Raw genomic sequence first — 144,179 nt, 5'->3', positions numbered from 1 at the left:
TACCGAACAGGACGGAATTATCTGGCAAAGTGGTGATGAGAAGACCAGGGCTAAATACTGAGGTAGATGAAGGGATTGATTGCAGGTGTGTCTCATCTGCTCCGGAAAAAGCCAGCCACGCCCCCTGCCACACTCAAGCTCTGAAACAGAAAAGGGAGGGGGAGAGAACAAAAACACAAATCCTAACAGAAGTAATGTTACTCTTATTTGAGTAAAAGTTTTGGCTACTCTACACATTTCTATTAATTTGTCTTCATTTTGAACACTGAAGTACCCACCGGGGAAAAAAATCCTGAACAACTGTCATTTGTACATTGCATTTGTCTGTATTTAATTTTATTTTACTTTTTTGGCGGTTCTTTTTTTCTAAGCAATTTTAGACGTGTGTTACCTAAGTGTGCCACCAGAGAGCGCCACATGCTCACCAAACAAAACCCGTTTAAATAATGTCGTACAATCCACAGACCTGAACCAGGATCAAGCTCAAATCAAACTTCCAATTTAAAAACATATGTTTAATTCCACAGTTTCATTGTGTCCTTAGGCAAGACGCTTCAACTTGACATGACTGATATCATTTTTAAGCCATATTTTCAGCACCTCTAAAATGAAGAGATTTTTGTTCTAACACTGAGCTGAGTATTTTATTCTCTATGTGCACAGAAATTTTGTTTTGCAGCAGTATCAGCATCTTGAACATTTAAATGAGTTTTTATGAGATCATTCCTTTCTCTTTCTGTCTGCAGGCACCAGCTCTACAGCGCTGCGCATCTCAGCTCTAAGCCCCGCCCCTCTCTCCTTCTGATTGGTCAGAATCACGTTGCGCACACGCACAGGCAAAGGAGCGCTGTTTTCTGTCACCAACTTTGGATCCGCTCCTATCGACACAAAACATTCTTTAAGAGTTTATTACCCTGTTAAATGATGAAATAGAAATTTCACCGAAATTTTATTTTTGTGTTTTCTTTATTTATGGCTAAAAAGTGACATTACTGTGGCTCTAAGTACTTATCATAGGGAGTATGCATGTTAAAAACAGGTCAATGATGTAAATCATTGCTGTTATCTTATTTTATTCATCTCTTTGCATTTCTTATTTTAAATCCTGACTCAAAACGGTTTCCTTTCGCTGCATATGACTGAAAGGTTCTGTTTAGCTGAGTAATTGAAGCGGCACTCAACTCTTTTAAGGTTCATTTTAAGATTATTTGTGTTTTGATTTGTTTGTATTGTGATTTAAAGTAAAAATATAAAAAATAAAAATAAATATTCACAGGGGGATTCGTCTTGAGGTCCCCTGGTAAATTATAACTGGGGTCATATGTATGTGTGTGGAAAGTCTGGGTGCTTTTGGTGCAAAGTTTGTAAAGTTTGGATGGAGGGGCTGTCTCTGCGTGAACGGATTAAAAGAGACTGCGGCTGTTTCATAAAGAATCTGACCGTGTGGATCATCGTGGTCATCGGTCAATATGGTAAAAAGCACCGTGTTTGACGCCACAGTGCAGGTGCATTCTGTTAAAAACAAACTTAAAATAAAACCAACGGGGATTAAAAGGATCTTGCCTTGTTTCGGCGTGTTTATCAATCCGCCATTTCCGGAATAAAGTCCGTAAAAACAGGTAGTTAACTGTGCTGTGTCCACTGCGAATGTACACAGAAAAAACAGACGTCGTGGAGTGATTTAAATTCACAGACGTCTCTATAACTAAAACTATAATCTCGCACGAATATAGCTACATCCTGTCAAACACTTTACCTGAATTACTTTGTGAATGAACTGTGCCATACGCGTAAAAATAGAAGATATAATAGCAGAGATAGAAAATCCATATTGTGTTTGGGAGAATGCGCCCCCCAGTGGTTCGACCTTGCTCATAACACACATAATCCACAGAGGGGAGGGGCTGGTCACGTTACCGAGCTGCGTGTCGAAAGTGAAAGTGTTTTGGAGCAGAGGCATCGTATGAACCGAGGTGAGTTGCACTTTTAGGTTTCAAGTTTACATTATTATTATTATTATTATTTGAGTAGAAGTGACTTTGAGATTCACTGGCATCCACAGAAAACAGATAAACTCTTCCAATGAGGTTTATCGTAGGGTATATGCATGGTGATTTAGCCTTAATCAAAGAATGGGACTGAAGCAGGAAATGAGAAGCTTTTTTACGAATAATCATCACTTGGAACCACGACAACAGGGATCGCAGATGTTTAGTTAAAATGACTAAAGCTTTGTTTGAAACGGAGCTGAGTTCAAATGTAAAGAGTGAAACATGTCTCTCTGAGTGGGGACGTGGCTTTAATGTTTATTGTTTTTATTGAGAGAGAATGCGTGTGCTGAGGGGGGAGAGACTAATGTGTGTCCATGAGCTGAGGGGAGGGTCCTTTGTTTGTGCACACACGGGATTTGGTTGAATAAACACTGTTGTTACTTTAAAAATGTAATGCATTATTTATGACTTGTTACTGTCATTTCAAAGTAATTCATTCCATTACAATATTACGGCATTTAAAATGTAAGGCATTACATGACTCTTGCATTACTTTTAAGTTACTCTCACCAAAATAACTGAAGATGCTGAAATTTTACTCTGTATATGGACTGAACCAGGACTAAACCAACACTGAACCAGAGCTGAACCCGGACTGAACCAGGACTGAACTAGGTCTAAACCAGGACTGAACTGAGGACTAAACCAGGACTAAACTAGGTCTAAGCCAGGTCTAAACCAGGACTAAACCAGGTCCAAACCAGGTCCAAACCAGGTCCAAATCAGGACTATACCAGAACCAGGACTAATCTTTCACCCGCGGTAACCTGACGGTCTATGCAGGAGCGACTCCGGCGTTTCACCGCTGCTGATTTCGCTGTGATTATTATGAAGAAAACTGAAAACCCCACCACTTCGATCCGGGTTAAAAAACATTGTAACGCGCATTATTGACATTTGTACCGAGTAAAACATTACAATTTTTTCCCCTGTAATGCCTTACATTACTGCGTTACAGCAAAAAGCAATGCATTACAGTAATTCATTACTTTTATAACATGTTACTCCCAACATTGAGAGTAACCATGAGAATGAGATCACAAGCAGATATACTAAATCCATTTGGGAAATTGCGCCCCCCCAGTGGTTTAACGTGTTCATAATCTACAGGGGTCACATCGCTGAGCTTCAACACAGAGACGAAAGTGAAAGTGTTTGGAGCAGAGGCGTCTGAGCCGAGCTGAGTTGCACTTTTGGGTTTCAACTCAATGTTATTATTTGAGCGGAAGTGACTTTGAGATTCACTGATGTGTAGAAAACTTGTGTAGAAACAGCTGTGGTCTTCATAGGGGGTGTAACAAAGATATGTGGTGTTTTAGCCGTTATCAAAGAGTGCCACTGAAGAAGGAAATGAGTGCTACTACTATCACTACTACTACTACTACTACTACTATACTACTGCTGCTACTGTCAGAACTGTGTCGCAGTTTTCCCCCTAAAGTTGTAGCCATTGCGAATGTCAGAGTTCAAATGTAAAGAGTGAAACATGTCGCTCTCTGGTTTCTATTCCAGGCTGAGCTGTGCAGTCACATGGGGGGCTGAGGGCTTTTAACACCACATGCGGCTTTAATTATTATTAAAGCTATATTATCATGTCTTTATTTTATTATTCACAATGTGTATTTATTTGGACCGGAACCACATTATTCTTTATTCAGATGTGTTCAAGGTTTTAACTAAAGTCACGTTTTTGAGAAATGAGTTGAAGCTGTGGGGACTTGTGGGGACCAGGTTGGTGCCACCTAGTGCCTCTGCTCAATTTCATTTCTCTCCAGCGACTATGTCAAGAATCAGAATACACTAGATGGTTCGCAAAAACCCCAGAAGTGCGAGTTCGGGCACCAGCCAATCAGTAAAGAGTCATATATTCATTATTGGCAACGATTCCCAAGATCGAGGATTTAAAGCCGGAACAAAGAGAATGTTTGGTGAATTTTATCAAAGGAAAATACGTTATTGCCCTTCTTCCTACGAGATTTGGGAACAACTTAATATACCAGTTAGCCCCGTTAGACATACGTCACAACCAAATTGTGATTGGTAGGGGCGATATCGTATGAAAGCTTACGATATGGTGGGAGGTTCATAATTAGGGATGTAACAATATCCAAATCTCTTGGTACAATATTTTCATGACATACATCTCACGGTACGATATTTATTGTGATATTTTGTGGAGCCTAATATGCTACTTTTTCCTCTTAAAATACTTTTACAAGACTTAATCCAAAGAACTAAGACTTAAAAGTGCTTAGAACTGTTATTTCTTCTTGTAGTCTACACTGAAATGGAACAAAGGATCATGGTCTATGTAGTTCCCTATGTCTTTATTATTATTATTATTACATATATATATACATTTTTTTTAGCTATTTCTGCACCATAACTCTTAATTTAAGAACTTAATTTAAGAACTTTGACGATACGATATGACAATATTTCGGTTATTGTTACACGACTAGCGATTGGTTAAACTAAAAAAAAAAGTACACGCCTACCATTGAGCAAACGAATTCTAATGATGCGAGGTCGGACGGTTTTCCATGAGGTGAAACCGGCTGCTGAATCAGACTAGGGGCTTGGTGCAGTGGATGGCAAATATGTGTCTATGTAGTCTTACAGTCTCCAGGTGTGATCCATAGCAAAAGAAAAATTTTATCTGTCAAGCGGACAAAAGTTTTGCAGAGTGAAAACTAAACCCCCCTGTTCAAAAAACAGACAGCATGATGTCTAGGGATGTAATGATATCCAAACCTCGGTGCCAAATTTGTGATATTTTGTGGAGGCCAAAACTGTGAACATGCTACTTCTCCCTCTTACAATCCCTTGACAGGAACTTAATTCAGAGAACAGTTTGTTACTTCCCTAATGATGTACCGTTTTATTTCAAACCTACAAACGTTTTTTGACAGACACTGGTTCACCCAAAGGACAAAACCCAGAGCCACAAACAAAACAGTGCGGTCGACTTAGCGGTCTGTTCAGTGTAGTGAAGACTGCAGTGTTACATTGGAGAAACTAAACAGCCGCTCCATAAAAGAATGTACCAACTACACCTTTGAGGATAGTGACGTACAGATCTTAGCCAGACAAAAGAAAAGGTTTGACAGGGGAGTTAAAGAAGCCTTCTTTGAGCAGGAATGGTGTGGCTTAAGTATCATTTATCTCCTGTTTATAACACTATGCTCAGAGCTAAATCAATAATAGTGACAGGCTGTCGGCTAATAGGTGTGAGATCACCCATCAGGGGCCTGAATGATTATGCTAATATGACTCAGGCATAGTTCACACTTCAATATACCCAGCTAAAAAAACAGATCCTGTAAACAAATAGGTGTTTCAGTGTTGCCATGCAGCTATAAGGCCCAGTAGAACTACGACCAGAACTGAGCAGCGAAATGTCTTCATTCAAAACTGGACAAAACTTTTCTCCCGTTGACAATTAAATTTTTTTTTCTTTTGCAGTGTTTTAACTAGAGCCCGACTGATATATCGGTTGGCCGATATTATCGGCTGATATGAGCAACTTTAGGCATATCGGCCATCAGCCCTAAGCTAACCCTAAGCTATCGGCCGATATACTTGCTGATAGGGGCCAATATTTCACGTGGGCATGTTACACCTCGTTATAAAGCTTAGACTCTCTACATTCTGTTCATTTAATCCAATTTACAGACAGATAAATGTCCTAATATGTGGCTCCACATCAGTATTTATCTACGGAGTCATTTGTCTGTGTGTGTCTGTACTGTCCCTGAACACACCACAGAGTCGCGTCACTCACATGTGTTTGTTTACACCTGCAGACACAGATCCAAACACTGAGATTATGTTCTTTTTACGGACAATCGGTTTGAGTCTGGATTAAAAGGACATTTATTAGTGCAGATTTGTGATGTGAGGAGGAGCCTGTATGAGCGGTGAGTGTTGGAAATATGTCGACTCTGAAGCTAGTTTTTGTCATTTGTTATGGGTTAGCTGCTGTAGCTCCCGCACATAAACATACTGTTTTCTATTGGTCTGTTCTACAGTGACTATATTGGCCGTATATTTGCTACTGGACCTGCACTGATATGTAAATGAGCTGTGAACTCCCCCTTGAACTGCCACCTTACCGTGGTGGGGGAGTTTGCGTACCCGAATGATCCTAGGAGCTATGTTGCCCGGGGCTTTATGCCCCTGGTAGGGTCTCCCATGGCAAACAGGTCCTAGGTGACGGGGCAGATTAAGAGCAGTTCATAGAACCCATATGAACAGTGTAATATCGAGGACCCTGACGTCGCCCGGTATGGCGCAGCCGTGGCCCCACCCTGGAGCCAGGCCTGGGGTTGGGGCTTGAATGCGAGCACCTGGTGGCCGGGCCTTTGCCCACGGGGCCCGGCCGGGCGACGTGGGTCCACCCCCCTGTGGGCTCACCACCCGCAGAGGGGTTCATAGGGGTCGGGTGCATAGAGGACTGGGCGGCGGTCAGGGACGGGTGTCCCGACGGCCTGGTCCGCACACACAGCATCTGGCTGTGGCGACGTGGAACGTCACCTTGCTGGGGGGGAAGGAGCCCGAGCTTGTGCGGGAGGTTGAGAGATACCGGCTAGATATAGTCGGGCTCACTTCTACGCACAGCTTGGGCTCTGGTACCCAACTCCTTGAAGGGGGTTGGACCCTCCATTTCTCTGGCGTTGCCCACGGGGAGCGGTGGCGAGCTGGTGTGGGCTTGCTTATAGGCCCACAGCTCAGCCGCCACGTGTTGGAGTTCACCCCGGTGAACGAGAGGGTCGTGTCCCTGCGCCTTTGGGTCGGGGACAGGTCTCTCACTGTGGTGTCAGCCTACGGGCCGAACAGCAGTGCTGAGTACCCGGCCTTCTTGGAGTCCCTGGGAGGGGTACTGGACAGTGCACCGACTGGGGACTCCGTTGTTCTACTGGGGGACTTCAACGCCCACGTGGGCAACGCCAGTGACACCTGGAGAGGGGTGATCGGGAGGAACGGCCTCCCCGATCTGAACCCGAGCGGTGTTTTGTTATTGGACTTCTGTGCTAGTCACAGTTTGTCCATAACGAACACCATGTTCGAGCACAAGGGTGTCCATAAGTGCACGTGGCACCAGGACACCCTAGGTCGGAGGTCGATGATCGACTTTGTCGTCGTGTCATCTGATCTCCGGCCGCGTGTCTTGGACACTCGGGTGAAGAGAGGGGCTGAGCTGTCAACTGATCACCACCTGGTTGTGAGTTGGGATCGCTGGCGGAGGAGGAAGCCGGAAGGGACCTGGCAGGCCCAAGCGTATTGTGAGGGTCTGTTGGGAACGTCTGGCGGAGCCCTCTGTCAGAGGGATCTTCAACTCGCACCTCCGGGAGGACTTCTCCCAGATTCCGGGGGAGGCTGGAGATATGGAGTCCGAGTGGGCTATGTTCTCGGCCTCTATTGTCAATGCAGCTGCTCGAGCTGTGGGCGTAAGGTCTGTGGTGCCTGTCGCGGCGGCAACCCCAGAACCCGGTGGTGGACACCGGAAGTAAGGGATGCCGTCAAGCTGAAGAAGGAGTCCTATCGGGCCTTGCTGGCTCATGGGACTCCTGAGGCAGCTGACGGGTACCGGCGGGCCAAGCGTGCTGCAGCCCGTGTGGTCGCGGAGGCAAAAACTCGGAGCTGGGAGGAGTTCGGGGAGGCCATGGAGGAGGACTATCGGACGGCCTCAAAGAGATTCTGGCAAACCGTCCGGCGCCTCAGGAGGGGAAAGCAGTTCTTCACCAACACTGTTTACAGTGCGGGGGGAGAGCTGTTGACCTCGACTGGGGACGTTGTCCGGCGGTGGAAGGAATACTTTGAGGATCTCCTCAATCCCACCGTCACGTCTTCCGAGGAGGAAGCAGAGACTGGGGACTCAGAGGCGGACTCATCCATCACCCTGGCCGAAGTCACTGAGGTGGTTGGCAAGCTCCTTGGTGGCAAGGCTCCGGGGGTGGATGAGATCCGTCCTGAGTACCTTAAGTCTCTGGATGTTGTGGGGCTGTCTTGGCTGACACGCCTCTTCAACATCGCGTGGCGGTTGGGGACAGTACCTCTGGACTGGCAAACCGGGGTGGTGGTCCCTCTGTATAAGAAGGGGGACCGGAGGGTGTGTTCCAACTATAGGGGGATCACACTCCTCAGCCTCCCGGTAAGGTCTATGCCAGGGTACTGGAGAGGAGAATCCGGCCGATAGTCGAACCTCGGATTCAGGAGGAGCAGTGTGGTTTTCGTCCTGGCCGTGGAACACTGGACCAGCTCTACACTCTCCATCGGGTGCTCGAGGGTTCATGGGAGTTTGCCCAACCAGTCCACATGTGCTTTGTGGACTTGGAGAAGGCATTCGACCGTGTCCCTCGTGGTGTCCTGTGGGGGGTGCTCTGGGAGTATGGGGTCCGGGGCCCTTTGCTAAGGGCTGTCCGGTCCCTGTATGACCGGAGCAGGAGCTGTGTTCGCATTGCCGGCAGTAAGTCAGACCTGTTCCCGGTGCATGTTGGACTCCGCCAGGGCTGCCCTTTGTCACCGGTTCTGTTCATTGTGTTTATGGACAGAATTTCTAGGCGCAGTCAGGGGCCGGAGGGGGTCCGGTTTGGGGACCACAGGATTTCATCTCTGCTGTTTGCAGATGATGTTGTCCTGTTGGCTTCATCGAACCAGGACCTGCAATGTGCACTGGGGCGGTTTGCAGCCGAGTGTGAAGCGGCTGGGATGAAGATCAGCTCCTCCAAATCCGAGGCCATGGTTCTCGACCGGAAAAAGGTGGCTTGCCCTCTCCGGGTGGGTGGAGAGTCCTTGCCTCAAGTGGAGGAGTTCAAGTATCTCGGGGTCTTGTTCACGAGTGAGGGGAGGATGGAGCGTGAGATTGACAGGCGGATCGGTGCAGCGTCGGCAGTGATGCGGTCGCTGTATCGGACTGTTGTGGTGAAGAGGGAGCTGAGTCGAAAGGCGAAGCTCTCGATTTACCGGTCAATCTACGTCCCTACCCTCACCTATGGTCATGAGCTCTGGGTAGTGACCAAAAGGACGAGATCGCGGATACAAGCGCTCGAAATGAGTTTCCTCCGCAGGGTGGCTGGGCGCTCCCTTAGAGATAGGGTGAGGAGCTCAGTCACACGGGAGGAGCTCGGAGTAGAGCCGCTACTCCTCCACGTTGAGAGGAGCCAGTTGAGGTGGCTCGGGCATCTGTTTCGGATGCCTCCTGGACGCCTCCCTCGGGAGGCCACGGGGAAGACCCAGGACACGCTGGAGGGACTATGTCTCTCGGCTGGCCTGGGAACGTCTCGGGATCCCCCTGGAAGAGCTGGAGGAAGTGTGTGTGGAGAGGGAAGTCTGGGAGGCCCTCCTCAGACTGTTGCCCCCGCGACCCGACCTTGGATAAGTGGAAGAAAATGGATGGATGGATGGATGGCTAATAGCGCTACTTTCTTTACTAGTTATGGGTCCGTCGCGAACGAAATGACTCTTAGAACCGGCTCTTTGAAGGGAACGACGGGAGTCTGATCCTTATTGGGAGCCGTGTTTTCTCTTTTTCTCACTTTTTTTCTCTTCACGCCGCGTGATTCGTGGTTTGACAGCGGCAGCGGCTCAAAACGAAACTTTGAGAAATTTGCGTGTACGTAGGATTAAAAAAAAAAAAAAAAAAAAAAAACGAGCATATTTGACTGTAGATAAATAAATTAATAATAAATATAATATAAAATAAAATAAATAAGTCCTGGTTTAGTCCTTTTTCAGTCCTGGTTTAGACCTGGTTCAGTCCTGATTCAGTCCTGCTTTAGACGTGCTTTAGACCTGCTTGCAACAAAACAATCTGAAGAGCCGCTTGGGAGCCAAAAGAACCAGCAGCTTTTAGTGAGCTGAGCCAAAAGAGCCGGTTCTCTAAAAAGAACTGGAATACCCATCACTAGTGTCTAGAATGTGATGCAAAAATGCCATTAAGCCAACCTACTGTCTGTAAATATGATGTAAAGAGGCAGAATAACAATAAATGTTGCCTAAATAAACCCAATTTAAAATCCACCAGAGCCAAACCTAAGTTTTTTAAACAATTCAACATTTACAGTGAATTTTTACATCACTAAATATATCGGCGATTATATCGGCTATCGGCAGCGCCAACTCCCATTATATCGGTTTCATATCGGCCACAGCAAAATCCATATCGGTCGGGCTCTAGTTTTAACAATCAATAGCGATTCTAGGATTTTCCTGAAATAGGGGCCATTAAGGGGTAGCCTGATTCATCGGCTGCTTTCACGTCGTAGAAACCGTCTGACCTCGCAGCGTTACAATTCGTTCGCTCAACAGTAGGCAGATACTTTTTTCATTTAACCAATCGCTGCTATTTGATCATGACATATGCAATGCGCCAATGGGCTAACTGGTATATTCAGCTTTTCCCAACTCCTGTAGGAAGAAGGGCAATAACGTCTTTCCCCTTGATAAAATTCACCAAACATTCTCTTTGTTCCGGCTTTAAATCCTCGATCTCGGAAATCGTTGCCAACACATAATGTATGGCTCTTCGCTGATTGACTAGTGCCCAAACTCGCACTTCCAGGGTTTTTGTGAACCATCTAGTAATTCCTGACCTAGTCGATGGAGAGAAATGAAACTGAGCGGAGGCACTAGGTGGCGCCAGCCTGGCTAATTAAGGGGTTCATCCAAGCACAGAAATGATTAATTCAGTACGGTGCCAGTACATTTGGACGGTCATCCAGTACCTTTTTTTAAACACATATAAAACATGGTGAAGCAGTAAAGTTCATAATAATTTTCTCATTTATTCATCCTGTGTGCATAAAGGACACAATATATAAAACAATCATTAAATGCAAACATACTCACGCACAGAGACACACATGCACTCTTACAGATGTAGACCCGTGCACACACATACACAAAGACGTTTCAAGGATAAACAGTAAAAAAAAAAAGTCCTTCACAGGTCTGTTTCTTCTCCCATTAAGTTGTATCAATGCATCTACTGCCACCAAGAGTTTAAAGGTGGAATTGCATCAGGGATCATTGAATTCTCTCGTTGTTCTTCTCGTTACTTGATTGACACAACAGGGGTACTTCAGGAGCCAATCAGATTAGAGGTGGCCCCTGACGTAGAACCGCCCCTGGAGAAAAACTGTCATATAAGATGTATAACCATATCATGTATTCTTTATTCAGAATGGAGCAGTATGATTTGTCCAACCCCTCACACATCACTCACATTGAGCTGAGTTATAACAGACTGTCCGATTCAGATGTGTCTCGTCTGTGTGATTTGCTGCGGGGTCCAGACTGTCAACTGGAGACGCTCAGGTCAGTTCACGGTCTCTTACTTGTGTCATGTTTCAGAGCTTTCACGAGATGCAAATGGTGCATAATGTGACATTTTGTGATTTTATGTTTTAAATACATGCATCACTAATTTCGGACTTCTGGTCATTGTGCAATGCATACTGGGAACGATTTTCCGAAAAAATTAGCATCAAACCACCATCTTTGATTTGCCAGTGGGATGCATCTATTGTCAAAGCCAAACTTCTTTTGAACCATATCGCTTTTGTTTCTGGTTCTGATATTGTCATATTTTAGTTATGGGATTCGGACACATAGATTCACACAGATCTGATTCCCTTTTGCATTTACGGAGTTTGCAAACTTCTGAAGCCCATTTTCCGCTGTTAGGACATCCAACAACCACACAATTATGATGTCCGAATCCCAAAACTAAAATTATGACAATATCAAAACCAGACACAAAAGCCATATGGTTCAAAAGACTAGAAAAAATTGGCTTTGTCAATAGATGTATTCCACTGGGAAAACAACCATGGCGGTTTGATGCTCACTTTTTTTGGAAAATCCTTCCCAGTATGCATTGCGCAATGACCAGAAGTCCGAAATTTGTGATGCGTGTATTGATTTGTCCAAGATATTTTGAATCTCAATGGGAAATATTTGTTAAGTAAATGGAAAATACAATTAACAATTAATTAAGTATTTGGCATTAAACACACACACACAAAAAAGGACATATTCAGAAATTCTTTTCATATTGTAATGAATTAATACTTTGTGTTTAGCTCAGGGTTGACACCTTTTGTAGTTTGTTTTGTAACTGTTAATGTGTTAATGTAACTCCTTTTATACGTGACTGGTGTGTTAGGAGACTGGCTCGGCTGAATTGAGACTGCTGTTGTTTCGTGTTTGTTCTACTCTTGTTTTAGTGTGACTCATTGTCTACAGTATCTCTTGAGTTCAGAAAATATTAAAAAAACTAGAAGAACTAGAAGACAGCAAGTGGTTCCCGCCTTGACTATATCTCTCCAAACCACGTGAATCCTCGCAAGACTACGGTCGTCACATGGAATAACTTCACAACCCCCGCTCCTCACTTTTAATATTTTTGTCCGTGCCATCTCACTTTTTTGGCAGCATCGCTTTGCCTAACCAATTTTCTGTGGGAAACACTGTATTATCATTATCATGTCTTTAATTTGTTATTCACAATGTCTCTACAGGCACTGTCTATATTTCTATGGACGTGTATTCATCATGTATTCTTTATTCAGATTGGAGCGCTGTGGTTTGTCAGAGATGAGCTGTTCCTCTCTGGCCTCAGCTCTGAAGTCCAACCCCTCACACCTCAAAGTCCTGGATCTGAGTGAGAACCCACACCTGGCTGATTCAGGAGTGTCTCATCTGTGTGGTTTTCTGCAGAGTCCAGACTGTCGACTGAAAACTCTCGGGTCAGTTCACTGTCTCTTACTTGTGTCATGTTTCAGAGTTTTCACAAAAGAGCTCGGCCATAATAAGCTCTAGTATTTACTCTGGATTTGGACTCAGAGATGGTAGAGTAGCTGATGACTGTACTCAAGTAAAAGTACTGTTACTTTTATATAAAATTTTTCAAATAAAAAAAATAATAATAAAAAATTGATCCAAAAATGACTTGAGTAAGAGTGAACATATTTGAGTGTAACAGAGGAATTGTGAGTGAATGTAACTTACAAAAGTGTTTATGCCATTTCCAAAACAAACCATAAATATTACAAACACTTAATCATATCTGAAGGTACAGTGGAAGAAACACATCTTTTCAATTAATTTCATATTGGCAACATTAGAGCCCGATCAATATGATACCGATAAAATGGGAGTTGTAGGATATAAAAGCCAATATATTTAGTGATGGGTCAGTCTGGATGAAATCAGCCATTTTCAAGGAACCTCCCCTATGAGCCATCTCAGATTTGGCTGAAAAATTTTTTTCTAAAGTCACCAAGTGAAAGAATCTCAAATTTAATTTTAGCTCAATCCCTATAGTCGTTCCTGAGTTATGGCCCATTGAAATTTTGGAGCCATGCTCTCTTTTTCAGAAGCCTTAATTTACAAGCATGTTTGAGAGACCATAACTTCATAGAAAATAGAGCTAGGAAGCTGAAAATTTCTATTTTTGTGGATTCTTGGTCATAGATTCTGAATCTGTTGTCAATATTGAGTATCTTTAATAAGGGGGTGCTGTGGGTCCCCAAAATCTCACATTTGGTTACCGCTCAATTTTTATTTATATATTTATTTTTTCAATTTTTGAGGTCTAAAGTAAATAGATCTTGCTGCAAACAAATTTGAGATTTTGGGGGCCCCAGCACCCCCCTTAATAAAGATACCCAATATTTGACAACAGATTCAGAATCTACAATGATGCACATTTTCAGTTTCCTAGCTCTATTTTCTATGAAGTTATGGTCTCTCAAACATGCTTATAAATTAAGGCTTCCAAAAAAGTGAGCATGGTCCCAAAATTTCAATGGGCCATAACTCAGGAAAGAGTGAAGGGATTGAGCTAAAATTTGAGATTTTTTCATTTGGTGATTTTAGAATTTTTTTGAACTTTTTTTCAGCCAAATCTGAGATGGCTCATAGGGGAGGGCAGCTGATTTCATACGGACTAACCTTGATGTAAAAATTCATTGTAAATCTTTAGTTGATTAGAAAACTTAGGTCTAGCTCTACTGGATTTTAAATTGGGTTTGTTTAGGCTACATTCATTGTTATTTTGCCTCTTTAGAGTCATTTTAAAGACAGTAGGTCAGCCTAATGGCATTTTTGCATGACATTCTAGCCTATAAAGAAAGTGAGTGAACTACCGGTGGACTAAAGTGCGCTGAAGTTCACTTTTATTTATAGTCAGTATTGTGGATCAGACACAAGAGCGTTTAAAACCAGCGCCTCAGTGTTGCGCACATGAATCTATGGCTGTGCACGGGTGTAAACAAGCGCACATGAGTGACATAGATAAATATTGATAAATATTGATGGGCATCACATATTAGTACATTTATCTGTCTGTAAGTTGGATTAAATGGACATAATATAGAGAGACAAAGCTTTATAACAAGGTATAACATGCCCATGTGGACAATCGGCCCATATAGGCGAGATTTAGGTGGAGAGCCAGTATGTCTCCAAGTGCCCATATGGTAAATAGTCACATTTTTCTATAGTGCTTTTCCACCTTCACCTTCCACTCAAAGAGCTTTACAACAAGGAACCACTCACCCATTCACACACACACTCATACACCAGTGTACGCAGACACTGGGGGCGAGGTGGGTTAAGTGTCTTGCCTGAGGACACAACAACAGCATTCATCTGTGGGAGCTGGAATCACACTTCAGATCAGTGGACAAACGCTCTACCACCTGAGCTACTGCCGCCACAGTATCAGCCGTCCGATATATATCATTCGGGCCCTAGTCAGCATAAAACTTTAGTCACTTGAAGACATCAAAAGCTGAGAAGATTCAAAACTTTGTGACTTTAATACAAATATTACTCAAGTAGAAGTAAATATGTCATGCAAGAAAATGATTATGGAACAAAATGAATCCTATAAAAAGTGACACAAATAAATATAACTTAGTATCACTAACTTTTTTCACTGCTCAGGTATCATTGTTTTTATTTACAGTATTACCCCCTTCATTGAACTGTTATTCATGTCTCTATAAGCATAATCTACATTTCTATGGACTTTAACCATATTATTTATTCTTTATTCAGATTGAAGGGCTGTGGTTTGTCAGAGACGAGCTGTTCTTCTCTGGTCTCAGCTCTGAGGTCCAACCCCTCACACCTCACGCTTCTGGAGCTGAGTGTTAACACGGACCTGTCTGATTCAGGAGTGTCTCATCTGTGTGGTTTTCTGCAGAGTCCAGACTGTCGACTGGAGACGCTCATGTCAGTTTACTGTCGCTTACTTGTGTCATTTTTTCAGAGCTTTCACTAAAGAAACTACTATTCTTCAGTAATTGTAAAAGAAGTTTTGTCTGGATATAAATGGGGATTTATTTATTCTGCTATTTCCAAGACCGTAAATATTACAAACACTCAATCATGTGTGAAGGTACGGTGCAAGAAACACAAAAATTTCATATAATTTCATATTGCCAAAATAAAACATTTGTCACTTACAGACATCGAACTGTGAAAAGAGGAATCAGAATTTTGACCTAAGAAAGAGTACTGACTTTAGTAAAAATATGCATTTGTTATTGATGATCCTTTTTCATTGTACTATTATTCAGAAATTGTCTATAGTCTAATTTGAGTTTACTATGGACATTAACAACATCATGTTTTCTTTATTCAGACTGATGAACTGTGGTTTGTCAGAGAAGAGCTGTTCCTCTCTGGTCTCAGCTCTGAAGTCCAACCCCTCACATCTCACACACCTGGACCTTGGTTATAACACAAAACTGTGTGATTCAGGAGTGTCTCATCTGTGTGGTTTTCTGCAGAGTCCAGACTGTCGACTGGAGACTCTCAGGTCAGTTCACTGCCTCTTACTTGTGTCATGTTTCAGAGCTTTAACTAAAGAGCTCGGCCATAATAACCTCTAGTATTTACTCTGGACTTGGACTCAGAGGTGGGCAAGAATTATATTAAAACTAATGACACTCTAGGCCTCAGTTTTTAATCCAGGCTCAAAACTGTGAGTTCAAAAATAAAAAACAGCATGTTCAGTTTGTGGATGTGTCCCACTTTAGGACCTGAGACAGACTTCTCTTTAGGACAGGGAAGATTCTATCAAATAGAAAAGTCTCAAAGTCATGGGACAGTCAAAAGGCCTTGTTTTGCAAATTCATTAAAATAAAAGGAGCAACACAGCGTCTTTTACAGTGTCTGCGTAAGAGTTTTGCTTCATTTTTAGCATGATTGTATGTTTTGTAGCTGAGCAAACACTTGATAAATGAGGTTGGAAAACCTCTCTAAGACCTACTTGTCTGCATGGAGATACCATTATGTTGCCCTTAATGTACCACAGTATAGCATTAAACTTAACTATCTCACATAGAGATCAACAGTCCTGCACACTTCGAAGTTAGCTCAGGTTTCAGAAGTAAAATTTCCACAAAGGAGGCCAAGCAACTATGTGGTAACTAATAGCCATGATGCTGTTTTAAGTCCAAAAAGCACATTTAAAACACAAGATTTGGCGAAATGGTTTAATAACTTAGTGGTTTACAAAGGTTCAGCAGAGCTGCACATGCACATTACGCACAGCGTGTAGGGCACTGAGTGCGTGTGGGGGCACCACCCATAAATCAGGCTTGTGAATCTTTGTGAAACTATCCATCCAAAGTCCAAGTCCAGGCCATTTGTGCTTAGGGCACCATGTTGGCGAGCAACTGCCCTGAGTTTGAGAAACAGATTTTAAATAAGATGATAGGTCTTATGGTCTTTAGTTAACACGGAGTTTAGCCCTGAGGAAACTTTTAAACTTTTATTATACTTTTTTTGTGAAGAAGTCTAGTAAAAAAAAAAAGAATGAAAAATGTACTTTTGGAACTGTGGGTGGTCATTGTTGAGCTCCATTCTTACTCTTGAGTGGGCGCGTGTCACCACAGATCTGGGCTGTAACTTGACTTGGTGGTGTCATTTTTTGTCCCTATGCTGATAGATAAGGTTAATGCTTAAACACTCAAACCAAAGCAGTGATATTTCAATTGAGACAAGAAAAGTACTGTTACTTGTAAATTATATTTCTCAAATAGAAGTCAAAAGGACTGGTCCAAGGAACAACTCCTGGCTCAATGGTGGAGAATTGTTCTGGTAAATTTGGACTTCAGTATCAATATTTACAATATATTCATGGTGGAGTGTACTGTTGATTTAAATGGCCCAGAAAATATCTGACAACATTTAGAACAGTTTTCATGCTTTTCATATTTTTAGTGTGACTATATTATCATGTAAACACAATCTGTATTTATATGGATTTTAACACATTATATTGTCTTTATTCAGATTGTGGGAGTGTGGTTTGTCAAAGAGGAGCTGTTCCTCGTTGGCCTCAGCTCTGAAGTCCAACCCCTCACATCTCACACTCCTTGATCTGAGTCATAACAGTCTGAGTGAATCAGATATGAAGGAGCTCCTGGAGCTTGAACAGAGTCCTCACTGTCGACTGGAGACACTGGAGTGAGTAGTGACAGCAGTCGCACACATTGCTCTCTTTTCTCAAACTGACTCATGGAGTCCTTTTTTCACTTTAACACACTTCTCTATTGAACATAGGCATTTACTAAACACACTTTACTGATCAATCATCCCCCAAGAGCCAGTTTTCCATCTAAACTCTCAGACTCTGGTCATGTGTTTGTTGAATCTGGGATCACACACAGCTGTGTTTTTGTCACACAGTAAAAGCACATTACTGATATGAGGACTGCATTGATTTGATCAACTATATTTATGCTGAACAAAAATAATATATGTCAGATTAGCAAACACATCACAGCATTTCTATAGATTCTGGGGAGACTACGGTGGCTGTAATCATTTCCATTTGAATCATTTCATCTTATACAATGAGTGGAGTCTAAATGAGAGGCCATAGTCTTGTTTTGTTTACACTTTTTATTAAATTACAATTTTTGAAAGTGATTTAGTTTGAAGCTTTGATTCAAACTTGTATCTGAACAGGGTAACAGGTGCTCACATCATTTGGAACACTGCTCATAATATCACACAGTTCTCAGGCTCTTTCTCAGAACACTTGACCCAGCCAGAGGCGGCACTACCAACAGGGAACAGTAGGTGGCCGCCTATTGCCCCTGAACCTGGATGGGCCCCCATTCAATACCTCTACCCCTGTGCAGGGCACACACATGAGGGGTGCACCGATCTGATACAGGTGTCTGTGAAAATTTGGTGAATTGACTCTTCCAAATACTGGTTCAGCTGATATCCTCTCTCTCTATATATATAATATAGATAGATAGATAGATAGATAGATAGATAGATAGATAGATAGATAGATAGATAGATAGATAGATAGATGTAATAAGACTGTTTACTGGTCACAGTTGGCCCAGAAAGTCTCAGAATGTTTAAACTTTCTTTTATACAAAGCTGGTATTGTGGTGTATACTCATGTAGCCACATGTGTTTGTAAGGAGGTGTTATGTGTTCAGATGTGCACAGAATCTCCTGGCCCAGAGACAGCTCTTTATTTTAGTTTATTGGCCACAGGGTAGCTGGATGTGAAAGCCGATTTTGCCCACAACAGAGTCAGCCTCAATATGAAGATTACCCTGATTTCTACATAATTCAATAAAGTGCCTTTTCCACATTTTACAGTTATTAGGCCATTACTTTTACCAATTCAGCTCTGGTTATCTAGTACTGAACAGAAGTACTTTGAAATTTCCAGTCCACTGTAATTAAAATAAAGACAGATGTGTGTGCTTCAATAACAATGAGGAAAAAACAGACAATACATAATTGAAAAATACAAAAAAAAGAGTAGATTTACAGTATAAAGAGGTCTCCCCAGTTTAATTGGCAAAAACTAAATATGAACACCCAAAATCTGTAACAACAAAGGATAAGAAGGGTTTCAGTTGAGAGCACAGACTGTATGAAAAAAGAGATCAGACATACAGTACTACACTTTAGTATCTGCAGTGTAGATATATTTGCTGCATCATAGGTGTATGTATACTGTACTCTCTGCAAAGACCTTTCTCTCTATTTGATTCATGAGTAAAAAGATTTTGTGTCCTCTTAAATGTTGAGTTTTGCTGTTATGTTTAAGTTCCAATAATGAAAGTTTTAGTAAGCGTCCTGTAGTGAAAAAACAAAGAATTCACTGATCATGTGTTTGTGAACGAGAGCTGGGTCAAGTGTTCTGAGAAAGAGTCTGAGAAATGTTCCAAATGATGTGAGCACCTGTTATAGAGATACAGGTTTGAATCAAAGGATCAAACTAAACCAAGTTTCACTAATGTGCTAAAGCCATTGAAAAAAAACTGTGAATGAAAGAATATCATTGACTTTCATGTGGCTGTAGTGAAGTGGATTTTAAAGATGTCACAGTCATTTTGCTCTGAGAAAAGGAGCAGGGCTGAGGGCAGAGTGGGCGTTATGTGAGCTCTGGAGATCACTGCACTTGAAGCCTTTACACTTTGTACACACTTTTTCCTCCATATGTGCTGTTTTATGTCGTCGGGTTTAGTTTAAGTTTTGATGGGGTCTGTTTCAAAATATGAACAGGATTGAACAGATTAGGTTGAACTAAATTATTTCCTATCTCTGTTTCTCCACAGGTGGTTGTGACTCTGAAGATGTGCCTGCGTCGTGTGGTTTATTTTGCAAACTTTTGTGCTTTCGTTATCATAATTATTAGTTTGTTTGACCATAAACAGAGAAAAAAAACAAAAAAAAAACAAAACATATTTTATATTTTATTTTGTATAACCATAAATGACAATCTTTTGTGCCTTCGTTATCATTATTATTATTAGTTTGTACGACCATAAACGGAGAAAAGAAGGGAAAAAAATCTGTACATTTTTCATTCTTAGTGTTGTTTATTTTGTATGATCTTAAACAATAAACTTTTGTGCTGTTGTTATCATTATTATTATATATTATATATTTCTGCATGTATGTGTCATATACTACGGTCTATGGTATGTATGTATATGTATATATGTTATGCATATGTATGTGTACCAGTATTCCACTCTCAGAAGCCTGTGAGGGTGGTGCGTTTAGTCCGTTTTGTGGGAGTTGTAGTTTTTACAGCTGTCGTCACGCCACTGGTTAGAAGGATCCCACCAAAAAGCAGCGACAGCTCCTCCTCCTCCTCACTGCTCCTCCTCCTCCTCACTGCTCCTCCTCATCCTCACTGCTCCTCCTCACTGCTCCTCCTCCTCACTGCTCCTCCTCCTCCTCACTGCTCTCCTCCTCCTCACTGCTCCTCCTCACTGCTCCTCCTCCTCCTCCTCACTGCTCCTCCTCACTGCTGCTCCTCCTCACTGCTCCTCCTCCTCCTCACTGCTCCTCACTCCTCCTCCTCACTGCTCCTCCTCCTCACTGCTCCTCCTCCTCACTGCTCCTCCTCCTCCTCACTGCTCCTCCTCCTCACTGCTCCTCCTCCTCACTGCTCCTCCTCACTGCTCCTCCTCCTCCTCCTCACTGCTCCTCCTCCTCACTGCTCCTCCTCACTGCTCCTCCTCCTCCTCCTCCTCACTGCTCCTCCTCACTGCTCCTCCTCCTCACTGCTCCTCCTCACTGCTCCTCCTCACTGCTCCTCCTCCTCACTGGTCCTTATACTTGACCTCATGACGTAGCTCTAAGAGGTCAACAAAAAAGAGAAGGAAGGACGAGGAAGGAGATATTTTTGCCCTGTTTTGCATGCCGGAAGAAAATGGAAAATGTCTACTGTAGTGTACTGACTGTAGAGATCCAGTACTGTAATTCACGGAGATGGCGCCATCTAGTGACCAGTTTACACCATACATCAATGACATTACTATGACAGCCTCACTGCTCCATGTGACTGTTCCCTAGTCAAACTTTTTACAGTATTTTCATTCCTGACATTTCATTTCTAAAGTGACATTCAGAACAGCTCAGCTCAGTCTGTCAATCAAATGTCCTTAACCTGTATGTTTTTTCTTTAAATATTATTTTCTGTAAATATTATGAATGTGACTTTACACTAATTTGTTAGATTTAACCTGTAACATTACGTCATTTCAACACAAGGAATCATACAATAATGCAATAAATAAAAACTAAAAAATATATATAATATATATATATATATATATATATATATATATATATATATATATATATATATATATATATAGCTTTTTTAACAGAATAAATTATAAAGGTTGGTGAGTACAAAATGTAAACAGAGATCAAATTTAGGGGGTTGGTATTGGAATTGTGTTTCTAGTAAAACAAAACAAATTAAAGGTACAGTATGCAACTTCCATGAGCAGGTGATGATTACACAATTTCACTAGTTTGGTTTTATTTAATTCAATCTTGTAAGTACTGGTATTTAACTGCCAGATCATATCATTGACTATTGTGGTTGCTATTTGGTTTTCTTTTTGCCTATTTTTTTTTTTTTGCAAATGTGAAATTTGCAGGCTAAGCAGACTTGGGCAGACTTATCCGTGCGTCTCCAGTAGGTTAGATACCGTAACGGCCTCTCACTGGCCTCTCCAAATGAGTTGTAGGACAGAACATCCAGAATGCTGCAGCTCACACTCTGAGGACTTCAGGAACTGGCCTCCTGCTGGTGCCCAGAGTCAGGACTAAATAGTCACATGGGAGTCAGTGTTTCAGTTTTCTGCTCTGACTCTGTTTAAATCCAGGCTCAAAACGTTCTGTTTAGCTGCAGGCGACTGAAAGTTTTTTGTTTTTTTTCTTATTCTGTACTCTTCTCTTTAATGTAAATTTTATGATGATTATTTATGTTTTGATTTGCTTGTATTGTGATTTTCATGTCTTTCTTGCTTTATAAAACACTTTGAATTACTTGTGTAGAAATTGTGCTTAGAATTAAATTTGCCTTGCTTGTGTGTTCCCTGTCTAAATACATATGTTCCTCTAAACTCCAGTGTGTCTCAACTTAAGAAGAAGACTGGGACAATGTGTTTACATTTCTTACACAATGTTTTTATTTTTTTTTTTCTTCTTCTTCATGTCCTTGGTCGTTTGTCACGTCTGTTCCATTACGTACATATTAAGTTCCTTCGGCACGTCCGCACTTCTGCCAGCAGAGGGCGCTGGTATTCTTATAAGAATAGTTGTAATAATTGGGGTTTTATTAAACCTCATATTCAATAATAATGGTCGTTATCTTATTTTATTGAACTCTTTCCATTTCTCACGATGATGTTTTTGAAAGAATCCAAGAGATCACAGCAGAGATATTTGGCGCAAACACTGGACTGACCTCTTCACCATCCACAGAAGGGAGGGGCTTGTCACGTGACTGAGTTCAGTGAAAGTGAAAGCGTTTGAGGCGCCGTCTGAGGTGAGGTAAGTCGCACTTTTGGGTTTCAAGTCAATATTATTATTTGAGTGGAAGTAACTTTGAGATTCATTGACATCCACTTGTAGAAAATGGCTGTAGTTTCAGAGGGGGTGTCACATATGTATGTGTGTGCGTGTGTGTGTGTGTGTGGTTGTGTGGTGTTTTAGCCTTTATCGAAGAGTGCGACTGAAGCAGGACATGAATACTACTAATAATCTCTTTTGAACCATTAGATTTGGGTAGAACTTGTGTTTAAATGCAGTTGTCCCCCATGGTCTATACCGTTTTAGCAATGCACCCATAAAAATGATTTCAGCACCCCCAGATTTAATAATTTTTAAAATGTTAAACAGCTTGACATCTCTCTCTCTCTCTCTCTCTCTCTCTCTCTCTCTCTCTCTCTCTCTCTCTCTCTCTCTCTCTCTCTCTCTCTCTCTATGTTTAATTTAATCTCGTTGAATGATGATATTCGTTTTTTGTCACAAGAGTGTGACTACTGACTGACTGCAGTCTGGATCAAACCAAGGAGCCAGATAACAGGCAGTGTATTATCCATGTATGTCACAGAAAACAGAATATCATAGGCCTATAGTGGGTAATACAAGCAACAAGGGGAGTATATAAGAAATTATAAATTGTATAGTATAAACAAAGTGAAATGATGTTATGATGCTAATATTATGTTTGGATATTTTATTTTAATGAGATATTAAACCGAGTACCTACTATGATTGACAGCACAAAAGAAAATGAGGGAGAGAGAGGGAGTTGACAATATACTATAATACAGTAATATTAATACAGTACTTACAGAAGGACTGAGGAGGACTAAATAATAGGCCATAAACTACAAAGCAGGACTTGACACAAACAAATGCCTATGCTAGTTTAGGACATAGAAATGACAAGAGATGGACAAGAGATATTTGAAATAACTGTAGTAGGGCATGACTTCAGAATTCATTACTGCAAATGATTGAGGCTTTAATATGAAATAAAACAAACTATGAGCTTGTTTAATTAAAATGCCCAAATTTGGGGAAGTATGTGTTTTCAGCTATGTAGTTGTTTTAAACAATATTAAATACATCGATTTTTTTATGTAATAGTAAGAAAAATGACAGATGACAGAAAAAATTATAATAATTCTGTATAATCTACAGGTCTATATCTTCTCCTCCAGTGTGCAGGTGTATGTGATCTCATGCACGCGCATACGCAGCCAAAACCCAACCCTGTCAAACATCAAAGGTGCACACCACAAACATGAGGAGAATCATATGAGATTTTATGTCTCCGATTGCAAAGACTGCAGTGGGATCTGTCTGCGGACCACAGGTACTGCACTTCTAGTTTAGATCCAAGACAGAACTATGTTGTTATTATTCTGTGAAATGTCCACATGAAGTGTAACTATCGCTAATCTGCAGCTTCACCCTGATGAGGAACTACTTTCGCCTTTTTACTTTAACACTGGATTAAAAGTGCCATTTTGTGGACTGGGTGTCATTATTTGCAGAGAACAAATTCTATGGATAATGAGATGAGATGCTGCAGTTTAAATTTTTTTTTCATTTTCGCTGTTTACTGAGTTTATATCTAAATGTCCATCACTCCTCTGCCCCGATGCTTTGTTTTATTGGCTGTTATTGTAGCGTTGCTGATGTTTGTTGGTGGCAGTGGTGCAGAGTGCAGCAGCTTCATAATCGCACACGAAGACACAAAGTCGGGTCACGCCTCCCTCAAACTTGTGGAGACGCAAATTGCAGACAAAATCGTGCAAATTCTCCTGTAGTGTGTGGCAGCCTTTAGTCTTTGGCCTGTTTCAAATGGAGCAGAGTTCATATGTAAAGAGTGAAACATGTCTCTCTGTTGTTTCTACTCCAGGCTGAGCGAGGGGGAAAATGGCTTCAGGGAGTGAGCAGATAAAAGGATGTCCCATCAGAAAAGAAACTCCAGGAGGCAGCACTGAGGCACAGTGAGTCCACTCATTTGTCATTCACTGTTAAAAAGCCATGGGTCACTTTTGTGCCCTGGAGCCAATGTGTACAGTGTTGTTCAGAAAAAAACCTGTTTGTCTAGCCAGGCATTGTTGCAACAAAGAAATACTCTACGTCTACTAGAAATACAAGTCCAAGGTGTAGTCCTAGCCACACCTCATTAATAGTTGGGTGTAGCTTACACAAGTTTACTCTGTCATTGTCTACCTATTTACATTCCTACTATTATTTTTTTTACCATAATAATGATTACTCTGGGGCAAACATTGGACCAATTGTCCACTGGCTTTATGACCTTCCAGGAGCTGATGCATCTTCACGGCTGCAGCAAAAAGCATCCTCTTGTAGCCCCTCATCTCTATGAGTCTTCTCCAGCGAACCCGTTGAACTGAATACAACAATATGATTTTCTACACCAGGAAATACATGCACTTTCTATAAACAGTGGAATCATTTTCTCTGCTGTAAAACTAAGAGTCTCAGACCTCCCCTTAACGCTCACATTTGTAAACTACATTGTTTGTGTGCCAGACTTTAAGTTTTATGTGATGGTACTTTGATATATTTCTTACACATTTTAATAGTTAAAAAAAAAAAGTGATTATGTGTGATGCAGCTGTCACTTGTGTGGAGTAGAGAAACATAAAGACATGAGGCAGCCCACAGTCATGACATGCTGCTGCTGTTTTTAATCTTATTGATCCAAAAGTTCCATGTTACATGTGCCTTTGTCACACTGATCTAAGCTGACAGGAACAAAGTCTTCTAAATAACAACACATGATGTTTTCTCTCCACTTACAGATCCACAGCCTCAGTGTCCAGTGCTGAGTCCATGACGAGTGACTTTTCTAAAGCTGAACCTCCATACTTCAGTCCTGAACCTGCTCCTTCAGACTCACTGTAAGAACAAAAGGAACACTAAAATAACATGTCATATAATAAAGACAAATGAGCGCTACAGTTGTGAGTTATTTAATGCTTAAGGATAAAGTGTTGTAGAAGACAGCAGAGTGAGCAGTTCAATGCAGCACCTGTTCGAAAATAGTGTGACTAGAAGAGACCTGTGAGAAGCTCCCTCAAACTCTCACTGTTAAATTACACATGTGTGATGAAGAGGTCACTGACATACTTAAATGGTGTTACTAATGGTGTTTGCCAGAAACAACTAATGTAACTAATTATTAATTATCTAACTAATTACTAGAATCTAACTAACTATTCCTCGGACTGTTACCAACATAAATAAAGTGACCGTACATGAGTGAAATGACTGTAAAATAAAGAGCTGCGCTAAACCTGCACACGGACAAAATGCGCTCATATGACCTGCACACGTATGATCTCTGAAAAGCTAAACCATGAACATGGTCCCCCTTGAAAGTGAGATGCTGCATCTCAAGGGGCTCTCCCTGAATAAATTCAAGTTCAGTTTACTTCATTTGGTAAACAGTTTCATCACCCAGTAACGCAGTTCCTAACACAACACTCTGACTGTCCTCCAGAGAAATGCCATGTTTTCAACTTGTAATGTTCCTCACACTCACACAGGGAGAAACATCGACATAACAAGCCAAAACACAATATGGACATAATATAGACTTGATCATACAAACAAAATTAAATATATCTAGCTTAGAAAAAAGGGGTGGGGTCAGGTTACGTATTCGATTACCTTTGACAGTGTAGTGGATGAGTGCTTAAAACACATTGTTTGGACTGCACTTATATAAAGAACAAAAAGAAAATTGCAGCAATGTCACAACCCAGAGTATATTTTCACAATAGCAGTATTTCTTTATCACACAATACAAGTGATTTTTTATTTTTTTTTTTACTTGAAAACACACACATTATGGTGTTCACAGTCCACAGGAGTGTCTGCTCGTCCTCTTAAAAAAACCCATCTGGGCCACGGCACCAAAGATGTAACTGCATCTGTGTGGTGGTGAAGAGCCCAGTGTTGTCTCTGTGTTGTGTTGTGTGATGTCTGAAGGTCTGGGGCTAGAAACTAGTACTCTTGAATATGAACAAAAGTCCCTAATTTATTGGCCTCATAAAACACAAAAGAACTGCTCATTTATAAGTTCCATAACTCATGTAATATATCATAACGCAATGTTCTTTCAGTTTCAATACTTTCAAGTGCTCACAGCACAATTTAAGATTAAGTGTATTTATATGTAAAATAAAATACTTGACTCAACTTGTTAAAATATTGGACATAGCTTAAACATTTACAACGTATTTATCTGTGAAGTGCTTCTCAATTCATTAACCAAAATCTAGAGCATTAATGTTTTTGATATCAATCCAGAGCATCTTTACTTTATACAAGAAAGACACTTACAGAAGATGTGGTGAGCTGATATGGCTTGAGGCCGTCACAAAAGTAAAGTAATGCTAGAGTACCCTCTGCTGGACAACATAGAGATTACATATTTGCATCTACATGTCAAACAACTTTAACTTATGTGGAGTAGAGAAATAAAGAAGTCATAACATGCTGCTGCTATTTTCATCTTATTGATCCAATACAAAGTTCCACGTTACATGTGCCTTTGTCACACTGATCTAAGCTGACAGCAACAGTCTTCTAAGTAACAACACATGATGTTTTCTCTCCACATACAGATCCACAGCCTCAGTGTCCAGTGATGTGTCCATGAAGAGTGACCGGTCTAAAGGGATTTTTCCTCCAGACTTCAGCTGTGAACCTGCTCCTTCAGACTCACTGTAAGAACAAAAGTCACACTAAAATAACATCAAATCTAAAGACAAATGAATAGGGATGGTCTGATATGTGTTTTTTTTTTTTTTTTTTACTGATATCCAATATTTGTCTTGATGTTGTGACTGATAATCGATATTTGCCGATATCAATATTAAGCTTTTAAAGTCTTCAATACAGACCAATTTTATATTAAGTTATACTGAAGTTTACAAATGATTCTTCACTATTGGCAATTTTTCAATACTGAACCGATACGGATATCAGCAGAAATCCTACTATATTACCAATAACCAATAACATACACTAATGTTAATTTAGAGGGAAGGTGTCTAAAGTGTTGTAAAAAGACAACAGAGCAATTCAATGCAGCACCAGTCTAAAAATGTTTATATACAATTAAAATATATCTAAGTTACATAACGGTGGGGTTAGGACATACAGTACAGTTATGAAAATAATGATTTGAGATGACATAGGTTATCCATGACAGAAGGGGGAGTTGTTGTACACTTGTATGGAGTATTATCTATCATACACTTTACTTATAAGGTGCATGAATAAGTGCAGAAGTGTGAATATACAAAAGTTGGAAATATACAGACCATGACGTAAGGGTGAGATGTACAGTTGTAGGGAGTATTATCTGTTGCAGAAGGTGAGTTGCTGGAGAGCTGTATGAAGTATGGTATGAGTGTAGTCCTGTATGTGTCTTAGTGGAGCTGTAGGAGCCTGTTGGAGAATGAGCTCCTCTGTCCCTCTATAGTCTGGTGCAGTGGGTGAGCAGGAGTGTCCATGATGGAGAGCAGTTTGTCCAGTGTCCTCCTGTCCCTCACTGTGACAAATGTCTCCAGTTCTCAGCCAGAGGACCAGCTTTATAGATCAGACCAATCAATACATGATAAAACTAGTGCCAAAAGAGCTGATTAGAAATAAAGATGCTTGAAGTACAATCTTTTAAACATGTGGTATTTTTGTATTGTGTGTTTCTGCTTTAATAATACATTTTATGTAGCCCTTTTTGGGCAATCAAAGATGCTTGAGAAGTGTGTGTGATGGTGTAGTCCTGTTTATAGATCTAATCCAAGTTTAGACTTTGGACAGTTTGTTATAGACTTTCTTTTTGATCTGGTTGTAATATTTATAGAAATGTTTCCATTGGTGGCGCAAATGTTTTTGTCCACAAAGAAAAGTCTCTACAAGACTCCAGGCTCAGGGCTCAACACACTGACATGGAAAATGAAAAGCAGGTCCACAGCACGACACAAGGTGAGTTTATATTACACTGTTTATGAGGACACACTAAACACAGGTTACTTGACACATCTGTGTTCCTGTCACAGCAGATGAAGAGCTCCAGAAGGTTCTGCAGGCCCATAAGCTGAGCCTGAGCAGCAGATGTGGGAGTGTGACAGAGGGAACTGAAGGAGCAGAGAGTAGAATTCCTCTGAACAGCATCTACACTGAGCTGTACATCACAGAGGGCCTCAGTGAAGAAGTCACAGCCCAACATGAGGAGAGGAGGCTGGAGGAACTCTCCAAGAAGACTGTCCAGGAAATCTCCATCAGGTGTCAGGACATCTTTAAAGCACTGCCCACTGAGGAGCAGCAGGAGGAGCAGAAGGAACAGAGGTCCATCAGAGTGGTGCTGACCTGTGGCGTGGCTGGAGTGGGGAAGACCTTCTCAGTCCTGAAGTTCTCTCTGGACTGGGCCCAGGGCTCAGAGAACCAAGATCTGGACCTGGTGCTGCCGCTGTCCTTCAGAGAGCTGAACCTGGTCAGAGGGGGACGCTACAGCCTGATGGAGCTGATACAAGTGTTCCATCCAGTTCTGGTAAAACAGGTGACACACCTTTATCTGCTCTTCTGCTTCAGTCTAGTTCAGAGGACAGAGTTTGAATGACACCACAGAAGTATTTGGTCAACATACAGGGTTTAAATGAGATTCAGTGATATGACACTATTCATCTGTGTTAAGGATCTTGTGTGTATCATAAATGTGTCCAAGTGGATCATGAGAGTCATTTTTAGAAGTTATTTAACACTGAGTCAAAGCCTCTGTATGTGAGTGTGTGTTTCCATGTATATTTAAACCTGATCACACTGAAATGTCTCCTCTTGTTCCATGTCCTTGTTGTGTCCACAGACGCTCAGCACACACTCTGTCCGTCTCTAAACTCCTGTTCATCTTCGACGGCCTCGACGAGAGCAGACTGTCTCTGGACTTTAACTGTGAGGTCATCTCTGAGGTCACACAGAGGTCAGAGGTCAGCGTGCTGTTAGTGAACCTCATCAAAGGCACTCTGCTTCCTACTGCCCTTATATGGATCACCTCCAGACCAATAGCAGCCAATAAGATCCCAGCGCAGTGTGTGCACAGGGTGACAGAGGTCAGGGGCTTCATCACTGACCGTCAGAAGGAGCAGTACTTCAGGAAGAGGTTCACAGATGAAGAGCAGTGTAACACAGTCCTGTCTCATATCAGAACCTCCCGCAGCCTCCACAACATGTGCCAGATCCCAGTCTTCTGCTGGATCACAGCCACAGTCCTGGACCACATGTTGAGAACCAATCAGAGCGGAGCGCTGCCCCAGACACTCAGCGACATGTACGCCCACTTCCTGTTAGTGCAGACCAACAGGAAGAGGAAGTATCAACCCAGCTCTCATACCAGACCAGAGGACAACCAACCAAACCCTGAGACTGGTCCAGAGGCAAAGAGAATAAGACTAATGCCACCAACACAGACAGAACTGACACAGGAGCAGAGGCTAGACACATCACTGGTGTTGACAGAAACAGAAGCAGACATCCTCCTGAAGCTGGGCAGACTGGGCTTTGAACATCTGCAGAAAGGAAACATCATGTTCTACGAGGAAGACCTGGAGCAGGTGGGTCTGGATGTGACTGAGGCCTCGGTTTATTCAGGACTCTGTACAGAGATCTTCAAACGAGAGAGTGTCCTCTTCAACAAATCAGTCTACTGCTTCGTACACCTGAGCGTCCAGGAGTTTATGGCAGCAGTTTACCTGCTCCACTGTTTACAAAGTGATACAGATGTCATTCAGCGTTTTCTTGGTGGCAAAACAACTGAAAAATTAAGTCCAAGTGAGTTTCTCAAACAATCTCTTGCCAAATCCCTGGGAAGTTCAAATGGCCGCCTGGATCTGTTTGTGCGCTTCCTTCATGGCCTCAGTCTGGACTCCAACCAGAGACTTTTAGGAGGTCTGCTGAGTCCAGTAAACCAATCAGAAATCCCCAAAGTCATTCAAAACCTGAAAGAGATGAGCTCAAAGGAAGTCTCTCCAGACCAAAGCATCAGCATCTTCCACTGTTTGATGGAAATGAAAGACCAGTCGCTCCTGCAGCAGATCCAGGACCTCCTGAAATCTAGAGGAGGATCACAGAAGGAACTGTCTGAGTTCCAGTGCTCAGCTCTGGCCTACATGCTGCAGATGTCAGAGGAGGTCATGGAAGAACTGGACCTAGAGAAGTACAAGACATCTGATGGAGGTCAACAGAGACTGATCCCAGCGGTGAGGAACTGCAGGAAGGCTCGGTCAGTACTCATTCATCAACAGCAGCTTCACAGACCTGTGTTACAACTAAACAAACACATTTAAATTAAACATCTGCTTACAGGCTTGTTCACTGTGGACTCTCAGAGACTCACTGTGAACTGGTGGCCTCAGCACTGAAGTCCAGCCCCTCCCATCTAAAAGAACTCGATCTGAGTGAAAATTATATCCTGAGAGACTCAGGAGTGTCTGTGCTGTGTGCTGGACTGAAGAGTCCTCACTGTGAACTCTCCACTCTCAGGTCAGTCTCGTCTGTTTAAGCACAAAGCACACTATTAAACACACTGTTAAATGTTTTGTGGGATAAATATAATTTAAATAGAATCACCAAAGCATTATTCTAGTCCACCAATGTGCACCTTTCACAGAATATTTATATAGAACATTTTACAAACAGCCGTTTCCAAAGGCTGCTCCTAAAACCATTTCATAGAAGTCTTTCTCTGCTATTGCCCACAAGCGTCGTTATACAATAATTTAATATTAAATCTGCGAGCTGAAGCTTACCCTCAAATCCTCATGTCCAGTTTCTAGAACCTGGCCTGTGCAAAACAGGATCAGCATTAAGTAATACAATAATTAAGTATCATGAGTAAGTATAAATAGGATTTCACTATATCATAACATTTGTTATAATAATAGTCATAATAATAATCATACATGTACATGCATAAATAGTTGTCATCAAGAGGACTCCATAGTAAAATATTTCCCATTAACAACAGGTAACAATTCGTTTTAAATTAGCTTACACAGAGTTAGCAGATCATTTCATCCTAATCATAATTCATTGTCAGTATCGCTTTAGAAAAAAGGCAATCAAGTGCACTGCACTGGTCAGAATACATACAGTGCCTTTAACAGCATCACATATATGCATGAAAACGAGCGCAGCTCCAGTATACAATGCATTAAACTCTAGCATTAGCACGTTAGCTCTGAGCAACAACAAACATAGTTAGCACTCACCAGTTCCACTTGGCTAAATCACACAGGCTAGTGACAGTGCTTTGTAAAGAAGGCAAGAGGTATCTAGAAAGGTTTGCAACATAACAGTAAACTTTAGAGTACTTTTAGAGAAAGAACAGTAACTTTACGCCTGCCTACTTCAGCTCAGTTGCGCTCGGGACCGACATAACACACAACTCAATAGTAGTAGCTCCAGGCCATGTTTAAAAGAGATTGACGCACAAAATCTCACGATGCGAGCACAAAGTCTCGCAGTAGTTGAGATCTTTGCCTTGGGTGAAAATGTAATGTACTAACAGACCGGGGCAGAAAAAATACCTGGGCTACACCGATGACACTGTGCTCAGTGTTCATGCCAACAGCATCTACAAATCACAAATTGGCTACAGCACTTTGTTTACAGTTAAACACACCCAAAACTATTGCAGTCGCCCTCAGTGTCAAATTTCATTTTCATTTCACATGGTATTGACCTTGGTTTGCAGCGACTCATGTCAAATCTGTCAAGAATTTTTGTAATGTATCTTTTTGGTTTAATTTTGATTTCCCCCTTTGTCAGGGCAAAATCATTGCCAAGGAAAAGTCTTAGTTTCCCAAGATCTTTAATTTTGACTACGGACGTGGACCACATCATGTATTCTTTATTCAGATGTGTTCAAGTTTTGAACTAAAGTCATGTTTTGGAAAAATGAGTTGAAGCTGTGGGGACTTTATGCAGTGAATGACAAATAGTGTTTTAACAATGGAGAAAAAGTGTCATAAGATGTATAACCACATCATGTATTCTTTCGTCAGGTTGAGGGAATGTCGTTTGTCAGAGATGAGCTGTTCCTTTCTGGCCTCAGCTCTCAGGTCCAACCCCTCACACCTCACAGAACTGGATCTGAGTGATAACCAAGACCTGTCTGATTCAGGAGTGTCTCATCTATGTGGTTTTCTGCAGAGTCCTGACTGTCGAGTGGAGACTCTCAGGTCAGTTCACTGTCTCTTACTTCTGTCATGTTTCAGAGCTTTCACAACTTGGAGTCAAAGGTGGTAGTGTAGCTATAACTGCACTCAAGTAAAAGTACTGTTACTTTTAACTGACGCAAATTTTGAGACATCTAGGAATACGGTATTATAAGCGAGTTAAAACAAAAACAACTGGACTTACTTAGCTTTTTGAAACCAGTGTTTTGCTGCCAAACAGACTGATTCTTCAGGGGACAGAGCCGTACGAAGGATGCCCTGGGTCTATAGATGCATCAAGAATCTCAGACTTCCGGTCATTGTGCAGTGCATACTGGGAAGGATTTTCCCAGTATGCAGTTTCCCAGTTGTCTAAATACAAAATGTTTGCTGCAAACTCGGGATGATTTAGGCAGTCAAAGGTTTCCTTTTTTGTCTTTCCTGTGTATCACTCCTGCCCATCGCCTTCGCCTTTCACTATTTTTCAATTCCATTGGAAAGGGAAACAGTTTGAACAGAGGTTTGCAGTCACACAGATCTGATTCCCTTTTGCATTTGTGGAGTTCGGAAACAAATTTCTCGAGCCGTTTTCTGGTGTTAGGACATCCAACAACCACACAATTACGATGTCCAAATCTCAAAACTAAAATGGTCACATTTTTCTATAGCGCTTTTCCACCTTCAAGGCACTCAAAGCGCTTAAAAAATGACAATCAAAACCAGAAACAAACAAAAAAAAAAGTGATATGGCTCAAAAGACTAGAAAAGACTGACTTTGTCAATAGATGAATCCCACTGGGAAAACAAACATGGAGGTTTGATGCTCACTTTTTCAGAAAATCCTTCCCAGTATACATTGCGCAATGACCGGAAGTCCGAGATTCTTGCATCAATTTTTTTTCTACCTTTACATGTGGTGGAAGTAATAGTCAAAAAGCTAACTAAATCCCATTGTTTTTGCTTTAACTTACTTATAACACTCTTACTTTTATATAACAATACTCAAGCAAAAGTAAAAAAAAGAAGTGGTCCAAAAATGACTTGAGTAAGAGTGAACATATATGAGGAAACTAATGCTCTTCAGTAAGTGTAACAGAGGAATTATCTGGATATAACTGTAGATTTATAATTTGAAGTTAATCTAAACAAACAAACAAACAAACAAACAAAAACATTAAAAAGTGTTTATTCTAAAGTCATGTTTTGGAGAAATGAGTTGAAGCTGTGGCGACTTGGTGCAGTGAATGACAAATAGTGTGTTAACAATGGAGAAAAAGTGTCATATAACATGTATAACCACATCATGTTTTCTTTATTCAGATTGAAGGGCTGTGGTTTGTCAGAGATGAGCTGTTCCTCTCTGGTCTCAGCTCTGAGGTCCAACCCCTCACATCTCACAGAACTGGACCTCAGTGATAACAGAGACCTGTGTGATTCAGGAGTGTCTCATCTGTGTGGTTTTCTGCAGAGTCCAGACTGTCGACTGGAGACTCTCAGGTCAGTTCACTGTCTCTTACTTGTGTCATGTTTCAGAGCTTTCACTAAAGAGCTCGGCCATAATAAGTTCTAGTATTTACTCTGGACAATGACTGTACTCATGTAAAAGTACTGTTGCTTTAACATTAGTCATGTAGAAGAATATTTGAGGAAGCTAACATTAAAAGTGTGTTTTCATGTATTTCCAAAACAGACCATAAAATAAAAAAAATAAAAAACTATAATAAGAAATATGTTCACCTTCTTGCCACGATTGTTGTTTCTATCCCCATTTGTGAGTAAGTGTGCAAAGTATGAAGCTGGTATCTTCATGAAAAGACGTGTTACTTGCCATCAAACAGAGAAAATATGTGATGGACACAAAAGTAGACAGAAAACTGGTAGCACAGGTAGTTTTATTGGTATTCCAGGCAGGTCTGGAGCAGTTTCTCACAGGTAAATGGCAGGCAGAGACAGGAGCAGTCAACTCAACAAGGTAAGTTACAGGGTTTCAAAAATAGAACAAAATCTCAAAGAGGCCCACTGCAAAAATCACCATTGACTGATGGAACAATGTGGCACTGAATGGCTGCAGATCCGGGTATAAGAAGGATCAACGTGACTGTAGACCACCAGTAGCTGAGTAGTTCTACATACCTCTGCCCACACAACCTTTTCACTTACATATTTGATTCATGTGTTTGCCCTTTGAGTGCAGTGGGTCAGAGTGAATTATGGGAGAGCCTGATGTTTTGAGAAAATTTGAAGTCAAATCCGGAGCTTCTACCCATTGCTTTACATTGCAATCCTGACATCTTTGGGGTGTAGGTCAGGGTGCACTCAAATCAGCTGATTGGTCTTCATAAACGTTTATTAAACACCTAACCTTTTGTGATTCAGCCTGCGAGATATCTCCTGCCTAGCCTCAACTCTCCACTGGCGGCAGTTTACTATAGGTTAATGAATGACAACCACAGCGCTATGTGCTATACAACTTGGTGCAGTGAATAATAAACACTGTGTTAAAACAAATGAAGAAAAAAAAAAATCATATTAGAGGATAACCACAGTATGTATTTTTTTATTCAGATTGGAGCGCTGTGGTTTGTCAGAGATGAGCTGTTCCTCTCTGGCCTCAGCTCTGAGGTCCAACCCCTCACACCTCACGCTTCTGGACCTTGGTCAGAACTACATGCTGTCTGATTCAGGAGTGGCTCATCTGTGTGATTTTCTGCAGAGTCCAGACTGTCGACTGGAGACTCTCAGGTCAGTTCACTGTCTCTTATTTGTGTCATGTTTCAGAGCTTTCACTAAAGAGCTCAGCCATAATAAACCCTAGTGTTTACTCTGAACTTGGACTCAGAGGTGTGAGAGGAGCCAGTATTTGTACCCAAAGTCACTTTTATTTAACATTACTCAAGTAGAAGTAAAAAAAAAAAAAGTAGTGGTTCAAAAATGACTCAAGTGTGAACATATTTGAGGAAACTCCTGCTCTTCAGTAAGTGTAACAGAGGAATTGTCTGGATATATATTTATATGTATAATTTAACATTAATGTAATTTGAACAAAACATAAAACTCATCCCATAATACCATATTACAAACATCTAATCATATCTGAAGTTTGGACTTCAACATCAATATTTGCAACAAATTAAAGCTAAACTCTGATAACACAACTATTATATGAAAAGAAATGTGTTGTGGATTTATTAGGCATTAAACACATAATGTGTTTTTAAAATTATGTTTTTATTATTATGAATATCTTATAATATCTTTATTCTATTATTCAGAATGTCTCTATGAGCATAATCTATATTTCTATGGGCGTTAACCACATCATATATTCTTTTCTCAAATGTGTCCAAGGTTTGAACTAAAATCATGTTTTTGAGGAAACAGTTGAAGTTGTGGGGACTTGGTGTTTTAAAAATGTGTCATATAAGATGTATAAACACATCATGTATTCTTTATTTAGATTGGAGGGCTGTGGTTTGGCAGAGATGAGCTGTTCCTATTTGGCCTCAGCTCTGAAGTCCAACCCCTCACATCTCAAACACCTGAACCTATGTGAGAACTACAGAATGACCGATTCAGCAATGTCTCATCTGTGTGGTTTTCTGCAGAGTCCAGACTGTCGATTGGAGACTCTCAGGTCAGTTCACTGTGTCTTACTTGTGTCAGAGCTTTCACAAAAGAGCTCGGTCATAATAAGCTCTAGTGTTTACTCTGAACTTGGAGTCAGAGGTGGAATCTCCTGGACAAGTGACGGATTTCATGAACATCTCTAGCTGGGTTATAGGCGATTCCAATAAATTATGCCTTGAAGTGTCAATCAGGACTGGTAGAAAATAGATGGATCAGTCAATGTCAAAAGGCTGTCTTCTATATACAGCAGTAGCTTATGCTCTTCATCCCCAATCGTGACGCTATAAACATTTGGATTTTGTCTATGGCCATAGCCAGGGGTTCAGTGGCCAAAGAAAGTCTCAATTGTGGCCGGCTGCAGTGTGTTCTGTTGATCACAATAGGCCACTGCAGGTCCTTTTGTAACCACTTTTGGAAAAAAAAAAAAAAAAAAGGCATTTACCCCGATAATGTCTTTATTTTATTTGTCAGAATGTCTCTATGAGCATAATCTATATTTCTATGGACGTTAATAACATCATGTTTTCTTTATTCAGATTGAGGAGCTGTGGTTTTTCACAGATGAGTTGTTCCTCTCTGGCCTCAGCTCTGAAGTCCAACCCCTCACACCTCACACACCTGCACCTGGGTGATAACAGACTGTCTGATTCAGGAGTGTCTCATCTGTGTGGTTTTCTGCAGAGTCCAGATTGTCAACTGGAGACTCTCATGTAAGTTCACTGTCTCTTACTTGTGTCATGTTCCAGAGCTTTCACTAAAGAGCTCAGCCATAATAAACTCTAGTATTTACTCTGGACTTGGACTCAGAGGTGGTAGAGAAGCCATTGACTGTACTGAAGTAAAAGTACCATTACCTCTAAATGACATTACTCAAGTAAACCAAGTAAAAACTAGTGGTTCAAAAATGAGTCGAGTAAGAGTGAAGATATCTGAGGAAACTACTGCTTTTCAGTAAGTGTAACAGAGGAATTGTCTGGATACAAATTTAGATGTATTATTTAGTTATACTTTGAAGTTAAATTAATTGGAACACAACATTAACAAACAAAAAAAAAGCTTATTCTGGTATTTTGAAAACAGACCATACATATTACAAACACTTAATCATATCTGAAGGTACAGTGGAAGAAATATTATCAACATAAAACTTTAGTCAGTTGTCGAACTCAAACAGGAGGAAGAAAAGAAGTTTCAAAATTTAAACCTAAGAAAGAGTACTGTGACTTTCATAAAAACATATTCCTCAAGTACAAGTAAATACTTAATGTGTGGCTCACTATCACAACAAGGAACTTTTTGAATCATCTCAGATCTCAACGTGAACACTAAAAAAAGTTGCAAGGAGATTCAGTATTTCTCCCAGCACAATCTCAAGAACATGAAGGAGATTTCAGGAGACAGGCACTTACTCTAGGAGAGCTGGACAGGGCTGTAGAATGTCCTCAACCCATCAGCAGGATCTCTACTCCTTTGTTCAAGGAGGGACAGGTACTGCCCACGCTCTACAGAATGACCTCCAGCAGGCCACTGGTGTGAATGTCTCTGCCCAAACAATCAGAAACAGACTTCATGAGGGTGGCTTGAGAGCATCATATCCTGAAGTGGGCCCTGTGCTCACCGTCCAGCACCGTGGAGCTCGATCTGCATTTGCTAGACACCAGAATTGGCAAGTCCACCACTTATGCTCTGTGTTTTCACAGATGAGAGCAGGTTCACCCTGAGCACCTGTGATAGATGTGAAAGAGTCTGGAGAAGACAAGGAGAACGCTCTGCTGCCTGCAACATGGTTCAGCATGAGCGATTTGGTGATGGGTCAGTGATGGTCTGAGGAGGCATATCCATGGAGGGACGCACAGACCTGACTTAAACCTGATAGAATACCTCTAGGACATGATGTTTGGGTTCATTAGATGCCGCTAGGTTGCTCCTCAGACTCTACAGACTCTCTGGGAGGACATCCCACAAGACACCATCCGCCGTCTCATTAGGAGCATGCCACAGCGTTGTCAACCCTGCATGCAAGCATGTGGGGGCCACACAAGATATTGAGAAGCATTTATATATACATAGATATAGATATAGATATATGAGATGTGATAGAACAGTCCTGAAGGTGCAGGAGTCGAAACAAATAGCCCTGTTTGTACAAGGATAATAGAATTTACTATGTACGTTAACCACATTATGTTTTCTTTATTCAGATTGTGGAACTGTGGTTTATCAGAGCTGAGCTGTTCCTCCCTGGTCTCAGCTCTGAAGTCCAACCCCTCACATCTCACGCTTTTGGATCTGAGTCGTAACAAACTGTATGATTCAGGAGTGTTTCATCTGTGTGGTTTTCTGCAGAGTCCAGACTGTCGACTGGAGACTCTCAGGTCAGTTCATTGTCTCTTACTTGTGTCGTGTTTCAGAGCTTTTACAAAAGTTTCTCTGTATTTGGAGTCAGAGGTAACCAGTAATAATATTAAAACTTTAAAACTTTAAAAGCATCACTTTCTCACCTCAGTTATCAATCCAGGCACAAAGCTGCGAGTTTAAACTGAAAACAGCATGCAATTTGTGGTCGTGTTCCACATGATTTACTCTTGAAGTCTGTTGCTGGATTTCGGATAACCCCACAACATTCTATAGGCCAGTGTTTTTAATACACAGTGAGTTCTTGGGTCTGGTCACTAGTAGAAATGATCATGCTCAATATTTGTGAATTTACCCTTTAGACCAGGGGTGGGCAAACTTTTTGGCTCGCGGGCCACATAGGGTCCTAAAATTTGCCTGAAGGGCCGGACAGTATACAGTAGCATGATGTGTTAAGAGCTCACCTCATTATATTCATATTTACGCTTAAGTAGAAAACGCACCACGACATTGCCGCGAAAAATTCAGAATACACACAAATTTACAGATTTGCTCCACTACATATCGCACGTGAAAGTGTGTTATGAGCGATTAAGTTGTAATAAGATACATAACCCACGTGCAACATAGCAAGACTCTTAAGACGTACTATACGTCAAGACATAAAATACAACATCTGCAAAGTTCTTGTCTTTGATTTTTACCAACTCAAATTGGAAGCAGTGCAAGGTTATATCTTGAACACCATATATATATATATACCATATATAATATATATATATATATATATATATATATATATATATATATATATATATATATATATATATATATTATATATATATATATATATATATAATGGACATCTCAGTCCAGAAAAGTGCAGTACTGGGAACAGCAAAGATACTGCGCAGAACTCTCAAGCTCCCAGGCCTCTGGTAGAGGACCCGAGCTGAATGAGGGTGAGAGAGACCTACCACCGTGGAAGGTGAGAAACACATTTTTTTTATTTTTATATATATATATAATTGTAATTTATTCCAGTTCAGCGGGCCGGATTAAAAGGTTGAAAGGGCCGCATACCCCCGGGCCGTAGTTTGCCCACCCCTGCTTTAGACATTTTAGAGGAAAGTACAATGGAACCAGTTTTTATGGGAGTTTTATATCTTTGTAGAATAAGGTCTGAGCTGTACAGAAATGCCAAGATAAACAGACACAGGTCAGACATACAAAAACACATGCAGATTAGATTTATTACAATCCTACTAAAGTTTTAACTGTTAATATATATTGTAATAAGGGTTATTTACTATTTTGTCCAGTTAAAGTATATCTGAAAACTTACATTGTAATGTTATACTTTTATGAACATTTGAGTTTCAAAATATTTTCAATAAAAAAAAATTTGTTCAATATTTTATAAATATTCCTTAATGTTATAAGGAATAAATTCTGTAATTAATGAACACAAATCAGGCTGGAGATTTCAAGGCCCTATAAACTTTTACCACATAAACTAAACTGCAATGAAAAAAAATGACAAAAACACCCTCCAAATGAATTAAATCAAATAAATGCTAATTCTTTACTAAGTTGGAGGGTTTGTCAACTCACACATTCAACTTGATGTTATACATTTTAGTATTTATGTTGTATTAAGCATATTATGTGTAACACAATCAGTGAAATTCACAAATAACAAATACTAGCACATCTAAAAAAAAATCTGAATATGATCTGAAGGCCACTGCCAAGTCATCCTGGACTTCCATTCCACCCGAGCAGTGAACATCACAGACCATTGATGCACTAATTCATGCCAAAGGAGGCCCAGCCAAGTGCATACAAATTGTAACGTGGGGTAGTGGTCCGGCGGAGAGCGCTCGCTATAGCCCTTAACATGTGCTCTGGGATAGCTGAGAGAAGAGCGAGACTTACTGATTTCCACTGATACTTGGTTTATTACACATTTGGAAACCATACGATGGCAGGTCTCCACAGCACTAAGTCTGAATCATACATGAAATAGAAATTAGTCCGTTTAATACCGGTACCGCACATTACTTGAGTTGTGTGTCCATTACACAGCACTGCAACAAGCGAGTGACCTGTGACCTTACAGTATAATAAAAATAAAAGTGCGCTACCAGATGGCGCAATCAGGTATTACAGTATCAATAGTAATATAAACGTAATACTGACAGTTACAAAATGAACATACTTTTCAGAAGCCTGACATTTCTGTTTAAAATATCCTTTTTTATTGATCTTATGTAATTTTTTTTTTTTTTTTTTTCCTGAGACACTGAACATTTTTTTTTCTTATATGTAAGACAAAGGCTCAGAAGAAAATAGACAGCAGCATGGTTATCATTCTTTTAATATTTTTTAGTATAACTAAATTTTGATTTATTTATTTATTTGATCATTCAGAAAGTCTCTATAAACACAATCTATATTTGTATAGACTTTAACACATCATTTTTCCTTTATTCAGATTGGTGGAATGTGGTTTGGCAGAGATGAGCTGTTCCTCTCTGGCTTCAGCTCTAGAGTCCAACCCCTCACACCTCACACTCCTGGATCTTGGTGGTAACAGACTGAGAGAATCACATATGAAGGAGCTCCTGGAGTTTAAACAGACTCCTCACTGTCGACTGAAGACACTGGAGTGAGTAGTGACTTTATGGGGCTAAAGTAATCGCACACATTCCCTTCTGTTCTCAAACTGACTCATGGAGCGGCTCCTTACAATTTTTTTCATTCACTTTGACTCACTTTTCTATTGAACACTGACATCTACTAAACACCTCACACAGAACAGAGTTAGATTTTCCTAAACAAATGATGATCACAACTAAAAGCAATTTAACATTCAAACTGACATATGCAACCAAAACTTTTTTGGTGGTATTTAAGGCTTTCATTGTGCAGTTTTTTCTTTGCTCCTTCAGAAAGTTTTTTTTTTTGGAGAGTTACCAAAAGAAACACTTACTGCAAACAGCTAAACACTATGGCAAGTGGGCCATAGTGGGCAATAATATACGCAAGGAAAAAATTTAAGACATTTTATTATATTATTTCTATATTATATGATGGGCTAAGTTTTGAGCAATGCGAAGAATTGATGACGTTACAAACGGAACAAGAAAAATTGACAAAAGGTTGAATTGGAACAAATAAGAGTTAAGCCGAAAAAGAAATTCTTTTGGAACACGTCAGGTAAGAGACTGAACAAATTTACTGTATTTTTCAGACTATAAGTCACTCTGGAGTATAAGTCGCACAGGCCAAAAAATGCATAATGAAGAAGAAAAAGTCACACCAGACTATAAGTCACACTTTAGGGGGAAATTTATTTTATGAAATCAGGGACCAGGAACTGATATTTCATCTTGAAAGGCAAGTTCTGGTAATAACAACAGAATAAAGAACAACAGGCTGAATAGGCGTTTGATATGTTAATGTCACATATGAACAGTTATTCAGATAACTATAGCATGAACAACATAATATAAGTTTACCAAACTCTCCATCTCACTCCAACTGAATTCTTCATCCTCGGTGTCACTTCTGAGCAACTCTGCGCAACTTTGGTTGTCACTGAAGTCCAGGCATGCTGCACCCTCCCGGTTACTGTGAAGCTGTGTTCTCCATTCCCCTTTTTCTCCAGTCCCGCACAAGTTTCTCACTCACTCTAAACATTCTTTCTGCTTCTCCATTACCATTTTCCGCTGCATATTTCACTACTTGCAGCAGAACAGCGGCTATTTCTGCAGGAGACATGGACAGAAAACTGACACACAAGCCTAGAGCGCCCTCTCATGGCTGTCACTCTGAAAATTTTAATATATAAGTTGCACTGGAGTATAAATCGCAGGAAACACCCAAACCATGAAAAAAGTGTGACTTCTAGTACAAAAATACAGTGATTAGAACTGAAACTGTTACATGAATAAAAGAGCATTATTGTTGTCACGATACAAACATTTTAAACTTGATTTAAATACTAAGGAACAGACTATAGTCAATAGCGGTTCTGATACCACAATCATAGTAAAAACACTTTTTAGACAATAGAACATGATTTTCAATATCGAATAATAGTTCTCTTCTTTTATATTACCATGTGGCCTTGTCTATGTGTGATCCCTCACTTGTCTGGGTAGGTTCCATAGGTCCATGGGTTTAGACTTGTCTGTGTGGTCTCACACTTGTTCTGGCTAAATGAGTATCTAGTTTCCATACTAGTCTTCTGATTCTTTATACTTTTGACAATGCTTTTGATGATAAAAATGTTTTTTTGAGGGACAGTTTATCAGTTTTGAATGTTAAATTGCATTTTGCTGTGATCAAATTTAATTTAGGAAAAGTGAACTCTGTTTCTGGTATTCTGTGTGAGCTTTTTTCCATATGTCAATTTTGAATGTTTTAAAAATCTGCTGAAACATTTGGGGTAAAATCTGTAAATGAAGTTATACCAAATGTTTACGTGGCTGCAGTGAAGTGTATTTTAAAGATGTCACTGAGGACTGGAGCTCACTGCACTTGAATCCTTTGAAGCCTTTACACTTTGTACACACTTTCTCCTCCATGTGTGCTGTTTTTCTCTGCTGTGTTTGTGTGTGTTGTATCTGCATTTGTGTATCTGAGGCTCAGGCATTTGTCCTGGTTTAGTCCTGGTTTAGTTTTTGATGGGGTGTGTTTGAAAGTATGGACAGAATATGTTGAATTGAATGATTTCTGATCTCTGTTTCTCCACAGGTTTTAGTCTGTGCCTTGAAGATGTGCAAGTGCAGTTCCTCCCTCCATGTGTTCCTCCCCCTGCGTCCTGATTGGCTGAGGGACTGTAGACCATTGTCAAATTTACATAAATGTTCAATCAATAGCAGTGTGATTCTGAAGTGCAGCGCGATCGGGCAACTGCCGCACTTACCGTGAGGTGTGGAGCTCTCCGTCGGTCCTTTCTCCTGCGGTCACCTCTGAGCCCGTCCCGACAGTGAGTCCTGGTTCAGCCCTGGTTTAGTCCTGTTTTAGTTCAAGTTCAGTCCTGGTTATTACCTCGGCCAAGGAAGTTATGTTTTTGCCGGCGTTTGTCTGTTTGTTTGTCTGTTTGTTTGTTTGTTTGTCTGTTAGCAACATAACTCAAAAAGTTATGGACCGATTTTGATGAAATTTTCAGGATTTGTTGGAAATGTGAAAAGGAAGAATTGATTTCATTTTGGGGGTGATCCGGAAGAAATCCTGGATTCTGGATCACTTTGAAATTTTAGTTAACATTGTGGTAAATGGGGCCAAAAATTTTGTTTCTCAATATCTCGGTTAATTATTGACCAAACCCCATGAAATTTGACTCAGGGATGGACAATGGGATGATGATCCAATGATCCAGAAGACTGATTTTATCACAATTTATATAAAAAATGGGGGTAGTCCTTGGCGGAGGTCTGCGCTCTCTGAGTGCTTTTCTAGTTTAGTCCTGTTTACTCCAAGTTCAGTCCTGGTTTAATCCTCCTAGTTCAGGCCTGGAATCAGTCCGAGGTTAGTCCTGGGTTAGTCCTGGTTTAGTCTTGGTTCAGTACTTGACGTAGGCAGCCCAAAGGTTTGATATAATCTCGGGTTAACGGGCAAGTACGGTGCTGTATGGGTCCTGTACTGTGCGGGTGTGAATCTCCAAAAATGGACCCGTGCAGGACTCTGCGCTGTAGGGCTCCATTACGGAATAAATGAATCTTCAGTTCGTTACATAAAGAAGGAGGAAAATAACAAAAGGACGACAGCAGCAATAAGTTTTAAGAAGGATGTAAAAAGGGTTGTAACTGTCCTGTGTGAGAAAAGTGTATAAAGTGTGTGGTGAGGGGTTTTACAAAACAGATATAATAATGGTAAAATATAAAGTTGACTACTTCGCGGATTTCACCTATTGCGGGTTATTTTTAGAATGTAACCTCCGCGATAAACGAGGGACCACTGTAATCACATTTAATATGCCAGTTTTTAATGTTACATATTTTGCATTTTTCTATTTTTTATTGCTTATTTTACTAATGCCTTTATTTACTATACTATACTGTCTACAAATGACTGAAGCAGTGACATTAAGATCTGTCTTATTCACTATCGTCATCACCATCCATTCATGTGAACACTGCTGGACTGTCAAATGTTCAACAGCAATATCACACTTTTATTCTGTAAGAGCGACTAAGGAAACAATGGTTATGCTTGTAGAAGTTATTGCACTTTTGGATGACTGTTACACTGTTACTCTCATTCTCCTCACGCCCATACACACACATGCACACACCTCTCGTTTTCCGCAAGCCCACACACACATGCACGCACACACGCACTTTTTGTATGAACCGTTCGCCCATCTTCTCAAATTCATCTGAAATTGGAGTGGAGATGACCAAAATTAACATGTGATTATTTATTTATTATGTTTTTTTTTTATTATTTATTATTTTTTGTAAAAAATACATACTAACACCTTTGAAAGGATTTTGCATTAATGCTAAAGATCGATCGATATGGTGTTTTTTTTTCATGGTAAGACCCATTTTGATTATTTTCATCAAATTATGTAATTTGAATTGAAAACAATCTCACCCACAGCTCTTTTTATCAAATACCTTTAAGAGAGATGTGTAGTCATATTTTGTGCAGTTCTATTTTTGTATTGAAGTGTTGATATAAAGTTTTGTGTGTATTTTTAAGGGGCAGATTGACCAATGCAAAATATCAGCCTAAGGTGGATATTTAAGGCCAATAGGCTAAAAAGTCAAATTATTAGTCTAATGTCAGCCAACCTTCTACCTCTAGTTAAACGTGATCAATAAATAGAAAAAAGTGTGTCATTTACACTTCCTCCATCCATTCCGTTGGTAGAATTGTGTGTACACATAATGTACATGTACACACAGAAACGTTTCATGTTTGTTCTCACCACAGATTAGGTTCAGAATAAATGATTCCAGTTATTACTCTACAAGTTTGTGCCGTTTGAAGTCTATCAATGTGGAGCAAACCCTGAGCTGAGCTCTTCCAAACACCAGCTGCCATTAAATGTGATCTGTGAAGAGTTTGACGCTTTTTCTGACCACTGTTTTCAACAAAGAACAGTGGTGTGAGAAATACGGAGGAACAGAGCAAAACAACTAGTATCAAATATTGTAGTTGTTAAGCACAAGGATTAGTAAGAATGTATTAGATGGAATCTGCAGAGCGGGAAACATGAAACTGTATGGGGCCAGACACACATTGCTTCAGCCTTCTGCTTTTGGGCTGTGCACTTTACTGTGGAATGATTCTGTATGAATGTGTAAACCAGTCAATATGTGCTTGAGTTGTGGTGTGCACTCACTCAATAAAGGAACAGCCCTCCTGTCCTCCTGAATAACATCTTGCCTCCTTCATCCTTCTCTCATCTCTTTCAGCTACATATGTAAGTGAAATGTAATGTTTATGTAAACAAATGTCCGTGGGTCACAGTCTGAAGAAAAGCAGCTCCTGGAGCTGTCCACAACCTTCCTCTGTGTGAACAAGTCAAAGCCAAAGAGTATTTATTGTTAAAGAAATGAATCAACACTTCTCCTCATTTAACTTCATTATTGTTTTATCAATATTTTGGACAACAGAGAGTCAGTTTAGTTTATCAGTGGTGGAAAGAGTACTGCAAACTTGTTCTCAAGAAAAAGTACAGTGACACGGCTAAAATTGTATTCAATTACAAATGCAAGTACTGTATAAAAAGTAGGTTACACCTGAAAAATACTGCTTCTAGTTACTAGCTTCTTTTTAACTGATTTTTAGCAGAATTTTGCTGTGCAAAGTCCAAATTTAAAAAACAACCCTCCATGCGCACACAAAAAAAGTAGAACAGATATTAGTCTTGGGTTAAAAATGGGGACCCTAAGGTGACAAATGTGAGTTTTTTGCATAATCCTCTCCCTTTCAAAACACAGCAATAAGCATTTTTTTCTCAGTACATTATTCTAGGCTATTAACTCAAATTTTCTATTTCACTCTTTTAATTTTGAAAATTTCAATGGAGAATTGTAGCAGGCTAAATCACCCGTGTTAGTGTAATAAACACAAAAAACACTGTCTTTAGACACTAACTTTAGTTTGTTATTTTATTTTCTGTAATCAATGTTTCATTGTAATCAATGTAATCAATGTTAAGCAAATTAACAATGTTAAGCAAAAAACATTTGGAATTGTCTGTTGTTGTTTGGAATAGGCAGTTTTATTTTAATCATTATGAGACAATGATGAATCATTCAAATAAAAACATTAAAAACCATATTGATGTAAAAGTCGCTCAAACACTTTGCATTGCATGAGATTTCAAAGCTGGTCTGAAGTCATTAAGCCCAGATTGAATAACACCGGTACACTGCAGCAGGTCTTCCTGACAGCGCTCTCCCTCTGAGTTCATTCATCTTATTTGACAGTGACCTTACATTCTCCATCAGGACTGACATAACCTGCAGGCTTGAATTTCCTTTTCACTTTCACTCCAGTGCAGCATCCTCTGCACGTCCTACTCTGTAGTTCCACAGGAATGCCAGGGTCCACTCCAAACAGCGCTGGGGACTTGGAAGATGTTCTCTGAATCACACAATAGGTCGACAGTTCTGCTGATCCACGCAGCCAAGAACAAAGAGGCCAACCACAAAGAAGAGAAAAAGACAAAATTTAATTGGAAGAAGAATAACAAGAATAACTTAAAAAGATGAAGGTTTCAGGACATTTTTAGGAGCTCTCTCAGGTCAGGAAATGAAAACAAGTATTAAATGCTCTTGTAAAAAGATCTTGCTTATGCTATGTTTGCCAAAAATTGTAGTTATATGTTTATAAAGGATGCTGCTTGTAAAAAATACAATGTATTATTTTTACATTTTTAGAATTAGATTCAATTTGTGACTATGTTTATTATGCAGAAATAGTGCTTGGGGCCACATGTGTGTGGGGCCGTGGTGATTTCACAGCAGAGCATACACAGCCAGTGAAAGAGGAATAAAGAGTGGGCCACTGAAGTGTTACATCAGGACTGTGTGGTGTTGCAGGTCTGACAGTCTCTCGGCAGAAGAAAATCTCTTGGTGCTCCAGATGGCCAGTCCAGCCCACAACTCTCTGTCCACTGGCTTATCTTTACACATCTCCTCACTTTAGAGCAACTCAAACCTCATGAAGTTACAATCAGGGAGTGATGCTGACACTGAGGCTGCTGAGTGCTGTTGTACACTGAGCCAGTTACAGCTGCAAAGTTTTGGTAATGCAAATACACTAGGTTCTAGGGTATAGGCTGGGCCAGGATTAGTCTGGTTTTGGGGTAAAGATGATGATTTAAATGTGTTTGTGTAGCTCCCACTGAGTTTTCTGACTAAACACTTCAGCAAGACTCCAAGTCCAGTACAAGTTTAGACTTAGTAAAACACCGTATGTCATTTGAACAGTTCTCTGAGCATGTCTGTGCCAAAAGCAGATCCCAGCCCTCTGTGCTCCTCCAGTCCATATGAAGAGCCCTCCACCCCAGCTGAGGCTGCCACAAGGATCTGCTCAAACCACGTGTGTCTGAGGACCTCAGGAAACACTTATCTGAGAAGTGTTATATCGTCAGTTATATTGTATTATTTTGCATGGAGCTGCTGATCTTGACATCATATAAGTTCTGTACGGACAACAAAGCCGTTTTAGAGCTTCCCAGAGAATCGGTGCAGTGTGTTGTGTTGGTATAGTCAGGCTGGTGCCACCTAGTGCCTCCACTCAATTTCATTTCTTTCCTGTGACTAGGTCAGGGATCGGAATACACTAGTAACCCCGGAAGTGAGAGTTCGGGCATCAGCCAATCAGCAAAGAGCCATATATTCTATATTGTCAACGATTCCTGAGATCGAGGATTTAAAGCCAGAACAAAGAGAATGTTTGGTGAATTTTATCAAGGGGAAAGACGTTATTGTCCTTCTTCCTACAGGATTTGGGAAAAGCTTAATATACCAGTTAGCCCCGTTAGTGGCGCATTACATATGTCACGACCAAATAGCAGTGATTGGTTAAATGAAAAAAAGTACCCGTCTACCGTCAAGCGAATGAATCCTAATGCTGTGAGGTCAGACAGTTTCTACGAAGTGAAACCGGCTGATGAATCAGGCTAGTGTTGGTGTACATGAACATTTTAAACAAATCAACCTCAATGTGCTCTTTGGACGCATTTACAGCAAAAGTGAACAAGGCAAAATAAGATCAATACTACAAAGCTGGTTGGACGTAGCCATCTTTAATTCAGTAGCAGGCTTGTCAAAGCCTGAACCTCAGCTCAGTGATAAAAAGACATTTGACCAGTTTTTACAGAAAGGTCTTTAATTGGAATCTACGGTGTTACTTGGTAACTGTAAAAAATGCAGTGTCTCAGGCGAGTGTCATGTTTTTCCAGAGAGGTGCAAATGGTTTTATAAATAATTCTAAATTTTGATATTTGACAGTTTTGTATTGATTGTGTTGGCTGCTACCTTGATCATGTCACTTTTGAAAAAGAGATTTTGACTCGCAATGGGACCTCCTGGCTAAATAAGGTAACATGGGCGTGTGCTGGTGGCAGTGAAAGCAGGGGTTGATCTGCAATATAGCATCTTGGAAATAAATGATCCAAAATGACTCAAACATGCACAAATCACTCCAAATACAAGTTTGGGTGAGTAAATGTTGAGGGGAAACAACTATAACACAGTTGAAGTTTATTTAGCGTAAGACGTCTGCTTTAAATGACTTGATGGAGGTCTCTCTGACAAAGGCTGACAAACTGTTCCGTTGTACACAGCCCTTGAAAGATAGATCATTTTGACCAAAAATATTTAATTCTTCACAGAAACCTTACCCTCACCCCTGCTTTCAGCTCTGGTTTGGCAGTGAAGAGTCTTACCCAGGGACGCTAGGATGTGTCTGAGCTGGATTTGAACCAGCAACCCGTTCATTATTTTATTTTTTATTTTTTTAATTAAATGATCTATATTACACTGTCAAGAATTGCAGTACAATCAGTTCAAACTAGTAATTCCGGCTTTGTCCACAAGATGGCGGTGCCTGGGAGCAGAGAGCCAGACCCAGACTAGATGTTCCTGTTTCTGTGGTCTTTTGTTCTCCCGTGTTGTTGCCCATGCATCTTTTGTTTCATTGCAAATTGTTTATGTTTATATTTTAATTAAAGGTCTTATATCCTTGAACTTTTCCTTCTGTTGTAATTTTTTTATACCCTTGGGAGTGAGAAACAGTTTCAATTCTTCATATGTTTTGTATAAAGAATTGACAATAAACTTTTTGGAATTTGAAATGAATCTGATTTTGAATTAGAAGCACCAAAGTCCATCTGTGTGACATGTTAGTGTCATATGAACCATCTCACACTCTGAGGAGCTCAGGGACCGGCCTCCTGCTGGTGCCCAGAGTCACGACTAAACAAGGAGAGTCAGTGTTTCAGATTCATGCAGCTAAAACCTGGAACAGTCTGAACATTTGAGACAGGTCTATGCTTTCACTCCGTTTAAATCCAGGCACAAAACATTTCTGATTAGCTGCATATGACTGAAAGGTTTTTCATTTTTCATTCCACACTCTTCTCTCTCATTTAATCTCTCTCTCCCTCTTTTTAATTTTATGATGATTATTTATGTTTTGGTTTGGTTTTATTGTGATTTTAATGCATTTTTTGTTCTGTAAAGTACTTTGAATTACTTTGTGAATGACATGAAATGAGTTGAATTGAGGCGGTAAATCAAGAGCTTTACCGTCAATCTATGCTCCTCCCCTCACCTATGGTCATGAGCTCTGGGTAATGACTGAAAGGATAAGATCGTGGATACAAGCGGCCAAAATGAGTTTCCTCCGCAGGGTGGCTGGATGCTCCCTTAGAGATAGCGTGAGGAGCTCGGAGTAGAGCCGCTGTTCATCCACGTCTAGAGGAGCAGTTGAGGTGGCTCAGGCATCTGTTCCGGATGCCTCCTGGACGCCTCCCTGGAGAGGTGTTCCGGGCATGTCCCACCAGGAGGAGGCCCTGGGGAAGACCCAGGACATGCTGGAGGGACTATGTCTCTCGCCTGGCCAGGGAACACCTCGGGGTCCCCCCTGCAGAGCTGGAGAAAGCGTGTGTGGAACGGGAAGTCTGGGTGCCCCCGTGACCCGGCCCTGGATAAGCAGAAGAAAATGGATGGATGGACGAATTGTGCTATACAGATAAACTTACCTTGCCTTGCCTAATACAGGAAGTGCTCCACTGTGTTTGTAAATGCCACACATCTTCACTGGAATCATTTGGATAATTTCAGCCCTGGAATTGACAATCTCTGCTGAACAAAAAGTAAAAGGAAAGAATTTTGGAGATGTAGACAGACTAATTAATGTGGATTACTGATACATGTATGAATGAAACAAAACACAACTCCAAGTCTGTTTTTGAGGAGGTCAGTTTAGTGTAATATAAGACTTGTAAATTCACCTGTGTTTCTGTGAATAAAAACAGATAAAATTCAAGGCAGGGCGCTTGTTACGAATGGAAGACAATGGTGCTAATTTGAGCTCAAGTGCCTCTTGTTTTGACAGCAGTAAGAGGAGTCTGCTGTGGACAGGTCACTCACCACCAGTGTGCAGGGAGATCTACAGCGTACACGGACTGCACTACAACCAGAGAACATACCAAGAAAAGTTCCACGGAACCTTCCTGAAGCGACCAGGACTCTTTCTACTTTTGCATTCAGCTTTTCAACCTGGATTCTGGCAGACTTCTTTACATTTTTATTCATTCTAAATTAAACTGGTCTTGGGACTCTTGCACAGATTTTTCCAGCACACAGTTTGGTTTTTGGGGTAAGATTAATCTCAACTAGCAGAAAATGCAAACTACCAACATACATTTGCAGTAAGGTGTCCCATCCATCCTGCAAAAATGGAATATGTCTTGATTACTGTAGATTTGTGGGATTTATAGTTATTTAAGTTTATTTAGTGTGGGCAGATAGTGTGTGCAAATTTGCTTACATATCCCATTCCATAATTCTAGAACAACAAACTAAATAAATCTAAACTACCAAAAAAACAAGACAACTTTTTACAACATTTTAGCTCATGTACAACATTTTTCTTGCAGTCATGGGTCTGTGCACCAGCAAATCCACCGTCACCCTGGACCCCAGCGCCCACATCTTTCACGCAGAGAGGGAGAGTCGGGCAGGGGGAGACTTCGACAGCGCAGATGGGACCCCCATCCTGGATGAAGGAATCCTGATGGTACAACCGGCCAAGAGCAAGGCGGAGGGCGGCCAGGGGAAGGGCAGCAGGGGGGGCAACCAGACAGCCAAGGGCTACCTGGAGCTGGGGGGTAAGGGGGGCGGTGAGGGGGAGGCACAGACGTCCCGAGAGGCAGAAGAGGAGGAGGAAGAGGAGGAGCGTGACGGGGTGGAGGAGATGGTCAACTTCTCCCACAGCGAGGGCAGCCTGCAGAGCGAATTCCTGGAACTGAGCTAGTCCAGACGGAGGTGGACAAAGTACACCAGGTCTTTACTTAAATCTCCACTGTGTAACATTTCTGATGGGCTCTACCCGCTTGTCTCCATGGACATACTAAAACATTACAGGCAAAGCAACAGCATCTCCACGGAGACAAGTCGAGTATGTGCCTGCCATAAGTTAAGGCTTCATAAGATGCAAGAAGTCTGTTCTTGTACTTACAGCTTTGCAAGAGCAAAGTCTGTGCAGTATTATTCTCCGTTGTCCCTTCAGAACTCACCACTGTGTGATGTTCCACCAGCTGTCCTGCTCTGCCCTGCCGACGTCAACTTCACTAGTTATTATTTATCTTTAAATGCATTACTCTCAGTTATCCTGAATATATCAAATAGTTTTTAATTCCATTCAGATCCTCTTACAGTTTAAGTCACACAGATCAGATATTTATTGTTGTCACAAGAGTCAAAAAACAAATGGAAAACACTAAATATAAAGCTCCCTTTGATTTCAACAATATTCCCTCATCGATTCGAACATTAACTTCTGTCCCTTCATTTAAAAGTCCTCTGGATCAATATTTACAAAACCTGGGTAATTATTTTTGTTCATTTTGTTGAATTTTGTTGTTCATCTTGTTGTATTTTGTGACTATATTTGAACTCTGTCTTAGTTTTTGTTCAGATTTGATTTATTAAGTGTCTCACAGTCACAACAGTCAAATGTGTGTATGTGTGTGTGCGTGTGTATGGTTGTGTTGTTTTTGTTGTTTTGATGTTTATTTGAAGTTATGTATCCTACTGTCTGCTCTACTGTATGTCTTTTGTTGTTGTAACAATGAGGACCCCCTCGAAAACGAGATGGCGAGACATCTCAAGGGGCCTCCAAACAAATAAATTCGAAGTCTGCTTGTGCTCTGGTTTTTCATACTCATACTTCCAGAGAAGGTCCTCTCGGCCCCTCCCTGTGATCCTGATAACTGTTGCTATGCTGTTAAGAGCGGGAAGGAGTGGAGCTCTGAACCCTCCACTACCTCTCTATATTTACAGTATTTGTAATGCCCATTAAATGATTTGACAGAATGTTTAGACTAATCTCTGTCACTCTGCTCAGCCTTTTTGTCATGTGCAAGGTTACTAAACTGTTCATTGTCTGACATTTTTAGCATAATGCATGCATGTGCAGCAGACACAAGACATTAGCCTTGGTTTAGCAACTGTTTAAATGTGTTTTTGTAAACTTAGATTATATTGTGTCTCTGATTGTGTAATTGTGTATCACCTGAAGCTTTGTGGAAACTTTGTGGACACTTTTGGGGGTGGGGACAGTAAGGGACAATAGAAACATGGACAGAGAGCTGGTCACCTGAGGCTTACATGTTTGCTTTAGTCTAGGATAAGATTATTACTTCAGTGTCAGCGCTTAAAGGTCCTATATTACGCAAACATGACTCTTGTGAGCTTAAAGCCATGTTAGAATGTTATTACTGCATCAAAACATACCTAGAGCTGTGTTTTGTTTCATTCACATGTTTGAATATTGAATCTGTCTACATTGCCAAAGCTCAAAATGCTCTATTCCACCTTGTGATGTCATGAAATAGTAGTTTTTAAGTTAACAGCTCCTTTTACCTTTTGGATATTCAAGGTCTCAAATGATTCAAATGATTCTCGTGAAGATGTATTAAGTTTAAAAACACAGAACAGAGTGGCTTCTGAAGAACTGCTTAAATATGCAGGACTTGTGTGTTAAATGTGTGTGAATGAAACACAAGTCCATGTTCTCATGTTTTTGATGAGGATGATGATTATAACAGATCAGAAAACAGCGTAATATGGGCCCTTTAAAAATTGTTCGTGAAATCATATTATCTATTGTAGCCTACACTTGTGTCAATGTTGAATTTTAAACACTTTTATTAAAACACTTTTTTTTTTTTAGTTTTTTTTTCTTGTATTCTGCAACCTGTGGTCAATACATCCATGTTAAATGTGCACTGATTGTATCCATGGAGATGTTTTTGCTTTGCCTAGAATGTTTCACAGTATGAAATTCATATTATCTATCTTATTAGTCAAAAGTACACATTCTGACAGTGATTGGGGGTTACCTCTCCATAGCTCTTATCTGCAGCTTGACCTCGTGTCACCAGCCACTTGTCTCCATCTTTAATGTTTTACTGGGGAACATTCTAGACAAGATAATAACATATCTACTGTACGTATACAAACAAACCCTCCACAAAAAAAGTTACACAATGCACCTTTCAGATGTAGTTAAACTATGGCTACGTTCAGACTGCAGGGCTTAATGCTCAATTCGGATTTTTTTTGTCATTTCAGATTTAATTTCCATTTAAATGTGATTTGTATGTGATCTCCGGTGTGAACTTTAAATGCCTTAAAAGTGTCATGCATGTGCATTGGAGGACACGATGACGTCACACACACCAAGTGTGCTCAGTGTTTACGGAAGGAGCCTAAAGTTGTTGTCGTACCAGAGCCAGAACATGTACAGCTTATTTGTTTTATGGAGGAGGTTGAAAAGGAAAAAAAAAGAGTTTTTTGGGCATGGCGTATTGTGGGGCAGTGGCACCAACGTCCGTAGAATGTGTAGCAATGTGTGGGTGTGGAGTCGCGGCCAAGAGTGGTGGGATCACGATGGGCTTCAATGCTTCACTGACACGGAGTTCATACACAGTTTTCATGTGACGAAAAGAATGTTTGTGTACATTTGTGAGTGCCAACTTGTACCACTCTTGCGGGAGGAAACACGTCTTGGGCGGCCTATTTTAGTGAGCAAACGTGTCAGCGTTGGGCTGTATTGGCTCAAAAAAAGTGCTTGTTACCATGTTGTTATGACGTGTAGGTGGGGTGAAAGCGACCTGGCCATTCAGACTGAAGTCACATGTCAGAAGATCGGATATGTATTGGATTTAGGAGCACATATCCAAGTGGCCTGGGTCGCATTTGAAAGAATCTGTGTCATTCGGACCAGATCAGATACAGTAGCATAGGGAGAAAAAATGGTATTTGGGTCACTTCAGGCTGCAGTCTGAACGTAGCCTAAGATCTCCCGTCAGAAGAGGTTGAGCACTTTATGCCGGAGTGAACGGTGCCATTAGAGCTAGACTACAGGAGGATAGCAGACCTATCATTTTCATGCCATTAAAGGAGTGCTCTGATTGACACAATGCTCCATTCACAAAATCTCACTGTGCTGGGGATAGAGCCTTGATGTGAAACCTCCTGTAGGCGACTTGGTGGTCCAGAGGACAGTGGTGTCAGTGGTTAAGACCCCCAAACCTCACGAGAAGGTCTGGTGTACAAGTTCTGGGCCAGTCTTCTGTGTGGAGTTTGAATGTTCTCCCTGTGGCTGTCGACATATCTGGGCCTAGTTTAAAAGAGAATAATAATACTAATACGTGAATAATATGTGGATCCCCTTTGAAAAAAAAAAAAAAAAAAAAAGAACAACAAAAACTGCTTGGGAATTTCCTGATGAAAAACTGTCAAATAAAATGAGTAGCTGGTAGAAAAGGGGAAGAAATTATCATTCAGACCCCGGCTCACTGCTGTCTTTTATCAAAGAGATAGTGGAATACCGTGTCATAGTAAGTCGGTTTGTGGTATGTACTGAGAAATGTCTGAGCAAGGGATTTCCTGATTTCAACTGTGTGTCAAACTCTGAAGAAAAAAAAAAAAAAAAAGAAAAGAAAAAAAACAAAACAACAACAACTTTGAAGATATCGTACAAATACATAAATGATTCCAAAGGTGATAATGGGCGACAGTAGCTCAGTGTTTGTCCAGTTATCTAAAGGTTGAGGGTTTGAATCTAGCTCCTGACGGCAACCTCATTAGCGGAGCGGTCAGATCCACTGTCCCGCAGGTTCCTTGATGTAAAGAGTGCCTCGAAGGTGGAAAAGCGCTAGGTAAAACCATTATTCACATTTTCTACCCAAGAGGCTTTGAAGTTCAATTTCCCTTTTAGCCAGAAATGGGAAGGTGTTTCGTTCTTAGGCAATTGGTTTCAGATTGCCAGGAGACAATCTTGTGGCTGGGTTTGATGTGGTCAGAGCAGATTTTGAACGCACCACAGAGTCTCCACACTGCCCACGTACTGCCTACGCTTGGCCTACTGCAGGGGCTGCCCTGGGTGTCCTCGCTGATGGGAAATCATTCTGATATATTGATAATCTTGTATTCGTAGAAAGTAACCCAAGAATTTTACGTACTGGGCTTCTAAAATGATGTTTGGACTCTCTAGCCTTGGTGTTGCATTAGGTATATGTGAAAATTAATGTTTTGTTTCATTCACACAGGTTTAACACACAAATCATGTATATTTAGGCTGAGTTCTCATCTCTTTTCCACCTTGTGATGTTATTTGGTAATACTGGATGCGCTCCACTTTTTAAACTCAATACACCTTCATAAAAGAATAATTTGGATAATTTCAGCTGTAGAATTTCCAATCTCTGCTGAACTATAGGTAAAAGGAGCTGTTAACTTGAAAACTACCACTACATGACATCACAAGTTGGACCAGAGCATCAGAGCATCTCAACCTTTGGAGATATAAACAGATAATAATAATAATAACAACAACAACAACAATAATAATAATAATAATAATAATAATAATAATAATAATAAATAATAATAATAATAAAAATAATAATAATACTCAAGCATGTCAGCCAGTTTCACTTCGTAGAAACCGTCTGACCTCGCATCATTAGGATTCTGGTATTTGGATGTGACGTATGCGGCAAATCCCATAGAAAGAAGGACAATAATGTCTTTCCCCTTGATAAAATTCACCAAACATTGTCTTTGTTCCGGCTTTAAATCCTCGATCTCGTGAATTGTTGCCAACACAGAATGTCTGGCTTCGTCTGCATCCATCTCTGTTGTGCTGTTCTACAAAAGGGACCAAGACAGGTGCTTATGTTTGACGTCATGGCTTCATAGCTCTTCACTGATTGGCCGATGTGCGGTCTACAACTTCCGGGGTTCTTGCAAACCATCGTGTATATTCTGATTCCTGACCTAGTCGTTGGAGAGAAATGAAATTGAGCGGCAGCACTAGGTGGCGCCAGTCTGGCTAATGAATTTCTATCATAATCCTAAGAATTAAAGTAAAAAAAAAAAAAAAGTTATTGTTGTCTGCACTGAAAGGAATCATGGGATATGTAGTTCCCGATGTTTATGAGCTATTACTACTATAAAAAATGTATTTAAGCAAAGGAACTTGCAATTCGATATATTGTGACAGCCCACGGTATTATTGTGAGACTTTTGACGATACGATATCATGATATTTCGATTACTGTTACATCCCTACTATTTAGTATTAAAGGTCCTATATTACGCAAAATTAACTCTTGTGAGCTTTAAGCCATGAATGTTGTTACCTCTTCAAAAACAGACCTGGAGTTGTGTTTTGTTTCATTCACACATGTTTGAGTAACACTTTATTATTAGTCTGTCTACATTTTTAAAGCTCAAAATGCTCTGTTCCACCTTGTGATGTCATGGCATGGTAGTTTTCAAGTTAGCAGCTCCTTTTACCTTGAGTTCAGTAGAGATTGGCAATTCCAGGGCTGAAATGATCCAAATGATTCTAGTGAAGGTGTGTGGAGTTTAAAAACACAGTGGAGCACTTCCTGTATTACGACATGACATCACAAGGTGGAACAGAGTGTTCTCAGTTTGAGAGAAGAACTCAGCCTAACTATGCAGGATATATGTGTTAAACATGTGTGAATAAAACAAAACACAACTCCAGGTCTGTTTGGGATGAGGAAACAACATTAACAGAGATCACAAAATAGTGTAACATCTGCTCTTTCACACCAAACTGATTCCCACACAGTTCTGTCCATAAAACATGGCAGTTGTTGCACAGTATGGCATTAAACACATCTATCTCCACGAACACAGGTCCGGTTATGGATCACATCTTTGGACTCTGTGACTCTATTCTCAGTATTAAAATTTAGCCAAGGTTGCAAGTGTCAAAGCATTTATTTATGTTTTATGTGACAACATTTTGGCCCTCAGCAACCCGAGAGTTTGAAGATTTGTTTGAATTGTTAGTAGGGATGTAGCAATATCCAAATCTCACAGTACAGTATTTTCACAATATACATCTCACAGTAGGGTATTTATTGCCGTATTTAATATTTTGTATTTTGTGCAGGCTAACAAAACTGTGAATATGCTACTTTTTCCTCTTAAAATGCCTTGACAAGACTTAATTCAAAGAACTAAGATTTAAAAGTGCTTAGAACTGTTGTTTCTACATGTAGTTTGAACCAAACAGAGCAAAGGATCATGGACGATGTAGTTAATTCTGTTTTTTTAGCTAGTGCTGCACCATAACAATAGCCTGATTCATCAACCGGTTTCACTTCGTAGAAACCGTCTGACCTCGCAGCGTTAGAATTAGTTCACTTGATGGTAGGCGGGTACTTTTTTCATTTAACCAATCGCTGCTATTTGGTTGTGACGTACGTAATGCGCCGCTAACGGGGCTAAATGGTATGTTAAGCTTTTCCCAAATCCCATAGGAAGAAGAGCAATAACGTCTTTCCTCTTGATAAAATTCACCAATCTTTCTCTTTGTTCCGGCTTTAAATCCTCGATCTCGGGAATCGTTGACAACACAGAGTGTATGGCTCTTCGCTGACTGGCTGGTGCCCGAACTCGCACTTCTGGGGTTTTTGCGAACCGTCTAGTGTATTCTGATTCCTGAACTAGTCACTGGAGAGAAATGAAATTGAGCAGAAATACTAGGTGGCACCAGCCTGGATACCATATCAATGAATTTTAGCAAAGAAACTTGCGATCCGATATATTGTGACGGTACACGATGTTATTGAGAGACTTTTGAAGGTACGATATAACGATATTTTGATTGTAACATCCCTAATTGTTAGAACATCTGCTCCTCAATTAAGACTTTGGCGCGTTACTCTTTGTCTGTTTTTCAAAGTAGTTTAGTTGAAAATGGAGCACAAAATGGACTCTTGTGAGCTTTAAGTCATGTTAGAATGCTGGTATCTCCTCAAAAAACATAGCTGGGGTTGTGTTTTGTTTCATTCACACATGTCTGAGTAATTCTGGATTATTATGTCTACATCTCCAAAGCTCAAAATGCTCAGTTACACCTTGTGATGTCATGGAGCAGTAGTTTTCAAGTTAACAGCAACATTTTAACTCTTGTTTAATAGAGTGTGGAGATGCCTGGTGCAGGGTTTGTGTGTTAAACGTGTGTGAATGAAACAAAACACAACACTGGGTATGTTTGTAGATCAGAAAATAGCGTAATACGGTCCGTTTAAGTGTGCCACTAGTGTGCTTTGAGAGATTACCTGATTCTCACATTTAATGAAGTTTTCATTTAGAGTGACCAGAACGTAATTCTGAACTAGCAAATAAACGAAATGACCACTATTCCACAGTGTGTACAGTTTTACAGCACTTTCTCTACTGTTATAATTTGATAATGTTTTGGTGGAGATTTGAACCGACAAAAGTGCACCCCAACTCAAAAATGGTACATCAATACTGTCTAGTAATGTCTAGACGTTTGATTGTACAGTCTGAAAAAAACACGGGCCATCCACCTGTAATAAACTAATGACGAAATGGCAAGGTATTCCATGGCCAGAGAAACTGACACATTCCACTATTCTCTGTGTGAACCACATCACAGCTCTGCTCGCGAGGAAATACCACACCACTAATACTCTACAAGATCAGCTACCAGATATGTGGCTATCAACGCACTGCTACTTCTATTTCACCCTATGCCCTTTTGGGTTCAAGGGGAGACTAGCTAATCATGACATAATAATGCAACATGGATCAAACAACGCGGAGTTTCCCAATGCTATGGAAATGCCATGCGCTGTTGTCTTTAAAAGAGTGCACAAGCCTGCCAGTCTACCATCAGTGAATCCTTAACCTTCTCTGTCATCACACCGAGACTCTATCCTCACTTGGCTGATTTCGATGGCTGCTTTTGGGCTTGGTTGTGGCGGTTCTGCGCGGTACCTGGTTCTCTTGGCTCTCGTGGCCATGGTATCATCTCCGGCCTGGGCATCTCCCCTGTCACATGCAGCAGCCTGTAGGAGGTTGCACGAGTTTAATTTGCGTGTAGAAAACCTAAAAACAACATTGCAGGTAAGATCAAAATTTCACCCAAAACTTTGTAAAAGACTATGTGTAGATTTTGAATTTCAATCTTGCTTTTAGTTTGGGCTAGACAGTAACATGAATCGCAGTTGTTTTCTTCAAGCTGGTTGATTTGATTTTTGGGAAAACATACTAAAATGGCTTTGCAATTAAATTTTCTCGGCATAAACAATACTGACTTTTTAAAAAACTGCCATTTAACACAAAAATAGTCCTCTTAATAGTCGTCCTCTTAAGTCTGAAATCTGCTCCAAACCTCTGGCTTTTTTGTGTTTTGCCGTGTCTGGATGGGTTTCCTCCGGGCGCTCCGGTTTCCCCCATCAACCCAAAACACTCTACATAGGTCTCCGGGAGGAATGGAGGTCAATTAAATACAATCAATCGGTTAACCTGCCCAGGGACGACAGGTGGAAATTTGCACCGGTGTTTCAACCTGGTACAACTCATCTCTCCTTTTAAGGTTCATGAAGACTGTGCACTGTCCCTGTCTCATTAAACAAAAAAAACTAAACTAAATTGACAGAGGATTGGCTGTAGACCTCTTCATTAGAAAGAACAATAAGAAGTTTGATTCATAGCACATCTCTATGATATGTTCAAATTTTACCCCCTTTTTTTTTTTTTTTACTTGTGCAATATTTGTTAGCTCTCATTTGTGTAAATCCTAAGTCAGATCTCTTTTTAACACCTGCTTTTTGTGTCTGACAGGGCTGCCCCTCCGACTGCAACTCCACGTCCATTGTAAGTCTACTGCATTTATTTATTTATTTATTTTTCATAACCCTTAAACGTGCATTGCGTAACTTTTCTGGTGGAGGGTCCGTCAAAGGCTTTTCTCCATGAAGATGCTATTGCTCGAGATGTTTGGAACGTTTCCCGGTATGACGTTAAATCTTTCAATCTTCACGGAGATCAAACAGACCAAGTTCCAGGTCAGATCTGTGGAGAGGCGACCCCGCTCACAGTCAGAATGTCTGTTTTTGTAGGCATTTCTGAATTGAATAAATGTAAGGTCGAGCTATTTCCACCAGAAAAGTTACACAATGCACCTTTGCTTAAGTGGTAATTAGTAGGATTAGTATTAATGGTGTTTCTGTCTACTTAAAGCTTATTTATGCTTAATACAATTACAGTATATGCACAAAAGTTAATGAACATTAATTAAGAGAATGTAATAGATAGTTAATAGATGAGTGTTACTTTAAAATGTGACAAAAGCTTTAACCTAGCCTGTTGTGTACCACAATATATGTACTACAATTCAGAATTTGCTCAATACCATCGTGAATTCCACTTTAATCAAATAACGAACTTAAAATAAATGTAAAGCTGCAAGCGGCGACAAAGGCCCTCGTCTCGTCCACTGCCTTATCGTCTCTCGCGTACAACCCCAGAGTTTCATCAGACAAAGACGTGCTGCGTCAGCGAACCGAGCCGTTTTTGTAGATATAAACCATTTTCTGTTGTGTCCTTGTGCGAGACTCTTCACTGTTCACTTTGTTTACTTGGGATCTTGACATGAAGTTCTTTAAAGGTGCACTTTGTAACTTTGAGATGTCATTGCTCTGCCTGGAATGTTCCACACACAGTACGACTTTGAACAGCTCTACCTTACGTTTATTAAATTACATGTGGTTTAACACCTAAAAAATACCTTCTAACTGTGTGCGGGGTTGCCTCTCCACAGATCTAACCTGAAAATTTAAAGGAAATTTAATAAGATCCAGACAAAGCAGTAACATCTCCACAGAGAAAAGCATTTGACGGAGCCTCCAGCAGAAAAGCTACACAATGCACCTTTAATGAGGAAGAAAAACACACAAAACTGCAGAGTATTTGGACGCGAAAATATCTGATATGCAGTGTTTACGCTTGTTGCACGATGAGCTGTCGCTTTAGCAGACAGCGAGCGTGACGGCAGGATATCCCCACCACATCCTGTTCACTCTGATCGTATCATCTGGTGGCTTCGTCCTCACTCACAAGGAAGGCACACGTCAGAGTAACGGCCTATCGCATTCGGTGAGGTGTCACTCAGATATCTGCTCATAACTAGGAATGAAGCACCACTGGCTCTGCGGTGGACCCGGGAAATGACGAGGTTTGCTGGATACTCGGCCGCTTCGGGTCGCTCAGAGATGAAAACGTGGGCTCGTAGCAAACCGTTTTGATACAGTAGGAACAGAATTAGGAAATAAGTACGAGTTTTTCCTTTTTCCTCGAGGGAAACGGTCCACATGCTTGCATAGTGAGAGCAGGCGTAGGGTCAACTTCGAAAGAAAAACTCATAATTAAGACTTTCTTTGTAGGCTTTTATTTATTATTTACTGGAGGAAATGGGCTTCCATAGATTTCTGCTCATATCCACGACAAAAGCAGAGGTGCTGTCGCTGACGTGATGTGTTTCTGTTCTCTTTCTAGGACAGGAAATGCCAGTGCCTGAACGTAAATGTATCAGAGGTGAGTCTAATGTTTAACTTCATTTTTGGACTTGATCCGGACTCAAATCGAGGACTTAGAAAACTGGACTTTTTTCTCAATAGCAGCGACTCGGGACTTGATCAAACGTGGTCTTAAAGTTGGACTGTGTAGAGGGTCCTTCACCTGCTTGTCTCCATGGAGATGTGCCCAAAATGTTCCACAGTATTGCCATAAACCTAAAAATCTCCATGGAGTCTTGCAAGCCACATAGCCAGATATTTTGAGCAATAAAAAACATGCAAGGTGGTTTAGTTCAATACCATAATGTGGACAATTTAAACTAAAGCATCAACATCTCCATGGAGACAAACAGGTTGTGGACTCTCTCCGGGAAAGTTACACAATCCATCTTTAAGTTCAAGAAGGCTATTGCAGGGTTTCAGATGGCATTACAACATTCTATTGGACAATTATTGCCTTTTTTATTGCAAATGCGGGGGCTGCTAAAATGAATATAGTTAAAATTTAGATTTTTGTGGCAGACGGGGGAATCTATAATTAATATTGTTAATGCTACAAAAAAACTATATCTAGTCAAGTTAAGATGGCTTGAATTAAGAAAGTTTTAATATGATTTGAGTAAATTTCACTTGACAAGTAAAATTATCTGCCAGTGGAATAAAACTTTTTGTACTTAAAATGTGAAAATACATCTTAAAATAAGAAACTTAAAATAAGAAAAACAACAACTTTTTGCTCTTAACCCTTTAGGTGCCAGAGGTTTTTTCCCAAAACTTTCAATTTTGACATCTTAGTTTAGTCCTGGTTTAGACTTGGTTTTGTCCTGGTTCAGTCCTGGTTTAGTCCTGGTTTAGTTCTGGTTTAGTCCTGGTTTAGACCTGGTTCAGTCCTGGTTTAGACCTGGTTCAGTTCTGGTTTAGTCCTGGTTTAGTCCTGGTTCAGTCCTGTTCAGTCCTGGTTTAGTCCTATTTTCATCCTGGTTGAGTCCTGGTTCAGACCTGGTTTAGACCTGGTTCAGTCCTGGTTCAGTCCTGGTTTAGTCCTGGTTTAGTTCTGGTTCAGTCCTGGTTTAGACCTGGTTCAGTCCTGTTCAGTCCTGGTTTAGTCCTATTTTCATCCTGGTTGAGTCCTGGTTCAGACCTGGTTTAGTCCTGGTTCAGACCTGGTTTAGACCTGGTTTAGTCCTGGTCCAGACCTGGTTTAGACCTGGTTTAGCTTGAATAAAAGCAGCATCTTGTCAACTTAAGTCAACAGTGGCGCCTAGAGGGTTAAAATAAGAAACAAAATCGAATGTTACTTGAATTAAGAAAAATACACTTATTCCATCGGTACATAATTTTACTTGTCAAGTTGAATCTACTCAAATAAAGTAAAATGTTCTTAATTTTACTCATTTATAGTTTTTTTCCATGCTGATTTTTTGTCATACAAGTCACAATTTGGATATTTTATGGAAAAGTACAACATAATCAAAAGGGAAAACTTGCTCTTGCTCCCCATCTGGGACATTCAAGAATCTGAAAATTTAAACCCCACTCTCCCCGCGATGTTAGGAAGCAAAGTTACAGGTCAGGTCTGTGGAGAGGTGGCCCTGCTTACAGTAAGGATGTATGATTTTTGAAGGGTTTTTGTGCAATAACACCTGGAATTGAGGAAAAGACGTCGCTTACACGTTACAGAGTACAAATCTCGACTCAGACTTTGATGATTTGGACTCCATTGAGACTATGTGGGAGAAATGGTGCCTTTCTAACCCTGTTGTTGTGTTTTTTGGGGCAGAGCTGTGTGTTCCCGGAGTACCACATCTCCGCTCTGAGGGCTTTGAGCCTCACGATGCCGGAGAGTTCAGCTGTAATCAACGGGACCATCATAACACTCACCAGAGTGCAAAAGAACTGCAAAGTACGTCTCATAATATTTCTTTTTTTTTTTTTTTTTTTACCCCAAGCAGTTTTGGAGAGTGTCAGAGTCCTGCATGGGTTCATTTTTGACCAACATCCGCCCAGACATGTTAATATTCCACCTGTTGCCCACCCGTGCCCGTGATAAATCGCACACAAATTAAAAGCATTCTAACTGAAGCATCTATTAGAATACGAGTTGAAAAGTTATGATTTCAAGAATTACAATCACGAAATGAAATGAAACGGTTACACTTTCTTCAGTACGAATATTAATTCATTCAGACGTGACTCGACTGTCATCACCTCACAGGCTTTATTTACTGAGCAGAAGAAACATTGATCGTGATGCCGCACATACTGAACCAGGACTAAACCAGGACCAAACTAGGACTAACTCTAGGGCTTAACCAGGAGGACTAAACCAGGACTGAACCAGGACTAAACCAGGACTAAAACAGGACTCACTATCGGGACAGGCTCGAAGTTGCGCCAGCGTAGACTGTCGGGTGACCGCGGGCGAAAGGACCGGTGCAGATCTCTGCGCCCCATGGAAGCCGTCGCCCGATACAGCTTTGCGGACACCTTGCTCCACGGGCTCAGGGAGGGTTCTCTTCTCTTGAGTCCAAGATTAGTCCTGGTTTAGTCCTGGTTTAGTCCTGATTTAGTCCTGGTTTAGTCCTGGAGTAATCCTGGTGTAGTCCTGGTTTAGTCCTGGTTAGTCCTGTAGTCCTAGTCCTTTAGTCCTGGTTAGTCCTGGTTAGTCCTGGTTTAGTCCTGGTGTAGTCCTGGTTTAGTCCTGTTCCTTTAGTCCTGGTTAGTCCTGGTGTAGTCCTGGTTTAGTCCTGGTGTAGTCCTGTTTAGTCCTGAGTCCTGGTCCTGTAGTCCTTAGTCCTGTAGTTAGTCTTAGTCTGAGTCCTGTAGTCCTTTAGTCCTGTTTAGTCCTTTAGTCCTGGTGTAGTCCTGGTTTAGTCCTGGTCCTGTAGTCCTGGTGTAGTCCTGTTAGTCCTGGTGTAGTCCTGCTTTAGTCCTGGAGTAATCCTGGTGTAGTCCTGGTTTAGTCCTGGTTCAGTCCTGATTTAGTCCTGGTTTAGTCCTGGTGTAGTCCTGGTTTAGTCCTGGTGTAGTCCTGGTTTAGTCCTGGAGTAATCCTGGTGTAGTCCTGGTTTAGTCCTGGTTTAGTCCTGGTGTAGTCCTGGTTTAGTCCTGGTGTAGTCCTGGTTTAGTCCTGGAGTAATCCTGGTGTAGTCCTGGTGTAGTCCTGGTTTAGTCCTGGTGTAGTCCTGCTTTAGTCCTGGAGTAATCCTGGTGTAGTCCTGGTTTAGTCCTGGTTCAGTCCTGATTTAGTCCTGGTTAGTCCTGGTGTAGTCCTGGTTTAGTCCTGGTGTAGTCCTGGTTTAGTCCTGGAGTAATCCTGGTGTAGTCCTGGTTTAGTCCTGGAGTAGTCCTGGTTTAGTCCTGGTGTAGTCCTGGTTTAGTCCTGGAGTAATCCTGGTTTAGTCCTGGTGTAGTCGCAATTCCAGGGCTGAAATGCATAACACGCATGACGTCACAAGGTGGAACAGAGCGTTTTTCCTTTTTGAGAGAAGAGCTCAGTCTAAATACGCAGGGTTTTTGCGTTAAACACGTGTGAATGAAACAAAACACAACTCCAGTTCGTGTTTGTGATGAGGAAACATTAGCGGTGAAATCCAAGTCTCACTATACGATATCTCTTGCGATATCGTGGCAAAGCTCCCGATATACATCTCACTGTACGATATTTATTGCGATATTTTGTGGAGGCAAAACAGCTAAAACTGTTTATATTCAACTTTTTCCTCTTAAAATGCCTTGACAAGACTTGAACTGTTATTTCTTCATGTAGTCTGCACTGAAATGGAGCAAAGGATCATGGTCTATGTAGTTCCCTATGTCTTTTTTTTTTTTTTTAGCTATTACTGCACCATAACTTGCAGAGACTTGTAATTTGATAAATTCTGATGGTCCATGATATTATTGTGAGAGCTCTGACTGTACGATATCACTATATTTCAGTTATTGTTACATCCCGAGGAAACATTGATCAGAACATAGATCAGAAAATAGCGTAATATGAGAGCTTGAATGTTTTATTTTGTGCAAACTACTAATGAGAATTTATTTATTTGCAGTTTGATGATATATTTTTCATTTCTTTTTCAGAGCTATACCGGTTTTGAGTCTCAGAGCTGCCTGTCCAGCGTCTCTCCTCAGGCCTTCTTCAGCAATTTGAAGAATGATATGGGGAAATTCCGAAGCGAAATTGCACAGCAGGGCCATTAGTAGCATCCATCCAAGTATTATTTATTTATTTATTTTATTTTATTTATTTATTTTTATTTTTTTACTACAGCTCACATTAGCAGATGTTGTTTGCTTTGAGTCAAAATCTCTTCAAACAATATTCGTCGGCATTTTAACTCATGTAAACGCTTTTCTTATTAGCCGATTTATTTAATATTTATGACATCAAATCATGTTTTATTTATGCAATATTGTTTTGAAATGTGCACTGTATTTATTTATTTATTTATTTTATTTATAATCTTTTTTTTTTTTTTTTGGAAAATATGTTTTAATCTTTTAATAAATCACTGAAAAATGGGAGTCGAATCTGCAACCTTACTACTGGATTAAAAAGGTCCTAGATTACACCAAAAAAAAACAAAAAAAAAACAAAAACAAAGAGAGGATAGAAAGGAGTGATAGAAGGGCTGAGAAAAGAGGAAAGAGAGGAGAGTGATAGAGAGACTAGGAGGAGAGGAGGAGACAAAGAGAGAGAAAGAGGATTATAGCAATTCGGGGAAAGAGAGGAAGAAGGAGAGAGACAGAGGAGAACGGAGAGAGAGAGAGAGAGAGAGGGAGGGAGAGGGAGGAAGTGGAACGGGAAAGAGAGAGAGGAGAGTGATAGAGAGACCAGGAGGAGAGGAGAAGATGGAGAAAAAGAGAGAAGGAGCAAGAGCAAGACTGGGGAAAGGGAGAGAAGGAGAGCATCAGAGAGAGAGAGAGAGAGAGAAAGAGAGAGAGAGAGGGAGGGACAATGAGTGAGGGAGGAGGTGGAGAGAGAGGAGAGTGATAGAGAGACTAGGAAGAGGGGAGAAGAGAGAGAGAAAGAGAGAGAAGGAGGGTAATGGTGAGACCAGGGATAGAGGAGAGAGGGAGAGAGCGAGACAGGGACAGCGAGTGAGGGATGAGGTGAGGAGAGAAAGAGAGAGAGGAGAGTGATAGAGAGACTAGGGAGAAGAAGAGAGAGAGAGAGACAGCAAGTGAGGGAGGAGGTGGGGAAAGAAAGAGAGAGAGGAGAGTGATAGAGAGACTAGGAGGAGAAGAGAGAGACTAGAAGGAAGAGAGAGAGACATGGAGGAGGAGAGAGAGGGAGGGACAGCAAGTGAGGGAGGAGGTGGAGAAAGAAGAGAGAGAGGAGAGTGATAGAGAAACTAGAAGGAGAGGAGAAGAGAGAGAAAGGGAGAGAAGGAGAGTAATAAAGAGAGAGACAGGAGAAAGGAGACAGCAAGTGAGGGATGAAGTGGAAAGAGAAAGAGGAGTGTGATATAGAGACCAGATAGAGAGGAGAAGAGAGAGAGAGAGAGAGAGAAGGAGAGCGACAGTGAGACAGAAAGACAGAGAGGAGAGTGACAGAGAGTCCAGGAAGGGAGGAGAGTGATAGAGAGACTGGGAGGAGAGGAGAAGAGAGAGGGAAAGAAAACAAAGAACAGTGATAGCGAGACCAGGGAGAGAGGAGAGAAAGAGAAGGAAAGCGACAGAGAGAGACAGGAGAGAAAAGAGAGAAAGGAGGGGGGGAGCAAGTGAGAGGGCGAGAGAGAAAGGAGAGAGGCAGAGAGAGAAAGGAGTGCAGACACAGAAAGAGGAAGTGTCGTTCAAAAGCACCAGCAGAGCGGACGAGCGAGGATGCAGCCGCCCACTAAGGTAGTTACTCTTTCGTTTCTATTTTCCCTTTCTTTCCTTCTTTCTTGCGTACATCTTTAGGTAAACCGTAACCGCAAAAAGCAGATTTAAATATATTTTCAACAGCAATTTGACGGTGTTCCACTTTGTCATGTTATATGCTCCACTGTGTTCTTAAACACCACACACCTTCACTAGAATCATTTGGATCATTTCAGCTCTGGAATCGCCAATCTCTACTGAACTCAAGGTAAAAGGTCGTCAGGCTGGCGCCACCTAGTGCCTCCGCTCAATTTTATTTCTCTCCAGCGACTAGATCAGGAACCAGAGTACACTAGAGGGTTCGCAAAAACCCCGGAAGTGCAAGTTCGGGCACCAGCCAATCAGCGAAGAGTCATGTATTCTGTGTTGGCAACGATTCACAAGCTCGAGCATTTAAAGCCGGAACAAAGAAAAAGTTGGTGAATTTTATCAAGGGGAAAGACGTTATTGCCCTTCTTCCTACTGGATTTGGGAAAAGCTTAATATAGCAGTTAACCCCGTTAGCGGCGCATTGCATACGTCACGACCAAATATCAGCGATTGGTTAAATAAAAAAAAAAGTACCCGCTTACCATCAAGCGAACAAATTCTAATGCTGCAAGGTCAGACGGTTTCTACGAAGTGAAACTGGCGGATGAATCAGGCTAGGTAAAAGGAGCTGTTCACTTGGAAACTACCACTTCATGACATCACAAGGTGGAACGGAGCATTTTGAGCTTTGGGGATATCGACAGATTAAGAATAAAGAATAACTCAGACGTGTGAATGAAACAAAACACAACTCCAGGCCTGTTTGTGTTTGCGGTAACAACACACTTTAACAAGACTCACAGCTCACAGTTTTGTCAGGTTTGTGTAATACTGGAGCTTTAATGGATTTCACATTGTAGTTTTTGAACTGCATACTCGAGTAAGTGTAACAGTAATCTTATCTGAGTAAAAGTTGTGGTTCCTCTTCCCACTGTGAGTAAGTCTACAAGCAGAGGTGGGATTTGCAAGTTGTGATTTGGACTCGAGTCAGACTTAAGTCACTATTTTTGGGACTTGAGACTTGACTTGATAAAATGGATTAAGATTTGGGACTCGCAGCTTACTCGGACTTGAGGCCTCTGACTTGAGAAGACTCGATGTTACTCCTAAAAATATGTTTTTAGTTAATACTTTTCTCTTTACCGTTGATCCATGTGGTGCTTAATTTTACAGGAACAAACTGGAACATGTCCCTCTCACTTCTCAGTTTGCTACTTTGGATGGAACTGAAGTACTTTGATATGGTATTCTCAAATGTACTACAGTAATATACAGTACAATACAATACAGAAATATACAGTACAATACAGTAAATCAAGGACTACAAAGAACATGATCCTTCCATTTCAGTGCAGATTACACAACAAAATAACTGTTATTTAGCACTTTCAATCTGAATTCTTTCTATTCTGACCGTAATGATCCACACAAGATCTAGTCAAAAGGAAAAAAATTGCATTTCTACAACTCATATACAAATATACCATGACTTTTTAAGTACAGTTTAGTTTAAATGTGATATAGATTGCAAAAAATCTGGTACTGGTGTTTTAAAGACTTGAAATGAAAGCTCAAAGCAGACGACTTGGACTTGACTTGGACTTATGAGCCAGTGACTCGAGACTCGACTTCGACTTGTCTGTATTTGATTTGGGACTTGACTCGGACTTGAGGTCAAAGACTTGAGACTTGCAAAACAACGACTTGGTCCCACCTCTGTCTACAAGTGACAAAAGTTTTATGTGACATTTGAATAAGAAACGATTTGAACATTTGTGTTTCTTGCAGCTCTCCTGACACCGTTTGTCTCATTCTTGTGTCTCTCCTAATAATACTAGCTTTTATGTGTTAAAAATCAGATGCAGCATCTAAACACTACTTTTTATGTTTTATTTTATTGTATTATTTTGAAGGATCAGTAGAGTACGCTGCTAAAACTCAAATCTAGTTAACTTGAGACTTGAATGAATAAAGTTTTGTCATGATGTGAGTAAATTTCACTTGACGAGTAAAATGATCTGAGACTTTTTGTACTTAAAATATGAAAGTACATCTTGTTCCACTTATGATGAGAAAAATAACAACTCTTCGCATTTAAAATAAGAAACTAAATCTAATGTTGCTTGAATTAAGAAAAACACAGACTTATTCCACTGGTGGATCATTTTACTGAAGTCAAGTTTAATCTATTTAAGTGTACTCTTAAATGAGTCAAATTTTTGGCTACTCTACCCAACTCTGCTATTTGCCAAATGCACATGCCACAATAGAATGCAGTTAATAATTACAGGCTACATTCCAACAGACGTGTAGAAGCTGCAGTCCAAATGAACTTTACAGCGACATCACGCTGGGGGTGAAAGTGGCAGAATGTCTACACTGGAAAAAAACTATCTAGGCAAGTTAAAATGACTTAAATTAAGAAAATTTTACTTTATATGAGTTGATTCAACTTGACAAGTAAAATTATCTACCAGTGGAATAAGTGTGTTTTTCTTAATTCAGGCAACAGTCAATTTTGTTTCTTATTTTAAGTGCAAAAAAGTTGTTGTTTTTCTTATTTTAAGTGCAGCAAGATGTATTTTCATATTTTCAGTACAAAAAGTCTTGTTCCATTAGCAGATAATGTTCCTTGTCAAGTGAAATTGCAAATCATTGTAAAATTTTCTTAATTCAAGTCATTTTAACTTGACTAGATTTTGTTTTTTTGCAGTGTATGGAGGAGTTACCATAGTGACACAATGCAAACAGGTTTTTAAACTGATCTAGCCAACTTTTTAGAGCTTTTTACCATGTTATAGTCATTTCTCCTTCTCGTTTACCCTCGCCAGGTTGTATTTAGAGTGTTTCGTGCATGTTTGAGCCATCTTTAAGAGCTTGTTTTCAATATACCATTCTGCTGATTAACCCCAGCACCAACAACATATTCATAGAAACAGTCTGAACTCGCAGCGTTATAATTTGTTTGCTCGAGAGTAGGCGGGTACTTTTTTTATTTAACCAATCGCTGCTATTTGGTTATGATGTATGTAATGCGGCGCTAACGGGGCTAACTGCTATATTAAGCTTTTCCCAAATCCCATAGGAAGAAGGACAATAACATCTTTCCCTTTGATAAAATTCACCAAACATTCTCTTTGTTCCGACTTTAAATCCTCAATCTCGGGAATCGTTGCCAACACAGAATGTATGGCTCTTTGCTGATTGGCTGGTGCCCGAACTTGCACTTCCGGGGTTTTTGCGAACCTTTTAGAATATTACGAGGTGCAGATAACCATCAGTTGTCAACTTCACAACTCTTTGTTAAGATTATGTTTATGGCGACATCAGCTCCCACTGAGCACTACAGTCTTATAACACGGAAGTCAGCAGACTTATTTCTTTATTAAAGATTCATTTGATTTTAGATTAATTTAAATGAATATTGTGTATTTTGAGTCATTTGCATATTGAGTCATACAAATTCTAACATAATAATCCAGGGGTGACATAAATTTAATGGTGTGTTCTAGGCAACTGTTAACTAGTATATATCCCATCTCTGACTTGAAAAAAATGTCTTGGAACACCGATCGAACTGATGATTCCCAACATGATCCGAGGACGCTCACTTCAGATACGACCTCAACTGTGACTTATTATAACAATGCTAATTATCTCAAAGAGTGGATCTGTGTGGTCAGCCAACACATTTTGTGTTAAATCCAACAATATTCTATAATTTGATGAGATACAGACATTTTTAACTTTATAGTTCTTCAGCGTTCAGTTTAGTAGTATAACATTGTTTACCCTTTCACCCTTCACCCTTCAGTTATCTGCATTACTTGGAGGAAAACAGAATTTGATGTGAACTTTCTTCTTTCTCAGATTAAAGAAATCCAGCAGGTCAAGCAGCTCTTCTCTGACCAGCTCACAAAACTACAGAGCAAACTACAGCAGGACACAGAGCTCCTGGAGGAGATCAGGTACTACTACTACTACTACTACTACTACTACTACTACAGTTTTTACGACTGGTGCCCCACTGTGGCACCTGATTTTCCCAGCAGTCTCAGTATGCATTGCACGATGACCGGAAGTCTGAAATTCGGAATGCACGTATAGAAGTAAAAGTAGCACATGAAAAAATCTACTTGTTTAAAAAGTCCTTTAAGAGTAAAAAAAAAATACAAGTATCAAATGTAATGATTTTGATAAAGTGATTTTGATCAAGAATTTAGCTGATTTTAACTGATTCAATTGATTTCTTAATTTTACTTACTGTTTTTGTGTATTTGGTTTGCTCGAAGCTGGGACATTAACTCATATTAAATTCTCAGCCATTTCAGCAGGTGTCAAAGCATAAAGAAATGTACTTTTTACTTTTCAGTCCAAATTTAAAATGTAGCGGAGTAGAAAGTACAGATACATGCTCTCAAATGTAGTGAAGTAAAATCAGATTACAGTATTCTCCTGTTGTGCCTAAAGTGATAATTGATCATGAGATTTGCTATATTTGAAATGCTGTTTTGTGTCCAAATCTGATTGCGCCTCTCCTTTTCTCTCCTCTCAGGTTGTTCACCAAGCAGCGGGCCGCCATAGAGAGAGACTACGCCCAGGTACGAGTTATTCTGGTCCCTGTGCCTGTGCGGTGCTTCCTGGAAGGGCTGCCAATTGATCGGGGCCAATTGAGGGGGCCCCGTGAGAGTGGGGGCGGTGAGGGCTAAAGCGGGGGGCGGGGGTCAGGGGAAGGTGGGGGTGGGGGATGTGTGAGCAGACAGAGAGAGGTCAAACTTGTTTACAGTTTTACTCAGATACTATCTATATAAGGCAAAATGGACTCCTCTGAGATTTACATAAAACATACCACACCAAAAATATACTACTACTACTATTACAACCTCATCTACTACTACTACTACTACTACTACTATTATTACAGCTACATCTACTACTACTGCTACACTACTACTACTACTACTACTACTACTACAACCTCAACTACTACTACTACTACTACTACTACTACTACTACTACTACTATTACAGCTACATCTACTACTACTGCTACAACTACTACTACAACAACTACAAGTACTACTACTACTACTACAACTACTACTACTACCACAACTACTGCAACTACTACTACTACTACTGCTGCTACTACAACAACAACTACTACGACAACTACTATTACAATTACAACTACTACTACTACTACAACTACAGCTACTATTACAACTACTACAACAACAACTACTGTTACAACAACTACTACAACGACAACTACTACAACTACTACGACAACTACTATTACAATTACAACTACTCCTACAACTACTACAACAACAACTACTATTACAACAACTACAACAATGGCAACTTCTACAACTACTACTACTGTAACAACAACTACTATTACAATTACAACTACTACTACTACTACAACTACAGCTACTATTACAACTACTACAACAACAACTACTGTTACAACAACTACTACAACGACAACTACTACAACTACTACTACTACGACAACTACTATTACAATTACAACTACTCCTACAACTACTACAACGACAACTACTATTACAACAACTACTACAACGGCAACTACTACAACTACTACTACTATAACGACAACTACTATTACAACAACTACAACAATGGCAACTTCTACAACTACTACTACTGTAACAACAACTACTATTACAATTACAACTACTACTACAACTACTACAACGACAACTACTATTACAACAACTACTACAGCGACATCTACTACAACTACTACTACTACTATAACGACAACTACAATTACAACTACAAGTACTACAAGTACTACAGAACAACAGCAGGACACAGAGTGCTGAATGCGGGACATAGGGGCAGGGTGCTCACTGTGCTCTGTGAAGTCACACACTCACAAGCCAAATGAACCTGAAGGGCAACAAAATCATGCAGAGTGAGGCGTGTGCAAAAATACCACTGCATAGGAGGGGAGATGGGACTGGGACTGAAATGAGACACTGTACCACCAACCCTCCACCAGTGGACGTCCCCGCTCGGATCCTAGGACGTGGTACTAGTATACTGCGTCTTGCATATGGACACATACCACAAAATGACAATCTTAAACCTAACAAAGAAATGGCAGTAATGCTGTAGAGTATGTAGTGGTGCAAGGTAGCAGCTGTACACACCAACTTCCTACCAAAATGAACTACGAAATGAAAGTGAAAGTGGTGTGTATATTTATATATAGTGGCATGTTATTCATAGTGGCATGTCAGGCCTGTTTGAGTGACTGTGAAAGTGCTTCTAGGCTCTGCAGAGGTTAGCCGTGCAGTACCAGAAGAAGGACTGGCAAAGAGCAAACTCGGACTCCATCTCTTCTAGGTAAATCCTGATCTGTAATACAGAAATAAATAAATAGTTCCTGAATAATTCTCTGTGTTTCTGACGTGAAGGTGGTTTTGTGTTCCAGCAGTGTGTTTGGGGTCTGGAGAGCCATAGTAGATGCCACAGCCCAGATGGCCTCAACACGACTCTCAGCCTCAGAGGAATATCGCTCGCTGACACTGCACACTTCTAGAAGTCTGCGCAGCTCCAAAGACAATCATGCAAAGAAGGTGAGCCCAGACTAGAGTATTAGCACCTCTGGAAGAGGGCAGTAGTTATATTTACTTTTGAAAGTAAATTTAGCAAGAAATTGTACTTTTCATAGGTAAATAAATAAATAAAATAAAACATGTCCATAGACTTCATCAAGACGTCTGATCTGGTCAGTGCCCAAATGCTGCCCTCATTAACAAGAACTAAGAAAGACATCCTTCTTCATTGTGCTATCAAATTTTCTCACTGTCAATATTTATTTACACAAAGTCCATGAAAACTAAGGCCTGGAGGTTTAAGCAGAACTTTTTATTTATTTATTTATATTTTTTTGTCAAACAGGAGCATTTGTTTACCTTCTTCACAAGTTTCAGCTACCTCCTGTGGACTACCTCAGAAGTGCCACATTTTTCAATTTATGGTCCTTGGACCCCTGTTTGCAATCTCGATGGGCTCTCTGATCCATTCACAAATACTACTGTTGGATCAGAGACCACTGAGATCTCAAAGAGAAGACTAAGGAGCTTAAATCAGAATGAGGGAGCGTACACTTTATAACATACGTGGGATGCAGTCCTCGAGAAGACATCAGGGGGTGTAAGCTTCCCCTAATAATAATAAATAAATAAATAAATCATGAAAGAAGCTATAAGGCACTACATGTCAGGACACCATCACATGAGATTTCTGAGGAAGGCTACAGGAAGCAGCTGAAACATGTAATGCAGGGAAACAAACACTCCTGTCTAACAACAAGAATTTAGTTTAAACAGTTTACATGAATGAGCACTCAACTATGGTTTAAGGCCTGGAGGTACAGGTAAAACTCACCTGAGTAATGCTTATTTATGTCATTTTGCTGAAGACCTGTTACATTAGAAAACGTTTAGTCTTTCAGCCTTTTCTCTGTGCAGGGGATGGAGCAGCTGCAGAAGATCCAGGCAGAACTCCTGGACTCTCTGAGGGAGCTCCAGCGCATCAAGAAGAGCTACCACCAGCTCAGTCTCATCGCTCACACGGCCAGAGAGAAGGCTGCAGACGCACACGCCAGGTAATCACTCTGAAGATCTGTCACATTTATGCATAGTCAAGTTTTAAAGTTTAGTATACCTTCCATAAATGACTGATGCATTTTTATACCAGAGCTAGAAAGAGCGAACATGGCCTCTTTCATTTCAAATCACACAAGATGATCACGAAGGTAGCACCAGTTAAGAATTTTATCGTAACATTAGTTTTTAATTCAACTAAGTTAATAGAAATAGCCTCTGTCCAGGTGAATACCCGGCTGAAGGAGTGTGACGACCGTTTGACTGAAGTGAGGAATGAGTATCTGCTGACCCTGGCAGCGCTACAAGCTCACCAGCAGCACTACTACAGCCACGACCTGCCCGCAGTCATGGAGGTAACAACATTATTTATTCTACAGAACAGGGCTTTGAGAATGATCACCAACAGTCCTTACCCATTATCTGTTCAACTTGAAGTGTTGAAAATGGCATTATATTGCTGACTTAAGTCTCCTCAAAGTCACGTGTAAAGCAAAGTGCAATGTATTACCTGTAAATATTCAAAGACGAGAACAAACCAGTACAATTTAAAAAGGAACCTACATACATGTTTAACCCTTGTATTGTGTTAGAAAGCTACACGCGTCTTTAGTGTTACCGGGTCAAATTTGACCCATGATTTAACTCAGCCTGAAAATACTTAAAAACACTAGATATCATCCAATATTGTTTTTCCCCTCATAACTAACTTAGTATGTGTTCATGTCCATGGAAACATTTTTATTTTTTTATTTTTTTTTGGCTGCACAGACCTTTTATCTTAAAATATACCACTCGTTTTTGATTACAAAAACTGCTTATATTCACTAATTATATTTCCTATAGTGATAAAATTTGTAATTATTATATAATTATACTATAATCATAATAATTGTATATATAATACATATAATATAAATCTAATTTATATAAATATAATTATATTGGGTGTCAAGAGGCTTGGTGACCATGAACTGCCACTTTTTCTTGACTTGAAGACGTCTCTTTCAGTCTTTGTGACATCTGGGTTCTCCTCACCACATGTGCTCTTGTTCAGGGTCATACTGAACCTCATCCTCATCCACAGACGTATATATGAATGGACATAACTAACGCTGTAGCCACCGCGTTCCAAATAGGAAGTTCTCCAGGAGGCTCTTCCGGCTCCTTCTGACTCTGGCTCCACCTGACTTATGTTAGGATCTTGTCGTCCTTCTCTCTGTACCTGCTGCTGTGAACCTCGTCATTTTGGTCTTAAAATATACATATTAACCTGCGACACATGATCCAGATTTTTTTATTTATTTTTGGCTGTTTTGTCCGTCCAAAAAATCCTATTCATAACATATAACCTGGCTCTAGATTCGCTCCTGTAACCGTGAGCTTCATTTGAGCGGCGCCAAACGCTGTGGGTGACGTCACACTCACTTAGTCCACTTCTTTTATTCAGTCTATGTCCTCATCCTCATCCTCAGATACATCTTCCTCAGCTTCACTTTCCTCTCTGTCTTCAGAATCACTGTCATGACCAAAGATCTGATCCAGCGCTTCATAAACAGTGAACCTGCTCATGTTGACTGATGCTGCAACAGAATACAGCTGATAATATCTCACTAAAACCCTGTTTATATATGACAATGTTTATTTTAGATTCAAAATGTATCAATGTGCTGCAAGAAAGAGAAGAGTTCACGTGGGTGAAGACGACCTTTTTGTGTGTGTGTGTGTGTGTGTGTGTGTTGTGGGACACACTGAGCCATATTTGATCCACAGAGCAGCCTACAGCTTGTAAGTGATGCATAAAACAGCCACTATTCTCTGCCGGGTCATTTTTGACCCGTAACACCACAGATGTCACTTTTTTTTTTCAGACCTTTACAATTTACTAAAATGGTGAAAATTGATTTTGTTGCGTTAAAATAGTTGTGTCTGAGGATTAGATGAAGCCTCATTCCGGTACAAAAAAGCAAATGGCAGTTTTTACATACCTAAACTTGAAAACGGGTCAATTTTGACCCTAACACAATATAAGGGTTAAAAAAAAAAAACAGATTCAGAACCAAAGTTATGGAGTGAAGCATCACTGTGAAAGGAGATAATTTATTGAACAGTCTTATTAAAAATATGAAAGAAGTAAGTACAATGATAGCATTAAAAACACATAAAATCCAGTGCAATGTGTATGTATGAAAAAGGAAACTAAGCTGTTGTGCATAATAGTGAAGATTTCTGTTTGCAGATGATGTGATTGGTTGTGACTGAACTGAAATGTACCGGTCTGAAATGTTTTAAAGTGACTATTGGCATTGATGGTTCTGTCTGGAAAAGGGGGCAGATAACATAAGATTATGATACTCTTCTGCTTCTTTTCATTCATTTCTTGTATGTTTGATGTTGTGACACTGTTAATGTCTTTTTATACTTTATGAATGAAACAAATAATAATAATGATAATGATAATTAAAACAGAGGTAACGTAATGTCAGTTCTTTTACATTTGTCGGTGTAGAACATTTCGTCAACATTGTGGGTTTTGTCGGGGAGAAAACTTGCAAACATGCAGCACTTCAGAATCACACTGCTAGAGATCCAACATTTATGTAAATTTGTCAAGCTGAACACATTCTGTACTGTACAGGAGACACGGCACGGAGGGGATTGATTGACAATGATTTACAGTCCCTTAGCCAATCAGGACGCAGGAGGAGGAACATAATTCACGTTGATATGCTCTAAAAAAAAGTATGAAAAATTGCACACAAAAAAAAAAAAAATCTGCGAAACAGTGAGGCCGTGAAAGGTGAACCGTGTTGTAGTGAGGGACGACTGTATATGGATGTTACAGAACTAACATGGATGTAACAGAACTGAACTTGCATTCCGTTTTGGGTTTTTATAATGTTTTGTTCCGTTAGTGGCAGATGTAATTCATTAATTCAGTTGGAATTAGCTCATTGACGGCATATGGTTATTGATCCCGAGGGAAATTTAAATGTCAGCAGCAGCAGCAACGATGAAACAAACATAATAACACAGCAGTCCGTCCTCTTCCATTCATCAGTTGCAGAGCTGTTTTGTACAGGTGTATGGCGAGTGGGACAAATGACTTCCAGAGTGTGTTTGTGGCGCAGGACAGGAACAACCCCCCGTCAGTCAGGAGGTGCTCTCCTGTCCGCTGATGTGTAGGGGGTGCTGAGGGTTATTGAGGATGGACAGGAGCTTGTTTAGGGCCTTCTTCTCAACCACAGATGTCAGTCACGCTCTGCACTCACTACAGATCCTGCACATTTGTACAATACTTTGTAAAAACCCCGCCAAAACCATCAAATTACTACAGTTCAGTACAGAATAATCGCCTGAACTGACACAACCCATTTTGAAAGCTCATTGCAGGCTCGGGCGGGATCAAACTAAATATGAGTGTAAAGTAAAATACACAAATGATACATGTATGCCTATCATGCATAATTTGTGCTGGATATTTTATTTGGCCTTAATAAAAACATTTTAAGCAGCCTAAATTTGCGTATGTGGTCTAATCTTGCGCACATTTTAGACAATTCCTTTCCGCTTCTCCGTGTTTCGTAGAGCTTAAGAAAGCGAACATCCCTATCTTGCGGGACTTGCGAGTGGGAGCGGAACTGAAAATTACAATTCTTTGCAGAAGCAAGACTGAAAATTCAGTCTGGCTCAGACCTCTACATTGAACATTGAGCACAAACAGTGTTGGGGAGTAACGGATTACATGTACTGCCGTTACGTAATCAGAGTACAAATTATGAGTAACTGTATTCCGTTACAGTTACTGTTTCAATGAGTGGTAATTGGATTACAGTTACTTTGCTGAAATAAGTGGATTACAAGGCGGTATTTTCCTGTTTTCACATTTTGTGCTACATCCCATTTATTTTTTTTATTTCGGTAATTTCACTCATTGCCTGAAGCCCAAACAGAACGCGACAGTAAGAGCGATGGAAACGTCATGTTAAAGTTGGCGGTGTCAGTCACACAGTGGAAGCAGCAGTGCATTGGTAAAAACGCATTTGTGTCTTGGAAATTCTTCTCCCGATGTGAGATATATATATAAAAAAAACAAATATAAAATCGCCTACAACTTAAATGTGAAACAGGAGCTACTGGCACTAGTGAAAACAACCTGCATAGACTCATAATATCTGCACTACTGTCCTATAGTGACCTGCCACATGAGTGGACACACACACAAACACACACAAACACACAAACACACACAAACACCTTCATCATCGTCATCAACCTGAGAACCCGCGGACCACTTCTCCTTCCGTAGTTACTGCGCGGACACCGCCGTCTCGTGCGCCGCGTGTGGACCGCGTTTTCTCGCGTAAACCGCACTTCCTCCTGTGCGCCTCTAAACCAGAACTAACACCAGGACTAAACCAGGACTAATCCAGGACTAAACCAGGACTAAAGCAGGACTGAACCAGGTTTAAACTAGGACTAAACCACGACTAAACCAGAACTAAAGACCTGGTCTAGACCAGGTCTAAAAATCAGGACTAAACCAGGACTAAACCAGGACTAAACAACATGACACCTAACAGTAGGTTGACATAATTTAAGGTGATCTCATATAATTTCTCTATCAATAATATTTTTTTAATATGGTGAAGGAAAGGCTGATCTTGTTACTGTCTTTTAACAGACAAAACCTCTTATATTAAGATCTCGTGGTCTTTGTTTCTCTACAGCAAACAGTTGCTTATTCATGGAGACTTGGGCTCAGACAAATTGAAGACAACAAACACGAATTTTGAGGATGTGGTTGCTACATTCATGTCGTTTAAAAAAACATGACAATATCAAGTAATCCAAAGTAATCAGATTACGTTACTCACTTTAAGTAATTTAATGGATTACGTTACAAATTACATTTTGGGGTGTGTTTAATATGTAATCTGTAGGGGATTACATTCTAAAAGTAACCTTCCCAACACTGAGCACAAAGCACTTTGCCTAATCATAAATGTATGCTTTTGTAAGTGGAAGTATTTAGTAAGTTGTGAAGTTGTTCTGTGCAGCAGATGGATGGCAGTGTGTACGAGGAGCTGAGGGGACACTTCAGTCGTCTGTGTGGGACGGAGCTGGACACGTGTGCGTCCACTCACTCACAGCATAGCCACATCTGGGACACGCTCCGCAAGGTACGCCCTCACTGTAAGCACACATTTAGATACTGATGGAAGTAACACTGGTGACATAAATGTATAACACAGCTTAAAATGGCTGCTATAACCCTTTTTGTGTCCAATCCAAACATAAACACATGGACAAAAAAACTAAACAAAAAAAACTCTCAAATGATGATCCCTACTCATATAGATGTAACACTTCTGAAATAGATATAACACTGCTGACAGACACTGAGTGCTATACTACATTATCTTGAAATGTGATATTGAATTATTATTGTGGAAAAAAGTACTTAGTTATGTAGTTAACACACACATACACAAAAGACACGGTTCGGTACATACCTCTGTTTTGAGGTCATGGTTCGGTTCATTTTCGGGAAAGTATGGAAACAAAATGTAAAACCATTTGCGTTTTGTTTGAGGACCGGGGCGCAAAGACTGTAGTTTTACAAGGGTTCATTTGGTTCGAAGGGATGTAGTCAAGGAGGGGGGCAATTGTTGTCAAGGCGGCGCCCTAACTATAAAGCACTGCAGGAAACACTGCCACCCCAATCACGGACGAATTCCCTCGTGAATATTAAAGAGCCAAGCCTTCTGTGTAGCTGCACATGTAGTGACGGAATGTAAAAACACCCACAATTGTGTGAACTCACTCATGCACAGCCACGCACCAAACCAAACATCCCGTACTGAAACGGTTCAGCATGAATACATGTACTGTTACACCCCTAATATATATATATATATATGTTACATATATACATCTGTTCTCTCCCACATTATAGAGTCGTGTCTCATTGTTGTCTTATTCATTTGAAAGCCCTATTTTTGTATTACATTTTAAAATTTAAGAATAGATTAGAAATTGAAAGTTTGATTTTTTGATTGCTTATTGTTTTAAGTTGTTCAAATACCCAGTGCCCAAAAGATCATAACCTTGTGTGCACTCATGTTCTGCAGGTGACCAGAGAGCGGAGTGTCCAGCAGTTTCTCCAGGAGTCCTCCGCCTTCAGCAATCCCCCCAACTTCAGCTTCCAGCCCGCTCCCAAAGATCAGGTACCCTGCCATTCTCTAGTCTCCACCCTGGAACAATAGCATCTGCATTCAGCCATCTTTGAATAACTTTTACAATGCATAATATATCACACTTGAAACAAAAAGGCAGTTTGAGCTGGCGGTTATTTAATTAATGAAATATTCCCTGCAAAAAACATAATATTCCATCTTTTTTAGTAGAAAATCTTGTAGTTTAGACCTCTACAAACATGTTCTGAAATTAATTGGATTCTTGTATTGGGCAGTTCAGATTTCAGACTTCTCTCAAATGTTGTTTACAATGTGCACTGTGACCAGAATCCTACTTCTTAAAGGTTGTGTATTGCATAAAATAGATTCCGGTTAGCTTTTAGTCATGTTAGAATGTGGTCACCTACTCAATAACATACCCAGAGTTGTGTTATTATTAGTCTGTCTACATCCCCAAACTCAAAATGCTATGTCCCCCCTTATGATGTCATGAACGGGTAGTTTTCAAGTGAACAGCTAACTTTCACCATTTGTTTAGTAGACAGTTCCAAGGCTGAAATCATCCAAATGATTGTAGTGAAGGTGTGTGGAGTTTAAAAACACACGCACTTCCTATATTACCACAAGACATCACGAGGTGGGATAGTGAATTTTCCATTTGAGAGAAAAACTCCTGTTAAATATGAAGGGTTTGTGTGTTAAATGTGTGTGTGTGAAACAAAACACAACAGCAAAGTATGTTTCTGATGAGGAAACATAACAGATCAGAAGACACGGTAATATGGGCCCTTTAAACAAAACTCATCGCATTGGCATTTCTTTTACTTTTTTTCCAAAATCTTACGGCCTTCTTTTATATTTGGCACTGGTCTCGGAGTAGTTCACACTTGTACGGTACTTGCAGGTGTATGTTCTCCAGGACCTGAGCGGCTCTCCTGACCAGAGCTGTCTGCAGCGGGAGGTGAAGAAATGGGCCTCCAAAGCAGCCAAAGATTACAAGGTCATCGCACACGGGGAGAGGGTAATGTCCAATTTTTTTTTGATTTTGTTGGTCAAATAGGGTGAGTTCACACTTGTCCTGGTTTGGGCATAGTTTGAGCCACATTTCCTTTATCATCAAATTGCATCAGAATTTATCCCCATTTCTCCCAATTTGGTCATCAATTAGCCCTGACCTATTATCCAGCAGCAGTTGACTACAGATGTAATGTAGAGGCCCTTTGAATGCGGTATTAAAAAAAAAAAAAAAGACTTGATTTATAGTCTAATTTTGAGAAAAAAAATCGTAGAAATAAGGGAACATATGGCTGCTTTGGTTTGATCCCATTCGAATTCTGTCGTAGTCCCGGTATAGTCCAGGTTTAAGTTCTGAGGTTGTCTCAATTTAGACCGAATTTTGAAGTGGTGTTTGGGCAAGAGTGAAACAGCTATATTATGAAAAAAAAAAAGAGTTTTTCCTAATGGTATATCTCTAACATTTATCTTACCTAGAGATGTATTTTGATTGACACACGCATCAGAAACAGTTTTGACTTTGTTCAACTGTTCACAATTTCAGGGTATAACTAGGGCAGGACTAACCTAACTCCTCAGACCAGTACCTCCAGGTTGAAAATGACTTCCGACAGAGGAAATGTCTTGATTTTTATTACGGACCTCTCCTGTATATATGTGGGATTACACTGGTTTAACTCTACAGTGCACGGCCAGCTGGAGTCCTTGTGCATTCATGTTCCATTCGTACACATAATTACAGGATATATAACTTGATAAAAGAGTGTTAGATTGAATTTTATATTTTACTAGTTTCAAGTAAAAAAAAAACACTTCTAGCTTTCAATAACAACATACAGTTTTCTTAATTTGGCCTGATACAAGATGTGAGATGAATATACTGAATTAAAGTTTACTGAAAGTGCGTATGATGTTTTTTTAATGTTTTTATTATGTTTTTATTATGCATTATTTGCCGAATTTAGTGGGTAAATGAAGTATAGTTTTATAGTACTGGTAGATAGATCTGATAAAAGTTGTGACTGCGTGCTGGGTCCAAAGAAACATTTTAGAAGGAAAAAAACAAAAAAAACACATCTGCACTGCAATTCTTTAGAGCTGTCACTGTTTTATTATTTTAATATCACCACTATGTGAACTATCGGGGTCAAGCCCTTCTTCTGAGTGAAAAATGCAATAGGCCTAAGCAAGCTAGAAAGGCTCTGGCAAACAGGAAAGGTTGGTGAAGCTTTGCAGAGAGAGTGTGGTGTGCTGTGTCTTCAGGCCCTGGAGGTGCTGCAGAGCCGTCTGAAGCTTCTGTCTGGAGAAACATCTGCCAGTGTGGAGCAGAAGATCACAGAGGTGCAGGACACCCTCAGGAAGACTCAGGTACAAGCAGCCATCCATTCACCATGAGGCTGTCTTGAAGAGACAAGCAAGAAATAAAAGCTAAAGTGGAGAGAGATTCAGAAAATGATCAGAATCCATCACACAATGAGCCGATTGTTTAAACTGAGGGGGGGAAAAAAATGATCAGTGTTGCTCCCCAAATCCAAGCTTGTGGTTCTCGATTGGAAACAAAAATTCCTTGCCTTCTACAGGTGTGTGGAGAGTTCCTGCCTCAAGTGGAAGGGTTCAAAGATCTCGATTTAACAAACACTGTAAAATCGAGATCTGTAATCAGTTATTGTGAAAGGTGCAACGTCCATTAAGCACAGATTGTCAGACAGTTGAGTAGTTTGTGTAGTTTGTGTAGGTAGAAGAGTGAGAGGACAGGCTGTTAGCCTCCGACCAGACCGGAGACGTCTTTTAGCTCTCCGTTGGGTTTGACCCTGTATTTGGGCACCTGGCCTGTGCACACATTAAAAGGCTTCTTAGAACATTGTTATGCTTACTGCTCCTAGCTAATTAGAAGTTAGCATTAGCATTAAACATTACAACAGTTCAATACAATAATCAAAATCTAACCCAGAATCATGACAGCTCACATGGAGCACATGTTAGCATGTGCTAACAGTTAGCATGCTGATGCTAGTTAGCACAGTTATAAATACATTGTCCAGCTCAGGACCAAACAAAATGACTGACACTCATGTTAGCATAAGCATGTTAGCATTAGCATCAGTTATCAGTACCAGTTCAAATGCCAAGCACACATTACAATGTCCCAACAAAAGGTCTGGTTCTAAAAGAGTCATGTGAAGTGTGAGGTTCACAAGTGAGACATGAGAACATACATTTTAAATGTTTTGCTGCACTGACCATCAAACTCTGTCTCTGGCTTTTCTCCCACACAACTGTGGCATGAGAGGTCAGGGACCTTCTTATACTCAGTCTGCCTCATTGTGATTGGATAATTGGGTGGAGTGGGCGGGGCAGTGGGTGGTGACATGTCATGTGGCACGGGGGAAAACCTGGGTTGGACTTTGAATCTAACCGGATTGATTACATGTGTGTCAGCTGAGCAGGGTGAAGGCAGAGGCCCGTCTGCAGCTCCTGTCCCACAGTGTGCCCGGGACACAGGACCGTGTGCAGCAGGCTCTGCACACCGCCCACCTGGAGCTGGAGCAAGAGAGGAGGCTGAGCGAGAGCAGGAAGTCCACTGGGAATGAACAAGTACGGCAATATGTGGCTTTCAAAAATATTTTCAAACTTTTTATTTTTCTGTTTGCTTTTCACTTTTTTTAGTATTTTAACTGCATACATAGATCATTTTATTGACAGTACACCACAATATTGATCCAACAGGGCATAAAGGGGGGAGAATTTTACTTCTATTTCAGTGTTTCCCAAACTTTCTTACTTGCTTTCTTTCTTACATCAAAAACAGACCTGGAGTTGTGTTTTTTTTTCATTCACACGTTTGACTGACCTTTTATTATTTGTCTGTCTTCATCCCCAAAGCTCAAAATGCTCTGTTCCACCTTTTGATGTCATAGTGATAGTTTTTAAGTTAACAGCTTCTTTTAACTTCAGTTCAGTAGAGATTGGAAATTCCAGATCTGAAATGACCCAATTGAATCTAGTGAAGGTGTGTGGAGTTTAAAAACACATTGGAGCACTTCCTGTATTACAACATGACATCACAAAGTCAAACAGAGTGTTCTCAGTTTGAGAGAAGTGAACCTTTAATTAAATATGGCTTATTATGTGTATCTTGTGTTTATAGGAGGAAGACTTTGAGTTGACAGACCTGGAGGAGTTTGAGGAGGAGGCGGACATTTTCGTAGACTCCGCCGCCTCTACTGCTCTTTGTGTTTGCCCGTCCTCCTGCAGAGTCCTCTACAGCTACCAGGTACCCGCGATGGGGATGGGGCTGGAGAGAAAAGTAAAAGTTTTGATTTAAGTATGACATTAAAGTGCATATGTTTGGTGGGAAAGTAACTGTGGTAAATGTCTGAACAAAAATTAAAAAGCAAAGTACAAAAATACACCTGATCGACCAAAATGCAGGGACAATTTAAACGCAAAGAAAATGTTTTTGTGGCTGTTTAAAGCTACCATTTGTAATTAGACTGGCCTGTTGTATTCTCACATATCACCACTAGATGCTCCTTATGTTACTGCTGACTGATAGTGCCAGCTTTGGTCTGACAGAAGAAGACCAGAGCGGGGACATCTTGGTAACTATAGGCGTCACAAACCAGGAAGACGTTTGGAAACATGCGATGAAAACTTCCGGTGTAGTTCCCGACACTGGGCTCGCCGACCGACTGTAAAATGAAAACTGCAGACGTATGTGCTGTTTGGAATCATCTGGAATTTGGCGTCCTCATCTCTTCTAATGGCATGTACCCAGTGCGCTCGGAGTTGTGCGTCAGTGGGGAAATGATGAAAACTGAGGTATGGTTGGAATTGTTGATTACCCAAACATAATGGAACGCTACAATGACATTTAGGCTACATTCATACTGCAGCCTGAAGCGACCCAAATCCGATTTTTTGGCCTCTATGTGACCTGTATCTGATCTTTTAATGACAGTCTGAACGACACAGATCCGATTTTTTTCAAATGCGACCCAGGCCACTTCGATATGTGCTCCTAAAACCGATACATATCCGATCTTTTGACATGCGACTTCAGTCTGAACGGCCAAAGTGCATTCATCTGACCTACACATTATCAACAAGCCACAAATATCTAACTATTCTGCGCTGAAGTAGCCGAAAATTGTTAATGAAGTCCGTGCCGCTCGCCACTCTTGGCTACGTATCCGCATCCACACGTTCCTTTCTACAGACGTTGCTGCCGCTGCCCCACAAAACGCCACGGCCAAAAACCTCGTCCTTTTCCTTCTCAATCTCCTCCTTAAAACAAGTAAGTTGTTCATGTTCTGGCTCCGGTACGAGAGGAACTTTAAAATCGCCAGGTGTTCAATGCTCGCGTCCATGTTTGGACAACTTCCGAAAACACAGAGCACGCTCGCTGCGGTTGACGTCATCGTGTCCTCCAGTGCTCATGCGGGACACTTTGGGCTGTTTTATGTTCAGACTGGAGATCACATACAAGTCACATTTAATTGGAAATGTGAACAACCTCGCAAAAACACTGGATTTCACAAAAAAGTCCGAATTGAGCGTTAAGCCCTGCAGTCTGAACAAAACCTAAGATGAAGAAAACTGAGCCATTTTCTTATTTTTTTCCTAGATTTTTTCAGACTTACTACCGCAAATAGAGCTCACCGGAAGTTGTCATTTCCAAAGTTTTCCTGGTTTGTGACGTTTTAGTGTAATTTAGACAAGATTTAACCCTTGTTGACATTATGGTTGCTAGGTAACCGCTGTTAGGAATTACCTCTACGTGTGTCATAGCTGCTGCCCATGTTCAACCAAGAAGTTAAATTATGAACACAAGACTTTTGATAAACTCTTCAATCTAATCATGTTTGCTATGTTTTAGTGAAATGACCATGCACTTTAAACATATAAATTAAACAAACTAAAGCATTTTCAACACGAACACTTGTTTAAAATTCCTTGTTTCTTTATATGTTTTTTTTTTTTTTATTATTATTGTCATGTCCACATCAGGACACACATCAGGTTCTAAGTTCTGGAAATACATGATGTGTGTGATCTGTACACTGGTGATAGTTGGAGATTTTCATTTCCATATTGGACATTCATTGTAAAAGTGTTCTGGTTTGGTTGTGTTGTGCAGGCCTGTCAGTCAGACGAGCTGTCTGTGATGGAGGGAGAGGAACTCCAGGTGCTAGAAGACGGAGACATGGAGGACTGGTTAAAGGTACAGAGGGATGCACCGTGTGGAAGAGTGGCTCTTTGAATACGCACACTGTTCTACTCATAAAGGGAGATTCAGTTGTGTGGTCGTTGAGTGTACTTGTCCAATGAGGTTCATTTGGTCTTACGATAATTTATGTTATTAGGTTCTTTTTTCAGACCAAGAGTTTGTTTTCATACCTGACAGTTTGGACTACTCCCTAGCGCTCTTCCTCACAGTGGTCACGTGATGTTGCTCTGATGTGTCTGGTCAGCTGATTTATACAGGTTTTGGCACTGTCTTCCTACCGGTGGGGGCAGGACGTCAGCGCCATCTGCAGTCCAACTTCCTCAAGACAGTATCCCAGGTGTGTGAGAGTAAAAAAGCCCCCTCATCCCAGTCTATAGTCCCGTGGGCACTGAATACGAAAACGTGTGCAGATGGGGCTGTCAGCTGATTGGACACGTCACAGCAACATCACATGAACACTCTGAGGAAGACCGCTAGGGAGCAGTCAAAACTGTCAGGTATGAAAACAAATACTACAATGAGTGTACTTGTTTTGAGTTCAACCCATTCCTGGAATCCAGAATACACTCCTCAGTTCAGCGCTTGGAGAGAGACTGTGGGTTACATTTTAAAGAGCTAACTTCCAGAAGCACTGAGGATTTCTAAAAAGTTCCTGTTGTGAACATTTCCTATTTCTCTATCCCAGTGTCCTTCTCCTTGAGTTTCCTCCTTGATTCTGCAGGAAATGCAGATTGCATTGAAAAGTGAGGAAGTCTCAGCCACAGAGGAGACACAGAAAGGAGCAGAACAGAGAGGAGAGAGGAGCAGAGGAGAGAGAAGAGAGGAGCAGAGAGAGAGAGAAGAAGAGAGATGAGCAGAGAGAGGAGAGAGAGAAGAGAGGAGCAGAAGAGAGAGGGAGTAGAGGAAAAAGGTGCTGACAAGCAGTGGAGAAAAAGGAGAGGAAAGAAGAGCAGAAGAGAAAGAAGCAGAGGCGAGTGGAGCAAAGGAGAGAGAAGCAGAGGAAAGAGGAACAGAGGAAAGAGGAGAAGAGGAGGGAGAAGCAAAGGAGAAAAAGGAGAAGAAAGAGGAGCAGAGGAGAGAGAAGCAAAGGAAAGAGGAGCAGAGGAGAGTGAAGCAGAGGAGGGAGGAAGAGAGGAAAGAGGAGCAGAGGGAAGAGGTGCAGACAAGCAGAGGAGAAAAAGGAGAGGAGCAGAGGAAAGAGGAACAGAGGAGCAGAAGAGAAAGATGCAGAGGAGCAGAAGAGGAAGGAGCAAAGAAGAAGGAAGCAAGGAACAAGGAGAGGAATAAAAGCAAGTGAAGCAAGGAAAGAGAATTGAGACGCAATTCCCTTCAAACTGTGGCCTTTGACAGAGGGGGCATGTCTCAGTGTAGGTCCACCACAGAGCCACATCTAAATGTGTGTCAGTCTAACAGTTCAATGTCTGTTTATGTCTGTCAGGTTTGCAACTCCTGTGGGCAGGTGGGCTACGTGCCGGTGCGCTACGTGCAGTTCCTGTGTTTACCAGCAGAGGGAACCCCACCCCCGGACACCTCTTACAGTTCCACTTCCTCCACCGGCCTCAGGGAGTCAGGGGCCAGTCCAGGTATAACTGTGTGCTCTCTAGCCTTTTCTTTTTTTTTTTTCTTTGAACTAATTTTATCCTGCCTGTGCATGTTTGAAACTGATTATGAAAACACATGCAAGGATACATCATTTGAGAGAGTTTAAGTACCATCAGATGCACTTCTTGCAGGGAAATTCTACTGTTGAGGGAGACCTAAGCTATGTTCTGGGGTTGGAGAGATTCCGATTCCCTTTAATAGGCCTGACATATATGAATCAACTTACTTCAATGCTGAAATCCAGTTGGTTTAAACCTAAAATGGTCACTACCTAAACCCCAGCTCCTGCAGCCAGTCATGAATCAGTGCTAGTGTAGCCTGTGCAGCTCAGGGAGGGAATTCTGGAGGTTCTGAGCTTTCACATGAGGTCTGTCCATGTACTGAGAATGAGACAAATTCATATGTCGTCTATCTGCAGGTTGAGGCTTTGACAACAGTTCATTTGTGATTGTAATACATTTTATTTTCTTATTACTATACTTATTTTATTTACATTTTATATTCACCCTGTGTGTTTGTGTGTCTGTCCACCCGTAATAATTCTGCCATTTATGGACCGATTGTCACCAAATTTGGTATGGTGGACAAACTTCTGTGCCTGATGCAGCAAAAAAGTTTGGTGACGATCCCAGATCTTTTGAGGTCACACGGGTCCATTGAAAGGTCACACCATTATAAAGGCTCGGCAATTTAGGCAATTTCTGAACCATCTGCGGCTAAAATATTCACCCAATCATCACACGAGATGGCACACACATAACCAGGGTACACTGGATGTCACAGTTTGAAACCAGTCAAGGGCACTTGGTCAAGGTAATCAAAGGCAAATATGCGTTTTTGGTCATAACTCCACGAAGGATCGAGCTAGAGCAACAGGAGTGGTCTCAAAATCTCAGAATTTTTTATTTTTTTTATCTATTTATAACTGTATGCATTTCTATTGTAAAATATTAATGGTTTTTGAGATAATCACTAATTATAACAGTTCCTTTCTCTTTCAGTGTAGCCGTTAAAATTCTAATTGGAACGAAAATAATTTCCATTTCTTGTTTTTCTGGTGATACACAACACACTGATCTACAGTCACACAACTAACATATACACAACTCATGAACAATGACATTTTGGTGACACACTAGTAAACACAGACATTCTCATGTGTGACCAATATCACACAAATGTTCATGGGCCTGTACAGATACACACATTGCATAGTGGATATAACGATCATGTAATATGGGCTGGACTCCTCATAAATTGCTTCTGTGTTAATGAACTGACCCCACTGATGCCTCATGGGACCCGGTTGCTGTCTCTGACTGTACTTGTTATATGTATTTTCAGAGGGAATTTTGAGAGATTAAATTTTGTTTAGGAAAACCACAGTTCTCTTTAGGATTTTGTGTGAGTTGTTTTGCAAATGTAAATTTTATGTACTCTGTGTTAAAATTGTAGTATTAGAATATTAGAAAACATCTATCACCTTGTCTTTGGGTCCCTCTAGTGGTGTGTACGGTTGTGTGCAGGTGCCTAGGTGCTTTTGGCTTTCCATCATTTTGTATATATTTTTTTTCCTTTCATTCGTATTTCTCAGGATTGGCCCGAGCTCTTTACTCCTACCAAGCACAGAGTCCAGAGGAGCTGTCATTCCAAGAGGGGGCGCTCATCCACCTTATTCGCTGTAAACACGGAGAGGTACTGCATGTTTATAGGTTGTGTTCACTTTCTAGACTTCCATAATGTCAGAATTTCATTTGGAGGGCAGGGGCTTATATAATTCTATGGGAGAATCACTGAACCTGTGTGAATCTGGAACTTAAGGCTTAAAGTCAGTTTCAATTTTCAACAATTGAGTCTTGCACCACTTTCTGATGCTATATATATATTTTTTTAAAAGTTGATATTTGTTTATTAATTCTGACAAAATGTTGAACTTTGTGCCAAATGTTCTGTCATATGGATAGGCCCAGTAATTCGATAAATCTGGTCTGTAATCTGGTCAATGTCCTCAGAACATGTGGAATTTTAGCAACAAAGCTGTACACGAGTTGACCACTAGGGGCAGTAGTGAACACAGCCCAACAGTGGAAGCTAAACTTTTTAAAAGAGACTAGAACCAGCTGCAAAGCAAAAAAACAAAACAAATATTCAGGTGCTTCCATATATCTTTATTTGTTGTTCTATTTAATCCATTTTGGTCAACCCTCTAACTGACTTTGTGCGCCCTCTGGGGGTTGTTCTGTTTACGTGCAAATCTGGAGCAAAAATGAGCCTTTAAACCAGGGGTGTCCAACATTTTTTCATCAAGGGCCACATATATAAACACAGATGAAGCAGAGGGCTGATCGAGGGCCGTAGACTGGTGCTCAATACAGTGAATAATTGAAATATGTGCATGTTTAACACGTTAGAATGAGCTATCAGGCTTGACTCATGCAAAGATCCTTAAAACCACACACTAGATATTAAATACTAGCTTTATCAATGTAGATCTTCAAAAAACACTTGCAGTAAGAAGTGTATTTTTAATTAATGCGAGGTCATTTGGGCCATTTCACCTGGAAGCCTGAGGGCCAAGAAAAATTTGTCTGAGGGCCACATTTGGCCTACGAGCCACAGTTTGGACATGCCTGATTTAAACTCAGTAAATTCCACCATAAAATTCTAACCTGTCCTCCAGCTCAGCTTTAAACTTGTGAGTGTTCTTGAATGTGGTGACCTGTTGCCTCTGTTTAAGTGTATGTGCAGTTGTTGATGGTGTGCTGTGTTGAGGTGGACGATGGTTTCTGGGAGGGGGCGCTAGAGGGACACGTGGGACTGTTCCCCTCTCTGGTGGTGGAGCTCCTAGAGGATGAAGCAGAGGAGGAGGGTGAGGAGCAGGAGGTGAGTCTTGTGCGATTAAACTGGGGAAAACACTGTGGTTATGCAAAGTCTAGAATTAACAGCCTCGTCAGTGCGAAAAAAGTTCAAAGAAATTGCCTGAATGACATCTCTGGCAACCCAGGTTCAGTTGTGGTTGTTCCTTTTTAAAAACAGTAAGGACTAGAGTTACTATGAGTTTACGCACACATGAAACGGATGACGCACTCTAAAGTGATGCAAAAATCAGGTGCAGTTTTGGTTTGTGTCTCTGAAAGACCACCACACAAATTTAGCACGTGGGATGGAATGAATGTGCAAAACTGCAGCTCTGGGGTGTTGAAACTTTTCCATCAGCCCCAAGCCCCTGTTTGATGAGAGCACTATGCAGACATCTGTAAAGTGGACAATCTGCTGGCCCCTGTGCTCGACAACATTCACAATCGACTCTTCATATAAACCTGTTAGATTATAATGTTGGATGGTTTAATTACCATATTTTTTGGACTGTAAGTTGCTCGAGAGTATAAGTCACTCCAGCCAATAATGCTCAATGAATAAGAAAAAAAAAACAAAACACATAAGTCGCACTTTTTGGGGAAATTTATTTTATAGAATCAGAGACCAGGAACCGACATTTCATCTTGAAAGGCAAGTTCTAGTAACAACAGGCTGAACAGGCATCTAGTATGTTAACGTCACATATGAACAGTTCTTAAGATAACTATAGCATAAACAACAGAACAGAACAAGTTTACCAAACTCTCCATCTCACTTCAAATCAGTAAATCCATTGAATTCTTCATCCTTGGTGTCACTTCTGAGCAAACTCCGCGACCTCCGCAGTTAAACGGCTGCGGCACTTCCTCTTCTGCGTAGCTGTTGTCAGACTCAGCATCAGTTCCAGTTAGAATTATTCCAGCCTTCCTGAATCCTGACAGGATGTTTCGGTGTTATTGAAGTCCACGCTTTGTTTGTTTTTCATCCAATGGCTTCCAGGAAAGTTGCGTGGCAGACCATCCCCGGTTGCCATGAAGCTGTGTCCTCCATCCCCACTTTCCGCCAGTCCCTTACAAGTTACCGTTTTCAGCTGTATATTTCACTACTTGCAGCAGGACAGCGGCTTTTTCTGCAGGAGACATGCGCAGTAGAGCTAAGTGACAATGGTACAGGAGTAATAGGAACAGCGCATACAGACACACAAGACTAGAGCCTCTCGCATCTCTCAGAGTGAAAATTTTAATGTACAAGTTGCAGGACCAACCAAACCATGAAAAAAGAGCAATCTTATAGTCCGAAAAATACAACCATGCCATCTATCCTTAAGCTTTTTGAAGACAGTTATGTATTTTTTTTTAATTAAGTTTACTAATTTAACAATTCAGATTCATTCTATGATCCTAACTTTTTGTCCAACTCCTGAGCAGGAATAATAAGCTGTTTCCTGTAGAGAATCACACCTTCATATTTCACACTCCTTTTTTGTTTTGTTTGCATACACAGTTTAGCACCTGGATTGAAATTCTGGCCCCAAAAGGCTACATACTGGTCCTTCCATCAGCAGGACTACTGAATGAAACAAACAACTCCAGGGATGTTATTTATGTTTTTAGGAAGACTCACTCCTAACATGTCCTTTTGTCCCCTCAGCCTTTACCCACTCCCACAATGCCCTCCTGTTCCCCTCCTGCCCTGCACCCACAGAGCCCAGAGCCGAGTGCAGACGCTGCCTGTACTCCCCCTGGTGGAGCGGAAAACATACAGCACACACCAGATCCACCCGAGCAGCCGGACCCACACGCAAGTAAGTGCTGTACTGTTCAGGTGCATACTACATTTACATCTAGGCCAGGAAAACCGGAGAACTGACCTAGCCCAATTTAAACCAACTATACAAAATGCATATAAACCCAGAATTTCGATTCAGGTGTCTCAGTTTGAATCTCAAAGATTCCAATGACACACCTGGAGATTCAGAAACCTGCTGCATGTAACCTCAAAGTTCCATTTACATTACACTCAGACTCAGACTAGGAGAGGCGTTTAACTGCACTCGGTAAGAAAATGCCTGTAAAATATTAGACATGTGTTTGGACGTTTACAGTCCCTCCACATGTTGTTTCATTGTTTGGGAGCGTTAAAGTGAAAAGTGAAACCTGCTTCAGTGTGTCTATTTGTGCGACAAAGAGCAAATAACTTGTGAGTAACTGTCTGTAGCATGTCTCAAAATAAACATAAATGAGGTGTCACTTATCTCTGTCTGCCAAAAGTGTGAGTATATACGTGACAGTTGTTATTAATAATTATAGCTGCAAAGATTTAGTGCCAGTGCTAAATTACTACACATAGACGGCGCATCTTGTAGGACCCCCTTTGCATCTTTTAGGCTCTTTAACCTGCTGTAGACTGGGACAAGAGTGGTTTATGATTTTGGGGCAAATTTGATTTGAATGAGGTTGCTTAGCACACTCTGTTACACGTAAACATAGTGAGTGACTCCAGCCCTGTGTGACAATTGCCTTCTGCCTTTGGTTAGATCCTGACAGAGGCAGCAGTCCACCAAGTGTGTCCACCCCTCGACTGAGACCGGTGAGTCTGATAACTGTTTTGTTTTTTTTAAGCATGACACAAATGCAAAATCTACTTTCATGAGCTTTAACCTTTATGGTTTTCCCTCACTGACTCATTAGGAGTTCTACTGTCATTGGTTCATGCATGTTTTAGCCACTGGCATTTCCTTTTAGCCTGGTTTATCAGCCGGTTTCACTTCGTGGTAACCGTCTGACCTCGCAGCATTAGGATTTGTTTGCGCAGTGGTAGATGGGCATGTGACGTATGTAAAGCGCCAAATCCTGTATGAAAAAGGGCAATAACGTCTTTCCCTTTGATAAAATTCACCAAACATTCTCTGTTCTGGCTTTAAATCCTCGATCTCTGGAATCGTTGCCAACACAGAATGTCTGGCTCCGTCTACATCCATCTTGACCACTTTGTTTACTGTTGTGCCGTTCCACAAAATGGACCCAGACAGGCGCTTGAGTTTGATGTTATGGCTTCGCAGCTCGTTGCTGATTGGCCGGTGCTCGCTCTACAACTTCCGGGGTTCTTGCAAACCATCTAGTGTATTCCGATTCCTGACCTAGTCACTGGAGCAAAATTCAATTGAGCAGAGGCACTAGGTGGCACCAGTCTGGCTAATTTCCTCTCAGGTGCCAAGGGAAGTCATGCTTTCTCATTTTTTAAAGGACACATACTATGCCAAATTGACTTTTATGAGCTTTTAAGCATGTTATACTGACGTCCCTCAATAAAAATAAAAAAAGTTTTATTTAGCTGATTTTATGCTTCTTTCATTAAAGTATATAATTTTAATTTCTTCTGGTTGTGATGAATGGCCTTTATTCTACTCTAACTACAGTTTTCAGGGATCCGGACCAGACTACATTTTTTCTACACATGCTGTAATCGCTCCAAACATGTCTGAGTAAAGTTATGACGAGGAGAAACCTTGATGACATGTGAAAAGTGTATTTCTCATCATGTGCTCCGCTCCCTCATGAGTCCAACATGACGTGTGTTTGTTTTTAACAGTGTCGGGCACCACCACCACCCCCCACCCAAAGGACCTGACCATTGCCATAAACATCTGTAACCTACATTCTTTACTGCTGATGTTGACCCTGGAACTCTATTCTACCCTTGAGGAATGTGGACTTGTGATTTTTTATATTTTTTTCTCATAAAAAAATACATTCACAGTTTGCACAATGCATAAAAGTTGATGTTTACATTTTTGGTTTTGGTTCTTACCCATTCAGAAAGTATAAATCTGTGATTATTTGTGAGTATGTTTTATGAGAATTGACAAAAAAATAAAGGAAGAAAAATAACCGACAAATTAATATAACATTGCAAAAACTCAACTCTAGCCAAGTGAAGATGACTTGAATGAAGAACGTTTTATCATAATTTGAGTCAATTTCACTTGACAAGAAAAATTATCTACTAGTGAAACAAGACTTTTTGAAGAGAAAATATGAAAATACATCTTTGATTCTTGCTTAAATGAAAAAAAAAAAAAAACTCAAATAAAGTCAAATATTCATCTTTTAAGTCATTTGAAGTGTCCTACATATTGTTTTTTGCAGTGAGTAATTACATTTCAGAACAGACCTAAACCACAGCTGAATAACATGGGAGATTATGTTGTTTCTGGAGGAAATGAAGGTATTTCCAAAGTTACAGTCTTTGTGATTTACTAATTGTGTCCAAAAATGCAATTTTGAATGTACGGCAATGAATCTTCCTGCCCTGCTTTGGCCTGCCACATCCTAAGACTAAAATCAGTTGGACAATCAGTTGCAAAGACCCGACTCCAGTTATTGCTTCATTACACCCTCAGTTCCATAAAAATAGACTCAAATTAAACACATTTCTTGTTTGTGTAAAGTATCCATACTTTTGGGTAAAAAGTCAAAAAATACATACTCCATGGAGAGAGATATTTTATTTTGACCATTAATATTATTTATCTATTGAGTAAACCAAATCATAATTAATTTTTGAATTGTGAATTTGTGCATACTTTTTCAGTTTTGTTGAATAATTAGACCTCAGAGCCAAAAATAGTCCACAAAACAGTGAGTTTGACTTAAGTAAAAGTATCACATGAAGAAATCTACTTGAGTACTTTTCTGCCTTTGTATCTGTACTTTTACTTCAGTAACAAAATAGAGTCATCAACTATACGAGTACTTCATCCACCACTGGGTAAATTACGATGGTATACACTAAAGATTATTGACGGATGGATAGATGTGACGGCTGGGAGGAGACTGAGGATGGGGGTATGTCTCAGGTGGTCAGCCCAGCCCCTTCAGGACCTCCTCCCCCTGAAGGATGAACAAGAGACACGGGTTGATGAGGGGGTTTAGAGAGCGGAGACAGGCGGTGTTGTCGGGATAGGCCTGTAAAATGAGGCTTGTGGGTAAAAGGACTGCAGATGGAAAGCAGATGAATCTAGCACAGAGAATCCGTGTATCATTCGTTCATTCGTTTTTCAATATAAAACCAAAAATAAGAAAACGAAAAAACAACAGTTTTCTTCGTTATTTGTCTCCAAAACCAAAATGAAAAAACAGATAACGATTCGGTTTTTCAGTTTTCGATTTTGTGTTTAAATGAAGAATGGAAAAAACGGATAACGGCCATTTCCCGTTTACGTGACTTCTGTGACTACGATGCCGGAATTTTGCACCGCATACGGACTGAACCGGGACTGATCCAGGTCCGAGACCAGACCGAGACCAGAGCGGGACTGAGACTGGGACCAGAGCGGACTCCGAGCTTTCACCCCAACGAAAACGAACCGAACTAAGAGCTTTTGGTTCAGATGGACCAGGTCCGGGACCAGACCGGGACCAGAGCGCTACTGAGACTTAGTCCGCTCTGGTCCCGGTCTCAGTGCCGCTCTGGTCTCGGACCTGGATCAGTCCTGGTTCAGTCCGTATGCGGTGCAAAAATCCAGCATCGCAGTCACGGAAGTCACGCAAACGGGAAACGGCCGTTATCCGTTTTTTTCCATTCTTCATTTAAACACAAAATCGAAAACTGAAAAAATGAATCGTTATCCGTTTTTTCATTTTGGTTTTGGAGACAAATAACGAAGAAAACTGTTGTTTTTTCGTTTTCTTATTTTTGGTTTTATATTGAAAAATGAATGAACGAATGATACATGGATTACAGAGCATATTTTCTCTCTGAGTTTAAGGTTTTCTGTGCACTGTCCTTGTTTTAATAATAATAATAATTAAAAGATAAAAAAATAAACATTTGTCATCTTTAGTTCTACAGACCATTAAGGCTTTAGCTGGAGTTACATTTATCAAACACCACGCTACACTATAGAATACACACTTCTCCAATACTTTACAAAGATGTGAGACTGATTTTTCTTTTCTTGAATGTTTGCTTTGCTCTGCTCCTCTGTGTTTCCCACACCACTTTTGTTTGTGTTTGGAAGAGCTCAGCTCAGAGCTACAGGGTTTGCTCCACACTGACAGACTTCAAACAGCACAAAGTTGTAAAGGAATAACTGGAATCATTCATTCTGAACCTAATCTGTGCTGAGAACAAATATGAAACGTTTGTGTCCATTTTATATTGTGATGGAGCTCATATTTACACACAGTTCTACCAATGGAATGGAGGAAGTTTAAATGACACACTGTTTTCTTTGTATAAAATGCAGCGTTTGTGTGTGTGTTTCTCGGCTCTATCAGGGTTCTGCACACAGCACACAGCATCTTCAGAGTCCCCACATCCACCTGTGGAGAAACAGATCAGAAATTATTAAATTCAACCTGTATTCAACTGTTCAGACCTGTTTCATTTTCAAACACAACCCATCAAAACCTACACTACAATAGCACTGAACCAGGACTAAACCAGGACTGAACCTGCAGTGAGCTCCAGAGCTCAAATAACGCCCACTCCACCCTTAGCCCCGCCCATTTTCTCAGAGCAAAATGACTGTGACATCTTTAAAATACACTTAACTACAGATACATTTTTTCCCTATAATTTTAGGTTTTGATTTGATTTGGTTTAGTCTGATCCTTTGATTCAAACTTGTATCTGAACAGGGCCACACATGCTCACATCATTTGGAACATTTCTCATCAGTTCCCACAGTTCTCAGACTCTTTCCCAGAACAGTTGACACAGCTCTCATTCACAAACACATGATCAGTTAATTTATCTTGTTTTTGTCTGTACTACTACTCTGTTCTCATGTGGTAAATTACTTTGGCCCAAATTCTGTCACACACAATGCAGAAACTCAAACACAACAGCGAAAAATTACAATTTGTGAGCACCTAAAATCTAACAAAGGATTTCACTCATGAGTCAAACAGGGACAAGGGTCTGTGCAGGTTCATCTCTTGGACACATTTGTACATTCAAAATTGTCATTTACTAAACTCACACAGAATTCTAAACAAGGTTTCAGTTTTCTTAAACAAAATGTGATCACAGTAAAAAGCAGTTTTCATTCAAACTGATAAACTGTCCCTCAGAAGCTACTTTTCCATCCAAACTGTGAGAGTGTGCTCATGTGTTTTCTGTGCTCTTGTGACAGAGCAGCTCAGAAGCCTTAGTCCTGCTCTCAGGGGCCACAGAGAAGCAGTGGTTTAGTGCTGTCTGACTATGGGGCTCACACTTTAGACACATGAATCTGGGGCTGGGAGAGCTGTGTTTTTATCTAAAGTCAGTAAACATTTGAGAAAATACTTTACTATAAATAAAAGTGCACATGATGGATTTGAGGACGGAGTGTAGCATTTTACTGTAACAAATATTTATGCTGAAGAAAATGAGAAATGTTAAAACAACAAATACATCCACACTGCCTCTGCAAGATTTAATGTGTGTGTTGAGGTGTAATGTTGAAAAAAACATTACAAAGTGAATTCACTGATCATGTGTGTTTGTGAACGAGAGCTGTGTCAAGTGTTCTGAGAAAAAGCCTGAGAACTGTGTGAACTGGTGAGAAATGTTCCAAATTATGTGAGCACCTGTGACCCTGTTCAGATACAGGTTCAAATCCAAAGCTTCAAACTAAACCAAGTTTCACAAATGTCCTAAAACCATTGAAAAAAAAAAAACTGTAGAAAATGGTCTGGTTTGATTCTCCAGAACACAGACATCACAAGTAGCAAAAGCAATGCTGATGCAATGTTTCACATTAATAGAGGAGACTACCCCATGGAGGCACTACTCACAGCAGTGTCTCCAGTCGACAGTGAGGACTCTGTTTAAGATCCAGGAGCTCCTTCACATCTGATTCACTCAGACTGTTACCATCCAGATCCAGGAATGTGAGATGTGAGGGGTTGGACTTCAGAGCTGAGGCCAGAGAGGAACAGCTCATCTCTGACAAACCACACCACTCCAATCTGAATAAAGAAAATATGATGTGTTAAAGTCCATACAAATATAGATTGATCATTCAGAATGGCCAAGCTCTTCAGTGAAAGCTCTGAAACATGACACAAGTAAGAGACAGTGAACTTACATGAGAGTCTCCAGTCGACAGTCTGGACTCTGCAGAAAACCACACAGATGAGACACTCCTGAATCACACAGGTCTGGGTTACAACCCAGGTTCAGGCGTGTGAGATGTGAGGGGTTGGACTTCAGAGCTGAGGCCAGAGAGGAACAGCTCATCTCTGACAAACCACAACCAGTCAATCTGAATAAAGAAAACATGATGTGGTTATACATCTTATATGACACTTTTCCTCCATTGTTAACACACTATTTGTCATTCACTGCACCAAGTCCCCACAGCTTCAACTCATTTCTCCAAAACATGACTGTATTCAAATGTGATCAAGGTTTGAAGTAAAGAATACATGATGTGCTTCACGTCCACAGAAATATAGATTGTGCTTATAGACATTGTGAATAATCAAATAAAGACATGATAATAAAGCATGAATAATAATACAAATACACCTGAAAAAAAGAGATGACATTTTATAACTGATCATATGGTTCAATTCAAATATTGTAATCGATGGGAAAGCTTTGTTTTCTAAAAATGTTTGAAAAGAGCATTGTTTTTGTAAATGAGCAAACCAATGAGAATGGTTAAGGTCATGGTGATGTTTGTTCATGTCACTCACACAATCAAATCATCACAGCACTGGCAAGAAAATGGAAGCAACTCAGACATTTCATCAACTCTTAGTTTGTAAAACATCAACAAAACATAAACATTCACACTGGATAAAAGGAATCCAAATAAACCAACAAAGAAAAACATTTGACTGAACAAATGACTGAAGATGATCCCTTCTAATACTTTCACAAAGTGGGAGGACAAAGTGGATTGGCCTTTACCATGGGACTGGATATTTCACTGAATTTACAAAACCAATGTTGATGTGCAAAACAAATGTTTTCAAATCAAAATGATCTATAATTGAGTTCAAAATGTGATATATGGCAGACTGATGAATGGCGTTACATTTAGTAAAAAAAAAAAAAAAAGAAGAAGAATGGTTTGGTGATTCTATTTAAATGATATTAACACTTAACAATGTGTTTAATAGTGTGTTTTGTGCTTAAACAGAGGTGACTGACCTGAGAGTGGAGAGTTCACAGTGAGGACTCTTCAGTCCAGCACACAGCACTCAGAGTCAGCTCTTTTAGATCTGAACTTCAGCGCTGAGGCCACCAGTTCACAGTGAGTCTCTGAGAAACCACATTGAAAAAACCTGTGGGCAGATGTTTAATTTAAATGTGTTTAATGAGTCCTAACACAAGTCTGTGAAGCTGCAGTTTGTGAGTGAGGACTGACCGAGCCTTCCTGCAGTTCCTCACCACTGGGATCAGTCTCTGTCGACCCACATAAGACGTGTTGTACCATTGTAGGTCCAGTTCCTCCAGGACCTCCTCTGACATCTGCAGCATGTAGGCCAGAGCCGAGCACTGGAACACAGACAGTTCCTCCTGTGATCCTCCTCTGACTTCAGGAGGTCCTGGATCTGCTGCAGGAGCGACTGGTCTTTCATTTCCATCAAACAGTGGAAGATGTTAATGCTTTGGTCTGGAGAGACTTCCTTTGAGCTCATCTCTTTCAGGTTTTGAATGACTTTGGGGATTTCTGATTGGTTTACTGGACTCAGCAGACCTCCTAAAAGTCTCTGGTTAGAGTCCAGACTGAGACCATGAAGGAAACGCACAAACAGATCCAGGCGGCCATTTGAACTCCTCAAGGATATATCAAGAGATTGTTTGAGAAACTCACTTGCACTTAATTTTTCAATTGTCTTGTCATCAAGAAAATTCTGAACAACATCTCTGCCACTTTGAAAACAGTGGAGCAGGTAAACTGCTGCCATAAACTCCTGGACGCTAGGGTGGACAAAGCAGTAGACTGATTTGTTGAAGAGGACACTCTCTCGTTTGAAGATCTCTGTACAGAGTCCTGAATAGACCGAGGCCTCAATCACATCCAGACCCACCTCCTCCAGGTCTTCCTCATAGAACATAATGTTTCCTTTCTGCAGATGTTCAAAGCCCAGTCTGCCCAGCTTCAGGAGGATGTCTGCTTCTGTCTCTGTCAGCACCAGTGATGTGTCTGGTTTCTGCTCCTGTGTCAGCTCTGCCTGGGCCAGTGACATAAGTCTTTTTATTTTTGTCTCTGGAACGGCCTGAGATTTTATTGGGTTGTCCTCTGGTCTGGTGTGAGATCTGGGTTGATACTTCCTCTTCCTGTTGGTCTGCACTAACAGGAAGTGGGCGTACATGTCGCTGAGTGTCTGGGGCAGCGCTCCGCTCTGATTGGTTCTCAACATGTGGTCCAGGACTGTGGCTGTGATCCAGCAGAAGACTGGGATCTGGCACATGTTGTGGAGGCTGCGGGAGGTTCTGATGTGGGACAGGACTGTGTTACACTGCTCTTCATCTGTGAACCTCTTCCTGAAGTACTGCTCCTTCTGATGGTCAGTGATGAAGCCCCTGACCTCTGTCACCCTGTGCACACACTGCGCTGGGATCTGATTGGCTGCTATTGGTCTGGAGGTGATCCATATAAGGGCAGTAGGAAGCAGAGTGCCTTTGATGAGGTTCACTAACAGCACGCTGACCTCTGACCTCTGTGTGACCTCAGAGATGACCTCACAGTTAAAGTCCAGAGACAGTCTGCTCTCGTCGAGGCCGTCGAAGACGAACAGGAGTTTAGAGACGGACAGAGTGTGTGCTGTGAGCGTCTGTGGACACAACAAGAACATGGAACAAGAAGAGACATTTCAGTGTGATCAGGTTTATCCACACATGGAAACACACACTCACATACAGAGGCTTTAACTCAATGTCAAATACCTTCTAAAAATGACTCTCATGATCCACTTGGACACATTTATGATACAAACATGAGTCATATCAGTGAAGTTCATTTAAACCCTGTATATTGACCAAACACTTCTGTGGTGTCATTCAAACTCTGTCCTCTGAACTAGACTGAAGCAGAAGAGCAGATAAAAGAGTGTCACCTGTTTTACCAGAACTGGATGGAACACTTGTATCAGCTCCATTAGACTGTAGCGTCCCCCTTTGACCAGGTTCAGCTCTCTGAAGAACAGCGGCAGCACCAGGTCCAGATCTTGGTTCTCTGAGCCCTGGGCCCAGTCCAGAGAGAACTTCAGGACTGAGAATGTTTTCCCCACTCCAGCCATGCCACAGGTCAGCACCACTCTGATGAACCTCTGTTCCTTCTGCTCCTCCTTCTGCTCCTCAGTGGGCAGTGGTTTAAAGATGTCCTGACATCTGATGGAACTTTCCTGGACAGTCTTCTTGGAGAGTTCCTCCAGCCTCCTCTCCTCATGTTGAGCTGTGACCTCTTCACTGAGGCCCTCTGTGATGTACAGCTCAGTGTAGATGCTGTTCAGAGGAATTCTACTCTCTGCTCCTTCAGTTCCCTCTGTCACACTCCCACATCTGCTGCTCAGGCTCAGCTTATGGGCCTGCAGAACCTTCTGGAGCTCTTCATCTGCTGGGAGAGGAACGCAAACCTGTATTTAGTGTGTCCTCATAAACAGTGTAATATAGACTCACCTTGTGTCGTGCTGTGGACCTGCTTTTCATTTGTCATGTCAGTGTGTTGAGCCCTGGGCCTGGAGTCTCATACTGAGTTTTCTCTGTGGACAAAAACACTGAACTCATTTGATTAAAATGATGAACTTTTGGGTTTCATTATTTAGGTGTTAGTCCTCACAGTGAGTCTGAAGGAGTAGGTAACACTGAGGACTGGATTAGCATCAGTCTCCTCAATTTGACTTAGTAAATAACCCATTTAGACATTACTACGTCTGATAACATGTTTGGTGGCAAAAAGAGGAGAAGAGAGTTTGTTTGTTTTTATTAGGGGGAGGGAGGAGTGGGGCTGCTGGAAACAAGGCAGAGGCACACTCATGCAGACATGAGAGAGTCAGGAGGAGCAGACTTTTGGTCAAAGAAATGATCCAAATAACTACATGCAAGTAGAAAAGTGAAAGATTTGATGTTTGTTTAAGGTCCAGGTAGGATCCAAAGCAAAGGAGACATTTGAAAATCAAATATGTTTCGCAGCTCATCCAAGCTGCATCAGAATTGAATTTCTCCTTTGCTATGAAAAGATTTGATGGTGATGTTTATGTCTAATGGCTTTTAAGTAGCACATAAACCACACATGCTCCTTATAACATCTTTTTTTTTTTTTTTTTTACAATCATTCAAAATTCAAAACTGTAGCCTAAAGCATTAAACCAAATACAATCAACTCCTGACTTATCACATATATACAACTTTAAAGCAGAAGGCTAATAGTGTTTACTTAATTGAAAAGTTCTGTTTTATATAGTCATCAATTTTATAGTTCTTCTGATGTCTAAATAAAATCAAATTGTGACCTATGTACATCCAAGTACTATAGATTTTAAAGCTTAACGTTCATATTGGTAAATATCAGTTATTAGCCACAACATCAAGACTAATATTGGATATCAGTATCAGTTCAACAAAGTCCACATCGAATCATCCCTATTCATTTGTCTTTATATGACATGTTCTTACAGTGAGTCTGAAGGAGCAGGTTCAGGACTGAAGGCTGCAGGAAAAATCTCGTTAGACCAGTTACTCTTCATGGACACAGCACTGGACACTGAGGCTACTGTAACATGTACAATGCTGCAATATGCATCAGAAATAGAAATAGGAGTAATAATAGTAATGGTAGTAGCAGTAGCAATAGCAGTAGTAGGCTAGTTCAGAAAACTGTGGTTCGGTTTGGAGGAAAATGGGGTATTTACTGAGACAAACACAGGGCTTTTGGTGCTTAGTTGTGGTGTTATTTACAGTGGAAAGACAAACATTATTTACAGCATTTACAGTAGTGCACTTTCAGAGGTAGTGAGTTCAATGCGTTACAGTTCTTAGTCCGAGCTCACGAGCCACAACAGAGATCATATAATCCACGAGGGGGTCACGGAAAAAGCACAAGAGAGTTCCAGAAAGTTCCAGAAAAAGGGGAACGTGGATAATGCCCAGCAAAGTTCATTAAGTGCCCAGTGCCCACAGCAGGGGGCAGTGGGTCTGCATGAGTTGAGCGGCGGGTCACAGAGTAATAAGTGGGTAAAGGTGTGAGAGTTTAAACGTCAACTGCAAGAGCGTCCCACCAACCTGGACAGAGAGAGAAGGGTGTCGGGGTTTCTGGCAGGAATCTCCATAGTTGAGTTGATTGGGGTTTCAGTGGGCCAGAAGCCTCGTCTTATTTTGCCGTCCAAGAACCTGTCCTGTGCAGAGAAAAGGACCATGCAATGTAATAAATCTATGTGTACACAATTCATAATCATAATACTATATATTATAAATATATAAATACTTATTCAGATATTCAGATATTGTGCAAAATACTTGAAATGTTCTATTTAATTAATCACATAACCATAACATGCTTAATTAAATAGCTTCCCTTACATTAAAGTGCATGGGGTAGCACACATTCAATACAGCACAGCAGCTTAGCATTTAAAGTGCATATTGTATTTCAACAGGACACAATGTTTAGGCTAAAAACGCCACAAAGTGTATAATAAATGATTTGATAATATTGGACAATAAAATTAATCCTTCAGCTTGATTAGGTTTTAATTGGATTGGCACTGGCACTGGCACTGGCATAAAACGCAATGCTAACTGGACCCATAGAAAACAGTGGGAGTGGTAAAGCTAAGCTAACCCATACAAACCAATAGGAGATGCTAATGCTAAATCATGAGTTTACCAATTCCGCATATTTCGTCTAAGGCAACGGCTCTCTTGAAGCGCTTGAGCGGTGGTAGTCGCCTCCTATGAGTTAACATTCAACACAATAAGTTTGGCAACTTGTCATGGCGAAATAAGCAGAAGCGAAGTTAAAACACCTACATCAAACATTTGTCTGTCCGTCTCTCGCGTCTACCACGCTTCCGGGGTTTGCGGTAATATAGCTTGCTAATTGGCGGTTCTCCGGTCATGTGACCAAATTTACGCAGGGGAACGTAAAATCAAAGAGCAATAGTGAGACGAGAGTATATTAACAACCACGGTTTTGTCACCCGCGTCTTTACATTTGAACTTTGCTCCATTTGAAACAAGGCTTTAGTCATTTTAATATCACTTCTAATAAAGTGACAGTAGCACTGGTCACAACTTTATATTAGGGGAAACTTGATTCTAGTCTAGTGAGTATTAGTATTCATTTCCTGCTTCAGTCGCACTCTTTGATAAAGGCTAAAACACCATACATATATGTTAAACTCTTTTGAAGACCATAACTGTTTTCTACACAAATGGATGTCAATGAATCTCAAAGTCACTCGTGTACTCTGAACAGTTCAAAGTCAAATCACTGGGGCATAGGCCTGTTCTCACGCACACAACATGGATTTAATATCTCTGCAGTGACCTCTTTGGATTCTTTCACAAAACAGCTGTGAGGAACACGAAGGGTTAAATAGAATAGAACAAGCATTAAAGGACCAATATTACACCGTTTTTGATCTACATCATGTTACTTCCTCATGAAATACATACCCAAAGTTGTGTTTTGTGTTTCATTTACAAATGTTTAACACACATTTCCTTGTAACATACTCTGATACGTGGTCTAATCAGAGTATTGCATTTTGAATACTTGTAATACTTTCATGCAAAGTTGCATATAAATTATAAAGTAATAAAGACACAACTAGGACTGTCACCATAAATACTGACTTTAATTTAGTCTCTTTTGATAATGTAACTTAAAGGTGTTAAATATAGAAACCATTAAGGTCAAAAGGTGCTTGAGTCCAGCACTCTTTCTGAGTTAAAAATCATCCAACTTTTTAGTTTCTTAATCAAAAAAGATAAAGACAAATTAACGTAATGTTGGTTCTTTAAAATGTATTTTGTAAAATGTCAGAGGCTTGAAAGACAACACAGAAAGAAAAACAATTTTTGAATGATTTTCCTTCAAGAAACCCATTCTCTTGAAAAGGACATCAGATTTTGGAAAGTTCAGTGGGGAGAGCATGGCTGTTTTTGTCATGGCTCTAACCAGTCAGCAGGGGTCGCCATCCTGTTAAACTCATTCTAATCCTAAAAAATCAACAGTGTTCACTTCATTATTTGCAACATATATGGTTAGAGTAATGCAGTAGTAGCTAAACAAATGTCACACAATGATCCCTAAAGATTCAATATCTGCGATCCGAATCTCAAAATGGTCATCCTGTATAATTGAAGGAGATTTCAGTGACACCCCAAACGACCAAACCAATGGAATTCCTGCTATAGATCTGTTCAGTCAGTCAGGATGGTTCAAAAGCACACATTTCATGACTGATAAGTTACAATTGGCAGATACATGGAGATTTTTCAACCTTAAAGTCAATAATTTTCAGTGGTGGAGTGTAACCAAGTAAAAGTAAAAATAGTTGAAAAGTAATTGAGTGTAAAAGTAAAAAAAAAAAAAAAAAAAGTAAAAGAGTGTAACCAAGTAAAAGTAAAAGTACTGTAAGCAAAGGTGCATTGTGTAACTAAAGGGAAAGGGAATACTTTAATACTTGCTTTAATACTAATACTTTATACCTTTACTTCACTACATTTGAGAGCATTTATCTGAACTTGCTACTCCACTACATTTTTGAACAGGACTAAAAAGTAAAAGCATTTTTGATCATTGCTGAAAAGGCTGAGGGTTTATTTTGAACACATTCATATTCTGCACAAACAAAAATATACAAATAAAATGAGCTTGAGAAAAAAATGATCAATTAAGCTGTTTCTGTTGAACCAAATTGAGCAAAAATCTTTATTATAAATTTGAAGCTGTATTAGACCTCAAAATCTGCGCAAACCACTTTTACTTTTTACTCTTTAAGTACAATTTTAAATGGGTTCTTTCAAACTTTTTACTTTAAGGTGCATCGTGTAACAAAGGCTTCTGAGTGAACTGTCCTTTGGTTGTGAGCAGTTTCTCCTTCACTCACATCCAAAGAAAACATGGAACAGGACTTGAGCTTGAAGCACAGCACTCTTCTGCTGTGGACCTTTTCTTTTCTTGAATGTCTTCTCTGCTCCTCTGTGTTTCCCACACCACTTTTCTTTCTTGAAAATAGTGGTCAGACAAAATGCATTATTAATCCAGAACATTTAGGATTTAAACTCTTCACAGATCATATTTAATGGCAGCTGGTTTTTGGAAGTGCTCAGCTTAGAGTTTCAAGGTTTGCTCCACACTGACAGACTTCAGACAGCACAAAGTTGTAAAGTAATAACTGGAATCATTCATTCTAAAACTAATTTATGGTGAGAACAAAGATGATACGTTTATGTGTCCATTTTATATTGTGATTGAGCTCATATTTACACACAATTCTACTAGTGGAATGGAGGAAGTTTAAATGACACACAGTTTTCTTTGGATAAAATGCAGCGTTTGTGTTTGTGTCTCTGGGCTCTGTCAGGGTTCTGCACACGACACGCACATCACCACCTGTGGAAAAACAGATCAGAAATGATTCAATTCAGCCTATATTCAACTGTTTACACCTGTTTTATTTTCAAACACATCCCATCAAAAACTACACTACAATGACACAAAACCAGGACTAAACCTAAATTAAACCTGTAAACCTGGACTAAACCTGGACTAAAACATAAATAAACCATGAATAAACCAGGAATAAACTTGTACTAAAAAGGCACATTATTACAGTATTTTCTGATCTATGTTCTAATGTTGTTTCCTTGTCACAAACAGACTTGGAGTCGTGTTTTCTTTCATTCACACATGTTGAACAAACAAACTGGCTGGATTCTTGTCTCAAACAGAAAACACACCACCTTGTGATGTCATGTGGTAATACTGGAAGTGCTCCACTGTGTTTTTAGACTCCATACCCTTTCGCTAGAATCAATTTCAGCCCTTGAATTTCCAGTCTCAACTGAACTATGTGTAAATGCAGCTGTTAACATGAAAACTACCTCTACATGACATCACAAGGTGGAACAGAGCATTTTGAGCTGGTCAGTGAATTCTCCTTGTTTTTTTCTGTACTACAGCTCTGTCCTCATGTGGTAAAGGACTTTGGCCCAAACTCAAACACAACAGCAAAAAAAAACTACATTTTGTGAGCAGCTAAAATCTAACAACAAAGGATTTGACTCATGAGCCAAACAGGGAGAAGGGTCTGAGCAGAAATACAGACTGTGTGAATATATAGACTACATACACATATACACACTGTGACATACTACACTACTGCAAAATCTCCTCTGTCACATGAATGAAAGAGCACAGAAAACACATGAACACACTCTCTGTGAAAACTGCATTTTGCTCAGATTAAATTTTGTTTAGAAAAATAAAAATTCTGCTTAGGATTTTGTGTGAGCTGTTTTGGAAATGTCAGTTTTTAATAGAGAAATTAGTCAAAGTGATTGAAAAAATCTCTAGACAAATGCATTGTTTGATTCTTCACAACACAGACATCACATGCAACAAAAGCAGTGCTGATGCAGAGTTTCACTTTAACTTTAACCCTCATAGTCTAAAAACAACCTGGACTTTACACTGGCATCACATCACACTTTGTTGACCACTATCCTATTCTAAACATCTAAAGTAACTATACAGAGCAAAAAGGGCTGCTTTAAGGTAAAATAAAGACAATAAAGGTCATTTAGACTCCACTCACTGTATAAGATGAAATGTTTCAAATGGAAATGATTACAGCCACCATAGTCTCCCCAGAATCTATAGAAACACTGTGATGTGTTTGCTAATCTCACATCTCTTCTTTTTGTTCAGCATAAATATAGTTGATCAAATCAATGCAGTCCTCATATCAGTAATGTGCTTTTACTGTGTGACAAAAACACAGCTGTGTGTCCCAGATTCAACAAACACATGACCAGAGTCTGAGAGTTTGGATGGAAAAACTGGCTCTTGGAGGAATGATTTCAATGCAGTTTTCAATGGTAAACTGCATTTATCACCTTTTGTTTAGGAAAACTCCAACTCTGTTTGGGGTTCTGAGTGAGCTGTTTAGTAAAAGGTCAGTGTTTAATAGAGAAGTGTGTCAAAGTGGATGAAAAAATAAAATAAAAAATTGTAAGAAGCCACTCCGTGAGTCAGTTTGAAAACAGAAGGAAATATGTGTGACTACTCCAGGCTCAAGCTAGCCCCATAAAGTCACTACTCACTCCAGCGTCTCCAGTCGACAGTGAGGACTTTGTTTAAGCTCCACAAGCTCCTTCACATCTGATTCACTCAGACTGTTACGACGCATGTCCAGGAGTGTAACATGTGAGGGGTTTGACTTCAGAGCTGAGACCAAAGAGGAACAGCTCCTCTCTGACAAACCACACCACTCCAATCTAAATAAAGAATACATGATCTGTTAAAGTTCATACAAATATAGATTGTGTTTATAGAGACGTTTTGAATGATCAAATAAATCCATGATAATATAGTCATACAAAAAATATGAAAAGCATGATAACAACAACAGTACATTCCATCATGAATTTGTTAGAGCATGATTTAAATTGATTGTAAATACTGATATTGAAGTTCAAATTTACCAGAACAACTCTCCAGCATTGAGCCAGAAGATGTTCCTTGGACCAGTCCTTTTGACTTCTACTTGAGTAATATCATTTACAAGTAACAGTACTCTTACTTAAAGAGGACAAATGGTTCAGTCCCTTTCTCATCTCCTTGGAAATGTTGCTGGAACTGTTTCACGTTTAGGCATTAAACTTATCTATTGCCATTGGGACAAACAGGGCACAAGCCAAGTTACAGGTCAGATCAGTGGAGAGACATGCCCACTCAGAGTAAGAGAAAGGCATGTTTAATGCTATACTGTCCTATGTCCTAAAGACTGTCCCATGTCGTAAAGTTTGTCCCATGTCCTTAAGACTGTCATATGCAGTGTTGGGGAGTAACAGATTACATGTACTGGAGTTATGTAATCTGAGTACAAATTATGAGTAACTGTATTCAGTTACAGTTACTGTTCCACTGAGTGGTAATTGGATTACAGTTACTTTGTTGAAATAAATGAATAACACAGTGACATTTTCCTGTTTTCACATTTTGGGCTATACCTTTTTTTTTCTTTTTTGTTTGTTTTGTTTTTTCTCGGTAATTCCACTCATTGCAGGACACTAAACCACGTCTAAAACCCAGGTCTAAACTCAGGTCCAAACCAAGTCTAAACTAGATCTAAACTAGATCTAAACCAGGACTAAACCAGGACTAAACCAGCACTAAACTAGGTCTAAACCAGGTCTAAACCAGGACTAAAACCAGTCTAAACCAGTCTAAACCAGGACTAAACCTAAACTAGGTCTAAACCAGGACTAAACAGGTCTAAACCACTAAACCCTAAACCAGCACTAAACTAGGTCTAAACCAGGACTAAACCAGGTCTAAACCAGGTCTAAAACCAGGTCTAAACCAGGACTAAACCAAGACTAAACTAGGTCTAAACCAGGTCTAAACCAGGTCTAAAACCAGGTCTAAACCAGGTCTAAACCAGGTCTAAAACCAGGTCTAAACTAGGTCTAAAACCAGAACTAAACCAGGACTAAACCAGCACTAAACTAGGTCTAAACGTCTAAAACCCAGGTCTAAACTCAGGTCCAAACCAAGTCTAAACTAGATCTAAACTAGGTCTAAACCAGGACTAAACCAGCACTAAACTAGGTCTAAACTAGGTCCAAACGAGGACTAAACCAGATCTAAACCAGGTCTGAACCAGGTCTAAAACCAGGACTAAACCATGACTAAACTAGGTCTAAACCAGGTCTAAACCAGGTCTAAACCAGAGCTAAAACCAGGTCTAAAACCAGGTCTAAACCAGGGCTAAAACCAGGTCTAAAAACCAGGTCTAAAACCAGGTCTAAACCAGACTAAACTAGGTCTAAACCAGGACTAAACCAGGACTAACCAGGACTAAACAGGTCTAAAATCAGGTCTAAAAGGACCAGGTCTAAAACCAGGTCTAAAACCAGGACTAAAAACCAGGACTAAACTAGGTCTAAACCAGGTCTAAAAGGTCTAAACCAGGTCTAAACCAGTCTAAACCAGGTCTAAACAGGTCTAAACCAAGGTCTAAATAAAATCTAAAACCAGGTCTAAACCAGGTCTAAACCTAAACCAGGTCTAAACTAGTCTAAACCAGGTCTAAACCTAGGTCTAAACCAGGTCTAAACCTAAACCAGGACTAAACCAGGTCTAAACCAGGTCTAAACCAGTCTAAACCAGTCTAAACCAGGTCTAAACCTAAACAGGCTAAACCAGGTCTAAACCAGGATAAACCAGGACTAAACTAGGTCTAAACCAGGTCTAAACCAGGTCTAAAAATATCACTTTTGAAATTAGATGTCAGTGCTGAAAATACTGTAAAATGCTTGACTACAGAACACTACAGTCACAGGCAGGAGTGAGGCTGTCATAGTTGTATCACTGCTGTATGGGTGTAAACTGGCCACAAGATGGCACCATAGACTGTGAATTAGACAGTTCAGTAGTTTTGAGCCACTACAACTATGTACTCACCTGTTGTGTACTTTACCATGTTGAAACTTGATTATTTTCATCATAAAAAAGACAAAGAAAGAAAGATTTGAGCCACCAAACTTTGACTTGTCCTACTTGAGTAGCGTAGTGACCACAGAGTGTATAAAGGACATGTACACACATGTCTGTATACAGTCTGCGGTAGTGACAGTGTAACAGGAGCTGTCTCCAGTTCAGCATTTGGTTTCTTAACTACTGTAATAAGTCAATAGGCCTATAGCTCTATGTTGACCATGTTAAATGATTTTTCCTTCACATAGGATTGAGTTGTTCTCGTTTTTGTGGTTTATCTTTAGAGAGAAAAAAAAAAAAACAAGATCGTGTGCATCATTTTTACAAACCAGTGCTGGGGACAAAGGAGAGTAACACAAACAAGATGTGATGTAATATTAAATGGCTTTTATAAAGTAAATGTGAGGGAGTACAATAACACACACACACACACACAAGGGGGGGGGGTTATTTCACATAAGATAACAACTGAAAAACTCCCAGTTACAACTAAACAATAAAGAAGTATATAAAGTTGTAGTTGTAGGTGGTGGATCAGGAAGGGGACTGGAGGAGCGGGACATCAATCCTCCAACCACGGCACAACAAACACCGGAGCCAGTCCAACAGAGACAGAGACATACCCCTCCCATCACACACCAGGACTAAGTAGTGCAGGGTGAAGTGGAGCAAGGCTATGTGGCCCTAACAATCATGCTATTCAGTGTACCCTTATTTTACAGATAATACATCCTACAACTGTACAACAACTCACCCTTGTGTAACAGAAAACCCGTGTCTTGTCAATAATCATATCATCTTTACACCGGTTTCTCTTTACAGCCTCTTTTATATAGCTGAGTTTTTTTGTTTTGTTTTTTTTACTTTCAATTTTTTAAATTTCACATTTACATTGATATTATTCGGCCTTATTAACACCAGTCTCTTGTTGTTTTGTTACTTATTCAGAATGTATTATTACCATTTATATGTTTTCTCTTTGTTATTATATTATATTGTGATGTGTGAGCTACTGTGTCCAAATCAATTCATAGCTCAGTTGGTAGAGCATTCGCCCACTGATCTGAAGGTTGGTGGTTTGATTCCAGCTCTCGACATAAACATCACAGGTTGAGTGGTCAGATCCACTCACCCACAGGTTGGCTGGTGTGATTCCAGCTCCCACAGATGAATGCTGTCATTGTGTCCTTGGGCAAGACACTTAACCCACCTTGCCCACAGTGTCTGTGTACACTGGTGTATGAATGTGTGTGTGTTTGGAGCGGCTCTCTACAGCCCAGTGGTGTTTCTGTGCGTCGAGCTCTGGGCTCCGGGGCCAGGGGAAGTAGATGTGACACTGGTGTCACCCAAACACAACTCATATGAACTTAATCAATCTCTTAATGGATGAAACATAGTCATTTTGAAAAAGGATTTTGCTGATTTTAAGTGATTCGATTCATTTCTTCATTTTTCTAGCCTTATTCTTTAGTTGAATAAATGCAAGACAGATTTCTTTAATTCCATACTGTGGACAATTCAGAGCAAGCATTCACATCTCCATGGAGACAACCAAGTTGGGACCCTCTCCAGAAAAGTTACACAGTGCACCGTAACACAACTCGAAGTTGGCCTTTGCAGAGTAACATGGCTATGACCAATGCGCTGCAGTTTTGCTGCTTATTGCAATGTGCAGACTCTTTGTTTGTGTTTTGTTTCATTCACACGTTTAACATACAAACCCGGCATAGTTAGGCTGAGTTCTTCTCTAAAACAGAAAACACTGTTCCACTTTGTGATGTCATGTGGTAATGTAGTGCACCACTGTGTTTTTAAACTCCATATACCTTCACTAGAATCATTAGGATCAGCTTGGGATTGCCAATTGCTTCTTAACTAAAGGAAAAAGGAGCTGTTAACTGAGCTGAAAACTACAGCTTCATGACATCACAAGGTGGAACAGATCATTTGGAGCTTTGGAGATGTAGAAAGACTAATAATAAAGAGTTACTGAAACACTGGGCCCTTTAAGAAACCAAACACTTCACTTTAGATAACTACTGTCACACTGTCACTGCACTGCTCAAGTAGGAGGAGTTTTATTTTGAAATGTTCATGTCAAACTTTTTAATTCATGCCACAAACTCCAAGTAATAGCCTCACTGTCTCTACTGTGATTGTAGGCTACACTTTCATTGTTCATGTGACGCTCCAGCATTTAGAAAAATGGGAAGAGGCCGTTCATTTTATACCTGTGCAAATAAATACAGAGATAGAAATGTCCCTCTAAACTCCACTATGACCGCTTAAGAAGGCGAAGAGCTCCTGCTAGATTTGGGACTGTGTGTTTATATTTCTAATCCTTTTCATTTAATGTGTCCTTTTTCCACTAAGTACATATTCAAAAGCGTCTTCCTCACACTTCTGCCAACACAGGGCACTGCTGATATTGTTTTAAAGATGGCTGTAATAGTTGGGTTTAATAAAATGTCATATTTAGTTTCCAGCTGTACTTAGCTGTGACATTTTATGTCCCTCTTCACAGTAAGTGTCCCAACCTAAATAATTATAGAGTTCAGTTCATTTTCTCACTCTTAAAATCCTTTACTAAAACAAATGACTATCTCTAAAAACACAGAGTTATTTTTTTTTACATTTTAAATTAACAGTTTCGTTGCTTTCAGATTTATTGAGGGATCTTTGTCTTGAAGAATGTCTGCACTTTATTTGAATGAGGTGCCTCTCGTTCTTGGACGTGGGATCATCAGAATCACGTGGAGCTGTTTGAGACACTGCAGACGGACTCCGTTGGGGGGCGCTGTCGGCTCACACTTCCCGAGGTTGCTGCCGTTTCTGACCGATTAAGTTTGTTTTACCGTCAAATCTCACTCTGATCTGAGATGATTTATTCATTAACTTTCAGCGTGTTTTAATCTGTCTACAATGTGACAACAATGAATTATGTGCGTCAAAGTTAAATGTGTTCACAGAGTGTAAAAGTGAGTGTGGCGTTTTTTTTCTCCTGTTTTTAACACGGAAATATCCTCCTGAAGAGCTTTCACTTTGCTCTGAGCTTTTTTTTTTCTCAGTCAGAAATGGGACGCTGCAGTGCGCTGTGAATCTGAGCATCATGAGACAAACTTGAACCTGCTTAAAGTTTAAGGTCACTTAAATCTGCTTTTATTTGACCTATAATGTTTTCAGTACATAACTCTTCAACATTTTTCCTCTGGTGATCACTTTTACAAAATGAAAATGCCAGAGAATTACTAATTTTAGTGGTCACAAGAAATGGAGTATATATAAAAGCCATGGTAAGCCTTAGATAGGTATGGTTAGGCGTCTATAAAACATAAACCATTTTTTTGTGTACAAAGTTAAGCATCAAAATGTTACATATAAAATGGTAATATGCATTTAATCAATCAAATTTTACTTTAATTCAGGACAATACGTATAATTCAGACATTCTTTGGTGAGCTACTTAGAAGGGGGTGGAGAGCTACCAGCAGCTCCTGAGCTCCAGGTTGGAGACCCCTGGTATATAATACTCCCTACAAAAGCCGATCTTTGACTGTGGAAAGATGCGGCTGATGTATCATTGGAAATTAGGCTCTCTGTGGGACTTAATGCGATAAAACTACCAGTTTCAAGAAAATAAAAGCTGTTTCTGCCTTCGGATTGTTTAGCTAAACAACCGTAAACAAAGTCCCATACTCTACATAAAACTATAATAATAAATCCATGAATTCTACATAAAACTATAATAATAAATCCATGGCTCCCCACATAAAACTATAATCATAGATCCATGGTTCTCCACATAAAACTATAATCATAGATCCATGGTTCTCCACATAAAACTATAATAATAGATCCATGGTTCTCTACATAAAACTATAATAATAGATCCATGGTTTTCTACATAAAAACTATAATAATAAATCCATGGTTCTCTACATAAAACTATAATAATAAATCCATGGTTCCCCACATAAAACTATAATGATGGATCCATGGTTTTCTACATAAAAACTATAATAACAGATCCATGGTTCTCCACATAAAAACTATAATAATAGATCCATGGTTTTCTACATAAAACTATAATAACAGATTCATCATTTTCTACATAAAACTATAATAATAGATCCATGGTTCTCCACATAAAACTATAATAACAGATCCATGGTTGTTTACATAAAAACTATAATAATAAATCCATGGTTCTCTACATAAAACTATAATAATAAATCCATGGTTCTCTACATAAAACTATAATAACAGATTCATCATTTTCTACATAAAACTATAATAATGGATCCATGGTTTTCTACATAAAAACTATAATAACAGATCCATGGTTTTCTACATAAAACTATAATAACAGATCCATGGTTTTCTACATAAAACTATAATAACAGATCCATGGTTCTCTACATAAAAACTATAATAACAGATCCATGGTTCTCTACATAAAAACTATAATAATAGATCCATGGTTTTCTACATAAAAACTATAATAATAGATCCATGGTTTTCTACATAAAAACTATAATAACAGATTCATCATTTTCTACATAAAACTGTAATAATAAATCCATGGTTCTCCACATAAAACTATAATAACAGATCCATGGTTCTCCACATAAAAACTATAATAATAGATCCATGGTTTTCTACATAAAACTATAATAACAGATTCATCATTTTCTACATAAAACTGTAATAATAAATCCATGGTTCTCCACATAAAACTATAATAACAGATCCATGGTTCTCTACATAAAAACTATAAAAACAGATCCATGGTTCTCTACATAAAACTATAATAACAGATTCATCATTTTCTACATAAAACTATAATAATAAATCCATGGCTCTCCACATAAAACTATAATAATAGATCCATGGTTCTCCACATAAAACTATAATAACAGATCCATGGTTTTCTACATAAAACTATAATAACAGATCCATGGTTTTCTACATAAAACTATAATAATAAATCCATGGTTCTGTACATAAAAACTATAATAACAGATCCATGGTTCTCTATGGTTGTGCTAAACCTCTACGGGTGTAATATACCTTTGGCCAGAGGCGGCGCTGTTGCGGACGCGCCATGTTTAAACAGCAGAGGATCCGTCTGTTCTGTTCTGTTATTACTGGAGCTCAGAGTGACAACACGGTAAACTCCTGCGATAAACTCTTTTATTTCAGCATGTTTCGTGTGTTTTACAGTTTGACAATTCTCACATTTACTGGTATTTTAGACGGACCTTTGATAAGTTTGAACGGTAACATTAATGTTACGATATGATGTGTAAAAGTGTATCGTTATCTACTTAAGGTGACTGCTGCTCTTTGTTTCGTGCACCGTGTTTGTTGAAAGATTTGGTGTCATTATCTTTATTACAACACCCCTCTTAAGTTAGTATTTACCGTGTACAGTACCGCGGGTAGATATATATGTGTAATATTACATGAGGAGTGCTCTGTTTTGATCACTTTGCTCGTTAAAAAACTGTACAGTATTTGTCCAGATGTTGTGATCAGTCATTGTACTCCACTAGTTGGATTGGAATAATGAAATAATCTCATAACTAGGTTAAAAGACACCGTGCTATATGTATATATTTGTTGTTGTGTGTACTATAGCACTTCTGGAAAGCTTGCACATTTGATTTTTAAAGATGATATGCAGCATTACAAGTATTTGTGTTCATGTTTTTGTCACATATTCATTCTTCATTCTTCTGTGAGTAGCTAGAGAATCATATTTCACTCATAAATCTTTGTTTAGTCCTCCAGGTTACTTTTTTTGTGGAATTTGGTCTAAAATATTTGATATTCTATGAGTTTTATTAAAGGAGACCTAATATGTTTTATCCATTTAAAAAAAAAAAGAACTAATATTATAAGAACATAATAAACTGAGATAGTGACAGTGATATGAATATCAAAGTAGTGATTTAGGTACATGTAATATGAATTCCAACTGAGGGGTATATATGTCATGTTTCTAAACACATTTCTCTGTCATTGTAGAGAAAATGAAGAACATTGTTTACTTTTTCATTTATTTGCTATGCAGGACCCTTCTGAGGAGACCAAGAGGATCGAGGACAATCCGTCCATGAGGGACCACAGTGCCCCTGTGAAGCAATAGACTATGAGAGGAAGAGATGCCTCTGACCAAGCTGAGGTACTGGAGAAGTACATTCTCCAGTTTGGGAAATACAAGGGGATGTGGACTACACCTTGTACCTCATCCAGAGCCAGCAGATAGAGGAGGCTGCAGGAGTTGTTCTAGCTGAGCGGCGTAGCAACGACAGCCTTCAGTCCTTCCTATGCTATGCCCTCACCTTCCACAAACAACACCCATGCCTACTCCAGCAGAAGAGGAAAAGCAGCTGGTGGGACCTGGTGCCCGTGCCAGCAGTACCTGGAGGCAGGTCTGGCAGAGCAGGGATCCTGGCTACGCAGCCTTCATCCTCAAAAGGAAGTGTGCAGTGGGGACCAACATTCATAAGCTGCCACAGTAACTGCAGAAAAGGCAGCAGCTCTCTACCTCTGTCCCCTCCACGTGTGTCCCCTCCTCTGCTCCTGCTGAACCCAAGAGTGAGTTAATGCGACACACAACTGTGTATTTTGTGTTTATTTAAAAAAAAAAAAAAAATGTAATTCATAATTTTGGGGAACATTAAGGCTCCCCATGTAGATCATCAGTCTCCATCTATGTCAATTGTAAATGATGTCCTTTTCTTTTAGCAATGCATGAGGATGAGGCGTTGGAGAGGGCTATGATCAGCATCTCCCCATCCAAGGAGCATGTGGATATGTGTAAGTTGTATCTGTTATGTGTTAGCTTTGTCTTTGTTGTACTTTGCATTAAAGGTCTATTTTTTTTTTTTAATTACAGCCGTGTCTGCACCAGTTTCAGCCGCTGCTGATCTCCATCAGTCCTCAGGTTGATAGAGAAATTCCCTGATGTCGTACCCTGAAGGACTCACTTTCAGTGTCTCAGCCTCAGTTAAAGTCAGGTAAAAAATCAGTACCTTTCCCAATATAGATTTAGTTTTTTGTTTAAAAATATTGATGTATTATATTTTATTTGTCTTCTCCATCTAGTGCCTGGACTGGACCAGTGAAGGCAGGAGGGAGGGTCTTTGTGTTGGACTACAGGTGCTGGCCCTCTCCAGTGAACACTACCACTGATGATCTGCTTCCAAACATCATGGGACAGAAGGACATGCTTAAGCTTGTGGATCAAGAGTATGCCACGCCTGTCCACAGCTCCAGCAGAGATCCCAACAGCATGCCACATTCAACCACAAAACTGCACATTTTATAATACATAAAACACAACAGCAAATTATTAAACACATCCAAGCCAAAGCCAAAGTCCAAGTATGAGGGTGACGGCAACTCCATCCATGAGTCCTATCAGCAGAGTGCTATCAGATATTTCTACTGCTCCATCAAGGTTTTTCAAAACCTATGGAGCAGCTTTAAGGACTTTGTGTCCATAGAGTTACTCAAGTAAAAGTACTGTTTGTCTGTCTATAAAAGTATTGTTTGAAAATTGTAACTACAATTCTTCATTACATTTTAAAAATATAAATTTTACTGTATGTTTATAACCTCTGGTGTAAAGTTTAATGTAAGTACTTGTAATTACACACACTGTGGGGTTGACATCACTAATCTGTTTTATATTTATCCTGTAAATAGTATATGTGAATATGTATGTAAATATGAGTAATGTCCTGTAAATAAATTGTATCTGAACTGTACATATTTTGTTTTTTACATTTGTAACTCTCAGTAAATGTTTGTGTATTTGTGTATTTTCTTTAATGCATTATTATAGATTCAGAACATAAGACTTTATAAAACTTTGTTATAAAGTGATAAGAGATAAATGAATTGTATAATAAAATGAGTACTGATTACAATAAAATAAAAACGTATAAAGTGTTCAAATAGAGAGGTAGATGGAGGTGTGGTGAACAGTTTACTACTCCAAAGCTGAGTGATGTGATAATAGCAGTGTTTGAGGCTATTACATTGTTGTTGACCTTCTGAAAAACATTTTTTTTTTTTACCTCTTGGCCATTCCAGGTTTATTTGGCTAAGGTGGCACAAAAGATCACCATTTGCGACCTGCACTGTACAGTATGAGCCTTTTTAGATCATAAACAAGGCATTACCTGTCACAAAATGTAATAAACATAATGCAGTCTGTCTCAGCATTAACTGTAAACTGTTTTATGATAGAATGATCAGTTGTATGTGATTTTCTAAATATGCGACTGGCTGCGGGGAGATGGACTTTGAGTCCATCGCTTTAACCTCTTGCCCACAGCAACAGCACCCTTGTATTTGCATTAGAATATAGTTGATGTGTATATAATTATGTTTGAAACAAGAGGAATGGTAAGTCCCTGTGGTTGATAGTTAGAAAGCCAATATCTGTCTGTGCACTTCTTGGGTGTTGCCTTAACCACACGCTCTCTACAAGATGACATTTTTCGACAAATGCAGTGAAAATGTGAGACAGACAATGGCAAACAATGAAGACAAGTTTACTTTAAATGTCACATAAACACAGCAGCACAAATTGTTTAATTCACTGTAGATTTACTGGAGATGCAGGGGATTGATCCCAGGATCACATATATGCAAAGCATGCAGTCTGCCACTGAGCTACATCCCCTTCCTATCACAGCAGCAAACTAAGTCCAAGTAATGTAACTTTGGCCATACCAACTTGTCAAAGCCTGATCCCATCAGATCTCAGAAGCTAAGCAGGGCTGGGCTTGGCTAGTACTTAGATGGGAAACCACTGGGAGAATCAGGTGCCACAGGGGGGCGCCAGTCACATAAACTGTCATTGTGTCCTTAGGCAAAGCTCTTCACCCACATTGCCTAATATGAAAGTGGTGTGTGTGTAAGTGACAATGGGGGTTGGAGGGGCTAATGGTGCAGATTGGCAGCTGCGCTTCCATCAGTCTGCCCCAGGGCAACTGTGGCTACAGTAGTTTATCACCACTGGGTATGGAGTGAATGAATAATGATCTGTAAAGCTTCTTTGTGACATGTCTGTTTTTATATAAATAAAAACTTACTTTTGCAAATTGAGACTACACTATTCACAGGGTTCCATTTATAAAATTTACATAGAGATACTGGAGCTTGAACACTGAACATCATTCCTGCTACACATACGCTACAGCGCTGACCTTCATGCTCTAAACCTGCGCTGAATGGACTACAGCGCTGACCTTCATGCTCTAAACCTGCGCTGAATGGACTACAGCGCTGACCTTCATGCTCTAAACCTGCGCTGAATGGACTACAGCGCTGACCTTCATGCTCTAAACCCGCGCTGAATGGACTACAGCGCTGACCTTCATGCTCTAAACCTGCGCTGAACGGACTTTGTAAGGGAAGAAACTTTTGCTACTTGAGATTATGTATTGGAAGGGGTGCAATAAAAGCTCTGTTGACAGATATGGTGGGGATTGAACCCAGGACCTCATACATGCAAAGAATGCACTCTATCACTGAGCTACACTCCCTACTGTCTTCAGTGATCATTACAGAAACTACATCTCTGATTAGATCTGGATATGACAATGGACACAAAAACAAAACAAGTGTATTCAACAAATACTCGTTGCTGGCAGGACTCGAACCTGCGCGGGAACATCCCAATGGATTTCAAATCCATCGCCTTAACCTCTCGGCCACAGCAACAGCACACCAGCTCTTTCATTAAAATATAATTGGTTTGTATATGTTTGAAACAAGCGATGATGAGTCAGAGATTAAGAAACAGTTTCAACAGTGCACAGCAGGGGCACCAGCTTAATAAAAATATTTTTTATATCCACAAATGTTCCACTCATAATAGAAAATCAAGTGCTGTGTGACAACACTTACATGCTAAAGTACATGTGAAGAGGTCCATTCTTAGTAGAATAAACATGGTGACTTAATTTTCCTGGTCTCTCAGTCAATTGGAACTACTTCTTTAAGGATACAATCTCTCTGACTATATAAAAAACTGAGAATGCTTTTATTTGCTTTACTTGACATTTGACTGACATCATGACATTTCTGTGGAGCAGTCATTGTCTGTGCAGTTTCATTTGAACTCCTCAGTCCTGTGGTAGTGTGACTGAGAGGTCTAAGGTGCTGGATTTAGGCTCCTCACTCCGGAGGTTTGGGTTCAAATCCTGCCACTATGGGAGACAACATTAGTCACAGGGTGACATTTATAAAGTGTTATATGGAAAGTGAACACTGTACTTCATACCTGCTAAGCATATGGTCTAGTACTGACCTTCAAGCCCTGAACCTCCACTGAACAGACTTCCCAAACAAAGCAACTTTGCTACTTGAGATTAAAAGGTGCCATTAAAAATGTCATGATTTATTTATTTTTTGTAATTGTTTACAATGTAACATTTATTAATGGAAAAACACACACATAAGCTGTAATTTGTTGAAAAAATTTAGTTTTGAAAGCACTGTACAATTTTACATGAGAGCCCAAAAATTGTTGAGAAAAGTGCACTTATCGGCTGTTTCTATAGGTGCCTGTGACATCCCACTGTTTTGCTCTCACACCAAAAAATAATCTCCAATTACGTTTTTTGGGTGAAATATGCACATCACAAACATTAGATTAATGTGTACTTTTTCCCATTGAAATATATGCACTGTTCTGGTTGAATATTGAATAATATCACCTAATTTGAACAATATAGTTATGTATCCTGTATGCTATTCTTATAAGTTTAAAAGACTGGTTTGCCATGACCACTGGGCTTAATTTTTGGTCAAAACTCAACTGTTCATAAAGCTTCACATGTCACCCGCTGTCACTGGGCCTTCACTGCTGAGCCCCACTTCAATTCTCAAATCAAAGTCCATGTTAAACTGACTCACATGTTCACAAACCACAGTGACAGTCCCACCAGATTGTCATCAGAACTTGGAGTGGAAGAGAAGCTCCATAAAAGCTAATGTGGAAAGTCTGATTCACTCACTGTGCAGATGGATTGAGGATAAGTATATCTTTGGTGCATGTGTCTTTTTAAACTCCTTAATAATACATAGTTCATTCATTCATTTCAGAGCATTTCTGTAGTAAGCTTTTTTCTTGTAACGTGACTACAGCAGTGTGTGCAGTTTGTGCCCTCCGAGGGGGTTTTGAAAGCAGTGGTTGTGCTTAAGTTGCATATTCAGCAAATGGTAGACGTAGAGTATAAGCAATGAAAAAACAGCTCAGTTATGCAGGAATGGTCAGGTCTGTGTATTGTGTACCTGGACCTAAAATGCCCATATTTTCAAAAGGCAAATTAAATGACATTTACAAAAAAAAAAAAAAAAAAACACCTTTGAGTTGCATAACCTGCTTGGGGGCGTAATTGCAGACATGTTTTTTTTAATCCTTGGTTTTGGTTTAACAGAAAATGCAGTGAAAATCCCTGCTCCAACCCTGACAGAGATTGCCCCTTTTTATTAATTTTATTTAATTTGTTTGCTTTCTACCATATTAATACGTTGTTTTTGGCATAAACAAAGCATACCCCCTCTTTTCAGCCTTGTATACAAAGTTTGACTGTAAAAATGCAATCCCATTAAACTGGATTGTTGTTTCCAAAGTGTTGATGACCCAGGGCAGCCAGCAGGGGTCTCAGCCGAGCCAGTCTCCTGGAGTAGGCTCCGTGACGTCAGTGGAAGTGTTAGAGAGAGCAGATGGAATGAGCTTCTTGGGCTCCACATAACAGCCTCATCTTCTATTCACTTCTGTTTATTCACCGCCAAATACCACACAACCATTTCCTCCAGGGGCCGCACAGAAATAGACAAGCAGCGGGGGCAGTGGTAATTCCAAGCTCTCAGCAATGAGTACAAGTGTATGACGCCTGCTTGGTTTGAAACAGCAAAGAGAGCAGATGACAGAGGAGGTCAGTCCAAAACAAAAACAAACAATGTCCCCACAATTACTGACTCCACCTCCCCACCCCGAACTCCTAATACCCCAACAACTGGCGTGCAATCAGACAGTAAAGTTTTACATTTGTATGGTTCTCCAACACGTTATGCACTCTAGTTGTACCCGCCTGTTAGCCTATGATTATATCAAAGTTAAATCCGACCCGCCCAAACCCGTTAACATTCCACCTGTTACCCGCCCATGCCCGTGATAAATCACACACAGATCAAAAGCATTCTAAATGAAGCATCCATCAGAATACGAACTGAAAAGTTAGAACATCAAGAATTACAATCACGAAATGAAATTAAACAGTTACACTTTCTTCAGTATGATTACAAATTCACAGACTCGACTGTCATCACTTCACAGGCTTTATTTACTGAGCAGAAGAAACTCTGACTGAGATGCCACACGGACTGAACCAGGACTAACCCAGAACTAACCCAGGACTGATTCCAGGGCATAATCATGAGGATTAAACCAGGACTGAACTAAGACTAAAACATGACTGAACTAGGACTAAACCAGGACTAAACTAAAACTGGACCAGGACTCACTGTCGGGACGGGCTCGGAGGTGCAGACTGTCGGGTGACCGCAGGCAAAAGGATCGGTGTAGAGCTCCAGGCCCCATCACGGTTTGTGGACACCCTGCTCCACGGGCTCAGAGTTCTCTCTTTTATTGTCAAGATTAGTTCTGGTTTAAACCTGGTTTAGGTCTGGTGTAGTCCTGGATTAATCCTGATTTAATCCTGACTTGCCCATGTGTAATCACTACCTGCCAGCATTTCTGGCCATAAAATTCCAGAATGTTAAAACCTACCCATTTCAGCAATTATTTGCCCGTACCCGTTGGATACTTGATCTGGTGCACGACTCTGACATGATTGCCTAAGTCATTTTCAAGACAGGAAAATGGAAAAAAAAAAAAAAAAAAAAAAAATCAGTTATCTTCTGTTAACTTTTAGTCATGAATTTTTTTTTTCTTTTAGCGAAATCATTCACATTTCCAATTAAATGCGACTTGTATGTGATCTCCAGTGTGAACTTTAAACTCCCCAAAAGTGTCCCGCATGAGTATTGGAGGACACAAAGTCGTCACAAGAAGCGAGCATGTACAGTGTTTACAGAATAAACGCTTGGCTTGTCTCTCAAAATACAGTCCAGTTATTCGTAAAATGGACAGGTTAAGCATCAACGGCGACTTCGTTTGTTTGAGTCTTCAGCCTCCAAACCCGCCTGGTTCAGATAAGACTCCTTATCCTTGAATACAGCAATCCCCCCAAATATTAATAAACTGTCTAACCTCGCTTTCTCTCCATTGACTAGACTCTGAGCCTGACGTGTAGGTGGGATGAATGTTTTGGGAGCACATATCCAAGTGGCATTTGAGAAAATCTGATCTGTGCCGTTCAAATTGTTGTCAAAAGATCAGATACAGGTAACATAGGGCTGAAAAAATTTAGATTTGTGTCACTTCAGGCTGCAGTCTGATCGTGGCCTTTATAATAAGAAATACACTGATAGCATAGTTTGGCTGTGACTGTGTGACGTTGACATATTAAATAACCCACACACCTGGTCTCATGTGTATAAAATTTTGACGCATTTAGTTCCGACTCAAACTGGGGAGTCACTGAGCGTTTGGTGCAGTCTGTCTGTGTGATGGGGCACAGAAGGCACATCAAAGACTCCGCTCCGGCTCCATGCAAAGCTTCACAAGGGCACACTTTGCATATCTAAAAACCACAGTCTTGGAGGTGAGACGTCGCCCCCTCCTCCGTCTCACTCACGGACAGTCAGTGCTTTCAAATGGACTCCGTAATCCAATATTGACTTTAATGACGGAACTGGAGGGGTCTGATGTAACCGTGATGAGTTGTTGTGGGTCTCTGAGCTGAAGGTTGGCTCATTTTGGAGGAGGATTGCATTAGGCACCCGGAAAAGACACTCATGAGATCAACATATCTTCGAGTTTCACATGCGCAGCTGTCTGTGGTTTGAAATATCCAACAAATATGTGAGTCTCTTTTCTTTTCTTTTAAGGTTAGACATTTAGACCAACACAAACGTCACTGATACACAAGGGAAAATACTTGGACACAGTAGGGGTAGTCACAAATACTGTATGGTGGTTTGTAAATGCAGGTTCATCAATTTGCAAATACATGTAACTGTGGTGACATTTGTGAATCGCTTAACATTTTCTTTTGAGTCGAGAAATGCTTTTGTGAATGTTGTTACATTTATTTGTAAGTCATGTATTTGTGGATGGCGTGATATTTATTGGATAATGAACACACAAACCTATCTCCAAACTCAGAAGCTGAGAGCCTCTGAGGCTCAGGCGATGTCCACCGACAACGCTCCTGGATTTTTTTTTTGGGGGGGGGGTGAAAAATTCGCATCCACACATGTGTCGGCTCAATAAATATTCATGTCCTGACAAAGGAGCACTGAGTGAAAACGATGTAATACATATGTCACACCTGTATGTGGCGCTGTTAAAATAAAATAAGATTTAATAATGCACATCTCATCACAGTTTTTTTTTTTTTTCACTTTAAGGTAATTTAGCCTATTTTAGATGTATCCCAGAATTATAGCCGTTTTGTTTTGCAAAAGTTTGCAAAAGTTTTCGGTTTTGGCCATAAGATTTGGATGAGAATTATTAGAATAACTTGGTCTCAACAACTGACAGGTTGATTACCCGTGCATAATCTTTGTTATTGATCCATGTGCGTAATCTGCGTGGTGCGCGTTGTTAGCATTAGCATTGTGTCTCAGTTGCTGGGCGATGGGAGCGGCTCTGTAGACTACACCTGTCACATTTCAGCAACGGTCTTGCAGTCTGAGGGGGCTCGTTTGAGGGCTGCAGCCTTCACTGCCTTCGGCGGACCCTGGTGATGATGGGGTCACAACGTCATCATTTTGCAAAAGCTGCGGTTTGCTTGTCCACATGGCAACACTGGCGTTCTCAGATTTCTCCACTCTGGAACCAATTTACAAAAAACACTGTTTTCGGCCACCTGAAACGCCTGCTCCATGTGGACAAAAGGACAAAACTAATAAAAACTTCACAGTTTCGACCAAAAAACTTTGTCGTGTGAACACCAACTCAGAGGCAGAGAAACTGAGCTCACACTGTCACAGAAGTCCAGGTGATAGCCGTCCCACAGATGTGAAGCATGAGCTACAGCAGCTCTGTCCAAAACACATGAGCAGACAAAGGTCATGTGTGAGGGGCCAGACACTCGCCACTGGTGACAAACAGTCAGCTGCAGACAGACATATCTGAGCAGTGTCCTCGCACTAACTGTGGACATGTGTACACTTCTATGGAGCATTTATTACTAACACATTATTTACACAGCACTATCACAACACAATTAGCATGCGTTATGCTGAAACTACTGCACATGTCATTGTTTGTGAAGTTGTAGTGTATTGTTGTGTATCTTGGTTTTGTATATTTATGAGGAATTGCTATGCAGGAGCATGACTGACACAGGCTTGTGGGTTGGGCACAGGATTGGATCGAACAGCTAACTGTAAAAAGGGTTCAGTTAGAGCTCGGGAGAGATCGCTAAAATACTCAAACATGCACAGATCTCAAATGAAACCACTTCAGGCACGTTTCTAATGATGGAACAACGTTAGAATAAGGCAGAAAGCTCCAAAAGCTGATTTTGCATAACACTTTCTCTTTGAAACCGGAAGGAGCATGTTGTACCCTCTCTGCCTGTTAAAGAGCGCAGTTTTCGGTATTTTCATGGTTCTTATTGTGTGCAGGCTGTCACTTCTCATTATTGAGTCGGGGGACAGGTACCTGTTTGTTCCAGTCTGGCCCAAATACACAGCTGTTTGAAGTGCACTGCTCCGACTGAAGAGCTCTCTCCTGTGACAGAGAAGAGAGGGAGGGACGAGATGAGAAAAAGAGATGAGACCGAAGAGACGAAGGGATGGAGGAATAGGAAAGAAACCGTAAAAGAGGAGAGAGGGAAGAATGGGAGCGAGGGTGTGGGCGGAAGGAAAGAGAAAAAGAAGAGAGTGCAGAAGGCAGAGAGAGAGAGAGAAATAATAGAAAGAGAGCCGAGGAAGGAGAGAGAGAGAAAGGAAGAGATCAAAGTAGAGCAGAGGAAAGAGAGAGTGGAGGAGAGAACAGAGGAGAGGAGAGAGAGAGAAGAGAGAACGGAGGAGAGAGAGAGAGTTACTGAGGCTTTGAACAAACACTTGAGTGAGATCTGAGGCGGCCTGTGGGACCTGCGCCTCCATCACACACTCACAAACACACACACACACACACACACACACACACACTGCAATTCTCCATTTACATTTCACTAAACATGGGGGGTGGCCAAGTTTAATGTCTCTTTGTTCAAACTGTTAATGTTTTTTGCAGTTTTCTTGCTATTACCAGCGTTATTAAGCATAGGTGGAGTTTGACTTTTGCACTGTGGGGGCAAACATTTATCGCCAGGGCACTAGATTCATGATTTAAAATGCGTATTGCCATGTGCACAATAAGGAAACGCCTTGCCCTGTACAGTGAAATCATCGCTTTACTGTCCACGCTGCTGTGCATTATAACTATTCTGTGACATTACACAGAATAGTTATAATGCTGTAACACATACAACAGTAATGTTCATCAGCCTCCCATAATGTCAAACTACACATTATCGCTCCTGACTGTGACTGGGGGGCCAGCGAAGGAATACATGTGCTTCGTAGTGACGACGCAGATTATATTCTTTTAAAACCACCACATTTTCTTTACATATCAGACAAACTGCACGGTCCTTACGCTGAACAAAAGAATAATCGGTCGTCCACTGTTCTTTGAAAACTCGGCACTCTCTGTCAACTTTTCATACTTTAACAATTGCCATTTTGCTGTCAGAACTACAGAACTCTGTTTCTTAAATATAAATACTTCATATAAATATTGTTTTTTAGTTGAAAAATATATATATATTATAAAATAAAATAAAAAATCAGCAAAGTACAAGATGCAAGCGTGTTATTATTTGCCAAAAAGTAATTAAAAAAATAGGCCATGACAACTTTTGCGGATTATCGCATAGGGCCAGTTCAAGTGGTGGAGGGCAAAGGGGATGGCGGGGGTGGCAGTCAAAGGGGCGTGGCAGGCCTTAGTTTGATGACCCCTGGTGTAATCGTTCAATTAATCAAATAGGTTGCCATTGGAAAAAGAAAATGTATTCTGTCTTAAGTTTTTAAGAGTGAATATGTTTTGTCACTCATCCAAGTATGAAAGCAGCTTCTTCACCTCTGACAGAGTTCTGTAAGTCACTAAAATATGAACATTTCACACCTTAGAGTAGTTCAGTTGAATCATAAGTCTTTATTGTAATCAACTCGGGCTCATGCTCATTGCGTGGCTTGCCAAGCTTTAATTGCTGGCTCACAAGCTTATTCCAAAAATAGTAAAACAGCCAATATTTTTTTTTTCAAATGTGCTAGATAAACATATAGTGAACACTGCAACACAAACATCTGCATTGCACCAAGTATACATAAAGGCTTAATTAATAAAAACAAATCTGAATATATTGTACCCGACCCACTGCCTGAGCTGCATTTTATGAAGTAGTCCATGCTCTTGATTAACATCATCTGAATAAAAGGTCAAGATCAATAGAGTGAAATGACTGTTAAATAAAGAGCTGCACTAAACCTGCACTAAACCTGCACACATATAATCTCTGAAACCAATGTACTATCGCCAATGCGACAAACACACAGAACAAACTCAGCATCAGCAGCACATCCCTCTGTCACAGAGAGAACACGCATATTCTACTGAGTCGTGTCCTTTAGTCCGACAGAAGCTGAACCGCATCAGCGCACAAGGAAAGCTGTTTTTTTTTCAGGCTTATAGTTTATGCAAATGAACCATGCGTTATAAAATTTCGTTTCTGTAGAACCTAAACGTGTGGGATGTCCAAATTATATGAAGCAATACAAATTTGGTGACTTGGTATGTTGGCGTATGTTGGGTATAAGTGGCTCTCCTCTTGATTTTGCTCTCCCAATGTGGCTCTTGTGAAAAAAAAAAAAAAAAAAAAAAGTGAGTATCACAAGCGAGACCGCAAAAAAAATTCGCTTGAATCCGCACAAATGACCAACTTTGGTTTCCTTTGTGAACGCGAACCCGGGTCCAACCATAGACAGTATGGACAAACGGACTATTCGAAATGCATCATGGAGGGACACGCGTCTCCTCTGCTGAAATGACGCGCTACGACTCCAGCGCAGTAAAGATTGTTGTCCAGACGCACGCGATTCATTTTCGATTATTTTACCAATAATGGCCAATACAGAGAACGTAACACATGAAGATCAGAGCAAGTATGCGAACGTGTGGCTCAGAGTGAGTCAAAATTGGGGTGCGCTGTTCGGGATACACAGAGAAAGTTCCCCGTGATCATGCAACATTTGTTATTTTAGGCTTTAATTAACCAAATAATTTTGGCAATGCAATCGCCCATTCAATTGATACGACTTAAAAAAGTCCTGCTTTTAGCCTAGTGTGAGAAATACAGTCGGACTAGATGTCCTGAACCAGCGGGGCAGCTCAGTTCATCCGGGCTCAGAGGAGCTGGAGCGGGGAGCCTCGACTGAGGAAATTTCCCCGGGAAGAACCAAATGCGCGGAGGACGGACGCTCAGAACAACATATAACAAACCAAATGGACTCACGCTTCTGTCCGGATGCTGCAACCTCGGCAAAGCGGTTCTTGAGCGCGGAGAACCGGAGCAGCGCGCCGGACCTGTAGTCCACAGCGCATTATGCTTTTCCGCACGGAAACAGCGCGCAGACGACGGAACGTACCGCTGACCCAGTCATTGCGCACTGGTCTTGCTCGCCACCGTTTGGAACCAGCACATGGAGGATGAAGCCTCCGGCTGACCAACGAGCTTGTAAAGACCAAGGACCAGACCCAGCCCCGTCCTGAGAGCTGCGGCTGTGAGCGCTGCTGCTGTTACCCGAACTCTGGCTGATCATGAGTTTGTCAAATTGCTGTTTTATGAGTTCATGGTGATAATTTGAGGTGAGGACGGCCCGTGTTTAACAGGAACATCGGTGTGATAAAATCGCTGTTTTAAAAAAAAACAATGAAAGTGGTTCATTTGCCGGTGTGAACGCGGACCACACTTGTATTTGACAAAAAAAAAAAATAATCGAACTAGGTGTGTTAGTTTCAGTGTAGTTAGCTCCTTCCTTATCAGGCAGTGACTTGACAAGTATCCTGTCTGAAGAACTGAAGAAGCCTCTTTGAAGTGTGACAAACTGTGTTCAGTCCCAAACTGTATCCAGGTGACAGAAGTAATTTCCATTTGCAATCTTGTATACTTTTAAGTGATAGTTAGTTTACATGTATAAACTGTCAACTCCTCTGCTTGTTTCCATGGAGATCGATAATTTAATGCCATACTGTGGTAGCCGGTTTCATTTTATAGAAACCGTCTGACCTAGGATTTGTTCGCTCGACAGTAGGTGAGTTATTTTTTTTATTTTTATTTTTTTTTATTTAACCAATCGCTGCTTTTTGCTTGTGACATATGTAATGCGCCAAATCCCGTAGGAAGAAGGACAATAACATCTTTGCCCTTGATAAAATTCACCAAACATTCTCTTTGTTTTGGCTTTAAATCCTCGATCTTGGGAATCATTGCCAACACAGAATGTATGGCTCTTCGCCGATTGGCTGGTGCCTGGACTCGCACTTACGGATTTTTTGCGAACTGTTTCGTGTATTCCGATTCCTGACCTAGTCGCTGGAAAGAAATTAAATTGAGTGGAGGCACTAGGTGGCGCCAGCCTGGCTAATACTGTGGAACATCAAAACCATAACATCTTTATGGATTCAAGCAGGTCGGAACTGGTGCCAAATAGTGCCTCCACTCAATTTTATTTCTCTCCAGAATACACTAGACGGTTCGCAAAAACCCTGGAAGTGCAAGTTCAGGCACCAGCCAATCAACGAAGAGCCATACATGCTGTGTTGGCAACAATTCCTGAGATCGAGGATTTAAAGCCAGAACAAAGAGAATGTTTGATGAACTTTATCAAGGGGAAAGACGTTATTGCCCTTCTTCCTACGGGATCTGGGAAAAGCTGAATACACCAGTTAGCCCCGTTAGTGGCGCATTACATATGTCATGACCAAATAGCAGCGATTGGTTAAATGAAAAAAAGTACCCGGCTACCATAGAGCGAACAAATTCTAATGCTGCGAGGTGAGACTGATGAATCATGAAACAGATGAATCAGGCTAGGTGGCAGACCCCCCATCAGAAAAGTTACACAGTTCACCTTTTGTGTCTTTCTGCGAATAGGAAGATGGAAGTGTTGTTTTTTCTTTTCCTCTGCAACCATACTATCCAGCTCAAATAAGTTTCTGATTTATAAATGAAATGTAAAATTATGCCAGAAAACTGTGAGCGCTGTCAGCCAGCCAGAGACAAATATGCAGTGTCACCGGAGCATTTTCTTAGTTGAATTTTGAGGAGGGAGGATGAAGCCGGCGCTCTGAGACGAGAGACTCAGCCCACAACAGCCAGGTAATGACATTTCACTGCTTCTGACGCAACCACAGCTCGCAGCTTCCACCGTTCCATGATCTGTGTTCTATCTCTTCATTAAATGCGGCCTATTTTACTTCCATGGGGAATTAATGGCAAACACATAACATATTTAGATCAAGATATTACCTTTTATTGTTTTGAAAATGCTCTTTCCCTTCAGAGCAATATCACAACACAGCGTGCATCCCACTAATGAAACTACTGCGCTTCACATCCGATTTTTCAAGTCGCCGTGTACAGTTTTGTGTATTTATGGAGCATGGGTGATAGAGGCTTGTGGACTGAGCATTTCACAGAATCTTTCAGCTTAAGAGGTTTCGAATGGGGCCCGGGAGAGATTGCTATATTACTCAAACATGCATGGATGATATCTTAAATCTCTTCAGGCGTGTTTTTGATGAGGGAACACTGTTATAACATGGTAGAGAGCAAAAGGAAAAAATGATTTTGCATAATACATCCTCTTTAAAGGATCTCTGGCGAATTTACATAACATTTACATTTCCACTGTGCTTTCCCTCTCATCTAAATCATGACAAGCTGTCCAACATGTGACGTCCAACAGGAGTTCTTAATTTACTTTATATTCATTGTATTCTTTTATTTATTTTTGCTTTAGCATATAAAGGAAACAATATGAATTATAAAAAAAAAAAAAAAAAAGTAGCCTGCAGCCCTTAATGCTAGGCTTTGTGCAAGTCTCAGTGCCGATTTCCAGCTAAGAAAATTTGCTGAATGTCTCTTCCAACTCTTCGCCTCCGATTCACACTTAGATCTGTTCCATTTAAAGCTGCATTATTGATGTTCAAACGTCAAAAGGAGAAAGTATGTATCTAAATGTATCTAAATCATTCCCAGCTCTTACAAAAACTATCATTCACGATAAGTAGATCAGTTTATAAGAATATGCTTCATGGTGGAAATACTTTATTAAAATAATAAAGTTGGGTGCCCCAGCTTTAAGAGAATGCTTGAAGGAAACAACAATCTAGAATAAAGTGGGAAATGAACACATAAAGTCCATCCATAGCCACAATTCAAACAGAGCTGCTAAACCTAGTTTGACTCAGACTCCACCCCTGATGTTTAAAGATGTTTAAAATCTGAATCAGGCTGTAATCAGGGCAGTCCTGTGTGATGTCAGCAACTACTGGAAACTGCAAAGGTCACTGAATGCAGCACAGACTTAGATTTCGTTTTTTTTTTTTTTTTTACCACAAAGCTGTAAATTGACCTAGTTTGCACAAAAAAAACAACAACCCAAAAAACATGATTTAGTGTTTAGTTCTACTTTCCCAAATCCCAACATGAAAGCCCCACACTGTATCATTTAGCTAACAATAGACAATAGACTAAAACAAAAGTATTCACTTTGAATGTTTTTATCATATCTGGAAAAAACAAACCAAAAAAAAACCATATATGAAATGTGTCCTTACTTTCTCACATCTCCACAAATCTGGCTCTTATTTGATCTAGTCGTTACGTGGCCCTCCTTGGCTATGGCCCCTGCTGGCACTAGCCCGGCTCCCCCATGTGGCCCCCCTGCATGACCTGGTCAAGTGTGTTTGCATGAAACGCACATCCTGCAGCATAAGTAACACAAAGGCTTATTATTTTCATGCACTGGCCATGGGGCGCACACGTAATAGCATTTCCACGCTGCACTGTGCATTCTCTCTGAAAACCTTTACCGTGTCACTTTTAACTCCAACTTCTGTCAGTGCATCTAACCGCTCAACGGTGCACAGATCACTAAACTCTGCTTCAATCACAGGCTATTACACTGTATAACCGCTTCAAATAATGGACTGGTTAAACCATGAAAGAGTGAGGGGCTTGAAATCAGGATGCAGCAGATACGGCACAGCTCTTGTAATAGGCTCCATCAGTACAAAGACTGTACATATGACCACTCCACACTGCTCACTCAACAAGCTATTTGCTCCGTCTGCACATCTCGGTCTAACAGCACAAAACATTATGTAGCTCAAAAAGAACATTAGAGTTTAACTGTTGCTTTACATTAAGCCATAGCACTTACTGTGTTGCCTGAAGTGGAGGAGTTCAAGTATCTCGCGGTCTTGTTCAAGAGTGAGGGGAGGATGGAGTGTGAGACTGACAGGCGGATCAGCGCAGCGTCGGCAGTGATGCGGATTCGGATCGGGTTGGTGTTGACCATTCAAATATTACAACAGACATAGATGCTCCTCACGTGTCCAGTCACAGGGGCGCTGGGTCTGAGTCAAACATCTTTTCAATTTCTTGATTTACTGATACGCCCACCTCTCAGACTATTTTGGCTCACATTATATTACTGAACAGTGGACATAACTCATACATTACATTTTTTTATTAATTATTAATTTTATTATGAGTAATATTTATCAATTTATTTATTTAGACACATATCGCTAAAGATGCAATATCGCTAAAGAAAATGTTGTAATTCTTTAATATGGTTTTAACTTTCTACTTCCATACGCCTCCTCCAGACAGTTACAGGGTGTTGTTGCAGTGTGTCTTAAATATACAGTTTAGTAAATGCAGGTTGACATTTCCATTATACAACCTGACTGCAAACACAAAGGAATCACTGTATGTGGGAATGAAACAAGACAGAGCTCAAGGTACTGAAGTGTGCAGAAGAGTCTCACTGTAACACAGAGCAGGGGAAACATGCACAGAGACACACATATCTGTGCATGGAAACACACACATCTGTACATGAACACACACACACACAGAACTGTAGGCTGGTTATTGATTACACGTTGGCTGTGAAGAGCTGTTGCATCTCATACGATCATTATGTGCCGTCCCTGTGGCATTCACACGTCTGCTCTCAGGAGGGGGCGAGCTCATCATGCTCAACACCGTGTGATCCAGGCATGATGGGCTGATCTAATACATGTAATTATGATTTAAAGGAGACACATTCTGCAAACTCTACTTTTCCCATTTTACAGATTCCCAACACATTTTCAAGAGCCTGTGATCCGTCCAAGCGTTCGTGGTCCTGTTTAGGAGTTTGATTTTCAACAAAAAGGTGAGAGTGACTAACAGAAAAACTGTGGAAAAACAAATGTACCAGATTTTTTTTTTTTCCGATGTGTTTTAGCAAGATGTGAAAATATGCTGTGTGCTGTTTTATGATGTGAGAATCATGTAGTGCAAGTTAGTATGCTAGTTGTAATCTTTACTGTAATGACAAACCTCCTCTCTGGACTAAACCAGGATGGACAGGCTGCAGATGTGCCCAGGACTGAAAAAGGACAGACAAGCTCTAGATCAGGGGTGTCCAAAGTTTTTTCATCGAGGGCCACATTTCTAAACACAGATGAAGCAGAGGGCTGGTCAACCGTAGACTGGTGCTCAATACAGTGAGTAATTGAAATATGTGCATGTTTAACACAAATAGCATGAATAAATACTGATGGCTCATGCTAAGATCCTTAAAACCACACACTAAATATTAAATATTCACTTTATCAAGGCAGATTTTCCAAAAACTTGCAGTAAGAAGTTAATTTTTAAATGATATAAGGTAATTTGGCCCAATTCACCTGAAAGCCTGAGGGCCAAGAAAAAATTGTCTGATGGGCCGAAGTTTGGACATGCCTGCTCTAGACGCTGTAGAAATAGAAATCTTTACGGAGATACTTAAATTGAATTAAGTTTAGTGCCATGCTTTGGAACATTCTAGGCCAGGGGTCTCCAGCCTGTGTCTCGGGAGCTACTGGTCGATCCCCACCCCCTTCCAAGTAGCTCGCCAAAGGATTTCTGAATTATACGTATTGTGCTGAATAAGTAAAATTAATTGTAAATATATCATTTTGATGCCTAACTTTGTACACTGATAAATGGATAATGGTTTATGTTTTATATTCATGTAACTCTACCCTATCTAAGGCTTGCTGTGGTTTTTAAAGTTCAAGTTTCAAGTTTTATTCAAAAATTTTATTCAGATTTACTCAATTTCTTGTGACTTCTAAAACTAATAGTTCTTTGGCATTTTCATTTTGTAAAAGTAGCTCACCGGAAGAAAAAGGCTGAAGCAGGGGGTGGATTCTCCCCTAAAAATGTTAAACAGTGGAAGTGGGGATTGGAGTTTTCCACCATGTTAAAGTTGTTCCCTCATTAAAGAGAAAAAAAAAAAAAAAAACATGCCTGAAGATGACAATTCTCCTTACATATACAAGCACATGATACAAAACTGTGCAGTACTGTGGTCCCTCGTTTATTGCGGGGGTTACGTTCTAAAAATAATCCGCAATAGGTGAAATCCATGAAGTAGTCAACTACAATTATTATATCTACTTTAAGGCTGTAAAACCTCTCACCACAGACTTTATACACTTTTCTCACACAGGACAGTTACAACCCTTTTTGGCCTCCTTCTTAAAACTTATTGCTGCTGTCATGATTTTGTTATTTTCCTCCTTCTTTATGTAAGGAACCGAAGATTCATTTATTCCATAGTGGAGCCCGACAGTGCAGAGTCCTGCATGGGTCCATTTTTGGAGACCCACTCCCGCCCGTTAACCTGAGATTATATTGATTTTTTGCGCCACCTACACCACAGACTGAACCAAGACTAAACCAGGATTAACCCAGGACTAACCTAGGACTGATTCTAGGACTGAAGAGGAGGACTAAACCAGGACTAAAACAGGACTAAAACAGGACTCATTGTCGGGACGGGCTCGGGAGTGACAGCAGGAGAAAGGACCGATGTTCCGGCACAGAGGTCTACTCGGCACTACCCGCCCTCAAACCTGCCCGTGAATTTCCAGAACGTTAAAACCTGCCCGTTTCAACAACTATTTGCCCGCGAGTACCCGACCCTGTGCAGGACTCTGCTACAGCCGCATAACTTCTACCTTCCTTCAGCGTGTCGAGAAGTCCAACTTCTGGAGCCTTTGTCGGCGCAAAACGTTTCGTCAACATTGTGGGTTTTACCGGGGAGAAAACTTCTTCAGAATCACTCTGCTAGAGATCAAACATTTATGTCAATTTGGCAGCTGAACACATTCTGTACTGTACAGGAGACACGGCACAGAGGGGATTGATTGACAATGGTCTGCAGCCAATCAGAACGCAGGGGGAGGAACACAATACGCGTTCATACACTGTACAAAAAAGGCAAAATTGCAAAAAAAAATCTGTGAAACAGCGAGACCACGAAAGGTGAACCGCGATATAGCAATGGACGACTGTAGTTTCATTAGTGGGATGCTGATTGTGTTGAAAAAGTGCTATGAAGGGGGTGTGACATCTGAAATTATAGTGACATTTATAAAACATGTTGTTTTTGGTGAATATAGTATTTTCATTAGGATTAAAGGTAACATGGTGATTTAAAGATGTTATGTGTTACAGTCAGAAGTAAAACCTCCTCTTTAAGTGTTTCTTTAAGTGCTGTGATGTGGATGCTCCGCTAAAGTGGCATGTGCGTGTCACTTTTCTCACAGCATTAGCATAAACTACGAGATCTGCTTGATTTGATTCTAAATGATTCATTCCCACTGGCAGAAGTAATAATATTCAATAAAGAAATCTGCCATAGTGCATTATGTCAACACTTTGTACATGTGAATATTTGACGTCAGCTGCACTTCAGAACAACCGACAAGTGCCATAGCATTAAGTGTATGTGAATATTAATTCCCTCATTCATCAAGATGAAATGCCTTACATCTGAAGTGGCAGTCTGTGAAATTAAAGTGCACACTTATTTCACTAAATGCAGTTAAGATAATTATATTAAACTTTTGATTCAATCTTACTTGAATGTCCCCAATTTAAGGCTCTGTATGTGAAGTCCTGTACTATCTAAAAACATTAAAAACAGAATTAAACTGGTTGCAGCGGTCCAGATTATTATATAAGTGCTTTTCACAACTTTCAGAGACCAGCAGTGGGCATATTTTGACCTCAAGAGCTGCTTATACAACATATCTGCACTGGGCCAAGGCACAGTTTGCTCAAGTACATGGGCAAAATTGGGTACAGACCGTTTAACAATTTTAACAAGCTTACTGTCTGGTTGGATACGGGCTGCAGTGTCAGATGTAGAGGTTATTACATAACTGTTACCTAGCAACCGTACTGTAAACAAGCGTCACACATTATTAACGAATTATTATGTTATTTTTGACAAGTGAAAATATATGACAACATTTTCAACACCTATATTACACTATTGTCTGATGTTATAATGTTTTCTCATCAAAACCAGACCTGGAGTTGTGTTTTGTTTCATTCACACATGTTTAAGTCTATGTCCACACGACAACGCTCCTGGATTTTTTTTTCTTTTTACAAAAAATGTGTGTCCACACTCGTGTCGGATCAATAAATATTCATGTCCAGGCGTCAACGGAGTACTGAGTGAAAATGATGTAATACATATGCCACACCTGTATGTGGCGCTGTTAACAATGATAATAATATTTAATTTAATAATATCTCATCTTTTTTTTTTCTTTAACTTTAAGGTCATTTAGCCGATTTTAGATGTATCCCAGAAATATAGCCGTTTTGTTTTGAACGAGTTAAAAGTTTTCATTTTTAGCTATACGATTTGGATGAGATTTATCAGAATAACTTGGTATCAAAATCTAACAGTTTAATTATTCATGTATGTATTTTGTTATTGACCAATGTGCATAATTTGCATGGTGTGTGTTAGTTAGCATTCGACCAAAAAACATTGTCCTGTGGACAGGCCCTAAGACACAAAACCTGCATAAAAAAAAAACTGTTTTTAAACTCCACACACTTTCACTAGAATCATTTGGATAACTTCAGCCCTGGAACTTCTAGTCTCTGGTAAAGAAAAGGTAAAAGGAATTGTTAACTTGAAAACCACCACTCCATGACATCACAAGGTGGCACAGAGCATGTTGAGCTTTGGAGAAAGACACAAACAGACTAATAAAAATGATCACTCAATGTAACAAACAGACTTGTTTGTTACCCATGAGAACACCTTAACCCTTCACTCAGACACTTTAAAACACTGCACTTTTGATTGCACACGACACGTTAAACATATTTGCACATATTACAAAAACACTTTCCACACAATTGGTTTTAAAATTTATTTTTTGTCTTTTACCACTTTTAATTCTGAGGCACAGTAGCACTTTAATTAAAAACAGCTGGATCTTAGAGGAAAAGGAGATATTTAACCAATTACCTTTTCAAATGAGTTAGTGCAATATATATATATGGTGCAATATATATGTTTTTAAGTGTTTTAAGTGTTCATTTAAGTGTGTGGTAGTGTATTTATGGTGTTTTAATGAATGGTGTGGTTCTGCTTTTTACTTACCTCCTTTTTTTATCTTCTGTCCAAGTCCCAAAAGAGAGAGTCCCCCCGGAAACGAGCTCCCTCTTTTAAGCTTCTGGGCTGGACCACGCGTATTATTTTGTACGGGGTCGTAGTTTGGTGTTTTATTGATTTAGGGGTTTTAAACTTTCGTTGGTGTAATGGTTTTAGGGTTTTTATGTATATAGTTGGGGTTTTAGTAGTTATTTGGGTTTGGGTTTATTTTATGGAGGATTAGGTCAAGATTTTAAGCTAAGGATAATGTTACCATCCCTGTTTTTAACTGCAGTAGTTTTTTTTCAATCAGTGAGGCCAGGATAAAAGGCGCCTCAATACATGCCTCCACTTTGCACTCTGCACTTTTTGCACTTGCACTTTTTGTGATGATTGAAAACAAAACAGGAAACTGTGGACCACTGCTTCATGTCTTTGACTGGATTTTTTAACCTACGTCACACTCAAACATGTGAATGAAACAATAACAACTCCATGTCTGTTTTTTTTTAGGACATAATAACATCATAACATGTCTCAAAATGGTCAAATCTGTGTAAATGTTTGATATTAACTGTCAAAAAATTGTGCGTAAACTATATTTGTAAATTGGATGTAATTTTGTGTATTGACGACAGGGATTACATTTAAAAAAATGTTTTTTTTTTACTTTTCTTCTGTATATAGTGAACATTACAAACTGCACTGACATTGGAACCCCGCATAGTAAAAGCAATTTGAGTCAATTATCCTGCAGCTGAACTAAGCTGACCACATTCTGTACCATTTGATGCCTATAATTTTGCATTTGTAACTTGACCTGGCACCACCTGCTCATCTCCATGGAGATACATCAGTGTGAAGCAGTGGTGGGCGCTTTTGTTTTCCCGAGGACCATATTTGAATCAAGCATGATCACAGCTGAAACAAAAGCGTCTGCACATTTTACATAATGTGTGTAAAATGCATGCGACTGTAATCAATATAAATGTAAAAGGCTTAGGGAATGTGCAATCCAAACTGCACATAGGCTAAGGGAATGTGAAATCAAAACTGCACAGTGGTCAAGGGAATGCACAATTACTAATAGAATACAAGAAAGCGAAGGGCTTGCCTGTAAAGAATAATTTAAAAGTCCTGTTGGTGCATCACTCGTGGTCAGACTTGGTCTTGTGTTTATTTTGTTCTATGGTGGTGCTTATGTTGAAACCAGTTGAAGCCAGTTGTTACAAACTTAGGTGTCAAAATGGACATGGATGATCTAAAACTTGATCAGCAAATTAGTGCTGTTGTAAAATCAATTTTTTTCCAGCTAAGACAACTGGGCAAAATTAAGCCTATTTTGTCAACGCAACACTTCGAAACTGTCATACATGCATTTTTGATGACTAGACTGGATTATTGCAATGTACTTTATGTTGGTGTGAGCTAAAATGTACTTTGCCGGTTGGAATGGGTCCCAAACTCAGCGGCCCAACTGTTAACTGGAACCCAGAAACACGAGAGCATCTCACCTATTTTAGCCTCTCTCCATTGACTCCCAGTGTCTTTTAGATCAGTTTTTAAAATTATTTTATTTACTTTTAAGTGTTTGCACGGCCTAGCTTCCTCCTACCTCACTGACTTGATCCACCCTTATGTCCCCTCTCATACTCTCAGATCTGCAGACCAGCTCCAGCTCGCCATCCCAAAAACTAAACGTAAGCTTCATGGGGACCGTGCGTTTTCTGTTGCTGCCCCTCGGCTCTGGAACCAGTCGCCATTAGAGATTAGACAGGCCGAGTCTGTCCCTGTTTTTAAATCACTCCTAAAAATGCAATTTTTTTCACTGGCTTTTAACAAGTGACATGTATATTTCTTGTTATTGACTACCTTACTGTTTTCTGGAGTTTTTTTTTTTTTTTGTCTTTGTCTGTTCTATGTGTGCAGCACTTTGGCCAGCTGTAAAGTTGTTTTTTTTTAAGTGCTTTAAAATGAAGTTGGTATGGTACGGTATGGTATGTGGTGCTTTGTGTTGTGTTGTCCTGTTTTTTGATAAAGAATGTTACCCTCTGTCCCAAGACTAATTTCTCACATGGGTGTCAATAAAGGATTATCTTATCTTATCTTATCAGTGCCCTATCACAGTTACCACAAACTTGCAGAGGTGTTTGAGAAAGTGTAAGGTTTAACAGTTCATGGGTCACAACATTCCCAGGTCTGATTTAATGCCATAATGTGGAAACTTAAATAACTCCATCGAGACTAGCACCTGGCAGATCCTCCATCAGAAAAGTGCAAGTACCATGTTACTTTGTTGTCCCCTCATCGTAACATACCTGGAGTCATATTTTGTTTCAGTCT

The 144,179-nt window shown here is 40.2% G+C and overlaps 3 protein-coding genes, 1 non-coding gene and 2 pseudogenes across 8 annotated transcripts; 4 read left to right on the top strand and 2 right to left on the bottom strand.

Moving 5' to 3' along the window:
• The first annotated feature begins 1,906 nt into the window (after positions 1-1,906).
• Positions 1,907-19,983, top strand: LOC110162191 (ribonuclease inhibitor-like). 2 transcript variants are annotated; one of them, XM_020927053.2, is made up of 7 exons: positions 1,907-1,973; positions 11,235-11,369; positions 12,626-12,802; positions 15,120-15,296; positions 15,709-15,885; positions 17,367-17,540; positions 19,670-19,983. In XM_020927053.2, exons 2-7 carry the CDS (start codon positions 11,236-11,238, stop codon positions 19,677-19,679), a joined length of 849 nt encoding a protein of 282 aa, XP_020782712.1. In that variant the 5' UTR covers positions 1,907-1,973; position 11,235; the 3' UTR covers positions 19,680-19,983. The 2 variants fall into 2 exon arrangements, with proteins under 2 accessions (XP_020782712.1, XP_055014954.1); XM_055158979.1 differs by lacking the exon at positions 15,709-15,885.
• Positions 19,984-22,288: 2,305 nt separating this feature from the next.
• On the top strand, positions 22,289-46,922 carry LOC110162187 (NACHT, LRR and PYD domains-containing protein 12-like). The gene is made up of 17 exons (XM_055158981.1): positions 22,289-22,412; positions 23,571-23,745; positions 24,295-24,385; positions 25,211-25,309; positions 27,041-27,142; positions 28,285-28,406; positions 28,481-28,982; positions 29,290-30,696; positions 30,780-30,956; positions 32,480-32,656; positions 33,953-34,129; positions 35,198-35,374; positions 36,090-36,266; positions 36,796-36,969; positions 38,461-38,634; positions 41,112-41,285; positions 43,379-46,922. Exons 3-17 carry the CDS (start codon positions 24,312-24,314, stop codon positions 43,383-43,385), a joined length of 3,720 nt encoding a protein of 1,239 aa, XP_055014956.1. The 5' UTR covers positions 22,289-22,412; positions 23,571-23,745; positions 24,295-24,311; the 3' UTR covers positions 43,386-46,922.
• A 21,119-nt stretch (positions 46,923-68,041) lies between these two features.
• LOC110162192 (F-BAR and double SH3 domains protein 1-like) lies at positions 68,042-97,334 on the top strand. Of its 4 annotated transcripts, none has more exons than XM_055159489.1 (21): positions 68,042-68,612; positions 72,534-72,631; positions 73,219-73,264; positions 74,974-75,047; positions 75,139-75,280; positions 76,178-76,314; positions 76,407-76,464; positions 76,540-76,668; positions 81,373-81,495; positions 82,447-82,542; positions 83,417-83,533; positions 84,790-84,894; positions 85,966-86,121; positions 86,675-86,800; positions 88,667-88,750; positions 90,195-90,339; positions 91,953-92,053; positions 93,131-93,241; positions 94,868-95,021; positions 95,754-95,806; positions 96,809-97,334. In XM_055159489.1, the coding sequence occupies exons 1-21, from the start codon at positions 68,595-68,597 to the stop codon at positions 96,845-96,847; spliced, it is 2,112 nt and encodes a 703-aa protein (XP_055015464.1). In that variant the 5' UTR covers positions 68,042-68,594; the 3' UTR covers positions 96,848-97,334. The 4 variants fall into 4 exon arrangements, with proteins under 4 accessions (XP_055015464.1, XP_055015465.1, XP_055015463.1 ...); XM_055159490.1 differs by having other exon boundaries at positions 75,136-75,280; positions 81,376-81,495; XM_055159488.1 differs by having other exon boundaries at positions 75,136-75,280.
• Positions 97,335-101,273: 3,939 nt separating this feature from the next.
• Positions 101,274-107,254, bottom strand: LOC110162188 (protein NLRC3-like; annotated as a pseudogene).
• Positions 107,255-122,631: 15,377 nt separating this feature from the next.
• Positions 122,632-122,749, top strand: LOC129410759 (5S ribosomal RNA; annotated as a pseudogene).
• Positions 122,750-123,556: 807 nt separating this feature from the next.
• trnas-uga (transfer RNA serine (anticodon UGA)) lies at positions 123,557-123,638 on the bottom strand. The gene has a single exon. It is a non-coding gene; the product is annotated as a tRNA-Ser (tRNA).
• Between the last annotated feature and the right edge of the window lie 20,541 nt (positions 123,639-144,179).

The sequence above is a fragment of the Boleophthalmus pectinirostris genome, unplaced genomic scaffold, assembly GCF_026225935.1.
Source record: "Boleophthalmus pectinirostris isolate CB_2022bp ecotype Guang Dong unplaced genomic scaffold, ASM2622593v1 HiC_scaffold_23, whole genome shotgun sequence".
Classification (NCBI taxonomy): Eukaryota; Metazoa; Chordata; class Actinopteri; order Gobiiformes; family Gobiidae; genus Boleophthalmus; species Boleophthalmus pectinirostris.
This window is presented reverse-complemented; position numbering and strand designations above follow the sequence as displayed.

Coding starts and splice junctions, on each gene's coding strand:
- LOC110162191 (XM_020927053.2), top strand. CDS start 11,236: ATGGAGCAGTATGATTTGTCCAACCCCTCACACATCACTCACATTGAG. Junction 15,297..15,708: donor TGTCGACTGGAGACGCTCAT/GTCAGTTTACTG, acceptor TTCTTTATTCAG/ACTGATGAACTGTGGTTTGT. Junction 15,886..17,366: donor TGTCGACTGGAGACTCTCAG/GTCAGTTCACTG, acceptor GTCTTTATTCAG/ATTGTGGGAGTGTGGTTTGT.
- LOC110162187 (XM_055158981.1), top strand. CDS start 24,312: ATGGCTTCAGGGAGTGAGCAGATAAAAGGATGTCCCATCAGAAAAGAA. Junction 25,310..27,040: donor CCTGCTCCTTCAGACTCACT/GTAAGAACAAAA, acceptor CTCCACATACAG/ATCCACAGCCTCAGTGTCCA. Junction 28,407..28,480: donor GGTCCACAGCACGACACAAG/GTGAGTTTATAT, acceptor TTCCTGTCACAG/CAGATGAAGAGCTCCAGAAG.
- LOC110162192 (XM_055159488.1), top strand. Junction 76,465..76,539: donor CACACAAGATGATCACGAAG/GTAGCACCAGTT, acceptor GCCTCTGTCCAG/GTGAATACCCGGCTGAAGGA. Junction 90,340..91,952: donor GGAGTCAGGGGCCAGTCCAG/GTATAACTGTGT, acceptor CGTATTTCTCAG/GATTGGCCCGAGCTCTTTAC.